This window comes from Vipera berus (assembly GCF_964194415.1).
Source record: "Vipera berus genome assembly, chromosome: 2".
Classification (NCBI taxonomy): domain Eukaryota; kingdom Metazoa; phylum Chordata; class Lepidosauria; order Squamata; family Viperidae; genus Vipera; species Vipera berus.
The window spans coordinates 21553523-21697701 of record NC_138203.1 but is presented as its reverse complement, the minus strand read 5'-3'; the positions used below and the strand labels follow the sequence as shown (position 1 = coordinate 21697701).

At 40.6% G+C, this 144179-nt stretch overlaps 3 protein-coding genes across 4 annotated transcripts; 1 reads left to right on the top strand and 2 right to left on the bottom strand.

The window, feature by feature from the left end:
- Nucleotides 1–25338: 25338 nt before the first annotated feature.
- On the bottom strand, nucleotides 25339–44382 carry FBXO4 (F-box protein 4). The gene is made up of 7 exons (XM_081317025.1): nucleotides 43477–44382; nucleotides 30644–30879; nucleotides 29185–29405; nucleotides 27830–27902; nucleotides 26354–26520; nucleotides 26085–26260; nucleotides 25339–25466 (listed from the first exon to the last, which is right to left on the bottom strand). The coding sequence occupies exons 1-7, from the start codon at nucleotides 43669–43671 to the stop codon at nucleotides 25389–25391; spliced, it is 1146 nt and encodes a 381-aa protein (XP_081173151.1). The 5' UTR covers nucleotides 43672–44382; the 3' UTR covers nucleotides 25339–25388.
- Nucleotides 44383–45182: 800 nt separating this feature from the next.
- Nucleotides 45183–52677, bottom strand: RIMOC1 (RAB7A interacting MON1-CCZ1 complex subunit 1). Of its 2 annotated transcripts, XM_081316931.1 has the most exons (6): nucleotides 52525–52677; nucleotides 49975–50081; nucleotides 48439–48585; nucleotides 47679–47810; nucleotides 46354–46468; nucleotides 45183–45887 (listed from the first exon to the last, which is right to left on the bottom strand). In XM_081316931.1, exons 1-6 carry the CDS (start codon nucleotides 52616–52618, stop codon nucleotides 45616–45618), a joined length of 867 nt encoding a protein of 288 aa, XP_081173057.1. In that variant the 5' UTR covers nucleotides 52619–52677; the 3' UTR covers nucleotides 45183–45615. The 2 variants fall into 2 exon arrangements, with proteins under 2 accessions (XP_081173057.1, XP_081173056.1); XM_081316930.1 differs by lacking the exon at nucleotides 52525–52677 and having other exon boundaries at nucleotides 49975–51052.
- Nucleotides 52678–66944: 14267 nt separating this feature from the next.
- On the top strand, nucleotides 66945–139126 carry OXCT1 (3-oxoacid CoA-transferase 1). Its single transcript, XM_081318378.1, has 17 exons — nucleotides 66945–67186; nucleotides 75246–75354; nucleotides 78387–78477; nucleotides 90387–90522; nucleotides 92100–92249; nucleotides 92977–93083; nucleotides 96621–96681; nucleotides 100246–100353; nucleotides 109364–109478; nucleotides 109587–109681; nucleotides 110340–110388; nucleotides 113704–113776; nucleotides 114439–114514; nucleotides 126538–126627; nucleotides 128650–128730; nucleotides 130244–130345; nucleotides 136579–139126. The coding sequence occupies exons 1-17, from the start codon at nucleotides 67076–67078 to the stop codon at nucleotides 136612–136614; spliced, it is 1590 nt and encodes a 529-aa protein (XP_081174504.1). The 5' UTR covers nucleotides 66945–67075; the 3' UTR covers nucleotides 136615–139126.
- The last annotated feature ends 5053 nt before the right edge of the window (nucleotides 139127–144179 follow it).

Here is a 144179-nt window from a genome sequence, read left to right as displayed (position 1 = left end):
AGCTGTAGGAGCAGAGAAGAGCAAGTTTCTAGAAAAATAATTCCAGAAAAAAGGCTTTGTATTGCAGAGGGAAAAAAGAAAGTAGGAAGCTGATTGAACAGGGGGAGGTAGTCAGTCTGTCAGATTGAAAAAGATAAAGAATCCTTTTTTCTGGTAGAACAGCATATAGTATCATCTGCATCTAACAACAATAATCAGTATCATCTCATTTGTGTAACAAGAAGGCAGTTCTGAATTTAAGGCAGCAATTGGCAAGAATCTTTGCTACAATATTCTCAGAAACTGTAAAAAAAAGCTCTGTTACAGTTTAAAGATAATTTTTCAGGAATAATAATAATTCAACACTGCACGTTTGGCTCTTCTTTAACATCATTGGACATAAACAGTATACACTTACATGGTATATGAACTGGAAGAGAAAATAGGAGCCACCTTCTTCCTCATCTGCATTGTTACCATCTCTTCCTGTGAGTTTCACAGAACGACAGAATCTCATTGGCCACCTTCAGTGCAAGAAATAGCCTCCCTTAGGATTTGTGCTCATATTTTTCCCCATCCTGAAGAAGTCATGAAATTAAGATGATTGATTCTTAAAAATTGCTGGTTCTCTTTATAGGATGCATAAGAAAGAGATCATCTAAGAAAAAGCTTACAGGATCACTTGTTCTATTCATATGTTATTATAGTCAGATCTCTTTCTCGCTGAAGCAATGATGAACTTTCAGGCCGAATGATGGTGATCTAGTTCTCTTTTGTCCTGACATTTCACCAGCGACTGTGAGCTGTGATGTACCTCTCAGTAGCTCATGTTGTCTACTTTTTTCTAGAGTTTCTTAAATTACACACCATATTTTCAGCAAGTAGTGTCCCTCTTTCCTTCTTCGTCCAAAATATTCTAGGTCCTCAAAGAATTTCTGTTTTGAGTGTGTGTGAAATTGGCAATATAATCCCATAAGTTAGAGTCACTGTTGCCATTTCAAAGCGGATCTTCCCACCTCCGTCTCTTTTACCATATTATTAAGTATTAGTTCAATTTTTTTCTTGTTCTGATGAAATGAATAAAGTAGATTTCAATTAGTGTTCTATAAATGTTTTGGTATTTACAGTAGTGTTTTGTAAGACTTGTGTGTGCCTCTGTGTGTATAATATGACTTGTCATAATTTTTTACTTCCATATCCACTATTTCTTGTTCTTATTATAATATTATGGACATAATTGCATGAATAGCTTTAGCAGAAATACTAGTTTCTGTTCTGGGTTTCTAATTCCTGCAATGATTTCAAGGTGCCATATGATTTGTTTTAGCTAGAGTAATTTTATAGAAAGTTATCATGCTGTATTGTAGAAACATGTGCATTGCAAATGTAATAGTATTATGAAATAAAACAGTGATTTTTGAGTTGCATTTCCAGATCATTAGCCAAGCAAAAATAGTAACTTATCTGTGGAGCAAGAATATAAAACTAGATTTAACATAAGTGACATATATAGAGTTTGTGTTTAATGCTCAATAAAAACAGATGTAGCTGCCATGAATGAGATCAGGCTATTCATTTTGGCCCAGTGTTGTCTGCTATGTCTTCAGTGGTGTCTAATGAAATTTTCTTACCTTTTAACTGATTGAACTTGAGATCATCTGCATGTAGGTAGTGTTTTCTGCCACTATGGCTCCTCAATCATTTACTAACACATTGTAAAAGCTCTGCTTATGAGCAACTGTTTTCATCGTAATATTACAGGTTTCCCAATCTAATATTACTTTTAATTGTCCCTTTTAGATAATACCCACTTCTATCATCTATTGATTGTACTTAGGAAACTATAGAATGGTTGCAGGCTATATATATATGGAGACTCCCACTGTGTAGTTTTTGTTCAGAACACTTTGTTTGGCTAGGCAGCTGATGGCTGTTCTCATCCTATCTTTTCTTGTTTTACTAAACACACTTCTTAAATAATCTGTTCCCATTCAATTTAGTTTTATCTTTCTTCTGGCACACACAAAGTCAGCAGTGCACTTACTTAAACATTGTCAGTTCTTTCAACAAACATTCATTCATTACATCTGACCACAGATTATTTGTTACTTTTCTATCAGCATTTGCACATCTTAAAATTTCATACTCTTTAACAAGCATTCTATCAAATTCATTAATTCATCTATTTTCTCCAGGTTTTTGCGACTGATGTCAACCTTTAGTCTCTCAACTATAGTCAATTATTTTCTGAATTCAAGTTCTTCCAAAAAATGAAATCAATGCTACCTTAAAAGGATGCATACAGTAAATAAATTGCTTACATGATAATATAATTAAACTGGAATTTATAAGCCAAAATAGTTTGAAGTTGAATGCAAAATTTAGAAGAAACTCCTACGCTTTAACCTGTAATGGAGGTTTAATAGATTTCAAAGTGGGCGATAAGAACTTTTTGTATTGTATAATATTAATGCTAAATATTAAAATATATATATTTCCTTCAGTATAGTTGTGAAAAAACTGTTATGCATGGTAAAAGAGCACAATTGAGAAAGAAAAAATGTTCCTACTCAAATCACCACCTACTTGTACTTAGCTGCCTTACAAATCTGTGCACACATAAGGTTCTTTGTGCTTTTCAAAACAACAGGACAGGTAATGTAGGGTAATAGAAAATTATACAACTTTTGCTAAAAAAATAGACTATTTGTCCTCTATTAATGCTTTAAAATGAACCTTTTCCTGTTTATATATTTTCTTGGAAGATTTGAATGCTGACATTTCAGAAAGGGATGAAGTTGTGTGTGGCCCCATTTTCCTTTATATCTCAATATGAACTGCACAGTCCACATTGATAGGATTAATAATTATATGTGAAAATCCAGGTCTATATCTTGTGCAGAAAGAATATGGAAGATTTTAATCAAAAGTTCCAGTTAGTCATGGAAAACTACAATTGTCAGGGGAAAAAACATTTGGTGGGGGAGACCCACAGAAAACGTCTAGAGATTAATTGATAGTCCAGTGACAGGATAATAGGCCCTTGAGATGATTTCTCCATGTTGCTACTATTCTACATATTACGTAAGAAAAGACATCAAGCTCAGAGGTGTGGGTAGCCATCTCAAATATCTGGCTTTGTTGGGTTTACCCTTCATTCCAACATGCATATCTTCAGGGACGAGTAGGTTTGTCATAGCTTGAATTTGTTCCAGAATCCTCCTTCCAAGTAGAAGCCATAAGTAGGTCTTTTAGCCAGAACTCCATTTTTCTGACTGGTTGAAATTTCTTCAATAGAGGCTCAGTTCTATTTTGTGAGTCCTTGGAAAGTTGCTGAGATATCTAGCACTGGATGTAAATAGAAAAGGAATGGCCTCAGGTCTCCCGATTTCTCATTTCTTGAAGGTGTATTTTCTGATTTGTTGATCTTGGGTGAATACCAGAATATGGTGACTTTCCCTGGTCCAAACACAAGAATTGGCAGTGGACTTGTCAGGACCCACCCCAAACCACGTCTTAGGAAGACAAAATTCTTGGAGTCAAATCTATTCCAAAAAGAATCTTTACTATGACATGCTTGGTTGTAGGAACGAGACAGGACTTAATATTATTCCACGAAGTAAACCCTTATAAAGAGTTCCCAGTTTAACCCCCCTTAACCCCCATTTGGTCAGTCCCCCATCCTTTCTCTCGTATCATCCATCTCATGGGAAAAAGGAACTTAGGACCCTTCATGTTTATTGCAGTCTTCCGTGACAAAAACCAGATGCTAGCCCCCCCTTTTGTTTCCCCAGTTCAAACGGCTTCTCCTTTCCTTTGAAATGCCTATTGCCGGTTCAATACACATCTATTCTCTTCTCTTCGGGAGATGGCAGAATCCATGGAATAATGTTTGAAACATTCCATTTATGAATATGATATAAATGGATTCTGACAGGACTGTTCTTTCTCCTTTGATAAAAGCTTTTTTCAAATGTTTTTCATGAATAAGTATCATTTAATTAACTGGAAGAGGAAACTGCTCACATTAGCTCCATTAAATTGAACCAACTTACCCTGTCCTTTACCAAGTTTAACCTTGATGCTTCAATTAATGTGTAATACTTCTGACTCATTTATTTAGCTCCATAGCTATATTTCACCATGGAAAATTTTGTTGCCTAGTACATCTATTTGCAGAATTGAGTGCATGAATTAGGGAAAATAGAATGTTTGCTTGCTTAATGATTCAGCTCTTTCTTTTAAGAGTCACAGATTAGCCTACCACAATATATGATGAGAAAGGGCAGCTTTTCTGTATTCACCAGATATAAACACCTGCTGTTTGTTTTCTTCTTTGCAGCTATGTCAGGAAATAACCATCAACATTAGAAAAAGAGCAATTGTTCCTCCTGTAGGATAAGACATAATGCAGAATAAAATAGCTTACATAAACAATGTATTGTATAATAGATGATTCTCTCTCTCTCTCTCTCTCATCTTTCTATCTATCATCTGTCTGTCTGTCTGTCTGTCTGTCTGTCTGTCTGTCTGTCTGTCTATCTATCTATCTATCTATCTATCTATCTATCTATCTATCTATCTATCTATCTATCTATCTATCTATCTATCTATCTATCTATCTATCTATCTATCTTTTTAATGGCCCAAATCAAGCAGGCAAGAATAGAATGGAATTCTTTATTGGCCAAGTGTGATTGGACACATAAGGAATTTGTCTCCGGTAAATAAGCCCTCAATGTACATCCAAGCAACAAGTGATAAATCATGATCATAAAATACAATCATAAATCATAAGATACAACATTCAGTGATAATAATAGGAACTAAATAAGCAATCAACATAAATCATAAGATACAAACAACAAAGACTACAACAAAGTTATATTCATAAGAAGCTAAGGAAATAGGTAATAGGAAAGATGAGAAGGATGATAGTAATATAGCTCTACTAGGTGGTTTGACATCCCAGGGCATAAGACAGTGTTGTGGCAATTAGTTGTTTGGCATGGGGGAAAAATTGTCCTTGTGTCTAGTTGTTTTGGTGTGCAATGCCCTATAACGTCATTTTGAGGGAAGAAGTTGAAACAGTTTACGTCCAGGATATGAGGGGGTTTGTAGATATTTTCACAGCCCTCTTTCTGGCTCATGCAGGTCCTCAATGGAAGGCAGGGTGGTTGCAATTATTTTGCTTGCAGTCCCAGGTATCCATTGAAGTCTGTGTCTGTCTTGTTTGATTGCTGTGTCAAATCAGACAGCTATAGAGGTCCAAGTGGCAGATTCAATAATTCCTTTGTAGACCTGTGTCAGCAGCTCCTTGGGCAGTCTGAGCTTTCTGAGTTGGCACAGGAAGAACATTCTTTGTTGTGCTTTTTGATGTTAGGTGTCCATTTTCAGTCTTGAGATATTATAGAATCTAGAAACCTGAAGGTCTTTACTGTTTATGCTGTGTTGTCTAGTATTGTAAGAGGTGGTACAATAAAATCTATCATTTCTACAGTTTTGAGTGTGTTCAGTTCAAGATTGTTCTGGCCATACCATAGGGCCAGTTGTTCAACTTCCCATCTGTATCCAGATTTCTTATCATCTTGAGACCAATCACTGTTGTATCATCTGCAAACTTCAGTACTTTAACATAGGGATCCTTTGAGATGCAGTCATTGGTATAGAGAGAACAGAGTAACGGAGAAAACATACAGCCATGGGGGGGGGGGCACCTGTGCTAATTGTACAAGTATTTGATGTAATTTTGCCTAGCTTCACCTGCTGCTTCCTATGTGTTAGAAAGTAATAGAAAGTAATATACTGAATATTCTGCTGAGTGTGACACTCCATTGATGCCAAATCTTAGTCCATTTTTTCCTAAACAAAATTAGTGTTTCAGTTAGCACACAGAAAGTTATGGCAGAATTCCAGACTGGGTAATTATTTTTCATCCTAATTAATCTCTATAATAATATTAATGAGTCTAAGTACAGTTCTGTTGAACAGCTGCAAAGCAGGAACATCTAGTTCTCATCTGTGGTCTTCAGCAAAGCCACAACCAGCCTAATAAGGTGGCCTTATAAGAAAGAAGAAAGCTAGAGTTGTAAATGTTGGCATTTGCAATAATAAAGCTTAAATTTTCATTTAATGGGCCAAGGGGAACTGTTATAAGATATAAACTGATTTTACATTTAGGATCTAGATTTTTAAGGGAATGAAAATTAGCCACAAACAATAAAACATACTTTGTTAATTATAGATGAATTGCAAGGATGACAAATAGAATATGTATGTATTTCAGATATGATAATTACTATATAATGAAATAGATTAGTTATCAGAACATAACTTTGAATTATATTAAAAGAATTTGCAATGATATAATTAAAGATATTATTTTAGTAATTGATGAACTATTAAGATGATAAATAGAATATATTTGTTGCAATGATAGAGCTTAAAATTTTTCTTAATGGGCTAAGGGGAATCTTTAAAAGATACATATTGATTTTATACTTAAATTTTAGACTTTTAAGGGAAAGAAACCTTAGCTATTAGAATTGATTTATACTATTAAGATGTTAAACAGAATAAACTTATATAAAATAAGAATGCACTGAAATGAACAATGTATGTATTTTAGACAGGATAATTACTATATAATGAAATAAGGGAAATGTGGGCTACCTGAAAATAAAGTTTAACATAAGTTAAATTACAAGATACCAATTTGGGCAATACCTAAACATGCAATAGAAAATATAAATGTGGGATTTAAACATGATAAGACTACATATAAGGAAATCTTAAGTTTAGAAAGGAATGTATGGCAATTAAAGCCATATAATATCTTAAAAGAAGAAAAGATTGTACAAACTTGGTTTCAGTATGGGCAATTACAGGCAAGATGGAAAGAGGATCAGAAAGTTGGTTTCTCGATGATTGATGAAAATTTGGTAAAACAAATTAGAGATCAAGGTCAAGCACATATAAAAAGGATATATAATGCATTGATAGAAATTGATTCAGAAATGGAACTTGTTAAAGATTGTATGATAAAGTGGGCCCAGAACTTTCAAGAAGTTATAACAATGGACACTTGGGAAAAGATTTGGGTTAGAAATGTAAAATTTACACAGGCCCAAAACTTAAGAGAGAATTTTTATAAAATGTTTTATAGGTGGCATTTAGATCCTAAAAAATTAGCAAGTATGTATCCGAACTGCCAGCCCAAATGTTGGAGGTGTGGTTGTGAGGATGCAACGTATTTTCATATATGGTGGACTTGTAAAAAGGTTAAAGCTTTTTGGATTAAAATTTGGTGGAATATGCAAAAGATATTTAAGAAAAGGATAAAGTTCTCTCCGCAATTGTTTTTATTGGGTATTATTACAGATACTACTGTTATAGATACAAAGTTGATGTTGCATTTAATTACGGCAGCGAGACTTTTAGTAGCACAATACTGGAAGAAGGAAGAACTGCCGACTATAGAAGAGTGGACTTTGAAAGTTTCTAACTTGGCAGAAATGGCAAAGATTTCAGCATATTTGAAAGATCAATCGCAACAGTGATACATTGTGGAAAGGAGAAGATGGATTGAATATATTCAGAATAAATATGGGACTAAAAAGTATCATTTAGCATTTGAATAAGTAGCAGATTTTTTATGACGTATAATTAGTTAATAGTTATTTTATTAATATTTTGATTATGGAGAGTTAAAGTGTGATAGAATTTAATGTTTTATTATTGTTGTTAGCATATTTTAGATTATGCTTGTTTGTATTATTATACCCTGTATTCAGCTCTGGGAAGTCGGGGAGGGTAGGGTAGGGGGGGTTGGGGAGGGGGGAGGCGGAGGAGGGTTTTTTTTGTATTTAAAATTGTATTGTAAAACTTTTCAATAAAAAAAGATATTATTTTAGTAATTGAACTATTAAGGTGATAAATAGAATATATTTGTTGCAATGATAGAGCTTAAAATTTTTCTTAATGGGCTAAGGGGAATCTTTAAAAGATACATACTGATTTTATACTTAAATTTTAGACTTTTAAGGGAAAGAAACCTTAGCTATTAGAATTGATTTATACTATTAAGATGTTAAACAGAATAAACTTATATAAAATAAGAATGCACTGAAATGAACAATGTATGTATTTTAGACAGGATAATTACTATATAATGAAATAAGGGAAATGTAGGCTACCTGAAAATAAAGTTTTCTTTTATATATTGTAGGCTACTTTGGAATATTCCATTGCAATTAGGTGAAACTCAAAAACAGGACATGGATATGTATAAGTGAAAATATATTGAAAACTGTTCTAACTGACTGTGTTACAATTAGAAATGTATTAATTTGATTAATTTGACTATGTTATTTTAACTAAAGGAATCGGAGAGGGAACTTTTGTCGATGTAATTTGAGCTATCTACAAATGATTTTGTTATTTGCTATTACTTAATTTTAACTACTCAACCACCATATTGCTTCATAAATACCTGGATGTAAAATTAAAAAAATAATAAAACTTGTATAAAAAAAGAAATGTCAATTGGCATATTTGTCAGATTTAGAATTCATGCTGACTAATATTAAGCAGATCTGATATTCTATTCCATGCAGTAGAATATGCAGTTGTTAGTAACAGTGTTAGTAATAATAGAAAGCCTGTTAGGAGAAACGGCTAGGGCATCAGACTAAAAAATGGGAGACTGTGTTCTAATCTCACTTTAGGCATGAAGCCAGCCGGGTGACTTTGGGCCAGTCACTCTCTCAGCCTTAGGAAGTAGGCAATGGTAAACTGTGAAAAACTTGGCCCAGAAAAATGCAGAGACTTGTCCAGGAAGTTGCACAGAACCAACACTGACTCAAAGGTACACACACACACACATACACATACCTTTAGTATGTGATTCTCTGATGATTTTTTTGAAGTGTGGAATTTTATAACCATGACAATATGCTATCAATGGTTTAAATAGCTATAGAATTTAAATCCTTAGGTTAGGACCTAAAGGTTAGATTCAAGATTGTGTAATGCTAGGATAACTATATGGAATATGGAGAGGAACAGTCATTGGTTAATAGTTAAAAAAGACATTAAGTTAACTTTTATCAAAGAACTTAAAATAGGTTGTAAAGAGATACAGGTGTTCCTTGTTCAGTGACCATGACTGAGACCAACAACTTGGTCATTACATGAAGTTGTAGCTAAATGAAACTGAAACTGTGCTCATGATCTTGCTTTAGCTTTCCTTTGCTTTACAGACCTGCAAATGTAATCTTCACTTAATGACCACAATTGAGACTGGCATTCCATTGCTAAGCAACATGGTTATTAAGCAAGACACCACATGACTATGACTTGCAATTTCACAGTCAGCCTTTCTATTGACTCGGCTTGTTGAAAGCTGGCTGTGAAGCACACCAATGATGATCATGTGACTACAGAGTGTCACAATGGTCATCAATGACTGCTGGTTGCAAAGTGCCTGACTATCAGTCATGTGACCACAGGGTTGTAGCAATGGTTGTAAGTGGGAAGACTTACATAAGTTACTTTTTCGATGCTGTTATAACTTCAAACAGTTGCTAAATGGAACAGTCGTAAAGCTGGTTATCACACAATAGGAGTCAGGATGAATTTATTAAGAATAAACCAAGTCAGACCAGCCTGATCTCCTTTTCTAATAGAGTTGGTCATGGGAATGTGGTGCATGTAGTGTACATTGCCTTTGAGAGTTAATGACAGAATATGAGCTAAACGGTGTTATTACTGGATGGATACAGAGCTGGTTGAACAGTTGTAGTCAACAGGATATATAAATCATGCTGTGTCAAGATGCAAAAAAAGTATCAAAGGGCTCTCTTCTAGTACAGGTAGTCCTTGACATATGACCACAATTGAGTCCAAAATTTATGTTGCTAAGCAAAACATTTGTTAAGTGAGATTTTCCCCATTTGTTGCCAGAGTTGTTAAATATATAATTGACTTGGATGGCAGTTTAGAAAATAGGATTATCCAAAGCTAGAGAGGATAGCAAACACTTTAGACAGCTAGATTCCAGACCTTGACAAGAATCTTGACAAGCTGGAAAACTGTAAGATGAATTTTAACTGGAACAAATGCAAAATTTTACAGTTGGGTCAGAAGAAACAATAATGAATATTGGAATGAATGGGTATACTATGCAACAGTGCACAAAGTATCTGGGTGTATTGCTGGACTATAAGATGAACATGTGCATGCAATATGACACAGCTGTGAAAGAGAGAGAAAGATGTAGTCATGGATTGTATCAACAGAAGTACAGTATAGTGTCAGGTTCAAGAGGAGTTGTCTGTATTGTGCACTGGTCAGACAATATCAAGAATATGAGCAAATCCAGAAGTGAACAGCCAAGAAGATAAGGAGGGGAAGAAAGGAGAAGTTAAAACCTAGTTAGTACTTGGATGGAATTCCAGAGCTGTGGAATAAACTAGGAAGTTGGATAATGTGTAGAAAAAGGCAATGGCAAAGCTGTTTTATACTGTGTCGATAAAATTGCATGGATAAAATCATGTAGCCACTTGGAATTTAGCTCAGTGGGTTGGTATATTTACCTCTTAATTACACTGTAACCGGAATAGGCAATCTAACTTGTCATTAAGGTCAATGCAAAATAAGTAATATTTCTCCATGGATACAGAATGAAAAATGCATCATGATACCAACACGGCTATCCTTGCTTGGTATGAAAGCACATGTCTTTATGAGTAATTGTACTTTTAGAGTGAACATTGTTTAGAAAATGATTTTTTAAATTTATTACCATTGTATTTGCAAATGAGATAGCTGCTAAATTAGGAATGGCTATATACCAAAGAAAGGAGACTTAACAGAATGTAAACTATCATATAAACAATTAAAGTAATAGTTTAACTATTTACATTTACTCTGAACAAGGGTAGTCTTAATATTTAATAAACTATACCCTCTCTATCCTACTTGTTCAAATTGAGAAGGTATAGTTTATGAAATACTGGGGCTATCCAACTCCAGATTTAAATGTATTTCATGTCACTAAAATCTTGATTAACATATTTGTATCAGACATTGGAAGGCAAGTATGTAAAGTGGGATTTGTGTAATTACTTCACCATGCATGTGTTGTCAATTTGAGGAAACCTTGGTTTGCTCCAAAGTGTTGTGGGTTTGACCTCACCAATCTCATGCCATTCTTCCACTGCATGCATCCTTAGCAATGAAACATGCAACATGCCTGATCATAACCACGTATTCTCTTTCACCTAGCATAGTTTTTCTAAAATTCTATGCACAGACAAAATTCTTGATATCCCCACCACCTGTCTTCCTACTTCTCATATAAGAAGAAGGCTGTGAACTGATTGGGGATTGGGTGAGAGAGGTACAATACCTGGTTTACTTTTAAGCATTTAAGAATAGCTTCCAAACACCTGCAGGTGAAACCTGGATCAAAGAAATGAAGTTCATTATTAGCACTTGCTAAATTTGCTAAAGGGACGCGGTGGCTCCGTGGGTTAGGACACTGAGCTTGTCGATCAGAAGATTGGCAGTTTGGTGGGTCGAATCCCGAGTGCCGCGTAGCAGAGTGAGCGCCTGTTACTCGTCCCAGCTTCTGCCAACCTAGCAGTTCGAAAGCACGTAAAAATGCAAGTAGAAAAATAGGGACCACTGTGGTGGGAAGGTAACAGCGTTCCATGCCCCTTTGGTGTCTAGTCATGCCATCCACATGACCACGGAGACCTCCTCGGACAAATGCTGGCCCTTTGGCTTTGAAACGGAGATGAGCACCAGCCCCTAGAGTTGGAAACGACTAGCACACATGTGCGGGGGAACCTTTACCTTTACCTAAATTTGCTAAATAAGCTAAATTTGTAGCTTAAAAGAAACAGTTTAAATGCATATGTACATGGATTAGGATTATCATACCAAAATCTGACCAAAATCTGAGGAAAGGGTTAAAGTTTCTCTCCCTGTTTGCTACAATTTATTTGGGCTAACTAGCTATGGTACTTGTAATTTACATTTTACTATAAATAAAGGTATGCACTTTTAATTTAATTTAATTTAATTTAATTTAATAATATTTATATACCGCCCTTCTCCCTGAGGACTCAGGGCGGTTCACAGGGCAGAATAAAATACTAAATACAAACATTAAAAAGAGATTAAATGATTGCCCAAGTTAAAACAATTGGAATACAATTCTAAAACCCCAAGATAAAATTAAGACACCAAAAATAAAAAACCCCACCAATCCCCATCAGGCTAGGCCGGCTTGTACAAACAGAAACGTCTTGAGATCGCGACGAAAGGAGCGAAGATCGGGCGCCATCCGGAGCTCTACCGGTAGCTGATTCCACAGCTCCGGAGCGCCCACAGAGAAGGATCTCCCCCTGGGGGCCACCAATCGACATTCTCTGATCGGTGGCACCCTGAGGAGGCCCTCTCTGTGGGAACGCACAGGGCGCAGGGAGCTTGATGCCGGCAGCAGATGTTCCCTAAGGTACTCCGGCCCCATGCCATGGAGGGCTTTGAACACCGTTACCAGTACCTTGAATCTCACCCGGAAGACAACTGGCAACCAATGCAGCTCACGGAGCAGAGGTGTAACGTGGGAGTATCGGGAGACTCCCAACACAACTCTCGCGGCTGCATTCTGTACCAGTTGGAGCTTCTGGGTGGTCCTCAAGGGCAGCCCCATGTAGAGAGCGTTGCAGTAGTCCAGACGAGAGGACACGAGCGCATGAGTGACCGTGCACAAATCATCCCGGCTAAGATAGGGCCGCAACTGGCGCACCAGGCGAACCTGGGCGAAGGCTCCCCCTAGTCACAGCAATTCTCACAGCAGGAGAAAGGAACAGTGGTAATTGTGTGCTCCATTTCCCACTACATATGCTCAGAAAAGTCAAACTGACATGAAATAGTGACAGCCTTCTTTGGCTCCATCAACATCATAGCAGAGGATTTTTAGTGCTTCAGTCAATTCTTTAAACACTAAAAAGTACCTGTGAATAGAAACAATTAGAGGAAATGTTCCTTCTCTTTTGTGCAGTAGGAATTGGCTGAGCATTTCCAAAAAGTGCATTAAATAACTTGAGAATTGACTGTTAATAGTAAGTGGTTTGTTTATTCTTTCTTTTTCAGAGACAAAAATGTACCTGAGATGTGGATTTTGGGTGATTTGCAACAGTAATGAGGTTCTTTGTCTTTGACAAGTGCAAGACATGTTGTGGTTTACCTAGGTCTGAAAAGCTTATATTGCTTGATATCACTTACTATATGTACCTTATAGCCCTAGTTTTCTGTTTTCTTGAGGATTCCTGAAAATTGTGGTAAAGAATTATAGCTAGGAAATCCCAGCAGAATGGGAAAGGCTATGTTAGTCTGTCCAACCATGGGCCAAATACAAGAATAATGAACTGACATAATGATTGCTCTTTTTAAATTTAGTGTTGCTGCCTTCATGGCTCCCTGGAAGAAGTTCTATTTGAATGCTTCTGAAAGACTTGGAGAATTAGAAGAGTCTTTGCTGCTGTTTCAAAAATGCACATTCAGTCTTCAATCTAAGAGCATTTGTGCACCAGAGACTTCTAAAACTTCTTTTCCTATTGCATCCCTATTAAAACATCCAATCCTTTCATCTTTTATTGGTTCTGATTAAAAATTGATCTTTGGTTTCAAAAGTGGAGCACTTCTGAGGTGTAGTTATCACTCAAAAAACTTTTACCAAACGATGAATTTTCAGCAACTTTCAAGAGGAGGACCTGATATTAAAAAACCACTATAAACCTGTCAGTTAAAGGGCTCATTTTATTTAAATTTTGTAGTGTGTGGTGTTAACTACAGGCATTAAGCATCCCTGTGATCTAATATTGTTGCTTGGATTCCTTGGCCTCTTTGAAAATGTTGTCATTCTAGCAGAATTATTGGGGTTTCTTCTGAAATGAATGAATGAACCTTTATTGTCAAAGTACAACCATGTATACATTGAGATTGCCTGAGCCTCCCTTTGTGCCCCCCCAACAACTCATAGTGGCAACAAACCTACCATCTTGTTACACCATGTGAGCTAATTGCAGAACACACCGGCCTTGCAAGTCAATCATACATAAAGTTATTTCCCGTTCAAGAGCCTGACAGCCCATGGATAGAAGCTGTTCTTCAGCCTGTTGGTATGGCTGGCTATACTCCTATATCTCCTACCCGATGGTAGGAGAATAAAGAGATACTGACCAGGATGTGAGTCGTCCCTGAGAATTTTCCTCACTCTTCCAAGGCAGTGAGCCCTGGCGATGTCATCCAGTGGTGTCAGGGAACAGCCCACAATGTTTTGTGCTGTGCTCACCACCCTCTGTAATACTTTCCTATCCACGGCTGTCAGGCCAGCATACCAAACCACAGTACAATGCGAGAGGACGCTCTCTGTAAGAGAGCGGTAAAAGAAGGTCATTAGTCATTGTTCTACTCTGTTCTCCCACAAGACCCTGAGTCAGGCTCTGTTTCTGGCCACCTGGGTTGTATTGACTTTCTAGGTAAGATCTTCACAGAGGTAGACTCCCAGGAATTTAAAGGAGGAAACTCTCCACACAGCCCCCCCTCCCCCCGATGTAAAGTGGGGCAGGTTCCTTTCTTTTCTTCCGGAAGTCTAGCACCATCTCTTTTGTCTTGCCAATGTTCAGGTGCAAGTAGTTTGTTAAGACACCATGAGAATAGTTTTTGTACCTCCCCCCCGTACGCTGTTTCATCTCCACCTGTAATAAGGCCCACTATGGAGGTATCATCTGCAAACTTAATTATCGCAGTAGATGAGTTGGATGATACACAATCGTATGTGTACAATGAGTACAGGTAGGGGCTAAGCACGTAGCCCTGTGGCGACCTCGTGCAAAGCTTCGGGTGTATGTGTGGATAAAACAGACGTGACACTCACTGTTTGTAGCCGGTCCCTTAGAAAGTCTTTAATCCAATTGCAGATGGAGGGGGGAAAATTCAAGTCGGTCAGCTTTTCAATAAGGATGCTTGAAAGAATGGTGTTGAAAGTCTTAGTAAGCAAAAAATAATAATAATCTTCCACTCCTGTGCAATTCAACCGTTGCAGCTGCTCCCTTAACTTTTTGCCCATACCCTGCAGATACTCCCAATACATCCTCTGTCATTTTGGGAGGAACAAAGGAGCTGCTTGTCTATGGAGATTCTCAGTCATCCAGGTCATGGTTGTCTCAAAGGTGCTTTTTCAAAAGCTTGATTCCCTTCCCTCTACTCTAGGGGTGTCAAACTCGATTTCAGTGAGGGCCGCATCAGGGTTGTGGTTGACCTTGGAGGGCCAGGGTGGGCATGGCTGGGGTGGGCATAGTGGGGGTGGGCGTGGCAGGGTGGCTGTGGCCGGCTCAACGTTGCTTGTGTTGGGGGGTGCTCATGGTGGCCTGGGGGGCTGGGGGGGACCCATTGTCTCTAGCCAAGGAAGGTGAAACCAGGGCAAGCACTATACCTTGTCCACCAGAGGAGCCTTGCTGTCCCTCTCAGGCTATGCAGAGGACCCCTAGTGATGCAGGCTGCCCAGAGCCCTGAGTGGTGGAGGGCAACCACCCAGTCCAGCCTTTCCCAAGGGGGCACCCGGCTGCGCTTATCTCCTCCTCAAGGCTGCTGCTGATTGGCTCACTCTCCTTGGCCAAGTTGTTCATGGTGTGTGCAGGAGGGCAAAATGTGTGGGTGAGAGGGAGGCCCACTTCCTCTCCCTGCAAGGAGACCTGGCTTTGTAACCAAAGCATCCTAAGCGATAGGATGGAAGACCACCAGGAGAGGTCAGGAGGAGGGGACAAGGGGATGGCGAAAGGGCAGCAGGGCTGCTCGTGGCCAAGTGTTAAGGCAGGACTTCCCTCAGACCCTTCCTCCCTCTCATTATAACCTTCCCTCCCTCACCCCTCCCTTCTTTCCTTCCTTGCTTGCTTCTTTCCTCCCTCCCCTCCTTCCCTGCTTCATTCTCATCTCTTTCCTTCCTCCATGCTTATGAAGGGATGATGGGAGGGGAGAGATTGCCAGCACTGCTGGTGTCCATGCTGCCACCGGCCGTCGCTATCCCCAGTGAAAGGGAAGCCTTGTGGCTATGAGGCTAGATCAGCAAGGTGCTGACCTCGCCATGGAGGTGCTGGTGGGAGGGGGGGCACACTGATTCATAACCTGGTTGCATCCATCAAAGCCAGAACGTGCTCAGCCTTAGATCCACAGGGCAGCCCTGGAACCAATGAGCAGCTGCCCCACTGTCTCTGCCTCACCCCCTGGGTATGCGCACAGGAAATGGCCAGCGCCGGCATCCTGGGTGAAGTCAGTCTTCGAGGTAAGACAGCCAGCAGGGACACTGGACTCTGCCTGCTTGCTACTACTTGCGTGTGTGCCCAGGGGGTGGGGTGGGGGTACCCATTGCTGCCCCATGGATTGAAGGCTGAGCATGTTCTGGCTTTGATGGCTGGCACCAGGTTGTAGATCAGTGCCCGGTTGGCCTGGGCTGGGCCAAGGTGCCATGGGCTGGTCCGTCACTGTTTCCAGAGCAGGTCTGTGGGCCAGACGCAACCACATGGTGGGCTGGATCCAGGCCCGCGGGCCATGTGTTTGACATGTCTGCTCTACTCCCTGCCTTTGACAACTGAAAAGATCATTATTTCATGGTAATATTGGAAATAATGTTCTGGCAAGCTTCCTCTTTTGATGGAATAAATGCTGCCATGTTTTGGAATGCTGCCATGTTTTGGCATGGTTTTTCAACAGCAGCACACCCAAACATTGTTATATTGGTTATTGGAAAATGCTGTCATAACTAGATAAAGACAAATATTAAAAACAAAGTTCAGTTTATTAATAAAGGACTTCAGAAATAATACTGTTATGTTTATGTGATGCCCTTCATTTTCTTCATCTTTAATTCATTAGATATTTAGTAATCAGTGTATGAAAAAGCTTCAGGGCTACTGCTGTTGGGAATTAATCCCTGTGCAGTGTTTTTTCTGACTTGAAACCTCTCTTTTAAGAAACAATATGTTGAAGATTGCATATAAATTAATTATATATGCAATATTTTAGGATTGTACTGAACATTGCCAACACCCAGATGAGTGGGGATTACCTCTAGCCAAAAAATCAGGCAGAAAACAATATACTAATGGAGGAATTACCAAGGAGAAAACCACACTCCCATAAAACTGACAAGGCTATAAACAGGCAGCAAACTCCACACTCACTTGTACTGATGATGTTATCTAGCTGGGTAATGAAATGTCTGCAAGCAAAAAATTGCACTCAGAAAACACCAAGGTCTCCATAGTTCAATTCTGAGATAACATATATTTGTTATCATTATTATCCTAAAACATTGCTGCCACTTTGTTGACAAGAAGCTTGTTTGCAGAAAATGACAAAAACACACATTAGATATGATGGATTCAGTTAAGAATCACATGATTGGCATAACGATTGCAGTGAATCACTTTATGACCATGTGAAAACCATTGTGGGTTTTACAGATCCTTTCTGCATACTTCTGCACTGTCCTTCAGACTTCTGTGCTATTCTGTTTCACATTTTCTCTATGTGCTATCTCCATCTGTTCCATGAAATTAGGCCAAAGGCTATGTTCAGTTCGTTGTCCTGTTTCAGCCAGAAAAAACAGTTTTTCCTTCATGCAATTGTATGCTGCTTGTATGATTAGGGAAAACATGAGGATGGGCGTATTTGCATAAGACTTTTCCAAATTACAGTGTGCACAAGATCAACACAATCACTTTCATCATCTGAATTCATACAGATTTCCCTGAATTCCTAATTTATTTAAAGGATTTTAAGCCACATTTTGCTTGGGGGAAAAAGACTAGCAAAATTGCAATAGTCTGTTGACAAATGAAATTACCAAATAATGAACCAAAGTATCTCTTACAGCATTGTACCTTACCAAATTAGAGGGATTAATAATATGAGACGGTGCCTGATTTCTGATTTAGGGCATGTTGACTAAGAGACAGAAGTTTGAAATAAGAGAACAGGAAAAAAAACCTTCATGAAAGAGCCACTGTATTCACTGAAGTTGTTGAAGTCCATAAGAAGAATTAGATGACTAATGTAATGCATGTGGCTATGTAACCATCTATTCATGAGAAAGTAATGATTAGTTCTGCAGGTTATTTTGTTTCTGTCATTACATTAGACACTTTGATGTTTACTCATTTCAGCAGCTGTTGATTTCTGTTGAAAACACTATGATACTTGGTAGATTGCAGAAACTAGCATAGAACCTGCATAGGAACTAGAATTAAGGCAATTTGCACTTAAGAGGTACAGGGTTGCAAACAACTAGTCACAATATATTTATACCTTTAGGTTTCTTTTATCATCTTTATGATCTATATATCACAAAAGTAAAAGCAGGAGTTTGGCCACCAAAACCCCAGATACTAGCCCTTCCTTTTCCACGTACAGAGACTGGCTTGAATGGCATCCTCCATTGTGCCAAAGATGATATTCTAAATTTTGGGTTAACTGGATTCACCTAAGAAGAGAAAATATGATTTGTTTGTGCTTTGATAGGTTGTGTGCATCCAGGCAGTGAAATTAATTAACCATGATTGGTTATTTAATAGATTTATTAAATTTCTATTTCACTTTTCATTTTGGGCTTCAGAAATATCTCTCTCTGCCCTCCCTCTCTCCCACACTCCCTTCCTCTCCCTCCTTCACTCCCCCTCCCTCTTTCTCTCCCATTTTTACCTACAACAACCCTATAGAGTAAGAAAAACTCAGAGGAAGTGAAGGATCCAAAATCACTCAGAGAGATTCTGTGGTAGAGGGTGGACTTCAACATAGATGTCCCCATTTTTAATCTAAAATGACTTACCGGTATATTACATTGGTTTAAATTTAATATGTTGTGTAAATGAAAAGCTAGAGTGGCATAAAAAGTGTTTTCTGCCAACACACACTATCATATGAAACCCCACATTTGTAGAAGCAGCAGCAATGCTGTCATGGATAAATGATAGACTGACCAAGTAGCTCATCAGTTAAAACCATCCTTTTATGCAGCACAAGGCTAGCATTTTTTTCAAGTGTGGGAAGTCACCCCCCCACCCCCCCAGAGAAGGAAATATTAAAAGAGCAGAAAAATATATTTCCTCAAAGGATCTTAAAGAGGCAGAAAAGCATGCTCAGTTTTCTTAATAGCCCCAAGTCTCCCTCCCCCAAGCAGAAATCAGCTCTGTAGAAATGCAGATGTAAATAATCCAGGAAGGTTGGAGGCCCCCAGCTAGAAGATTAAGAAGACAAAGACACCTAAAATCTACATACCCCACCCAAAGACAGGATATAACAGAATTAACCCACAGATGCCAAAGGGACATAGGTCAAAATACATGACACAGGAAATACAAAGCCTCAAACAAGAACAGGAAACAACATGTGTTCTCCCTCTTTTCTTCCAGAGCCATCTTTCTGTCTGGCTCTGCTCTTCAATAAACTGCAACCTTCTTTCTAAAGCAGTCGCCATGTTGTTTATTCCCGGCTTGGACTGAACCACGATGAAGACTTTTCCTTCAACAGAAGAGTATACTCAGCCTGTGTTATAAAGAGCCTTTGCGATCTTTGGAAACTGCCAGGCACATATTATGCAGACTGATACCTCCACAGAAACCAGATGGCCAACTTTTTCTGCAGCCCATATCAACATGGCCATGTCAGGCAACTTTCAGCCAGCAGAAGAAAAGAGGGGAACAATAGCATCCTCTTAGGGAGATCCTTAAAGGGATTCTAGGTTGATCCCTTTGACTCTGTTCCCAGGTTCCACCATACCTTCTCCTACAGTGGCAGAATCCAGCCCTAGTTGCAATATCATCAGTTGAGAACATACCTTAAATGCATTTTTTCCTGTGATAAGTGATCAGAATTGGTGGAATTAAAAAATGGTAGATGCTGTAGAGAGAAGTGCTCTTGTGAAGCATATGTGCATTCTTTGTAGAGAAAGGAATCCCATTCAGATGGAAATTACTTATGTCTACAGGTTGGAATTTGCCTGAATGGTAGGACTTGGAGTGCTTGGTCCTTGAGAATATAAAACTTGTGCAGGTTTTTAACAAGATTTAAATAGATTTTTAGTGAAGATTTTTACATGAATAAAATGAAAACATGTACAAAGCAAAAGGAAAAAAATGTGAAAGACAATACCCAGATTGTTGGGGGCAATTAAGCTGACTTTGTAATAATGCCGCTGTGTGTGTGTGTGTGTGAAAGCCCTAATAAGCAGGCATATACATAGAATGAAGGCTACTGCTAAGCTTGTAAGCCGCCCTGAGTCTTCGGAGAAGGGCGGGATATAAATGGAATTAAAGTTAAAAAAAATACACGTAAAGATAGACAAAAAAAGTGCCGCAGTTACAAAAAGAAATATCCCTCCTCCCTCTCTAAGGTTACATTTCAGAGTTTCCCTCTATCCCATATTCAAGCCTCTCTGATCTACAAATGTCATCGACTCATTTTTTCCCATTTTCAGCAAAAAGGTTCATATCATCAGTGCTAATGAGTATTGGATTTGGTCCCAGTTTATACTCGGTAGCTTGGTCTACCCATATTGTGGGTGCTGTGATTTTCTTTTTGATCAACTCAACATTTTCTGCTTGATTGGTGTTAATCCTGCTTATCTGGGTGTAGGCTGCTGGAGAGGATGTTTTTTTTTATTGTTTCTTTAAAGATACAACAAAGGGCTGAGCACATAGGTCAGCCAGCCAGCCAAAAACAAGCCAGCAGGAGAGCTAGATTCTAAACAGTAACGTGCCTCAGTGTGCATTTGAGTGGAGGCTTGATTTGGCTTATTTCCTGACAAAAAGTGCTGAGAACAACTTTCCCAAACTCAGTTGTGTTGCATTTACCTTGCTGTACCATGCTTAAAACTCTGGATACCACCTCAATGTATCTCCTGTCTTTTCCCTTGATTTATTACTGATCTACTGGATTCCTAGTCTCAATCTGAGCCAGCTTGTGCCATGTCAGTACAAAGTACTCTTTTCTTTTAAAAGTTCTGCCTGAGCTTTGCCTATCATTGGATTATGACAGTCCTCCAGCTTGCTATCTTGTTGGCTGGCAGACAACTGTGCTGGTACAACGAAGTTGGCTTGTTTCCTTCTTCGTAATTCAGAGCTACAAAAGACTTCTCCATGATGAAGAAAATTGGTGACATTATTCAGTCTCATTCATTACCTGGATTGCAAACTGAATTTGTCTTCAGCTTTGCTTCATCTATGAACCTTGAGGCTATAGAACACTTTTTGGTTCAGACATGTACAGTCTAATACCTACCTATACTAAGCTTAAATGTTTCATCATTTTGAACTTAATCTAGACTTTTTTGGTATTTCATGGGAACCAAAAGCTGCCCAGATCTTAACAAAAGTTTTTCAAGCCATCCATTTCATTTAAAAAAAAAAATCAGTGTACACAGAATATTTTTATTAGACCTGCTGAGTGGGTGGTCCTTCACCAAGAAGCTGCCTCCATTTTGGTTCTCTTCGGATTGCAGTGTTCAGCTCTGTGACTCATTACATAAAGCATCTATCTCCAGATCCTTATCCCTTGTGACATGCTGATGCACAATTGTGCATTAAAAAGTCTGAAGTCCAGCAAGTTAAATTTAAGACACTGTGATACCTTAGATACACAGATTCCATGTTTTTGGCAGCAATGCAGAAATGATTTGGTACTGCCTTCTTTTGGGATGTCTTTTTGACTTACTAGCCCAGTGTTTCTCAATTTTGGCAACTTTAAGATGTGGGGAAAACTCCCAGAATTCCCCAGCCGGCAGCAAGATTGAGAAACAATATCCTACTTTAATTTACAGTCTTGGAATTTTCTCCTTCCATGCAAGTATTAACCAGCCCTGACCCTGCCTTGCTTCCAAGCCCAGACAAAATGCAAAGGTGAGAGCCTCTTCAACAAAAAGTACATATTTTTAAATTGTAAATATTGGGTATAACTTTCTCTTCTTTTAAAGAGATCTATTTCCTCACATATGAGACCTGTACATATCCATAAATATTTGTTTATTTTCCAAAGGAATGAACAGCTTTATTTTGCTTCCAAGCTTTCTAAAGAATTACTGGGAACTGTTTTGCAATTAAAAATAAATAAATAAATAAAAGTATTCAGTTTTAATAAATTATTTAGTGCAAAATAGAGGGTTTTAAAATATTTCTCGCAGATTTTCTGTCTCCAGAAATGAGTTGTGCTATTCTTTTGAAATTTGTAGAAAGCAATTCTGATTTCTAAAATCTATGAAAGTATTCATACTTCTGTGTTACAAAGATGACCTCTGGTGGTTAGTAAAGAATGATATGATGATGCAATGTATGTTTCTTGGAACTAAGTTCACCAAGCTCCACAGAACCTTGTTTCTGAATTATATACAGGAGTTCAGTGAGAGTCTACATATGCAGTTTTTAAATGTACAGCACTTGACATACTATAAATATTTTCACTACTTGAAAAAGAAAATAAGGTCATCCTTATTATTCTCAAGTATATTAAAGCATGTCTGCTTGTGAGTACAGCCCTCGATTTAAGACCGCAAAGGGGACAAAAAATGCTATTTCTAAGCAACTTGATTATTAAGTAAGTTGCACCCGATTTTGTGTTCTTTTTTGCCATGGTTGCTAAGAGAATCACTGTAGTTGTTAACTGAATCATGTGACTAAGCAAATCCAGATTCCCCCATTGCTTTGCTTGTCAGAAAATGACTGGGGAATGTAGGTAACGAACAGGCTGAGCCCAAGGGAGGGGGTCAAACGTGTCATCAGTCTTGAGACCCTTTGCACCCACAAGAGATCTAAGTCCAGCCCACCTTGAATTCTATTGACTCTTTGCTTTGCCTATTAGTAGTTTAGATTCTTGTAAATCTTGCAATAAATCTTTATATTCATTTGAACTGCTGGATTTCTGATTTTCCCGTGCTTGACAGGAAAGCTACAAATGGCAATCATATGACCCCAGGATTCTGCATCTCTCCGAAATACATGCTGATTGCCAAGCACCTGAATTTTGATCACATGATCATGAGGATGTGCTGCAAAGGTGTGTGAGAACCAATTGTAAGTCACTTTTTTCATTGCCGTTGTGACTTTGAATGGTCACCAAATAAGTCGTCGTAAGTCAAGGAGAGCCTGTATATTAAATCACAAATCATCTCCTATTGTTTTTAAATTTCATTACTGAAGCGTCCCTAGAAATGCATGTAACCTTTTTTTAAAAAAAAACATCTCTTTGGAACTGTCCTTATGAAATGCAAAGGAGTTTACAATATGCAAAATCAAAAGAACTCGGCATCCATTGATATTGGCTGTTGGTTCAAATTGTTGGGGAGCTTTTGCCACCATTTTATACTAGCAACAGATAAGATAAACATGAGCCTCTGGAGTTGTTTGATAACACATCCTTATCAGGGTCTTGATCATAATTTTAGATGGCAGAATCTTTGCCAGGAATATTTCTAGGGAAGAAACGGTCTCTGGTGGACAGCACCTATGGATGACATATTTGGGAAATAACTTGGGAACCCAGCGAAGTTCCTATTTATGAGAACATTGCTCTTACATAGCTATGATTCCTTCTCACTTTGGCAAATCTTAGATTAGGGATCTGGTTTTGTCCTTTTTAATGGTTACAACTTACCCTTGACCGAAGATCGGTACACTCCTTCTATCTGGGATGGTCGTCCTCTTCCACCGAGCGCGCAGCTTCGGGAGGGATGCATATGGAGCGGTGAGGGAGGAAGAGGACACCCGCCTAGCCAGCCAGATCAGCCGAATCAACCCTGGCGATCAATGGGGTGACAGATGTCGCAGCCAGATCGCCCTCACATCCGGGTTACAACTTAGTATGTTGACAGACATGGAAGACCAGGTCTAGACGTGAAGGTTCAATCAAGCTGATTTATTGCTATAGCCTATGCACAAGAATCTTCTCAACTAAAGTCAGCACCTGCTTAGAATTATATTAGGGTCACTGGCACTCAAGGAAGTTTGGACTTAGTTCACTTGTGGCTATGTAGGGACTCTAGACTGATTCCTCTTTTCACCCACCCCCCAGGTACTGCCACTCCTTTCCCCACATATAAGGTAAAGGTAAAGGTAAAGGTTCCCCCGCACGCACATGCGTGCTAGTCGTTTCCAACTCTAGGGGGCGGTGCTCATCTCCGTTTCAAGAGCCAGCGCTTGTCCGAGTACGTCTCCGTGGTCATGTGGCCGGCATGACTAGATGCCAAAGGCACACGGAACGTTGTTACCTTCCCACCGTAGTGGTCCCTATTTTTCTACTTGCATTTTACGTGCTTTTGAACTGCTAGGTTGGCAGAAGCTGGGACGAGTAACAGGCGCTCACTCTGCTACACGGCACTCGGGATTCGACCCGCCAAACTGCCGACCTTCCGATCAACAAGTTCAGCGTCCTAACCCACTGAGCCACCGCGTCCCTTTCCCCACATATACAAAGCAAAAATGATTAACAATGCAATTGTGTATTCTGCAAGAGTTGCTAAGTAACAATTCCTAAATGTATGTTTAAAGAAATTTGCAATACAGATTTGCAATACAATTTATGATGTTGCCCAGTGACCATTCAAAGTTACTATGAACCTCCCCAGGGCTACATATGACCTGAATTTGAAGTTCCAATGGCCAGGCACATGATCATGTTTTGGGTACTTAGCAACTGGCCTGCATTTGCAACCACTTGCAGTGTGCTATGGTCATTTGACTGTGATTTATAACTTTTCTTTGGGTGTGTGTGTAGGAAACTAGTGTTTATCTCCGTTTTCTGGCAAAAAATCACCCACTGCAGATAATGGAATTGCTTACTTAACGTTCACCTCAAAAAGGTCATAAAATCAGGCATGGTCATGTGGTGACCCTCTTAATGACTGCCAAAACTTACAACTGTAATTCCTTTGCATGTAGTCTTCAATTTATGACTGTAATTGGAATTAAAGATGGCTAATTAACCCTTTCTGTGCAAGTATTTCTCTATGTACAAGTCCACAAGAGTAATTCCTCATCCATTTTCCACAGTGCAAAGCAAAACAAACACAAATCAGCTTTTGAAAATATATTCTCCTGCTTTCTGCCCCCATGTTTTTATTTGATTTTTTTGTTTAAAAATAAAGTGTCAGTGAAATTCTTATGTTTAGTTACAAGGTGACTAAGGGGCGAATGCCCCATCTGTCATTGGATAATCTTTCCTTATTACCACGTCTCCATTAAATCTTGACAAAGATTTCCCAGCTCTTACTAATTGAGATAAATGACACTCATCAGATTTGGCCACGTAAGACAGATAATTTTTTATTAGAACTGACTTGATTATTATGGCTTTTAATGCTTGACATGTTCCAGGAGCCATTGAATTCCATCCAACAGTCCCACCAGTGTCGCAGCTTCGACATCCTGAACCTGTAAAACCCAAAAGACAGATCCAAAATTGAAACAATTATTGTGGAGTTTACAGTTGCCCTCAAAGAATTTTTTTTAAAAAAATGTTTTAATGATCCTAATGACCCTCAAATTCTGTGGCTATTGCTACCATATCTGGTAACAATCACAAAACGTAATTACATTATCCAATTACATGAATGTGGGAAGTATGCCTTCTTAATCAATTATGTAATGCAAAGTTGACTACAGCGCAAGATTTTTAAACTATGCTTTAAAACGGACAAACGAAGTAGCAGCAGCCATTCCATCTGGTTGAATAAGAGGGAGAAGAAAGCAAAATCAAGCTGAGCTCTTGGCTCTTTTCATTAGTTACTTAAGAGCAGCCACTTCAGATAATTTAAACATGTTCGGCACTAGCTGTTCATTATATTCAGTATCAATTTAAAAACTGTCATTTGATGGATTTGTCCTTCTTCTCCATCCATCCTCCTTCCTTCTTTATGTCTTTAGATTATAGGCTTGAATGCAGGCCTATATTTCTACCTTGAGCTATATAAGCTACTTTGGCAATGTGTATGTGTGTCTGTATATATGTTTAGATAATTGAGTATATAGTTCCAAAAAAAATCAAAGTACCATCCATGATCTGTCAAGCAGGTTTAGTTGCAGCTGATGTGCCAGGTAAACACAAGGTATCCTTTCCTTTGAAGCACATGAAATGCAAGACAAAATCAACAGAGGTCTGGCTGAAGGCCCAAGTGTGGGATCAAGCATTGCTGACATCCGAGCAAATTCAATTTGGCGACTGTGTCCTGCCAAGAGAGAAGGTTGTTTCATTCACCTCTACCTGGTGCACCTTAAACATCATCTTTTGAAAAATGCCAGCATCATTCAGAAATTCTTACTTTTATGATCCTCAGCATCTGCAACGTAAATGAACCCATCGGCTAGCCTGCACACATTCTGAACATGTTCAATTAGCTTATATTGTGTTGTCCCATCCACGTTGTTCACTTCATAGAACATCTTATTGATGGAATTTGTATCTGCTTTGTCTCTCTGCCTTTCTTTGCTGGAAAAAAAAGACACTAAATATTTCAAAGACTCTGGGGAAAAAGTAAAGGAAGGCTGCATGAGTTCTTTTGGGATTCGTGGCCATATGTGGGTCTTATGAAATATGTCAGAGATCTCTATGGCTGGGAAAAAAGAGATATGAGCATGATCAACATATCCAGCATTAAAACACATTTTTAAGTCAATCTTCTGATTTCCTATCAACTCTTTTATACCTTAGTTAGTTACAAAACTGTGTATGTGTGTCTTAAGAGTCAGTGTTGATTCTTGGTGGCTGTTTGGACTAATCCCTGCAGTTTTCTTGGTAACATTTTTGGGATGATTTGCTATTTCCTTCTTCTTTGGTCTGAGAGAGAATGACTGGTCCAAAGGCACTCACGTGGTTTCATTTCTAAGGCTCTGTGGTCTTCCAGTTTCTAGTCTAGTGCCAAGCACTACACCAACCTGGCCCTCAGTCAAAAAACTCATTAATTTTAATTTATTGCAAATTGATGACAGCTGTGGAGGGGAACAAGACTCACCAAATAAACCTTGCATGAGTCTCATGTCCCCATCCCACCCCAGCTTTACAGCCTTGATTTAAATGATCTGATGACAAATGGCTTTGAATATGATGGCAAACCTATGACACATGTGTCACAGGTGACATGCAATGTCATTTTTGGTGACATGCCAGAGCTCTGGTCTCTCTGCAAGTTATGAGAGAGGGCCTCCTCTAGAGCCTCCAAAAAGCATGTGAGAATCTGGTGTGCTTTCTTGTTGTTTTCAGAGTCTGCAAGGCCACACAAGGATATCTTCAAAGCATTCAGTCTTCATATGACCTGGAGCTACCTTGGATAGACATTTTGAAAAATATTAACAAGTAAGCTTTGTCTCTCTCTCTCTCTCTCTCTCTCTCTCTCTCTCTCTCTCTCTCTCTCTCTCTCTCTCTCTCTCTCTCTCTCTCTCTCTCTCTCTCTCTCTCTCTCTCTCTCTCTCTCTCGTTGTTAACATGCCCAGCCCAAAAGATTCACGAACAATGTGATCCTTTCAACGCTGAATGGTATACTACTAAATAATTTTCTTGTCCACTGCAAAATTGTTATTTGAAATATATGAGGATATGATCCCAGCAAAAGATCATATCTAGTTCTTTAAAAAAAACCTCTCAGGCAAATAATTTTTTCAAAAGAAGAATGTATCTATGGCTTGGGGTTGAACTACAGAATCCATAGTTCTCTCTCAGCTTGGTTGTTCAAAAGTTGTTCAGAGCTCCAACTTTTTGAAACTCACTTTGTTTACCTCAGAACAAGCTCAACAAATCTTACCTGCTTTTTGAATACAGTGTGAGAATGTTAAATTTCTGGCCATTCAAATGAAATGTGACTCCAGAGCCAATTCCTATTAAAGAAAATAAATAAATCAGTGTATAAATTAATAAATCAGTGTATAAATTAGGATATCTGCTTTTAATGAAAAATGTATTCATGTCCATACAAGCATCTAAAATCAATTATTTCTGGATGCCTGAAAATGTTTTTCAGCTGTGAATCAAAGTTAATACAATTGATTAGATGAGATGATTAAAAATGTTTGCCTACAAAGAAATGCCCACACCTTGTTTGAGGAAGATTTCCTGTTATTACTATTATACTGACTTGAAAATTGTAAGTATTTCTTTAAAAAATGACTTTAATCTCCTTTCTCATATTAAATTGACTCAATGATAATATATGGCCTTAAAATGGATAAAAATGGTTTTGTGGAAGATTTTGGTAACTGCTGGGATCTAATGGATAACATCAGAGTTTGTAGCATTTTGTGCAGGTGGTGATCTGGCTGAACCCGAGGGCAGGGTCAAACGCATCATTAGTTTGGAATTGCTACACTCCCGTAAGAGATCTAAGTTCACCCCCTCTGAAGTTTGCAGGCATTTATCTGGCACCAATTGGCCTTGACCGTTAGTAGATCAGATTCTTGTGTACAGGTTGCATGGAACAAACTCATAGTGCTTTTCAACTCTACCTTGGCTCCTGATTTCCTGTGCCTGACATTTTCTAAGTAAATGGCACCCATTCATAATATTTAAAATTAAATTTATTTACACCTTCTTTTGGACAAGCAGCATTTTTAGCCTCAGAGCACCTTTGTTATTAAATCCCATGAGACTAAAACATCATTAAATAAAGTCTGGATTTTTTAAAAAATGTAAACCATGCTCTAACATTGGAGCAAGAGGTTCATTTCATGGCACAGGGCTAATCTATCTGGGGAACCATATCACCCCCAATAGGATTGGCCTGCCCCACCCACACACTGGAAGAAAAGGCAGGTTGTGGATCCCATTGGTCAAGGAATTCTGGCTGGCGGAGTCCAGGAGAAGAGCCTTTTCTGCTATGGCTCTTGCCCTTTGGAATATAGCTTATTTCTATGATTCTAAGCCACCTAGAGTCACCTCTAGGCAAGATGTATGTTTGCTGAATAAATAAAAATTAAAAATAAATTTACATTATACTTCTAATGGGAAGTCATTGGTCACTTTTCCCCCTCTTTTCCTGGGTTTCTGTACTTTTGTCTTTGCTATTTTCTTCTTTCATTCTTAATATTTGTTCTTGTTAGTTTTATTCATTTTATATTCTCATAAAGTTTATAAAACAAAAAAGGAAAAAGAAAACTACGTTACCATGTATTTGTCTAGAAGGCATGCCAGCTAGCGGCAGAATCGCTGGACTTCCCATCATTGTGTATACCAAAGATTGATCCAAATCTTCCAAACCAGGCCCAAACATAGCAAAGCGAGGCTCTGTCTGTGTGATCAGTGACGGTAGAAAAGAAGAGATGATGCTATGTGTAGTCCTACAGGGTTTCAAGAACCTTTTGTGGAAGGAGCAGCATTTATTATACCTGCATTTTAAAAGACATAGCAATCAAGCGTTACTGGACAGTGCCCAAGAAACATGGTATATTACTGTATTCTACTTTGTTCCTTAACAGCTTCTCCCATAAGAATCTAAAGTCACTGAGGTGAGGTGGGCAATGTAGAAATGTGACAAATAAATAAATAAATTGATGTCCCTGGGGAGGTGAGGTGGTGGTGGTGGGGGGAAGGAATTGGCTATAAAAAAATGGAAAATGCAGTAAAATGTAACTTTCTATCTGTCTATGGAAATTCTCAAATCATCCAGGTCATAGTTGTCCCAAAGATGCTTTTTTGTGAGGCAACTGTTTCAACAGTTCCAAGAAGGCCCCACACTCATTTGTACTACTCAGATGACCCTGATGACACAGATAAACCTTCAGGTGGCCTCAATCACTCGCTAAAAGAATGCAAATGACCAGCTGTCTGAAAGGAATATAAATCCTTCCATTCCCACACCATCCAGTCACAGCCGAAGAAGCTTCTTGGATGAGAAGCGAAACATCTTTAAAAAAAACCCCAAGAAAGTCCAGTTGCCTCCTGAAAAAGCACCTTTGGGCCAACTTTCTATTATACCACTGGAAATTATGATGGTATAATATAGTTGTCATAATATAATTGGATAATGACAAATTATACCAAATATAGTGTCATGTTAAATACAGGTAGTTCTCAACTTATGACCATAACTGGAACCAGAATTTCCATTGCTAAGCAAGATGGCTAGCAAGCGGTGCCTGATTTTACAACCGTGGTTGTTAACCGAATCACTGCAGTTGTTAAGTTAATCATGTGGTTTGTAAGCAAATCCAGTTTTCCCCATTGGTTTTGCTTGTCAGAAGCCTGCTGGGAAGGTTGGAAATGGCGATCACATGACCCCAGGATGCTGCAACTATTGTAAAGACATGTTGGTTGCCAAGCGCCTCAGTTTTTATCATGTGATCATGGGGATGCAGCCATGGTCATAAGTGCAAGGACTGGTTGAAAGTCATTTTTTTCCAGTGCTGTTGTAACTTGGAATGATCACTAAATGAATGGTTGTAAGTTGAGGACTTCCCATACTGTATAGCTAATGAGTTTTTAAAAATTTACTTGAAAATGAGAGTCTGCAAAGCAATTCATATTCAATGAAGTTTAATTAAGCCAAATAATTTTATTTCGGAGTAAATGTGCAAGGAATTAATTTGTTACTTTACTTTTCATCATTAGACGATCAAATACTTACGCTGCCATGAAATTGCACGGGTCAATATTATCTAGCTCCACAAAAGGCTGGTTAAATATCTTTGCATCTGGGAGGGATTCCCGATCTATGGAATTCCAAGAAGAAAGATCCCGAATGAGGAAATATCTCCAAAGCAAGGGATCCTGGATTGTTATTCTCCAGTATTGGTTGGTGCTTCCCAAATAAATCAGATCTTTTGGTGTAAGCAAGGACATAATGTATAATTTCACCTCTATCTGTAAATGAGACAATAAAATGCAGTTAAGCCAAGCAAAAAAAAATGCTGATTTTTTTTAAAAAAATAAGCACCCATGACTTCAAGAAACATTGCAATATTTTATCGAAAGCTCCCATTTACGGGACTTCCGGGTGGCTCTCCAGCGTCGCGGACGGTCGGAATCAACCGCCGGCCCTTCGCTGTTTAAACCACGGAGCAGCCGACAATCAGCTGCTCCGTGGCGTGAAAACCCCACTCCTCGGGTGAAGAGGGGAGGGGGAGTTCCTAGGTAGGGGTAGAGCTCCCCTAGAGACCCAGAACGTTTGTTCTGGGGTTTGAAGGGTGAGAGCTCCTCCAAATCCTGGGAATCTCCGGAGCGGAGGACTCTTCTGCTATCAGCAGAACAATACGCTGAATCTACTCCTGCCAGATTTAATTGACATCTAGAAACATTGTAGCAGCAGAGCGGATACAGGAGTTGTATAAACAGCAAGTACAAGGCTTTAACTCTCGAAAAATAACTTTTTTTGTCTCGATAACTACTTGGAAAAGAAAGGGAAAATGGCGCCCAAGTGAACAGGGAAAAGAGAGGGGAAGATTTTTTTTCTTTTTTATAAGAAGTGAAGTGTTTTTTTCCCTTTCCTCTCTCACTCCTTTTATAGTGAAAATGTTTGCTGGGATATTGAGGAGGAATATTTAAATTTGACCTGCCTAAACTTACAAGATTTGGTTTAAGCTGTTAAAGGAGAAGAAAAGTGAAAGTGTGTACGGAGAGTTATCTGGCTATAAAATGGCTTCTAAGCCTCCTAGAATCCCTGTTACTAAAAGTGCAGGGACATTGCCTGTTCAGCAATCTGGATTGCAGTCTTTGACATCATCCCCCGCAGCTGCTCCACCTGTAACTTTAAAGGACTTACAAGATGCTTTAAAAGTGGCTTTAGCAACTCAGTCTGAAAAATAACTGAAAAAATAACTGCACAGGTGGCTGTGCTTATTGAGGATAAGAACAAGAAAATGTGAGAGGACATTCTGTTAGCACTTCAGGGGCTTACAGGTGGAAGAAGTGAAACAAAATAATCTGATGTTTGAGGCAAAAATGGGTGAAGTTGAATATAAAATGGATAAAATGGATGAAGAGGTTGTGATGATACAATACAGAGATATGGAGTTTGCCCTGAGGATCAGAGGTTTGAAAGAGAATCCTCAGGAGAATTTGCAAGAGATGCTGGTGGATGCCTTGGCACCTAATTTGGGGTTTCAACCTGAAGATTTCTCTGGCGAGATAGATAAAGTTTTCAGAGTTAACTCTTGGATTGCCAGGCAGAGGAAATTGCCAAGAGATGTGGTTGTGTATTTTACGAAGAGAAAGATAAGAAATGAGATTATTCAAATTTTTTATAATAAGAGATTTAAAATTGCTGGTCAGGAGGTTTTGATTCTGAAAGAGATTCCCCCAAAAGTTTTGAGAAAAAGAAAAGATTTTGCTTTTTTGGCAGAAGAATTGAAAAAACAACAGCTTCAGTTCAGATGGGAGATACCAATGGGGATTGTGGTGAATTTTGCTGGAATAAGATGTCGTCTTAATACAGTTTTGAAGGAATGAGATTTTTATACTAATGTACTGAAAGCAGGCTCACCGCCATCTTCAGAAGATAAAGAAGGAAAGGATGAAGGAGAGCGACAGTCACAAGAAAAACAGCAATTTTCTGAAACTGTGCAACCCTTGGCTTCAGTAGAAGAACCTATGACTCAAAGAATAACATGGGCTGCATCTAGACGTAAGGCACAACAACAACAACTGCAACAGGATCAATGTTTGATGACTACAACTCAAGAATCAAGTGAAGCAGTGGGAGGAGCGAGGCCAAAGAGACAGATCTCTGAAGATCTTCAGGAGGCGCTCCGGAGGCTTCAAGTTGCAAAAGATGGTGACAAAATTCCTGACTTGGAATGTTAATGGTTTGAATTCACCACAAAAGAGGAAGAAAATATTTCAGTATTTGAAACATTTTTAAAATGACGTTGTATGTTTGCAAGAGACGCATATTCGGGTATCTGATCAGAAATATTTGATAAATTTGAGACTTTTCTTCCAGAGAAGAAAAATGGTGTAGTAATATATGTGAAGAAGGGTCTGATAGCCAAATTAATAGAAGCAGATATACAAGGAAGATATATTATTATTGAACTTTTGATTGAAGGGAAGAAAATACTTCTAATTGGAATATATGCTCCTAATCAACAACAAGAAGAATTTTATAAACTGCTACATAACAAAATAATTCAATGGGATTACCGGTATAAGTCTTGTATTTTAATGGGAGACTGGAATGGTGTGATGGCCACGCAGAAGGATAAGAAAGGATCTTTTAAAAATACTCCTAATCATGCTAGATTGCCTATCGTCCAGTCTCCAACCTTCGCTTTCTGGCGAAGGTTGTTGAGAGTGTGGTGGCGCACCAGCTCCCTCTGTTCCTGGAGGAAACTGATTATCTGGACCCGTACCAATCGGGCTTCAGGCCCGGACACAGCACGGAGACGGCATTGGTCGTGCTGGTGAATGATCTCTGGAGGGCTAGGGACAGGGGTTGTTCCTCTGTCCTGGTCCTATTAGATCTCTCAGCGGCATTCGATACCATCGACCATGGTATCTTGCTGCGGCGTCTCAGGGGGCTGGGAGTGGGAGGCACCGTTTTACGGTGGTTCTCCTCCTACCTCCAGGGCCGCTCGCAGTCGGTGTTGACAGGAGGGCAGAGATCCGCCCCGAGGTCTCTCATTTGTGGAGTTCCTCAGGGGTCGGTTCTCTCGCCCCTCCTGTTCAACATCTATATGAAGCCGCTGGGCGAGATCATTCGTGGTTTTGGGGTGGGGTATCACCAGTACGCTGATGATACCCAACTTTTTCTTTCCACCCCGAACCAACCCAGTGATGCCCTCTCCGTGATGTCCCGGTGCCTGGAGGCGGTTCAGGTCTGGATGGGGAGAAACAGGCTTCGTCTCAATCCCGCCAAGACTGAGTGGCTGTGCATATCAGCATCTCGGGTTAACCAAGTTATTCCATCCTTAATGATGGGGGGTGAGGTGTTACCCCCCGTTGATAGGGCTCGCAACCTGGGCGTCCTCCTGGATTCACGGCTCAATTTTGAAGACCATATAGGAGCCGTGACCAGGGGGGCTTTTGCACAGGTTCGCCTGGTGCGCCAGTTGCGTCCCTATCTGGACCGAGACGCCCTACGCACAGTTACTCATGCGCTTGTGACCTCCCGTTTGGACTACTGTAACGCTCTCTACATGGGGCTGCCCTTGAAGACCACACGGAGGCTTCAACTGGTGCAGAATGCGGCCGCGCGAGTTGTAATGGGGGTCTCCCGATACTCCCATGTAACACCTCTACTCCGCGAGCTGCATTGGCTTCCGGTTGCCCTCCGGGTGAAATTCAAGGTGCTGGTTATTACCTATAAAGCCCTACATGGCCTGGGTCCGGGTTATTTGAGGGAACACCTGCTGCCGGCATCAAATGCCCTTCGCCCAGTGCGCTCCCACAGGGAGGGTCTGCTCAGGGTTCCGCCGGTGAGAGATTGCCGGCGGGTGACACCCAGGGATAGGGCCTTCTCAGTGGGAGCGCCTGCCCTCTGGAACCAGCTGCCGGTGGAGCTGAGAACTGCCCCCGACCTCCGATCATTCCGCCGGGGCCTGAAGACCTGGCTCTTTGAGCTCTCGGGCCCAGGCTGAGGAGAAATTTTTAATTGGGGTTTTAATTGTGTACAGGGTCAATTTAATATTTTTTAATTTGGTTTTAACTTTTGTATGTTGGATTTTTTAATTCCCTGTAAAACGCCCTGAGTCCTCAGGGAAAGGGTGGTATATAAATGTAACTAAATAAATAAATCTTTCTTTGATTTGAAAGATGATTTGGAATTGAGAGATATTTGGAGAGAAAGAAACGTGGATGAAAAGGATTTTACTTTTTTCTCTGACAGACATCAATCCTTTTCTAGGATTGATTTTATATTAATTACTAATGATTTTTTCTAGGATTAAGAAGATCAAGATATGTCCAAGAACTTTATCAGACCATAGTCCAGTTTGGATGGAATTGGATAAGGGTAATGGTGACAGAAGATCATGGAGATTAAATGAAAATTTATTTAGATATGTAGAAAATGTGGAAGAATGTAAAAAGCAGATGAAAGAATTTTTTATTATGAATACGCACAAAGGCACTTCTATTGAAATGGTATGGGATGCAAGTAAAGCTTATATGAGAGGAGTTTTAACATATTTGAATAATAAATATAGACGTAGAATGGAATTTAAGCGTAAAGAAATAGAGGAGGAAATAAAGAGGAAAGAGAAAGCTTTTACTATGGAATCATCTGACGAGGCTAAAAGAATCAATTAATTTGTTAAGAGGTCAGTTTGATATGCTGATGGCGGACCAGGTGGCAACTAATTTAAGATATGCTAAACATAACATTTTTAATAGCGCAAATAAACCTGGTAGGTGGTTAGCTTATTTATTAAGGAAAAACAAAGATCTCGTCATATAGATAAGATAGATTATAAGGGTAAGGAAGTGCTTCAGCAAAATCTTATTAAGAAGGCCTTTGTCGAATTTTATTCTAAGCTGTATGCAAGGGATAAAAGTCAAGGTTTAGACATAGATAGTTATTTGCAAGGAGTGAATATCCCGGCGCTCACACAAGAGCAACGGGAAGAGATGAATCAATTGATAACCACTGAAGAAATTATTCTAGTAATTAAACAATTAAAAGTAGGTAAGGCACCTGGGACAGATGGATTGACTGCTACTTATTATAAAAATTTACAACTAGAGATGGTGGAACCTTTAAAAGAATTGTTTAGAACAATTCAATCCGGAGGGGAGGTTCCTCCATCATGGAAAACAGCATTTATAACGTTGATTCCAAAGGAAGATCAAGATCCTATACAAACTAAAAATTATAGACCTATATCGTTGTTAAATACTGATTACAAGATATTTGCAAAAGTTTTAGCAAATAGATTGATGAAGGTTATGCAACAAATGATTTATACTGATCAAACAGGATTCATAAGCAGTAGGCAAATGAAAAATAACGTGAGACACATTGTAAATGTATTAGAATATTTAGAAAGAAATAACCAAGTCCCTGCAGCGCTGATTTTCCTGGACGCTGAAAAAGCTTTCGATCAATTGGATTGGCAATTCTTATTTAAAGTGTTAGAGAAGATGCAGTTTGGGGATAAGTTTTTACAACCTATCAGGGCTATATATCAAAAACAAAGAGCACAAATAATAATTAATGGTAGCTTATCAGAAGCTTGTAAAATTGAAAAGGGTACAAGACAGGGATGTCCACTGTCGCCATTGTTGTTTGTTTTAACATTGGAAATATTATTGATTAAAATCCGTGATTCAAAGAAAATAAAGGGAATTAAAATTAGAGATCAAGACTATTTATTTATTTATTTATTTGTTTGTTTGTTTTTATAAACCGCCCTTCTCCCGAGGGACTCGGGGCGGTGTACAGAATAAGGTAGGCATACAGAATGAACAATAGTGAAAAAACAATAGTAAAATACAAACTGGGACCCCAGTTAGAGCTATCAGGCCAGGCCGGACTGCTGGAACAGGTAAGTTTTTAATTCGCGCCGGAAGGTGCGGAGGTCGGGGGCCATCCGGATTTCGGTTGGTAAGCTGTTCCAGAGGGCTGGCGCACCCACTGAGAATGCCCTCCCCCTGGGGGCCACCAGCCGACATTCCTTGAGCGGTGGCACCCTGAGGAGGCCCTCTCTGTGGGAGCGCACAGGACGGTGGGGTGCTGACATTGGCAGAAGGTGCTCCCGTAGGTAGTCCGGACCCATGCCATGTAGGGCTTTGTATGTCATTGTTAGCACCTTGAACTTCACACGGAAGGCAACTGGAAGCCAGTGCAGCGCACGGAGGAGAGGTGTGATATGGGAGTATCGGGAGGCTCCCAAGAGTGTCCGTGCCGCTGCACTTTGCACCAGTTGAAGCTTCCGAGTGGATCTCAAGGGCAGCCCCATGTAGAGAGCGTTACAATAGTCTAGGCGAGAGGTCACAAGAGCATGGGTGACTGTACGTAAGGCATCCAGGTCCAGATAAGGCCGTAATTGGCGAACTAGTCGAACCCGGGAGAAGGCCCCCTTGGTCACAGCTCCTATGTGATCTTCCAGGGAGAGCTGCGAGTCAAGGAGGACACCCAGGTTGCGGGCCCTATCAACAGGGGGTAGTAACTTGTCTCCGATGTTAAGGGATGGGATGTTCTGAGTATCCTGGCTTGCCGGTACGTACAGCCATTCAGTCTTGTCCGGGTTCAGTTGAAGCCTGTTCCTCCCCATCCATTCCCGGACCGCTTTCAGGCAGCGGGACATCACGTCGAGGGCATCACTGATGTTGTTTGGAGTTGAGATGAAAAGCTGGGTGTCATCAGCATACTGATGGTACCCTACTCCAAAGCTGCGAATGATCTCGCCCAGCGGTTTCATGTAGATGTTGAACAGGAGAGGCGAGAGGACCGACCCCTGAGGGACTCCGCAAGCGAGAGGCCTCGGGGTCGACCTCTGTCCCCCTGCCAACACCGACTGCGAGCGACCCTGGAGAAAGGAGGAGAACCAACGCAGAACCGTGCCTCCCACTCCCAGTCCCCTGAGGCGTCGCAGTAAGATACCATGGTCGATGGTATCGAAAGCCGCCGAGAGGTCTAATAAGACTAGGACAGAGGAATGGCCCCTGTCCCGGGCTCTCCAGAGATCATTTATCAGAGCGACCAATGCCGTCTCCGTGCTGTAGCCCGGTCTGAAGCCCGATTGGTACGGGTCTAGATAAACCGCTTCATCCAGGATCTGAGGGAGTTGGTGCGCCACCACGCTCTCAACAACCTTCGCAAGGAAGCGAAGATTGGAGACTGGACGAAAGTTATTCAATGAGGATGGGTCCAAGGTGGGCTTCTTGAGGAGAGGTCTCACCACCGCCTCCTTCAAGGCGGTGGGGAAGTGACCCTCACTCAGAGAAGCGGAGATGACCGCCAGGAACCAGCCTCGTGTCCCCTCTCGAGCTGCATATGCCAGCCAGGAAGGGCACGGGTCCAGTAAGCATGTGGAGGAGCTCAACCTCCTCATAATCCTGTCCACTTCCTTAGGAGTCACAGGATCAAATTCCTCCCAGATGACGTCGACAAGACTGTCCATGCCTTGTTCTTCCAGCTCAGCCCAGTTGGAGTCCAGGCCGGTTCGGATCCGAGCAATTTTATCCAGCAGATATTGACCGAATTCCTCGGCTCGACCCTGCAAGGGTTCCTCCCTCACCTCTTGGTTCAGTAGGGAGCGAGTCACCCTGAACAAGGCAGCCGGGCGATTATCTGCGGACGCGATGAGGGTGGAAAAGTAGTTGGATTTTGCCACCCTTATCGCAGCGAGATAAGACCTGGTGAGGATTCTTAATCGCAATCGGTCGGATTCGGATCGACTGGATCTCCAACGGCTCTCTAGGCCCCGTCTCCGACGCTTCATCTCCCGGAGCTCCGCGGTGAACCATGGGGCTCGCTGGGATCTGCGCCGGGTCAGAGGCCGCAAGGGTACAACTCGGTCCAGAGCCTCCGTGGCTGCCTTTTCCCAGGCTTCCACTAAGTCCTCCGCCGAGCTGTGAGCAGGGAGTGCATGTGCGTCCCCAAGCGCTGCCTGGAACCTATCAGGGTCCATTAGGCGCCTAGGGCGGTACCATCTGGTTTGCACCGCGCACCCACGGCGGGGGGTGGCAAAGGGGAAGTCTAGCCGCACGAGGTGATGATCGGTCCATGACAGGGGCATAACAGTCGTGGCACCCCCACCGATATCATCGCGCCACCGTCCAGACAAGAACACCAAGTCTGGGGTGTGGCCTCTCTCATGAGTCGGTCCACAAATTATTTGCGACAGGTCCATGGCCGCCATGAACTCCCGAGCCAGATCGGACGATCCTCCCAGGGACGGTAGGTTAAAGTCGCCCAAGACCATGAGTCTTGGGAATTCAACCACCAACCCTGAGAGGACATCGAGTAGCTCGGGCAGGGCTGCCGCTGCACGATTAGGTGGTAGGTATGCCAGCAGCAGGCCCAACTGCGCCCCCGGGCCGTATCTCAGTAGGAGAGACTCACACCCAACCATCTGAGGGACGGTGATCTCTCGCGGGCTAAGGGATTCCCTGATGATAACTGCCACTCCCCCGCCCCTCCCATGGGTCCGAGGCTGGTGCAGCACTTGGAAACCTGGCGGGCAGAGGTCAACCAGAGGGACACCACCCTCTTGGCCCAGCCAGGTTTCCGTGATGCAAGCCAGGTCCGCGTGCTCGCTCTCCACTAGGTCACGAACAAGGTGTGCCTTGTTAGCTACGGACCTGGCATTCAGGTAGACCAGCCTTAGCATAGGAGGCTGCACACCTTCGCTCCCGGGTCCTCCGGGGAAGTACAGAGGGTCGGAGCGTCTCACCGCTTGTACAGAGCGGAGATGACACTCCCGGTGACGATACGGCCCTCTGTTTGTGCACCTTCTGCCGTTCCCCACCATCCTGGGAATAGGATGTTCGTCAGTACGCCATTGGTTATTGTCGGCGACTGGTCCTCGTTTCTCACCATCGCGAATGGTCGTAGGCCTGGCCTGCATTATGGTACCCGGAAGGCCTGCCTTCCCCGAGCAGCCATACTCTTTTCCCGCCCCCCTCCCTAACCCGACAAAAAACTTAACAAGAAACTTAACCAGGGGCCTCTTGTTGGTCTTGTGATGGAGGCCCCTGACCCTGCCTGGCCATCTCTCAGAGGCCCAATGGTCGGGCCCGTCATCGAGGTTTGATGTATTGAAGGCAGGACGAACCCAGGAGAGGGGGGAACTCCTGAGGGCGAGTAGATCTATGCAAGAATATTGAAGACGCATAGGGAGCATTGGGGAGCATTGGGAAGGCGGTCCCCTGGGTGGAGCATTAGAAGGAGGGTCTAGTCGGGTAGGTGGGTATCTGGACCGTCACCCAGTCACTGCCACTTGGTTGGGTGAACCCCAGAAGCAGGCCACTCCCCATCCTCTCACGATGGGTTGTGATTCTGCTTCTGGGGGTGGTCCAGGGCCCACTCTGGGTGAAGCATACCCCATAGAGCTCTCACCTCTATGGGGCTGCAGGTGTAGGACAGGCCACTCTGCCACCGTGGCTTGCACCCAGGCCCATAATGTCCTGTGGGGCGAGGGAGGGCAGGGGGGTTCGGAGCTGGTGGAGGCCAGATGTTGATGGCCTCGGTGGTCTAGTCGCCGTCATCTCCAACGGTCAGCTGCGTCCTGGCGTCTTTAGGGGTGTTGATCGGCACGGAGATACCGTCGGCACCTAGGGTGCGGGCCGGGAACGCCACGCCGCATCTAGTGGTGCTGCCGTCGAGGGAGCCGAGGGTGGAGGCACCGGCCCCACTCCGGATGGCTGTAGCAGTTGCAGCGGCTCGGGGGCGGGTTAGAGGCGCCCCATCGCCACTGCCCCCGCCGGTGTTCGGGCCCGTGGGGAGATGACAGGCTAGGGCCCCGCGGGGTACTCGCCGTCGCCGCTGCCGACGATGCCGCCGCCTCCGCTACCCAGCTGGTCCGCAGCGCCTCCGTTGGTCGCTTGGGGACGCCGCCGGAGTCGAACAGGTGGGGGGGTTGGGGCAGGGCAGAGATGTTGTCGCCGTCGCCCGGGAGCCGGTCAGGGGGCCGGGGCAGAGCAGAGCCTCCGGCCCCCCCTGGATGGCTGCGATGGTTGTCGTGGTCCAGGGGCGGGCTTGGAGAGGCCCTGCCGCCACCGACACCGTCGCTGCCGGTTCCCTGAATAGGCGACCAGACTGGGAAAGAAGAGTCGTTGCCGCCGCCGCTGTCATCCTCGCCGCCGGCGCCTCCGCCGCACAGCTGATCCGCGGAGACACCGCTGCCGCCCGGGAGCCGATCAGGGGGCCGGGGCAGAGCAGAGCCTCCGGCCCCTCCTGGATGCGTGCCCAGGGCCAGGGGGCGGGCCTGGGGAAGCCCTGCCGCCACTGCCATCGTGGCTGCCGGCTCCCAGACTATAGATTGAGAGCGTTTGCAGATGACTTGGTTATTACATTAAGTCAACCAATTCAATCAGTTATAGATTTAATGGAAATAATTTTACAATATGGACAAGTTTCTGGATTTAAGGTAAACAGACAAAAAACTAAGATATTGTCTAAAAATATGACCATAGAACAAAAGGTTGCCTTAGAAAAATTAACAGGATTTGAAATAGTTAAAAAGGTTAAATATTTGGGGGTACATCTTTCAGCTTCAAATACTAAATTATATAAGAATAATTATGAATTCTTATGGTCAAAAATACAAAAAGAGCTAGATAGTTGGAGAAAATTACAACTGTCTTTATTGGGAAGAATTGCAGCTGTGAAAATGAATGTTTTACCTAAATTTTTATTTTTATTTCAAATGATAGGTAAAGGTAAAGGTTCCCCCGTACGTGCGTGCTAGTCGTTTCAAAGCCGAAGAGCCAGCGCTTGTCCGAGGACGTCTCCGTGGTCATGTGGCCGGCATGACTAGACGCCAAAGGCGCACGGAACGCTGTTACCTTCCCACCGGAGTGGTCCCTATTTTTCTACTTGCATTTTTACGTGCTTTCGAACTGCTAGGTTGGCAGAAGCTGGGACGAGTAACAGGCGCTCACTCTGTTACGCGGCATTCGGGATTCGACCCGCCAAACTGCCGACCTTCTGATCGACAAGCTCAGTGTCTTAACCCACTGAGCCACCGCAAATGATACCTGTACTTAAAAAAGACTCAAATTTGGAGGAATGGCAGAGAGGTATTAATAAATTTATTTGGGCAGGGAAGAGACCAAGAGTTTAAGATAATGCAATTTAAGATAATGCAAGATGTACGTGAAAGAGGTGGTCTCAAAGTGCCCAATCTTAAATTATATTATGAGGCGGCAGCATTATTGTCAATTAGTGATTGGTTTAACACAAAGGAGTTTATTGAATATTTGAAGGGTGTGATTTGTTATATGGTTGGCATGCTTACTTATTGTATGATAAAAAAGTGGACAAAGTTTTTAAAACACATATATTAAGGTCTGCCTTGTTGAGAGTTTGGAAAAAATATTGACAAAAGTTGAATTATAAAATTCCTATTTGGGCAATACCTAAACATGCAATAGAAAATATAAATGTGGGATTTAAACATGATGTGATAACATATAAAGAAATTCTTAGATTGGAAAAGAATGAATGGCAATTGAAGTCTTTCAATATTCTAAAAGAAGAAAAAATAGTACAAACTTGGTTTCAGTATGGGCAGTTACAGGCCAGATGGAAAGAAGATCAGAAAATTGGCATTTCAATATCAGATGGGAATTTGGTAAAGCAAATTAGAGATCAAAGTCGAGCGCATATAAGAAGGATATATAATGCATTGATAGAAATTGACTCAGAAGCGGAACTGGTTAAGGATTGTATGATAAAATGGGCCCAGAATTTTCAAGAACCAATAATAATGGATACTTGGGAGAAAATATGGGTTAGGAATGTTAAATTTACACAGGCACAAAACTTAAGGGAGAAATTTTATAAAATGTTTTATAGATGGTATTTAAATCCCAAAAAATTAGCATGTATGTATCCAAATTGTCAGCCAAAATGCTGGAGATGTGGTTGTGATGATGCAACGTATTATCATGTATGGTGGACTTGTAAAAAAGTTAAAGCTTTTTGGATCAAAATTTGGTGGAACATGCAGAAGATCTTTAAGAAAAAGATAAGATTCTCACAATTGTTTTTGTTGGGTATTATCACTGACTGTACTGCTATAGAAACTAAATTGATGCTGAACTTAATAACAGCTGCAAGACTTTTGGTAGCGCAATACTGGAAGAAGGAGGATTTGCCTACTATAGAAGAATGGACTTTGAAAGTTTCGAACCTGGCAGAAATGGCCAAAATCTCGGCATATGTGAAAGATCACTCGCAACAGAGATATATAGTGGAATGGAGAAGATGGATTGATTATATTCAGAACAAATATGGGACTACAAAGTATCATTTAGCATATGAATAGTTATTAGTTATTATAATTAGAGGATATATTATTTATCTTTTCTATGGTTAAGGAGAGTTAAAGTGCGATAGGATTTAAAGAGTAATTATAGCAATTAGAATATTTTAGAGTAAGATTGTATGATGTAATACCCTGTATTTAGCTCTGGGAAGTGGGGGGGTGTTGGGAAGGGAGGGATGCTAAACAGGATGCCTTATTTGACTTCATCTGGAGAGCAAGCATCAGCTGGAGAACATAGATCTTAATTAATTCCCTGCATCCTTCCACTTCTTTGCCTCCCAAGAAAAGCGTGCCAGGAGACGCACTTTCCCTCGAGCACGGCGTTTCTCACGTTTCGTGAACTGCACTCGCCTCGCCCACTGACTGTGCAAGAATACGATTGGCTAAATAATGATCCGCCCCTAAGCGCTGGGGCCAATGAAAAATAGAAAGGCAGTCGCGGAAGAATCTAGACCTATCCATTCTCTCCCCACTTGTAACGGGAAGCGGCCGCGTTGGAGTTTGTGCGGTGGCTCGAGCGAGTCCTTACCGGCAGAGTTTCCAGGGCGCTCGACGGGCTCGCGTCCGTCCCGACGAACTCCATCGTTTCCTCCTGCTTCCCCGGGGAACAGTCCGTGTTTCTCCACTGCCTCGTCCTTTGCGCCCACTTGTCCCGAAGGAGTTGGAGGCTGTGGCGCAGGGAGCATTCCAAGGCGCGCCAGTCCCCGCCGGGATCGACGGACATGGCCCTACTCCCGGCTGCAAAACGACGCCTTCTTCTGGGTTGACTGGCGAAAAGAAGAGCCGCGGAGCTCCGGTCGACTTGGGTTTGGTTGCGGCGGGAGGACTTAGCGGTCCCGACCGATGGAAAACAAGGAGCCCGGCACGTCGTTCTCCTTAGCAAGCCGCCCGTTTATCCGCAACTGGCAATGCTGGCGTTGACCAACCAGCTGGCTTCCCTTTCCGGGCGTCCCGCCTTCTGCCACGATTGCCCCGCCTATGGATGCTCAGTCTGCAGCTTGTGCAGTGTGAATGTTGCTGAGGGAGGATTGTTCTTTTTTTTTTTTAGGACAGCGAAATCCTGTATTGATTTCAGCCCCATTTCTCAAGACATTGTCACTTTCGTGGAATAATTTTGTATTTTAATGTACTGAAATCTTCTAATCCACTAAGCAGAATGTGAAAAAACCCAAATACTGAAATAAGTATTTCTTTCCATTTTAGACAGAAACATATTTCACTCCATATAATAGACTTTTTGCCTCGAATGAGGAGAGGTCTTGGGTGATTAGTACCTCATGTGGGGCCATCTCTAGCTCTAAAAATGCCATAGAAAGCTACATTAAACAGTTCAGTTTAAGTTGATGCATCCCTTTTAACACCATGGCAAAGAAGTCTGAGAAAAATGGGCAAAACAATGCAAAATGGAGTTTGTATCTAGAAGCATCAATGGGTAACGTACCCCTGGACTATGACATGATTTCATCCTGATATAGGAAGTGAAGATGGAGCATAGGAGGAATCTCTTGGTAGCTTGATAGAGGAGCTAGGGGGGCTGGGCAGAGCCCATAAGTACAAGTGAAGCAACTCCTTGAAATGTTCAGCAGTCAAGTGTTTTTTGGAAGGTTGGATGGCTGCTTTGAAAGTCAGCCTTCAAGTGTTGTGCTGGGGCCAGCAGTAAAGCTTTGCGGCTATGTGCATCCTTGTTCAGATGGCTCGAGGTTAAGATTTTGAAACAGCTCAATAAGTTTCCCAAGGAAGCAGCTGCTTTTAGCAACCAAGTCATCTTGTGCTAGCATCCTTTGCGCAAGGTTATGTCTTTTGGATGCTTTGCATAACCCTAATAAGGGATCCTGCTGTATCTTATGTAGACAAATCTTAGCAGCCTGCCCCCTAAATATATATATATATATATATATCAAAGTTTTAAGCACCCCTGAACATGGACCACTTTACTAGCTCCACAACTGCAGGCAATTCTCGATTTACAATTGGTTACTTAATGATGGTTCAGTTATGATGGCCACACATACCTGACCTGTCTCATCTCCTGTGGTTATTTGGGCAGTTGGCAACCAGCTCACCTTAATGGCTGTTTGCAGTATTCCATGATCACATGACTATAGTTGCAATATTTTTGCCGGTTTCTGAATTTACTTCCAGTTTCTGGCAAAAAACACCATTTGAAACAATTGATTTGCTTAATGAGACCAAGTTTACTTAATGACTACATTTTCAGCTCCCGATTTTCTGACAATTCATTTCTTTCCTCAAAAAAATCTATCACTGAAATCTATCAGTGCTTTAAGCAAACTTTTTACTCCCCAAATTAGACAGAAAATTGTAATACAAGTACTTGGCAGTTTTTCCTGTCCCTCATAAAAATGTCAGGAAATTCTGGAAGTGCAATAAGAGAAGGGGCTTGAAGGGGCCATGTACAATTCATGGGTGTCTCCAATATAAAATTAATCTCTAGCATCTAACTCTTCTGAAATTATTCTGAAAAGTAATTTGTATTATAGTGCCAACAAATTTCTGTATAATTGAAATCAAGAAATGCACATTATTGCTAGTTCTTTTTAAAGACATACACCCATGCTTCAACCATAAAACAAAAAAAATTATATAATTATGTATTTTTTCACTTTAATACTTGTTTTCAGTACATACACCATCTGATTATGTCAAGTTAGGATGACAATTGTTTAAAATAATCCAATATGCGCTTTGCATTCTTTGTATCCCAACCATGTGATCTTAAAGGTCCTTCACACACTGCAATGTATTTTGTTAACATTTTCTCTCCAATTTCCTGAAAGTCCATGGCGATGTTTTCTGAACTGCCCGGTGATTCTCTATGCAGTTCTGATTCTGTGCCCTGATCTCCACAGTATTTCAGTCCCCAGTAACACATTTCTCCACAGTACATCATTGCCAACAGATGGGTATCACTAAAAATACCTGCCAGAGGGGAAAGAAAACAATATTTGGAAAGTGTTATTTGTATCAAGCAAACCCTAAGTCTGGTTAGAGCTACTCACCCTCCCTTTCCACTATCTGGTAAAGTTTCCATTATGTTATCATAATGATTGTAGGGGTGACTTGAAAGAGACGGAAATATGTATCAATTCTACAGGTAGTCCTTGATTTATAACAGCAATTGGGAACAGGATCATTACATAATCCTGAATAAAAAAGGGCATGCATGAAGTAATAATTATATTAAACAATAATTATTACAGAACTCCCTAGTTTCAGATTTATTTATTTTACAAGGATGATATACACGAGCTGAAGGATCTGAGAATAATGTGCAAATAAATACTTCCAACTTGCAAGATTTAGCGGATTTCTCTAAAAAGTGCCTTTATTTCAATGTGCAGCTGAGAATTCTTTCTACTAAGAAGCATTAATATAAAACACTTACCTTCATTGACCAATATAGCTGTGCCTGTATCTTGAACTATAAATGCTTCATTTGGGTTTTCAGAACTTCTAAAATCTAGCATCTTTATCAAGTAATGGATTCCTTCCTTAAGAAACTGAAGTGAAAAATAAATGGCATTTAAGATAGCCTTTTCAATACATAGCTTCCACAACAGAACAATCTTCATGAATTACATGAACCAATTTCCATGCTATAAAATTTATATTATTTACTTTCTATTTATCAGCAGACTCAAAATAAGTCTGTGTGAATAAGAGGAATGTACTGATGGATACTATTAATACATAACTAAGCCAAGGACAAATATTTCTGTCTTACAAGAGGTTGTTTATTTTTTTGATACAGGCATCCTGCACATGAAATGTTTTCTCTACTATTTACAGCTGATGCCAAATCTTGCTAGGTTTTAGCATTAAGGACTTGTTTGCTCAGGCTTGAGGTGGAACTTAAACCGCTGATATCATTGTTATATGTTTGCCATCTTGAGTTACTTGTAATAGATGGGATAAAAATCTAATAAATAATAAATATGGTTTTAACTTTTGTAATTTTACATGACTTAATTTTATATTTTCTGGTACTCTTACTAAAAATCAGGCTAAATTCTTCTATAAAGAATTTAAAAGTTCACACCAAAACACATCACCTTTGTTTACTTTAGAACAGGGGTGTTAAACTGCCAGTTGCATCATGGCGAGGCCGCGTCCACCTGTTCTGGCAATGCGAAAAAAGTTGTGATACGTCACGACATATCATGTGATGCGGCAAGTTTGACACCCGTGCTCTAGAACAAAGTAAATACAGGAAGCAGCTTCTACTGAGGGAGATCACTGGGTCCTGTCTTCAGGACTTTCCTCAACCTGAGCATCCTCCAGGTGTGTGAACTTTTAATTTCCAGAATTCTCTGCAATGAGAAAATGCTGGCTAGAGAAGTCTTGGAGTTGAAATCCAATACACAGAGTATTTTTTCTTCAGTCATGATCAGGTCCATACTACAAAGCAGTCTTCTCATTCTGCATAGGGAATTCTGGGAATTCAAGCCCACCCATCCTAAAGTAGCCAAGGTTGAGAAACACTGGTGAAAGGGAACAAGAGGGGAAATTCAATCTATGCTAAGCCACAAATTTTGGTTCACTGCTTTTTATTCGTACTGGAAAAATATTTAAAGAATTGTCCATTTCTCATAGCCCAAATTTTAATTGGTGCCAGTCCATGTAATTGGCCCTGGAACTTATTTTGAAAAATAGGTATCATTCTTGCAGGAGGGGCCAATACTTTTATTGTGATGGAATGGGAAAATGTACCTTTTTAAGTAAGTCAGTCTCCTTCCTCAACCATTCCTTTCTTCCTTTAACTGTGTGACAAAACATATAGATCAAAGCTCCTCTTCTCCAATAAAGGCATTCCAGCAACTCAACTCCAAGCACTTCAAGTGTCTAGGAAAAGATGCCCATCAGTGAGAAAACTTGAGCTTCATATAAAAGAGAGGAAGACAGATGCTTCAAACATGTAGGTAGAGCAAATTCCTAATAGCGATCAACATCCTTTCTAAATATTAGGCATTATTGTACAATTTCACCTAGCATTATGTGGTCAAAATATTAAAATATATATTAAAAAGTTAGTATTAGAAATCTAAATCTTTAAAAGTTCTATAAAGCCAGCCTCATGATATCTTGAAAAAGCTATTCTCATCTTTCACTATCTTTCACTTTAAAAACTGTTATTTGTAAGTCAACAGGGCATAAGGTAAAGTGTTATGTGGCATATGGTGCTCACAGGTATTACAACACCAATTCCAACTGCTAAAAACATGGGTTTTCTACTTGTTAAAAATTAAAAAGAAGTTAAATGGCACACCAAAGCCAATTGGATGTTAAGCAAGCTTATACTGATCTGACAGAGAAACATACTGTTGGATAAGAATGTTGCAAAATATACCATAAAGAGTGCAGGAATGATAAGTTATTTGATAATGGAAGGGCTTTATTGAATGTTGATCATCAATGTTGATCATATTCTTGAACAAAACTTCTGAATGATTATGTCTGGCTTAATACTCACTTCTTGGGAAATGCCACTTTCAATAACCAGGTTCTCTGGCTCAGAAAGTGCACCAATTAGTTCCTCAACTTTCTGCAGAGATGATTCTTCTGGAAACTCTTCATCAACAAGTTGGTTTTCTTCAAAATAAGTGATATCTAATAGTGCCTTTAAAGAGATGGAAGAGTTTAGGTTTTGTTAGATGTAGCCTGCTTAGACCTTCCTAACTATAGTTGGTTGGCCAAGAAATATGGCTGCATTAAATAAAAGGTGGATTTTAAGTTAATTTTTCTTTGCATTTCAAGGGGGCACTCTCCCTTATTAGTAAGACAGCTATTTAAAAAACTGTGCAACATTGGGCTATCAGTTTGAACTGAATTCAAATTACTGTAGGGTTCACAGCTTTGCAACTAGACTTTTTTTTTTGCAGATCATAAGGAGAAACCACAGTTCTCCAAACAGAACAGCCGATTGGCCATAATCCTTTGCTCCAATCAAATCATTGCACCGAGAACATCTGGAACAGTCATGGGGAAGACATTGTAGCAAATCTAAGAGCAGAAAAAGAACTAACGATAGGGGCTGGCATGGTATTTGGCTTCTTGAGTGCTATGCTAGGCAATGCATGGCAACAAATGGGTGGGGAAAAACAGAATTGCTTTTTTATTAACAATGTCTAGTATGATAATATCCTAATTATGGATCATCTAATTATTCCCCTAAATCAGGGGTGTCAAACTGCCGGCCCACAGGCCAGCCGCGTCACAAAGAAACCATGCCCACCCCATTGCCGGAAATGGGGAAAAAGCTATACGTTGCGCGATGTCACGTGACATCACGAGTTTGACATGTCTGCCCTAAATCTTTAACTTACAACTTTTAAGAACTTTTGGGAGCAGTAGGGTCCCTATGTGGCCCTGAGCCTCAGACTGTTCCAGTTTCATAAACTGGGCAACTTGCAGACATGTAGACTTCAACTCCCAGAAATCCTCAGCTAGCATGTTGGCTAGGGAATTCTGGGAGTTGAAGTCCACATGTCTGAAAAGTTGCCAAGTTGGAGATTTACTGCAAAGATGCACAAAGATGGCATAGCACTTATGCAGGTTTTTAAACTGCTACAAGCTCTTACCAGTTTTAGAAACCCGTTTAGAACAATATGTTATTTGCAAAATATATCCTATATATAGTTCTAGTCAAAAATGAAAAAAATGCACTGAAAACAGCTTTAATCAAATGAAGATTTCAGTGTGCATTTACAATCCGAAATCATTCAGTTGACTTTTAGTGTTTTAATAACTAGTTCAAAGAATAGACTGGTTGGTCTGGATTAATCATACATTTAAGCATACAAACCTTTTTTTATTCCTAGTGTCATCAATTTTAGCTCTATTTTATTTCAAAAACAACTGGTAAGAGAATTTAATCAATTGGTTCAATATTCTTTTCATATTTTGTTTTGAATGTCTCCCTAACTTCCATTATCAAGTAAGCTTAGTATATTTTGGTTTCAATGAACCATATTCACAAGCATGATAAAAATTCTTTAATTCATAATACCTGTGTATAAAGTTGTATAAGTCTAGAATATGTGTAGTTGTCCCCGGATTCTTCCGAAAGTTCTGCTAGATTTTCCAGGGTAGCAGAGGCCTGAATTAAGAAAGCATCTGTCGACAGAAGACATTTCATATCCCAGTAAAACAGAGCAAAATTATCTATGCAATCCAAGTTTAGCAATGCTATTTTTAAAGAGCAAAATGTCATAGCAAAATATCCATATGATCTGAGAGTATACAGTATGAAGGTCAGAGAATACAAGCTCAATGTATACCTACTTACAAAAAAAAACTACTTTAAAATACTGGGGCCTACAAAGTTAGCTGTAGCCTGCAGTCAGTAAGTTACAAGTCACAACAGCTATATATTGACTGAAAGAATCAAGAATGCACAAATCCCTGGATATTATTACTGGGGAACTATAACTAGGAAAAAGTACTGCTTTCATATCCTGCTTGTGGGGATTTACAGAGGTAAACAATAAACCCACTGGAAAAGTGACTAGTATGAACGAGGCAACGTAAAATCGGTGAACAGAATTGGAACTGCAGTTCCAGAAAGGATTTCCAGCAATTTGGAATCAATGCCAGTATGGTATGAAGTGAAATCTGACTTTCCACAGACTCTAGGAGACAGTTAAGGATGCCATCAAATAAGACAATGGAACCAAGTTCTAAGGTATTATGGAATAATTTATCTAAATATTGTTTTAAGGAATGTTCCCCATGGAGGGCACTATCTACTCTCAAGGGTCAATGAGATTACCATTATGATTATTGTTCAAAGTATTATTAGTTTAAAAGCATTAGTTTTCATTTATTAAAGTATTTTCATATAATAAATTTTAGGGATTGGTAAACAATCTGAAATTTCATGAAGAGGTGGATGAAGACTTTGGGGATACTGGTTTTAAGCAACTATTTACCAAGCACAAGATGCAAGTAAAAGGGGTCTTTGGGTAATGACTACTCATTAGCTACTGCATTCATGTGATCATGATTTGCAACTTCCCTCCCAGCTTCTCTTAAGCAAAGTGGGAATCTGGAGAAAGTCAGAAGTTGTGGTCATTTGAGATCAGTGCTTAATGATTTGCACTCACTTTATGATCACACGCTTAGTCACAGAAATTCTGGTCCTAAAAACCATAGTTAAGCAAGGATTACCTTTAGGTACATAAGAATATTTTCAATGCTGCATCTGTGGATAGGCTTCAAGAGAAAGTTGGTTGGAGTAGCTAGCGGTAGTTGAAGTTATGATTTTACATTCAGCCAGTAGATTTAGTGGGTACATCATAGCAACTGGGTCCTTTTAAACACTGTCTCTTTATAATTCAGAACTATAATTTTATGATCCCATATTGTCTTTTCACTTGATTATAAATACACCCTGTTTCCTGGGTATAAGACTCTTGCTCACAGGCTCCAATACATGTTTGACCTGGTTTTACAAACCCATAAAATGTTTGAGACTGAAGTACTCAAGGCTGTGCCCTGCCTGGGTAGACTAAACAAACCTCATCTTAAAAAGGGAGAAAAGAAAACCTTGTAAATCAGACATGTCAAACACAAGGCCCGGGGGCCGGATCCGGCCCGCAAAGTGGTTTCATGTGGCCCGCGAAGCCATCCTGGAAACAGTGAGGGAACGGCCCCCACTGCCTTGGCCCTGGCCCAGAGACCCTCCTTCTGCCAGAGACCCTCAGATCTGTCCCACTCCTGCCCAGGTCCCCATAGGCACCCTTGATGCAAACGATGTAGAGCTGGCCATGCCCACCCTATAGGCCATACACACTCTAGCCACACCCACCCAGTAGGCCACGCCCACCCTGGCCATACCCACCCGGCCCCTTGAGGGCAACCGCAATGCTGATGTGGCCCTCAATGAAATTGAGTTTGACACCCCTGTTGTAAATGGAATAGAGCAGGAGTTTCTTCACACAAGTTTTCTCCCCCAGTGGCTACTCAGCCAAACTGCAGGGCTGTCAAATCAGAGTTGCCAGTGTATACTGCAATGCACATTGTTTTACAATATTTGTTGTTTTGCAATTCAAATGTATCCAGTTTGTGGTTTGCAAAACCGGATGTCTGGCTAAGAATACTGTACAAGCCCAGGCCACTCCAAATCATTCAATAAAGTACAGTTAAAACATATGAAAGCTTATATCCAAACACATGAACCAGGCTTTTGAAAGGAGAAAACTGCAAGATGGGCGCATCTTGCTTGTGGGGTTTCCAGAGGTAAACAATAACAATAAAGAGAACACTGGAAAAGTGACTTTGGTGTGAATCAGGCAAGATTCAATTCTCTAATTACACCACGGCAGTTTGCTGCTCCAGAAATGAAGAGCGTCCCAATCCAACTCATTCAACAGAGCACGTCGTGAAGAAAGAAAACACGCTCTTCCTCCACCCTTCGTATCCAGCCTGGTCTCTCCAATGGAAAGGAGACCACGGGATGTGGAAGGTCTGCCATGCCGTGGAAATGGCCAGCGAGACTTTGCGGTAACAAAGAGAACCGTCTCAGGTCAGCTCCGGCAGCCGCGTCGTCACTTCTTACCGCCAAACTCTCCGCCTTCTCGCCAACGGTTCAGCCTCTCCGTTAACTCGGCGAGCCGCCGCTGCAAGAGAACCGCAAAAGCAGCCTCGGCCATAAGGAAAAACCCGGGCCGGGCTTAGCTTCAGTTACACGCATCACGTGACTCATCATCACAGCTGCAGCCACGTGACCCCCACCCTCTGTCACGTGGGAGGCTTGCGCTCAAGGTTTCTCTTGTTAAAGTTTGGCGACGCGGCGTTTTGTTTTGTTTTTTAACGAGGAGGCGTTGATTGCTAGAGATAGAAAACTACTAGAGGTGCCATTCCTTTCGTGTTGCTCCTTGCTCTTGTAAAGCGAAAAAAAGTCACGTGGGAAGTTCAAAAGCATCCATAAAGAGGGCAGTAGGGCAAACCAGTTCTATATATTGTCCGGAAAGTTCATGCACAGCAATCTCTAAATATAGAGATATAATATAGAGGTATAGGGTTTCCTGCCTGAGCAGGGGGTTGGACTAGATGACCTCCAAGGTCCCTTCCAACTTATTATTATTATTATTATTATTATTATTATTATTATTATTATTATTATTATTATTATTATTATTATTATTATTATTATTATTATTATTATTATTATTATTATTACCTGACCTCTGCTTTATGGAAGAAAGAAGGGAAAACTCCTTTGAAATTGTTTCTATTTCTTATTTTAAAATCAGAATGGCACAATAATGTGAGCTTGTAAGCCGCCCTGAGTCTTCGGAGAAGGGCAGGATATAAATGGAATAAAAATAAAAATAAAATAAAATAAGAAGCCCTCCCAAAATGAAAACATGTTTTTATACATCTTAATGTGGGTCCTTTTCGGGTTCCCTCCCCCAAATCAAATTTCACAGAGGTCAATAAAATAACAGTTTTGAATAATTGTAAGGTATGCACGTGCAATTGGAATTGGAACAAAAGTGCCTGCTTCTTCAAGGTTATTTGTTTATTCTTCTAAAAAAAATATGTAAAATTGTCTCAGTGGAAGTGGAGAAAGGGGAATTGCTGGGGGTCATTTTGAATAGAAAATTTGATGTTGAGAGTTCAACTAAATCTCAGGATCTATTTAATACAGAATTATTACAAAGTACAAAGGTCAGTGTAACAGTTAAAGAGGGTCTTATACTGGCTTACCACATGCTATATCAGCATTTTTAATTAATAAAATAACTGGATGACAGTTTTCAATTCTTTGGCAGTTATTTATTGTCTGTTATTTAACCTCAGCTGACAATAATACAGAAGTATATTGTAGGATTGTGGTAAACCAGGGGTGTCAAACTCGCAATGTTATTGAGGTGTCATGATGTATCGTGACTTTTTTTCCATTGCCGACAATGGGGTGGGTGCAGTTGTGGCATGAAACATCCAGCCCGCAGGCCGGCAGTTTGACACCCCTGTGGTAAACCATTACCTCAGCCTTTGCCAAGCTCTTAGCTTAACATAGTGGTTTTGTAAGGTCCCTGGCCCTTCCTTAAATTTGAGATACCATTAAAAGTCTAATCAGGCAACTAAACAGAGGCTTCTTGAGGAAACAGTGCTTTAATTGATCAAATAAAACAGCTGGGTAGCAAACAATCTGGAACACTGGCAGTTATATCCAGAAGTGCCACACCTTAGAAAGTTAGTAGCATTGCTTTATAAACTTTATTAGCCAATGAAAATCAGACAACATAGCCATTACATCAGGCATGTCAAACTAACGACCCGTGGGCCAAATGCATCATAATGAAACCGTGCCCACCCCATTGCCAGCAATGGGGAAAAAGTCATGATATGTCACACGATGTCACGTGACATTGCGAGTTTGACATGCCTGCATTACATCATGAAGACATCAATCATTCCTGTATACTTCCTTATTCCCTCCTTCAGTATACCCATCCATGTCCATATTTTTCCAGACTTGCGTGAAATTTGTCCCTGACGCAAACGCTGATTATAAAAGTGAGATAGCAATAGTTAGGCTAAACAATTTCTTTTTGTCCCAGTTACAGAACTCTTCAGTTTGCACAGGCAAAGAGGAGAGCAAATTGTAAGATGACTGCAAATGGGCATATTTGGAGGTCAAAAAAGTCAAAGAATGGCTCAAGTCTGTTTGCTGGTGACGTTTAACATGGTATATAGTAATTACCAATCTCTCAAAAACTGGAGAATTGTTTTGCTGGATAGTACAGGTAATTCTCGACTTATGTCCACAATTAGGACAAGATTTCTGACTGTAAGTCATTAGGAAAGTAAGTTGAGGCAGCCACATGACTGGACTTGTTTTATGATATTTTTTTGCAGCAGTTAAGTAAATGCCAGGGTCTTAAATATAAACCCATTCTTTTAAATGGAAACTAGCAAGAATCATTGCAAATTGTGATATTACTGCAGGATACTGCAACTGATCATAAAGGTGAGCCATTTGCCATGCACCTAAAATGCAATCATGTGATTCTCTCTCTCTCTCTCTCTCTTTGCGTGCACATATGTGTTTACTGTAGTCAGAAATGCTTTACTAAAAACACTAGTGTAAAGCACCCCTTCTGGCCCCATTGTAATTTTGAATGGTCATTACTGAGCTGAATAAACATATTGGTAAAGCAGCCACCACATTTTCCAGACTTACAAAGAGAGTATGGCTAAATAAGAAGCTGACAGAACATACAAGGATCCAGGTCTATAGAGCCTGCGTCCTGAGCACACTCTTGTACTGCAGTGAGTCTTGGACTGTTTAACGCACAGCAGGAGAGAAAGTTAAACATCTTTCATATGCACTGTCTCAACGTATTCTTGGCATCACCTGGCATGACAAAGTTCCAAATAGTGCAGTCCTGGAATGTGCTGGAATTTCTAGCATGTATACACTATTGAAACAGCGACGTCTACGCTGGCTTGGGCATGTCGTGAGAATGGCTGATGGTCGGATTCCGAAAGATCTCCTGTATGGAGAACTAGTGCAGGGAAAGCACCCCAGAGGGAGACCAGAGTTGCGATATAAGGATATCTGCAAGAGGGACCTAAAGGCCTTGGAAATGGACATCAACAGCTGGGAAACCTTGACCTCTCATTGCTCAGCTTGGAGGCTAAAGATGCAGCATGGCGGCCCTTCTCCAATTTGAAGAGACACTTGTGCGGCAGGCTGAGGCAAAGAGGCAGTCCTGGATCTGGGGGCTGGACAGGGGACAGATTGTATCTGCCCTCAGTGTGGAAGGGACTGCCACTCTTGAATCAGCCTTTTTAGCCACACCAGATGCTGCTTTAGGTCCTCTTTCCAAAGCATGATACCATAGTCTCTCGAGACTGAAGGATGCCAATGAATGAATAAGTTGAAGACTATCAGCGAAATTACAAATGATCTATTGGTAACACTAAGAAAAGTTTGCTTAAGCCAGAATATCTCTGATGAAAGTTATTATTTGTTAGGTAGATTATAGAATCTATCATTCTTGCTGAATCATACAGCTGATGAAAGAATTGTTTTCATCAGGGAGGTTTGCAGAAATACAGATATCATTTTAGAGGGTCCAGTACTGCCAGAGTCCCTTAACTCACTCTATAATGGAACTGGAAAGCTGTGGAATAAGCCCAGTGTTTCTTTTTAAACTAGGGTTGTGTACATTCAGAAAATACCTCAGATCTCCTCTGAACATAATTCTGTCATCACTGCTTTCATTAAAGTTGCCCAAACCTGAAAAAAATGTCACTGCTTTAAAAATTACACTAGATTTGATAAGCATCTTATTTTTTCAGTTATCTGTGGACATCTCTAAAACGTTGGACTTGTACCGTATTTTCCGGCGTATAAGATGACTTTTTAACCCATGAAAATCTTCTCAAAAGTTGGGGGGTCTTATACGCCCAGTCGTCTTATACGCCGGAAAATAGTACATAAATCAATCGAGCGTCCCCGTTCGTGCAAAGCAACTTCAAGCCTCCTTAGTCCAGTCCCCCCTCCAACGTGACTCTCCCTTCCCACCCCCAAGAGCCTCTAAGCCCCTTCCCCTCCCCCTTGCAAATGCCAGACCCCAGGAGTGGCAGGAAGCCCCTCCCCCTCACCCAAGCGGCATCTGAGCATAAGCAGAGCGCGCCCTGCTACCCGCTATCTCTCCCTGCAGGAGGACCCTGGGTAGAGGGGGCGGCATGTTGGGCCCGGCAGGCCCGACATTCAGTGGGGCCTCGAGACCACTCACCGGCGATCTGGCAGACGCCCGCATCCGGCCTCACAACCAGCCGCAGAAGCCCACGCCCGGCTTTCCTTCCCCCCACCCGCACCCAGCTACCGGTTCCTGGTAGCCGCGGGCCAGCTCGCCAGCAACCAGGCCGACGGACTCCCGGCCGCCAGACGCTGCGCTTTGGGAGACGCTCGCTGGCGGGTCGGGGAGGGAGCGCCCGCCCGCCAGCCCGTTCCAGGAACTTCCGGGGACTTCCGGCAGGCCTGGCGCCCCTCTCGCCCGCAGACCACGTAGCGGCCCTCGCCAGCCAGCCTCGGCATGGCCGCCCCAAGCCCAGCTCTCCAGCGCGTCTTCCGAGCCCACCTGGCTGACTGCCTCCTGGGCGGGGCTTGGCTCCAGACGCATGGCTGCTCCGTCTGCAAATGTGCTCTTAAATGGGTGGGTGAAAGGAAAAGCTCCTTTGGGCTTCAAAAGGGAGGCTTTGCACCATCTGCATCAGACAGGGCTGAATCGGGCTTGTGTCGGACACTTGGCAACTGGCATGTAAGTATTTTCCGGCGTATAAGACGAAAAATCTTGAAAATCTTCTCAAAAGTCGGGGGTCGTCTTATACGCTGAGTCGTCTTATACGCCGAGTCATCTTATACGCCGGAAAATACGGTATGTTTAGTGACTCTGGGAAGCTTACTGTATTAAAATGTTCAAACCCACCAAAAATAATCCAGAGTGCCTAAGGATAAATAACTCCATTTACTAATATCAAAATGAAATAAAAGAGTTCTACTCACCTGACTCAAACACCAAGGTAATAGCCAGGTATGGATTTTGATAAAAAATGGATACAAAATATCACATAATGAGTTGCTAATGTTGTATTTGAATATTATATATTAGTTCTAGGCAGGGCTTTTTTCTCATAGAATGCTCAGAACGGCGTTTGGCACCTTTTCTTTGCAAAAAAAAAAGCTCCGTCTGAAAGCCTATTGCAGGGCTAGGCAATCTTGGCCCTATTTTATGTCTCATGGACTTCAACTCCCAGAAATCTTGAGCCAGCCATGCTGAGGGGAAAGGGAGAGGTTTTCAAGCTGAGCCATGCTGGCTCAGGAATTCTGGGAGTTGAAGTCCTTGAGTCATAAAAGAGCCTGCCCTACAGGAGGACATTAAAGTTATTTACAGGGTTACTTCTTTGGGAACTAAACTTTTAGAATCTAAAACAGCTAATTAAGAAAAGCCAACCTCACATTTTTCATCTGCTTCAGTCTTTTGGAAGGTAAAATTAGATAACAAAATAATTATTTCCTCTGTTAACATCTCTGCAATGAAATCAAACATTTTTCTCAAGGTAATATGTCTAATTTAGCTGATGCTAGAAAAAAATATCTTTTGTACAGAATCTTGAAAACTATTTTGAATCTAACCTTCTATTACAACTAAACCACTTTAAATTAAACAATTCTTAAGAATCAAATGTTCTTAATTTGAACTTTACTTTTACTGTTTGGACTGTTGTGTGTTTTGAAAAATAAATTATTTAGAATCTAGTTATATTGCACTTCAGTCTTTAAATAATCTAGTATATACATAACAATATATGATGTTTTCCATGGTGAGGTTAACATCAATAACAACATTTATTAAAAAGGCTAAAATAATTTCTGGTGGTATTATCTGTACATTAAAATTTTGTTTAGTCACAATCTTTCACTTTTCACATTCTGGAAAAGCAGTGGTCATGTATCCTAGCAAAAGATGTTACATATGTGCATAAGAGTAGTCAGTAGCATATGCCATTTTAAAAATATCAGACATGCAAAGAAAGAAAAATAAGTCCAAATTATCTGTATTAAATCCAGAAATGCCAACTTTGCAACCAATATTTCTCATCCATAACTATGGCACCCTAAGGATACCTGCATACATGCAAATGCTCCTCTGGGATCAGTAACACAGCAGGGGTTGCTTTTTCCTTCCAGTAACAGATTGCTGGGAAATACAAAACATGGCCTTAAGAATTCCAATGTTTGTTACAAAATTTTCTGGATGTGGTTGGAAATGCCTAGAAATCCCAGCACAAATACATCACACTTGCTGAACGTGTACACACAACTAATTATAATCTTCAATTATATGTGATATGCTATCAAGGAAAATGTATAGATATAGCCAGCAGACGTTCAGGGAACCTTTATTTTTCATACAATGTTCGAATTTTGTTTTAATGCCATGGTGATACACAATCAAATGTAATCAGTCTTTTTTTTTAATCCCAAAGCATCTGTTCATTAAATACAGTATAACAAAGTTTTGGATGATGGAATTATTTTTTATCTAAGGATAACTAATGATAACAGCTCTTAAATCTGTTATTTTGTTTTATTTTTGCACAAAAAATTGTATAATTTGCATTTGCATTCATTTACAAATGGAATATGTTGTTAAAATGTATTGGTGTTGAAATAATTAGTGTACACATATACCTAAAACCAGTTTATTGCATTTGGCAGTTGTACTAAAAAAAATCTCATTGTCAACCAATATAATTCATTTAATTTGAAATCAAGTGAAAAATTGATTTAAATTATTTTATTAAAACAAATTATTGGCAATTCTTTTATAAGAAGTTGCCTCAAACAAAATGAGTTTGACATGCCTGCTCTAGATAGTTGAATGCTCCAAAATAAATTCTAGACCAGGCCTGTACATGCAGCCTACCAAGTACCCTTGGACAGAGCGCAGACTTTTTTTTTTTTAAAAAAAGTAATAAAATCACCACCACTGCCCTGAAAGTCATGTTGCCTAGTGCCTCCATGGCTTACCATGACCACGAGCTCCAACACTGTAGATGCTCCTCTAGTAACCAAATCATTGATTAGCCCACCAGCATTCCTTTGCAGACCACAAAGATTTTTAATTTATCAGTGTGGGCCTTTCCCTTCTACAAGTTGCACAGACCTCTTCTAGATTTTCCTCTTGTCTTTCTGAGTTAACTCCTTGGTCTGTCATTGAGCAAGAATTGACTTTGTAGGGAAGCATATTATCATTTCATGTATATTTAACATATGTTCTGCCTTTATTTACTGATTATATAATATTTGTATGCAATTTGTATGCCCCTGGCGAAGTTTGGGGCAACTTACAATATTTTTAAAATCATAAGATTAAAACATAAAAGCAGGGCTTTTTTTCTCATAGAACGCTCAGAATGGCATTCCGGCACCCTTTTTTGCACAAAAAGAAAAAAGCTTTTGCACAAGCTATGCTACTCCCTCTATTGGCTTTCAAAAGCCTATTGGCTTTTGAAAGCCAATAGGAATTGCTGCTGAGTGTGCCAAAAGACCTGGCCGGCAAATGTTGCATTGGCAAGTTGTCTGCAGCGAAGGCGATTTGGCAGGAACTTTGCATCCCTCCCTGCTGCCCAACTACACTATCTCAACTAGGTAAGTAAAAGAGGACAAGGAGTGGGAGGTGGGTTCTGCGGAGTCCATGTGCACTCCTTCCTTGTGCTCCCCTGGGTCAGCCAGCCTGGTGGCCTACCTGGTGCTGGACCTGTGCCACCGTCGCCTCGCCCTGCGTGCCTAAGTGGCCGCCCTGCATCGCCTGGCCCGCACCGCCTCCACCGCCCGCACCACGCAGCCCCGCCATATAGAGCAGGCCCCGCTGCTCCCACAGCACGCGCCAGCTCCAGCCCTGGGGGGGCAGCCCTCCACCAACACCCCTCGCACCCGTAGCAACGCTCCCCCCGCCCCCTGTGGCCGCCAAGATGAGAGTTCCGGCACCTTTTTTTTTTTTTTAGAAAAAAGGACTGGTTCTAGGATAGTTCACATTTGTTGTTTTTCCATTTGTATTTCACTATCTTTGCCTGATTTCGTTATTTCTTATATTCTTTTTTAAAGGTAACAAAGAATTAGTTTTTTTAATTGGGCTATGCTTCTTGTGTAAAGTGTAAAGCTTTCTTTCTAATGCACAGAGGCTTCTTTTTAAAAACAGGAAGAATTTTTTAAAAAAATTTTTAAAAAGAGGAAGAAAAATTTAAAAAATAAGGAATAGAAAACTCTAATGCAATAAAATTATTTTAACAATATTTGTCTTCCATTTTCCTACAGTATATTGTAGGAAAGTATACAGAATATAGTGTATTGTAATCAATACATTTATTGTATAACGTAATGGAAATTATGAAGTGATTACAATAATATAAACAATTAATGTCTGAAATTAAGAGTTGTTATAAATATATTTGATAGTTAATTGTGGCAAGTGCTAAAAATATATTTTGCAAACATATAGTATGTTCAAGGAAAAGGTAATAGGAACTTCTATTTTTACTTAAAAGCTTATGTTCTCCAACTTTTACTACATCCCAAAGACTTCCAGTAATTATTTTTAATTAATTCGACCTGTTCTTCATTCATGGATGGAGGGATGTCCATCTATATCCTACTAAAACTCTCTGTCATAGTTCTGACAGATGAAACTCTTCAAAAGAACTTCGAGGCATTGTTTACCTTAAAGAATCTTTTATCTGAGAAACAAAGTATCAGCACTACATAGTCGAAACAAAAAAACTAAATTCCCCTCCCCTGGATACAAAGTAACAAAGCACAATTCCCTCCTCCAATAAACAGTCATAAATCACATTCCCCAATTAGCTTGAAGCGCGGGCTTTCTCCCCAGCTCTCCAGCCCGCCAAAACTGTATCAACTCTGGGCCCAATGACCTTGGATTCCCACAGCTGAGTTATTATTGTTATGACTAGCTGGACTCTCATCTACATTCCCCCTCCCAGCATCAACTAACTCTAAAAGCAATAGCAAAAAATTGCTGCATTTCCATCTGTTGTCAAAGCAAGAACATCTGATGTTAGCAGCGCTGGCATCCTCATCATCATGACCTTTAACTGGATGAAATGCTGCATCATATAACAATTTTCAACCAAGGTACCTCAAATGGACTAACATACAGAATGTATCTAAAATCTGGAATCCATGATTCTTAAGGGAATGAAATTTGGCAAAATTTTGGCAAGTTGTGGCTGTGTCAGTGCTACTGGCTGCTGGATTCAAGTGATCTTTATTTTCAATGTTCTGTGATAATTTCCCAGCCAGTCTTGCAATCCCTTCCTCCCTCCCTGCCTGCTGGGAAGGAGGGTGGTAACCTTCTTGGCTCATGCCACCCCTCCTCCAATTTCTGCTATCCCCACACTCTCCCTGACTCATGCCACACCCCTGCATGCCTTCCTTGACCCACGTGGCACCTCTTGCATATTTCCATGCCTCTTCCCCAACCTATGCTGCTCCCTCATGCATTTTCCCTCCTCTGCACATTAACTGCACATTTTCCCTCCTCTGCACATTAACATCGCAGCGAGATAAGACCCATATTAGGTCTTATCTCGCTGCGATGAGGGTAGCGAGATCTAACTACTTCGCTGCCCTCATCGCGTCCGCAGATAATCGCCCGGCCGCCCTGTTTAGGGTGACCCGCTCCCTCCTTAACCAGGAGGTTAGTGGGGATCCCTTGCAGGGGCGTGCCGAGGAATTTAGTCAACATCTGTCGGACAAAATCGCTCGGATTCGGACCGGTTTGGACTCCGACTGGGCAGTATCGGACGATCAGGACACGAGCGATCTTGTCGATGTCACCTGGGAGGAGTTCGATCCTGTGACTCCGGAGGAAGTGGACAGGATCATGGGGAGGCTGAGCTCCACCACATGTTTATTGGACCCGTGCCCTTCCTGGCTGGTTTATGCAGCCCGGGAGGGGACACGAGGCTGGTTCCAGGCGGTTATAGCTGCTTCTTTGAGTGAGGGTAGTTTTCCCGCCGCCTTGAAAGAGGCGGTGGTGAGACCTCTCCTCAAGAAGCCTGCCTTGGATCCGGCTGTTTTGAATAACTTTCGTCCAGTCTCCAACCTTCGCTTCCTTGCGAAGGTTGTTGAGAGTGTGGTGGCGCACCAGCTCCCTCTGGTCCTGGATGAAGTGGATTATCTAGACCCGTACCAATCGGGCTTCAGGCCTGGGTACAGCACGGAGACGGCATTGGTCGCGCTGGTGAATGATCTCTGGAGGGCTCGGGACAGAGGATACTCCTCTGTTCTAGTCCTATTAGACCTCTCAGCGGCTTTCGATACCATCGACCATGGTATCTTGCTGCGGCGTCTCAGGGGATTGGGAGTGGGAGGCACGGTTCTTCAGTGGTTCTCCTCCTATCTCCTGGGACGCTCGCAGTCGGTGTTGACAGGGGGGCAGAGGTCGACCGCGAGGCCTCTCGCTTGTGGAGTCCCTCAGGGGTCGGTCCTCTCGCCCCTTCTGTTCAACATCTACATGAAACCGCTGGGTGAGATCATTCGTGGTTTTGGAGTTGGGTACCATCAGTATGCTGATGATACCCAACTTTTCATTTCGACCCCAAACCACCCCAGTGATGCCCTCGACGTGATGTCCCGGTGCCTGGAGGCGGTCCGGGTCTGGATGGGGAGGAACAGGCTTCGTCTCAACCCTGACAAGACGGAGTGGCTGTGCGTACCGGCATCTCGGGATATTCAGGATATCCCACCACTCATTATGGGGGGTGAGTCATTACCTCCTGTAGATAGGGCTCGCAACTTGGGAGTCCTCCTAGATTCACAGCTTTCTTTAGAAGACCATATTGTAGCTGTAACTAGGGGGGCGTTCGCCCAGGTTCGCCTGGTGCGCCAGTTGCGGCCCTATCTAGACCGGGATGCCTTGCGCACGGTCACTCATGCGCTCGTGACCTCTCGTCTTGATTACTGCAACGCTCTCTACATGGGGCTACCCTTGAAGACCACTTGGAGGCTCCAACTGGTACAGAATGCAGCCGCGAGAGTTGTATCGGGGGTCTCCCGATACTCCCGTGTTACACCTTTGTTCCGCGAGCTGCATTGGTTGCCAGTTGTCTTCCGGGTGAGGTTCAAGGTGTTGGTAATGACCTACAAAGCCCTCCATGGCATGGGTCCAGAATACCTTGGGGAGCACCTGCAGCCGGTGTCATCTTCCCTCCGCCCAGTACGCTCCCACAGAGAGGGCCTCCTCAGGGTGCCGCCAGTCAAAGAATGCCGACTGGTGACCCCCAGGGGGAGAGCGTTCTCTGTGGGTGCACCGGATTTATGGAACCATCTTCCGGTAGAGCTCCGGTTGGCGCCCGATCTCCGCTCCTTCCGGCGCGACCTTAAAACCCATCTCTTTAAGGAAGCGGGCCTGGCCTGATGGGACGGGGTGGGATTGTTACTATGATTTTAATTTTAAATTTGTATTATTATGGGCACTGTTTAATCATGTTTTTAATAATTTTAATTTTTTTGTATCTGTTTTTATGTATTGCCCTGTTAACCGCCCTGAGTCTCTTGAGAGAAGGGCGGTATATAAATTAAATTAATAAATAAATAAATAAATAAATAAACTTTCATATACTGCCAAGCACTCCAAGGTAGCACTTCCCTACCTGTACATCCCTGGCATCCTTTCTTACCCAGACCCTTAAAGTGTCCTTCCCAACCCAGGTGGCATCTCTCACACAGCCCCACCACACACATCCTTCTTGATCCCCGATGTTCCTCCCCCCACTATATCCAATGTATATAGCAATTTTTGAGCACATCCAGGAATCCTTCCCAACCCACACAGCACCTCTCATGCACATCCATGTACAATTCCTAATCTGTATCGCTTACCTATTTGCTACCTTCTTGCTTGTTCCCCACTTATCATATTTAGGGAATAACTATTTTGGATTCACTAACTTGGGAGGAATCAATTTATCTGACATTCAAAACTCTCAACTGATGGTGAATATTTTACCAAAGTGACAAACAATGAGGTTGTATCAGTGTTAAAGTTCAAGCAGATTAACACATTTATTTGTAGAAGAAAACGTGACGGGGAATGCTCATTTTTATAGAGAAGAAAATCGAGCGGAACTAGCAAACATAAATTAGGACTAGATCTGGGCTGAAAAAATCTAGATGACCACTAGATGGTAGCAAAGAGATACAGAAACAAGCTTTTGCTGCCATCTAATGGCTGTTTGAATTTTCAGTGCCCATATGTGACAACTCTAGTGTAATAAAAATCCAGTAGGATTAAGTACTCTGTAATTAGCTTGAAATGGCTCTAATTCCATCCACCTCTGGCCACCAAATTTCATTGCCACTATAGTAGTAGAAAAATGCCAACAGATTTTACACATCTTGTAGTTATTCCTGGATATTATCAGATTAAGGGAAAAATTGTTTTAACATCAATATAGCTACATATGACTTAAATGGGCTGGAGATGGAATATAGAAAATAATATGGTGATTTTACAGTAAAAAAGGTAGTCTGGGTAATGGTTGTACCATGGTTAGATGTAAGTAAGGAAAACCTTAACAAGAAAACCCAAGTTATAAAAATATGTATGGAAAAGTCTAGTGTTTTGGTGGGAACAAACCAAATGAGTTGATAAGAGGATAGGTCAAATGTTCTCTTCACATTTGTTTTCCACATTATACAAATCTTCTGATTTCAGGTGATGTATGGTTTGGACTCGCCCAGATATGGACTTAAGTTGGGGTTCCTCAAAATCGTTCACATTGACTCCAAAGGGTTTGTGAGACTATCCAAAGTCAATGTTAATAATATGATTATTCTTAGTACTATTAGTTAAAGTAGCATGGGGGTTGATGAACAATCCGAAACTTTATGAAGGGGACAGTGAGCTGAAGAGTTTAGGAATGCCTGTCCAAAGTGAAGTTGCTTTCTTTAGGCTGAAATTTAGTGGTGATATGGGGTAACAGTAGGAAAAAGGATGCTGGCAATCAGGGGACAAAAGGGAAGGCGCAGAGCAGATTGTGGGCAAGCAGGCTGCTAACATGATTTGCTGGGAATCTGTTCCTTTCTGGTGAGACTGTGGCATGGAACAGATGCACAGGCCAGTACTGAACAAGGGAAAAGATTGGGTTGAGGATGTAATAAAGGCAGTGAGATGTTTTGGGCTGGGATAGGCAGAAAGGGCATTAGAAAGATCACGATGAGCCAGTGGGAAATGCATGAGGAATTACTGAGTGGCAAAGAATATCAATCTTTACTTCACACACAACTTCACACATCACTGTGTTTCACATAAATCCCTCAGCAAGGGAGATGGGATGGTTTCTAAATACATAAAATTAAAAAATTTTTGCACCCCCTGAAATCCAAAGCAAAGTAGAATATTCCAAGTTTCTGCCGAATTGCAGGTAATTCAAGTATCTGGGTTTAGTTCTGGAATGTAATGATTTATTATAGATTCTAAGGAACTATTTTCTATGATTAAAGGAGAATATTTGTAGTTTGGGATTGAAATAAGGGATCCTTGGTGCTCTCTCGAGCTTGTTTTCTTGCAGAAATTTCATTATCCCAACTAGATAACACCACAAGAAGTAACTTGACCAAGGACCCCTCAGCTATTTTCTCTTTTGTGTAGAACTAGCAACAGCAAATTGCAACAAGGCAGAAAATAAAACACGAAGCCAGTTTAGCCGGTTTCTCTGTCTTTAACAGGGGTTTAAGTTGTAGAAAAAGGAGAGCTTCACAGGGTGTGAAACTAAACTGGCAGTTTTTAAATAGCGAATTTTCTATTTGAAAGGGATAAACTATCAGCTTTAGTGGGAAAGCGGGCAACTTTTAAATGTCAAGATCACTTTTTTAATATGGGAATTCTACATCTAAGCCCAATTCCATTAATAGCAGTATTCTTAGTCACTGCTCTGCACTCTTAAATGTGTGTACTTGTCACTGCACATGTGAACATGGGTTACTACCAAGTGATCTGCCCGTTTTATCTTACACTCCCAGTCTATCCAAGATAGGTAAGAAACAAACTTTGTGTGCTGTCTGTACTAGTTTCCAATGTGTTCTTTCCTGGGAGTAAGCTCCATTCAGCATAATCGGGCTTACTTCCTTTACAGTGAGGCCTGTCATCTCTGGCCTGGAGAATTCTCTAATGCAGGGGTCTTCAAATTTGGTCCTTTTATGACTTGTGGACTTCAGCATGCCTGTCTGAGGAATTCTGGGAGCTGAAGTCCACAAGTCAGAAAAGGGCCAAGTTTGAAGACCCCCCTGCACTAATGAATCGCTCAGCTCCCCATAAACCACGGGCTCTTCTCGCACAGTTTCGGAAAGGGTTAAAGAAAACGTCAGGGCCGAGCCCCTAACCCTCCCCCATCCTCCACGGAGATCGGCGGCGCAGCCTTTACCAGCTGGGCGCGGTTTCTTTCCAGCAGCAACGCTCAAAGGGGGTTGGGCATCCGCCGCCGCCTTCTCGTGCTCCTCAAGGCCGCCACCGCCGCTCGCTCAGCTCCTTCCTCCTCGCCCCGCTCGCCGCACAAGCCCGAAGATGGCGGCTCACCATCTCCTCGCCCGGTTGCACCGCTGCCTCTTGCCCGCCGCTTCCCGATGGGGGTCCGGCCACGGGACGGCGTCGCTCGCTCTCGGGGCGCAAGCGAAGGTAAAGCGGCCACGTCGGGAGGTTCGGGTCCCCGCGGGTGTGTGCGCGCGCGTGTGTGCGTGGGAGCTTTCGGGCTTGCAGCGGCGTTTTCTTTTTGGCCGACCCTGTTCCCGATACTGGTAGATTCGGGCATCCTTCCCCAAGTTCACGGCAAGTGGGGCTTGGGGTGGTTTCTCCCGGGTTGGGCCGAGGGCGCGCGGAGGAGCGCAGCCATCCGTTCGGGGATCTTTTTCTCTAACCGGTCTCTTTAAGAGCGGCTCGATCCACAGCAATTGGCGCGGGGTCAAGTTCAGCTGTTAGCTAGGAAGAAGCTGAGCTAGATCTGGGGGGGGGGGGGGGTCAAAGCCGTCTCGCAGGCAGAACAGCCGGTCGGTCAGACGCCCTGCTGGCGTTTCTTGGCGCCCTTCTTCGCTGTGGCGCGGACTCCCTTGACAACTAGTTGGGCCTGTTCCGTTGGCTCTCACCAGGATCAGGTCCACCCCCAGGGCTGTTTCTGTTCCCCAGGCGGGGAAAATTATTTCACCCCCGCCAGGGCAGGAAAGGTGACCTCCGATCCGCTGCTGCAGAGCGAATGACGCGCCTGCATCTTTTCTTCTGCCTGCTGGCTGGAGAGGTCGGCGCGTTACGGGGAGCGCGTCCTTGGACGGGGTTGCTGAAAAAGCGAACTGCGCGCCGACCTGACCTTGAGGGAAAGAAAAGGCGCTTTCCAGTTCTGCTTCCGCGACGAGCTGCTGCGTTTAATTTAGACGGAAGAAGAGAGACCGGTGATGGTCCCGATCGAGAAGCGGCTTTAAGGGATCTCTCAGCTCGATTCTGCCTGCGCATGGCTTACTCGGAAATAAAGCTTGCTCCTCTTAAAACAGCGTTTCCCTCTGTGAGGCTTTTATCTGTCTGGAAAATGAAAATGCGTCTCCTCGCAGCAATATTTATTTGAGGACTTTTATTAAACCTGCAGTGTATGCCTCCCAGCATACACAAAGGACAGCACAGCAGGAGGCTGATGGTGCAGATCAGCAGAGGGGTTGGACAGCTCCGGGCGATAACTGCTCACTCAGGATAAGCCTAATGAGTTAAGCTGTTGACAGCCCCAGGCATGGTCAGCCTGGTGGGAAGCCAGGATCTACACCCATTGTCACCTGCACTGGCAGGAAGCCCAGGTTTGAACTGATTGGATGCCATCCACCTGGGCAGGTACAAATAGACGCCAGGCTTCCCTGTTTCCCCAGTTCATTCTGTTCAGAATAAACTCATCTTTACCCCAGCTCTGTGTCCGTCTCTATGTGAAGCACGCGACTTTACACAACCTGTGTTTTGTGACAGCTTGCTCAAAGTTGGCAACTTTTAAGATCGCTGAATTTCAACTCCCAGGATACCTGCTGGGAAATTCTAGTAATTGAAGTCCCCATCTCAAATGTGCCAGGTTTGTAAAACACTGGGTTGCTATATCTGAGCTGCAACAATCTGGATGACCACAGAATAAGGAAAACTAAATTCTTGCTTGATGGTGAATTCATCAATGGAGTTAACCTCTTAATCAGAGTATGTTAAGAATTGCAGCTACAACTGGTTCCTGGCACCTACTGACCCAAAAAGTGGTAGTAATAAATGTTCCAGTTCAGGTGGAAGTTCCAGAAAGAAATACAGATAATCCTTGACTTATGACTGGTTGCTTAGTGACCATTTGAAGTTATAATGGATGCCCTGCCCAAAGGTACTTACGATCCGATTTTGAAGTTCTGATGCCCTCCCTGCAGTCACACGACTGCATTTTGGGGACTTAGCAACTGGCCCACATTTATGGCTATTTGCAATGCTCCCCTGGTTATGTGGCCATGGTTTACAGTGTTTTTGCTGGAAACAGGAAGTAACTATCACAGAAAAAGGTCATAAAATGCATCTGGTGATGTGATCCATTTTACGACTGTTATGACTTACGATCATAATTACCAGGCTCAGTTCTGATTGTAAGTTGAGGACTACTTGTAGTTAATGGTATCTGAATTGATGGGATAATGCAGCTTTCAGCAAAACTCCCTTAAAGTGTAATAATAAAGACAGCATGCCAATAATAAATTTAAAAGTCAAGAGTTGGAGCTACAATTAGTCATCTGTCCATCCAAGGTAGGGCTGGAAATTAATCTGCCACAAAACTAATGATTTCCTCTCTTTCGGATTTAAATAATTAAAAGATTAAATACCTGTCTTCTTAAGCTTGCAGTCTAGGGACTACAGTTCCCCTGGACCACAGGTCTGCAACCCGCGGCTCCGGAGCCGCAAGCGGCTCTTTCAGCCGTCTCCTGCGGCTCCCAGTCCTCTGACATGCGCAGTCCAAAAAAAAAAAGTGGGACTAAAAAAGTTCAGCCAATCAATTCAAATATGCAGGGTAGGTGCATAGCTCGCCTTGGCTCCACTCTTCAGTCAAACCCTGTTCTGCACATGCGTGCATGTACGCGCATGTGCACACATTTTTTGCGGCTCCCAGTTTTTCCTTTTGTGAGGGAAATGGTTCCGAGTGGCTCTTTCACTTTTTCAGGTTGCTGATCCCTGCCCTGGACCATCCTAACTGGAATTTCTGATTCTTCACATTCTGAAGGCCATTGAAAAATAAAGCTTTAATCAGGAAGTAACTGTCTTCTCAAAAGCAATATTTGTTGATTTAAAAGTTTTGTATTAGTTTAGCAGAATTTTAAAATACAAAGAAAATGAAAATAGTGGGAAATAAAGGGATGAAAAAGGGTAAAGAAAAAAAAATATGGAGTAGAGGGGAAAAAGAAAAAAAAAATGTTGACTTCCGACTCTTTTTAATACAGTTGAAGAGAGAGAGAGAGAGCCTCAGTATTCAATGAGGTTCATTTCCTATTTGCTGCCTAAGAAAATCACAAAAATTATACTGGCAGATTATTTATTTTACTATCTCCTAGAACAGAGTGTCCAACCTTGCCAACTTTAAGACCCGTGGACTTCTACTCCCAGATTCCCCATGTCTAGGCTGGAGAATTCTGGGAGCTAAGTCCACAGGTCTTTGGTAGTCAGTGGACCTTTTGATAAATATGACAGGGTTTTATAAAGGAAAATGTTGGAAATGCTTCTAAGAAGCGTTGTAACCGCCTCCTTTCACGCTTTCTGTAGAGGAGGAAGGTTCCCCTCCCCTTGTGATCAATATCAAGATGTCTCTTAATTCTTGGTAGCTTTATGGCCAGTGCTAAATACTGTATTTTTATTAATTTGATTCCTGCCTGCTGCAGTTAAAAGACTCTTGGTGTTTGCAATCACTTCAAATTATATGAAAACAGTCATGATAAACGATAGAATGAAAATGAGCAATCAAAAATAATATTTGAAACTGATGGAAGATGTGGTTGATTAAACTGTGGGAGATTTTAGTGATTATTACTTGCTTGAGGCCTTCAGTATTTCCTCTGGACATGGTTTATAATGAAATCTTTCACAGACCTATCTGAGGGTCCTTGAAACTAAACCCATAACTTTCTGCTGTGTTTCCCCAAAAGTAAGACCTACCCCCAAAATAAGCCCTAGCTTGATTTTTGGCGGTGGGCCTAATATAACCCCTGCCCCCCAAATAAGCCCTAGTTTTGGGGAAAGGCATGCGCCTAAAAATCAAGCTGGGGTGGAGGTGTGGAGCTGGCCTATGTGCCCCGCACCCATTTACCTGGCAGCCAGGCCTCTCTTTGCTGGCCCACTTCTTCTGCGGTGTCCCCAGGTCTGCATTTCACAGTCAGAGGCCTTTCCAGAAGGCCAATGCAGCTGAGAACCAAGCTATGGATTGAATGAATTCAGTCCATAGCTCGGTTCTCGGCTGCAAGTGGCCTTCCAGAAAGGCCTTTGATTGCAAGGCCGGAGCTCCTTTCTCAACTGCAGAATGAAGCTGCTCCTTTGGCCACAGAAGAAGTTGGCTGGCTGGGCGGGACTGGAGGTGAGTGGAAAAGACACCCCACCCCCCAAAATAAGATCTGGTGCCTTTTTTGGAGGCAAAAAAAGAAAAAAAGACTTGAGTCTTATTTTGGGGGAAACATGGTATTTGCTAAGTGTGTGCTTAATCATTAAACTTTTGCTCTTAAATTCCAAATTTTATTTTGATATGAGTGTTTTTTTCTATTGGTATGTAATGGCCTTGGTTCTCAGAATGCCTGGAGTCTGATAAAATTCTGAAGTCCCTATTGAAAATGTTTTCATTTGGTTTCTTTTTGGCTAAGGCAGTTTTGTAACTGTATACTTGGCCTGTTCTGAAAGTCTCCCTGATCTATCCAGGGGTCTTTGTAACAAGGTAAGATTTCATAAAAATGACAAATGTGTCTATGCAGTTATAGAGTAAGCTTTACCCCAAATATACTTGTGGTGATATGCAAGCACAAAGATATGAATTACAGGTTTTATCATTTGTCTCCTCATCTTCATTTTTGGATGCATCTCTATTCTGCCAAGTGTGTCCAGGGGATTTTATTCTCACTGAACATGGGGAGTTATATCATGATTGTGTGCATGCTGCTTCTCTGCAATATACAGATGCATTCCCCTTCATTTGTCTCCCTCCCATATATTTCATATAAACCATAATTTGGTTTTTCCAGGATTTAGTGCATTGTAGGAACCTGTTCATTCTGATTTGTTAACCGTAATTAATGCCACAGTCCACTATGCAAACTAAGTGGATTGTGGCTTCATAAACCGTTGTTATCAACAATGTTCTAAATACGATTTGGCTAATGTTTATAATGCACGTTTGTCAATGTTTCACTCAAAGAAATTTGGACTTCTAAAATTGCAGAATTAATTGCTATTGCAACCTGTGAGCCTTTGGCTCATTGTTTCAGAGATATTTCCTCAATCAGATTCCTCAATCCCGTCAACAGTGGCATAGCTTCCAATTTACTGCCTTCACTTGAAAAGTTGGAGATACGTTCATCTGCCTTGAAAGTAGCCCATGTTGATTTGAACAGCACAGGAAATGTTTTATGACATTTTGTATTATGTCATGCTGCTTCATGATAATGTTTATGTTTTAAAACAGTTTATGTTTTAAAACAGATAATGTTTATGTTTTAAAACCTTTTCTTCAATATGGACTCCCTTTAAATACCATTTGTAGCCACGGAGTATGGCCAATGATCCCCAAGACTTAACTCAAGATTGAAATCATAACATTTCTTCTAGCCATTGTGGGTTCCCTATGACAACATTGTGACCCCCCCCCAGAGGTCTGGGGACCGATAGGTTGAGAACCACCGTCTTAAAATGTTTTATAAAATTTGCCAAAATTTCAATTCCACAGGAGACATGGGCCCAGGATTTTGAACACATTCTGTAAGTTAGCCCATTTGAGGTACCTTGGTTGAAAAATTGTTACCCAATGATTCACGTTTTGCCCAGTTAAAGGTTACGGGAACCAGAGTTTTAATAGTATATAGATGGATAGATAATATAAGGTAAAGGTAAAGGTAAAGGTTCCCCCGCACATGCGTGCTAGTCGTTTCCGACTCTAGGGGCCGGTGCTCATCTCCGTTTCAAAGCCGAAGAGCCAGCGCTTGTGCGAGGACGTCTCCGTGGTCATGTGGCCGGCATGACTAGACGCCAAAGGCGCACGGAACGCTGTTACCTTCCCACCAGAGTGGTCCCTATTTTTCTATTTGCATTTTTACGTGCTTTCGAACTGCTAGGTTGGCAGAAGCTGGGACGAGTAACAGGCACTCACTCTGCTATGCGGCACTCGGGATCCGACCTGCCAAACTGCCGACCTTCCGATCGACAAGCTCAGTGTCCTAACCCACTGAGCCACGGCGTCCCTTATAGATAATATAGTGCTGGGTTAATCATAAAAGGCTCTTTGAATTAGTTGGCACCATCTAATTAATTGAAAACTGCTCTTGTCAGTAAAAGGTGACGAACCAGTTGCTTGTGAGCTGCTGCTTTTGGTTTCAAGAGCTTTATGACCTGTGTCATGCTGCCAGGCATACCTTATTAAGTCAGTCAGTCCTTCCTTCCTTCCTTCCTTCCTTCCTTCCTTCCTTCCTTCCTTCCTTCCTTCCTTCCTTCCTTCCTTCCTTCCTTCCTTTATAGAACTTATATGGCTGTTTCTTTTACACACAATAATCCTACGTAACTCACAACAAGATATGATCAGTGGTTCTGTTCTATTTGTTAATAATGTATTATATAAAGTGAACCACTTTTTCATGTTTCTTACTATTTCATGGCTAGCTGAGGAATTTTGGGAGTTGAAGTACACAGGTCATAAAGGAGCCATCGTTCCCTACCTCTGCTATAGAGCCTTCCAGGTGCGTCTTACAAGAATTCCTGGCTCTCTTAAGATCCCAACATTGGGAGGCTTCCATACTGCGGAAAGCTGCCCTCAGGAATTTGTGCCAAGAGTAGCACATACTGCTCACGTCTGAGTGGGCTGTTTTCTATTGGGTGCTATAGGTTATTACTTGATTGAGTAGATTTATTCCCCTCCTTTTATTTGGGAACACTTCCCTCTTTTTCCTCACAAGAAGGAAAATATTGTTTTGACTGAAAGAGAGTGACTGGCTCGAAGTCACCCAGAACATTAACATTTGGATTTTCCTGATCCTTGTCCCACACACAGGCTCTCAGTTGTTGATTATAATGAAGTTGTTGATTATAAGGAATCTTTTCCTCAGCAATATACAATGTCTGAATCATTTTTTTTAATTATACATGTTTAAGGTCTTTCCTTTTATCAGAGGAAGGCTAAGAATTATCCTCTTCTGCCCAGTAATGTTATAAAAAGTAAACATGCACCACCGGACAAAAGAATGGAGCTTTATGCAAAGATATCTGTACATGAATTTATGTGTATGATGCTAAGCTATGATTCATGTGATGTCCTAAGTCAGGCATGTCAAACTCACGACGTCATGTGATGTCGTGTGACGTATCGTGACTTTTTCCCGATTGCCGGCAATGGAGAGGGTGCGGTTTCATCCTGATGCATCTGGCCTGCGAGCCGGCAGTTTGACATGCCTGTCCTAAGTCATAAATCATGGTTTACAAATCACTAGGGCTATGCTCATAGACAGAATTAAAGAAACCAATTCTGGTGTAATGCGATGTGAGAACACGACTTGCTTACCTATCAAATGCTCAGATGCTTATTGCTGATCAACAACTTTTCAAGTTGCAGTTCTTTCATTTTAAATTGGATGGGGGACCTTCTACCTGACTATGCTTAATAAAATAGGATAGATGGCCATCCAATTTCCAGTGTTTAACACTTGCTTTCTGATAATCTAATATATCTGGCATGATAATTTCATATATTTGGCATGATTTTTCTTTTTCAACTGAAACGCACATATAATATGTCTCTCAGTCTATCTGTCTGTCTCTCTGTCTCTCTCACACACAGAGGTTATATTGTTTGTATGTTTTGTTACTCAGGAGCACCTGCTGTTACAGCTCATCATGAGTAAACCCACAAGATGTATAGAAACTGAGATTTTGTTTGTAACTGAGGTCTCTTAAATTTCTGAGACTTCACTGGGTTCTGTAAACTTTCATATATATCCCAATTAAATGTGGTCTCATACGTTTTTTATTGGCATAAGAAATGTAAGGGCTCTTTGTTTCATATGATATAGTTGTGTTCTTTAAGATCCCCTTTTGATCTTCAACTATTTTATTTTTTTTCTATTTGATTTATATTTAATAATAAATGAAGAGTGTAAATTATTTGATCTTTTTTGTTATTTGCCATATATGTAGTTTTTATTTTTGGTTGTTAAATTCATTAGTTCAATAAAAAGAGTACTGCATTGTATGTATGTATACGTGTGTGTGTTTGTGTGTATGTATTTGTGTGTGTATATACGCGTGTGTAGTTTTAGTGTGATGTAAAGCTCTAATATGCATTTTGTGGATACTTTGCAATTCTAGATCAGTGGAAACTGCTTTATGTACATTTGTATGTGTTATACAGTAGTTATACACAATCAAGAAATCTGTTATTTGGATAAACTGTATAATGTTGCATCCATGACATTCTTATCTCCCACCTTTTTTTTTCTTTCTTAACTTTTAGACTTGTGGTTGCTATTTTTCAACCAGTTCCTGTCACAATACCCAATTTTATACTGATCCAATAGAAGCAGTAAAAGATATACCCAATGGATCCACTCTCCTTGTTGGTGGTAAGTAGTGAAATTCTACTGTTTTTTCCATATAAAGTGTAAGGTCCCAAGCCCTTCCTTATATTTGAGATACCATTAAAAGTCTTATCAGGCAACTCAACAGAGGCTTCTTGAGGAAACAGCACTTTATTTTCGATCAAAATAAGTCCTGGGTGGGAACACAATCTGAAAACTGGCAGCGTTGCATTCAGAAGTGCCACATGTTAGAAAGTTAGTAGAATTGCTTTATAAACTTTGTTAGCCAATGAAAATCAGACAACAGAGCCATTACATTGTAAGGAAGACATCAATCATTCCTGTATACTCCCTTATTCCCTTCTCCAGTACATCCCATCCATGTACATGTTTCCCGCGCTTGCATGAAATTTGTCCCTGACATGAACTCTGATTACAAAAGCGAGATAGCAATAATTAGGCTAAACAATTTCTTTTTGTTCCAGTTACAGAACACTTCAAACTATAGGTAGTTCTTACTTACTGATCTTTTAGCGACTGATCAAAGTTACATCAGTCATGTGATCTCCATTATAGCCAAAATGTGGTGTCCTATGCCTCAGCTATGGTATTCCTTTTTTCCTCCCCTTTGCAGAGCTGAGAGATTGGAGAGAAAGAGATTTCAGGAGAGTAAGCTTTTTGCTTGAAACCAATGCAATCAATCATGCTGGGAAATGTGGATACGCTATGCAAACAGCTTATAGTACTTCCTTGAAATCTCTTCTCCAATCTCTTGGCTCTGCCAGGGATACAAAAAAAAAGCAAGAATTTTCTCTGGGCAATTTCTTCTTTGCCTGAATCCTCCCCCCTCCCTTTTCTAAAGAGGAGAGATTGAAGAGGAAGTGATTTCAAGAGAGTAAGCTGTTTGTTTAGCATACCTATCTGAGTATGTATTTGTGTTTATCTTTTATGACTGTAAGCTGCCCAGAGTTACCTTATGGTACGTTGGGTGGTCAATAAATTTTATAAATAAATACAAAATAATAAAACAATCTTGCTTTGTACAGACCTCTTTGTTTCTAATCTTTTTGCTCTGCAAGTGGGGAGTAAATCAAGCAATTTCTGCAAGCAGTCACTCCTTTACTTGATCCTTGCCCCCACACCATCCCAGGTAGGGTATGGTTGCAGAGGAAGAGCAAGATATTTCAAGAGAGTGAGCTATTCATATAGCACGCCTGTGGCTCCCAGCCATGAGATATGTTGCAATCTCATTGCTTTCAATCTGTAAAAGTTAGTAAGCAGGCACTTGGGCATTCCAGAGGGCAGAGAAGTTAGGCGAACAGAATTGAAGGTGTGAAAGTCAGTACAAAAGTCTCATTCCAATTGGAAAGCACAGTCCCAATTATGTGATTTCATACTTAGTGACCACCTCACTTACTGATGGATTTGCCTGTATGTATTTAAATCTGTAATTGTCAATGTTTCATGCATGCCTCTATAAGAGATACATCTAGGTCAAGGATCCCCAACCCCCAGTCCATGGATCAGCACCGGTCCTCAACACGCCAACAACCGATCCGTGCAAATAACCAAAGCCCCATCCATGGGGTACAGGCAGCACACAAAAACATGCCTCCTCTGGTCCGTGGAAAAACCTTTATCCATGGAACTGGGTCCCTGGTGCCCAAAAGGCTAGGAGCCTCTGATCTAGATTATGTACATCTTAGATGTATGTATAGTACTTTAGCTGATAAAAAAAAGCAGAGTAAGAACTGGTTAGTACTTTATTGGGAGATGACTGTTGTGCCACTGTCTTCTTCTCAGATAGATTTAGCTTAAGTCTACAGCCCTTTGATTTAGTGGAAATCAAGGAATCAAAAATACACGTCAGAAAAAGATAATAGCAAATGTCTTCCTTACTGTTACAGAAAACCCCAACCCCAACTTACAGATGCTTGAGCAAGACTTTACCTTGTGTTCTATGTTTGCAGAACTGCTCAAGCATGTAGAAGCTGCATGGCTTAAGGAGACTGAATATATGTCAGAATCCATTTATATCATATTCATAAATGGAATGTTTCAAACATTATTCCATGGATTCTGCCATCTCCCGAAGAGAAGAGAATAGATGTGGATTGAACCGGTATTAGGCATTTCAAAGGAAAGGAGAAGCCTTTTGAACTGGGGAAACAAAAGGGGGGGCTAGCATCTGGCTTTTGTCACGGAAGAGAGCAATAAACATGAAGGGTCCTAAGTTCCTTTTTCCCACGAGAGGGATGATACGAGATAAAGGATGGGGGACTGACCAAATGGGGTTAAAGGGGGTTAAACCGGGAACTCTTTATAAGGGTTTACTTCGTGGAATAATATTAAGTCCTGTCTCGTTTCCTACAACCAAGCATGTCATAGTAAAGATTCTTTTTGGAATAGATTTGACTCCAAGAATTTTGTCTTCCTAAGACGTGGTTTGGGGTGGGTCCTGACAATATACTTATTGTCATGGTGCCGATAAATGAGACAGTTCAAACAAAATGCAATCAAAATGCAAAATGACACTTATTCTGTTTATAATTTGGAGTAAAATAAAGTTGGAAAAAATACTTTTACTTTCCAGTAAAACTTTTGGTTACAAAAATTACCAAATTAATCATAATAGGAGCTTTTGTCAGTCACGTAATGTATATTTCAGTCCTAGCTGTGCAGAAATAGACGGAGATCCAAGGTGTTAAACATCTTTCAAGACTTTTCAGTATATAACATTCCTATATATTACCAAGAAAATATTTTCTGTTTTCATTTATGGTTCAAGTCTTCTTCTTTTTCCCCATTTCATTTCACAGCTCACAGCTCATTGAGATGCTAGGGTTTTGATTATCAGTGATTTTCTGCCAGCTTCTTCAAGTCTTTTGCGCATGACAAACTATGCTATGGGGTGTCTTATTCTGATTATTGGCTGAAAGTTTTGACTGCTCCAAAATCCAGAGGTTATAGGGTGCCTTCTCCTGAATTGGGAAATAGAATTGGGTCAGTGGATCAGCATGGGCAAACTATAGTTTCAAAATAGAGTTATTCACTGCTAAACAATTTGTATCACATAGGTTTTGGGCTCTGTGGAATTCCGGAGAACCTCATAGGAGCTTTGTTGAAGACTGGTGTAAAAGGAATAACCGCTGTCAGTAACAATGCAGGGTAGGTCTTTCTTTCCAGTGCCAGTTTTTAGGATTATTTTAAACATCCCTAGTAATGCTGCATGGGGAAGGAAATCCCTTATCTTTGCTTTGTAAAGAATCTATTTTGCAACTTTAACAGATGAGGTTACTTTTTTGTTTTTTGCAAGTTCAATTAAGTCTGAACTTTGGCTATATTTTCCTCTCTACTTATTTTGCTGCACCTGTTAATGGCATGATTGCATAGCAGTGGTACATATTCATGTCATACACAGGGCTGCTGTCGTTGCTATTGCAGAGTGTAAGTTATTCATTCATTTAAATATCTGCTATAAACTTCGGTTGGTCACCCATAAAAGACGTGTGGTTGAAATAATAAAGACAGTGGACGGCAGAATGCCAGAACATGAAGTGAAAGTTTGCTGTCTTTCAGACTCTGCACAAATACCAAAATATTTCAGGGTTTTTTTAAACAGGAGTTTAAAACTGAAGTTTGTACATTGCCCCCCAAAATGTTGGTTTTTGTAAAATAAAATCACCTTCTTATTGCACTCGGCTCTTCAAGTATTCATATGTAAAGCAGAGGTTCTCAAACTGCAATTCAGCAATATAGTGACTTCATAAAATGATAAAATCAATACAGCATTCATCCCTATGTATAATGATTTTATTGAGCTTAAGTATGGAAGTAAATAAATGCACAATTTTCTATAATTATTTTTTTACTCTCTATACAACAAGGAATAATATAACATTGTAGCTTTATAATATAAAATAGTTTAATTTTAAACTACCTCATTGAAACTTAAAACTGTATTTTAAATGGGAAGGATGAATTTGCTGTCATAGTGGAATGTGTCAACCTGGCTGTTGTGGCTTATTCAACAAGCCATGATAAAAATGGTTTAACATTGCAAAAGGCTAGTTTTATGAATCAGGCTTTATTTCTTGTTTAATTCAATTTAAAACATTAAAATACAAACTCAAAAAAAGAGAAAGAAAAATACATAAAAACAAAACAAAGCTAAACAAAACTACACCAAAAAGTGCATAAACAAGACAAAAAAAAACACCATATACATAAATTGTCCCCCCAGTTGAATACTGATAAATATATTTCAAAGATAATAACTCCACCCCCCTTGTGGAGCAGGCACACAATTTATAAATTTCTACTACACTATTTATCCAACCCACTTAGCCTGGCATCTGTTTAATGTATGAAAGCATAGTTAACAGGTAAAACCAACAGCTAAATTATGAATCAGGCTTTATTTATTTGTAAAAATTTATAATATATACACATAAATTGAAAATACTGATCCTTGGTCAGGGACCTCTAACTTGAATGTTCAAATGGTGCTAGGAAGACTCTCACAATAGGAGTTAGTTTTTAAGGTACTTCCTTTATTAACCACTTGTTAATCCTTGGAGGAGTAACCAAAACTTTTTGTGTCATGTCCAAATGATTAAAGCACAGGTATCTTTTTTGTTCATTTGTTTAACTAGGGGAGCATTGCCTTGGAAATAATCCAGTGCATTCTTAATTGTGGATCACTGCAAAAATCCTTGTATCATACTAGACAAATGGCTGTCCAATCTTTTTTTTTGATCCTCTGAAATTAAAACATGTAAAATATTTTAAATGGGAAAAAAACCCTAAATTAATAACTTTTTCATTATACAATATATACAATCCTACATTTTTCTTTAAGTAAATGTTTTTATCAGTATAGGTAGGCATTTCAGGCCAAATAGTTGCAAAGATGTGAGTAATTGTTCTATGGACTAGAAAACCTGATTTAGGCTGGTTATTTTAAAACACTTGAATGTGATATTGAGGTTAAACATTTTAAAGAAATTCTCCCTTAGTTATCAGTACTACTTTTAGCAATTTTTCATTTCCTAGTTTGAATACTATTTTCAGAAACATGATACTGTGCACCAGAACTATGTGAAATTTTACCAAGATGTTTATGAAATACTAATTTTTTTCACTAATGCTCTTTGTTGAGAATTGAGAAAGATTTAGACACTGCTGTAGAACTGAGAAATTTGGCACTGTATTTTGTACTTCTGCCTTTTCAATGTTGAAATTCTTAAATTTATGGTAGTAAATTCCCTAAATTGTTATTGGTAACCATTTGTTTTCTCTTTTTTGTTGTGACAGTTAGCTAATCCCAGATCTAAGTGTGTAGGAGAAGGAGTGGCAGAACCTGGGGTGGAATTTTAAAAGAGGAGGCAGCCTAGAGTCCCTATGTTATTCTATTCTGGCAACAGCTGTGATCTGGGGCAGAGGAGTTGGGAGTTGTCACTCAGGAAGCTTTGACAGCTTTCAGAGACTTTGTGTTACAGAAAAATGGATGCGAGATTTTGTAGTTGAAATTAGTCTGTGGGAAGCATTTGGATTTGTGGCTGCTGTATCAGCTTCCCTGTTGTGCAGCAATATGCTTGTCTGAGCTGCTTGATTCTATTGCTGTGCTGGCAATGGAGTCCCCAAGGCTGATAATCTGTGGGGATTTTAACCTGCCCCTAGATGGCATTGAATTGGGAGTGGTTCAGGAGTTCATGATAACCGTGAACTTGACCCAGATAATCAAGAGCTATGAGTTACCAGAGGTCTCACATTAAATCTAGTTTTATCTTGAGGCTGTTGCAACCCGACCTGAGGGTGGAGGATATTTGGTCTTCTGTTATGTCCAGGTCATTCTCCGATTGCTTTTTGCTTGCTGGAGATCCTTCTCCCATCAAAAAAGATGTGCCTACCCTGGAAACTGGATGGATTTCAAAATGAGCATGAGTTTTTCCTGAAATACGCTTGTCTGTTTCTCTGAGGGTTTCACGCTGGAATGGGGAGGTGAGGAGGGCCTTAATCAGGTACTCGTCACTTAATCACCATTTATTCAGTGACTGTTCAAAATTACGGCAATACTGAACATACGGTAACTAGGCTGGTTTTCAGAGGTACAGTATGGCTGTCGCAATGCCCTGGCACTTGGCAGCTTGCTTGCATTTATGATTGCAGTGCACTTCAACTCTCCTTACCTGTCTATATCCCCCCCCACACCAATCTCTGCCCTTTTGGCCCTCCTGTACTCCACTGCCATCCCGCACCTCTACTGCTCCCAGCTACTAATGAGGCATTCCCTGGTCGAGCAGCGGTTGGCCCTTTGCAAGGCTGCACAAGACCTCACTCTTTTCACAATGCCATCAATGGATCCTGCTATCTTAGTCAATTTTCATCATCTCTCCATCTTCTCCTTTCTGAGGAAGATTGTTGAGAAGGTAGTGAGGTTGCAGTTGCAGAGGTCTCGTGAGAGAAACGTATTATCTGCAATCTTTTAAATCAGAACTTAGGCCAGGACATACCTGTAATACATAGGACTGAGATAGCACATGTTGGAGCTGGGAGAGGGGTCTTACAACCATCCTGGCTCTCCAGCTGTGGGGAAAGGCGAATAGGAGATACAGTGTTATGGTGTGTGTTTTTTCCTTTCTCCGTGACTGATTCTGGTTGGTATTGGTGTGGGAAAAAGTCAAGTAAAAGATACCTGATTTGTGAGGTGTTACCAGGCTTCATACCCTCTCAGCCTTCTTGTTTACTGTCTAAATAGGACTGTTAGGAGAGATCATCCATCAGTTTGGAGTTAGGTGTCATCAGTATGCCAAGCAATGGTCTCAAGATCTTGTCCTGGGCTTTGAGGTCTGAATGGAAGGAATAGGCTGAAGCTCAACCCTAGCATGGCTGAGTGGTTGTGGATTCTTGGACCACCTAGATCTGAGGCTTTCTATGTCCGGTTTTCAATGGGGTTGCATTGCACTATTTGAGTTTGATGTGCAATCTGGAGATCCTCCCAGAATCTCAGCTCCTACTGAAGGAGCAACTGGCTGCTATCTGCCAATTGGGCTCCTTTTTGGACCAGAGGGTCCTTTCTCCTGTGTTTTGGTCACCATGGCTACAGATAGTCCATAGTGCAGTGGCCTTATAGGCAAACTTGACATCTCTATTCCATGGGCTATAATAGTTACTAGTAAGCTTCTGGGTGCAATTCAAGGTCCCACTTTCTACTACTTACATAGCAGAATTCTAGTAATCTGAAGGATGATCTTCCATCTGTGGTGAAAGCCTGTCCATCCCATGTAATCCAACAGATCTGGCTTGATTTACAGTAGGTCCCATTAATTAAGTAATTGTATTTGATAGACCCTCTTTGTTGTGGTGCTTACTGTCTGAAACAGCATTTCCCTAGAGATTTGTATGATTTCCCATCCTGTCTACACTTAAAATAAGCTTTGAAATTCTGACTCTTCGCCATGGAATCTTCCTCCAAATGTCTGCTGTTCATTTTCCGGGCTACTATTTTAACGATTTTATGATTCATAAAGCTTCCTCGAGTTGCAGGTGGGCAACCTGGAATTTGACAAATAAATCAACGAATGAGGATAGTAAAGGGAGATTTAGTGGTCTCCCCTCTTTCTGCTGAAATTCCTCCTCCTCAAAGTCTGCTCCAAAAACTCCCCTATGTTTTGGAAAGAATTGGAGAGCCTAGAATTGATACCAACTGCTGATATATGCCTTCTGTTGACAGAGGAGACCAACTGAATATCACCCTGTAGTTTTATTTTCCTTAGCAACATATGTTGGCGGGAAAAATACATTCTGCTCGTAGTATAACTATCAATCATGCAAAGAAAAATGAACCCAAAATGTGTAACAGTGGCAAGGAAAGAAAAAGCCGCTCAATTTACTCAAAGTGAGCACTATCCTCATTGACCCATCCTACATGGAGGGCCTTTGTGTGTCCTATTGCAATAGCCTCCAGGTGCGTTATGAAGATGGGCAAGGTAAATGACTTATAGAATGATCTTGATGGTTAATTCAGGAGGTAACTGGAAGAATCCCAGAATTTTTTTTTAATGTTAATAAAACGGGAAATGATTTAAAAACCATAAAAAACAGGGTTTATGCTAATCCTGTGACTGGAACAGTTTCCTATGGAAGCTGTACACTGTCTTTGTTGTGGATTTAGTAAGGTTGCAGGTCATCTCGATGAATTGCATCTTCAGTTGGCAGACAGAAAATTGCAACATGCAGTCTTTGACTTATGACCAGTCGCTTAATGACTTATCCAACTCAAAAAATCCTATGTACGACCTTTCCTTGAGGTTACTATTGCTGCAACCCCTCCATGATTGCATTTTGTGTGCTTGGCATCCTGTGGTCATATGACTGAAATTTGCAACTTTTTTTGCCATTTTCCAGCAAAAATGCCCACTGGATATGCTGGATTCACATATCTATCATGTGGTTTATCTAATGGCCACATGATTTGTTTAACAACCATGGTGACCCGCTTTATGACCATCATAAAATGGGTGTGAAATCTAGAGTGATCATATGGTATCTCCACTTATAATGACAATGTCTTATGATCGAATTTCCTGGCTGCATTGTGGTTGTAAGTCGAGGACTACCTATACTAGGGCTTTTCAAACTTTTCACCCATTGTACCACTTTTAGGATATAGCAACATCCGAGTACCACCAGTCGCCTAGCAAGGTGTCAAAAACTTGACCAAAAAAAAAAGTGATGAAGTACAGGTAGTCCTCAACTTACAACAGTTCACTTAGTGACTGTTTGAAGTTACAATGGCACTGAAAAAAGTGCCCTCCAAGCCACACCCGAGCAAGACACCCGCCTGCCTGCCCGGCAGCGCTCTTCCTCCTGTCTGAGGTTTTCATTGTTGTGAGCATTTCTGTTGAGGATTGGCAGTGTGGGTGGGGTGGGGGGGTGTTTGGTTTTTATTTCCCCCCCTCTGCTGGGTGGTTGCAGCAGGTTTTGGTCACTTCACATGACTCTGGGATACTGTGACCGTCATAAATATGAATCAGTTGCCAAGCATCTCAATGTAAATCACAAGACCCTGGAATGCTGTAACATTTCAGCTGATCGGCGCTTCTTCTGGGCTCAGCAGCAGCGCCGGGATCAGCACCGAGCTCCAGCTGGAGCCTGGCACTGGTCCTGGCGCTTCCACTGAGCCCTGACAGCCCCAAAGAAGCACTGATCCTGGCGCTTCCGCTGAGCCCCGACAGCCCCAAAGAAGCACTGATTCTGGTGCTTCCACTGAGCCCTGATAGCCCTGCAGTTCCAGCCATCTCTCGCTCCGGCTTGTGCGGTGCTGCCACCAGTTCAGCTCATTCCCCTCCCCCGCAACCACTTTTCTAGGATGGTTACGTACCACCTGCCAGGTGCCAATGTACTACAGGTGGTACCCATATCTTCTGGTTGAAAAGCCCTGACCTATACTACGGTACTACAACCAGGAAAGATTATTGCATATTCTGCCATTGTCCACATATATGAGAAAAAAGGAAAAGTTGTGGAAATCTTCACAAGAAGTAAGATTTATTTTCTTTACTTGATCCATTCATTTTTGTTGCTAATTTGTCTTGGTTCTCCAAAATATTTCTGATTTGATCAACATCTTTGTGCCAATCCTGTCTGTCATCAACTGCTTCTTTGATTTCTGGCCTGCTCTTGCTAGCTCAGTGGTAGTATCTAGTCACCTTGTCTCCTTTTAGCCTCTTTGCTAATTGCCTTTGATTTTTTCCCCCCAAGCCACAGGGTCTTCTCCAAGGAGTCTTGCCTTTCTAGCACACATTCAAAATATGAAAACTTCAAGGTCATTATTAGGGCTTCCTATGAGCAATCTGTAAGGGACGCGGTGGCTCAGTGGGTTAGGACGCTGGGCTCAGAAGGTCGGCAGTTTGGCGGGTCGAATCCCGAGTGCCGCGTAGCAGAGTGAGCGCCTGTTGCTCGTCCCAGCTTCTGCCAACCTAGCAGTTCAAAAGCACGTAAAAAATGCAAGTAGAAAAATAAGGACCACTATGGTGGGAAGGTAACAGCGTTCCGTGCGCCTTTGGCGTCTAGTCATGCCGGCCACATGACCACGGAGACGTCCTCGGACAAGCGCTGGCTCTTCAGCTTTGAAACGGAGATGAGCACCGGCCCCTAGAGTTGGAAACGACTAGCACGCATGTGCGGGGGAACCTTTACCTTTACCTATGAGCAATCTAATTTTATTTTATCTAGGATAAATTACAATACCTTACAATTCAAGGTATTATCGATAATTTTGTCCAGCATCACAATTCAAGTTTATCATTTCTCTTCATTTAGCCTTTGTGATGATCTAGTCATCATAATCATTTTTACATCGGACTCTGGAATTTTGACTAGATATGCAGTATGTGCTAGACTGATTCATAGAGATTAAAAGAATGAGCAAATACATTTTTTTCTCTGTAGGTGTCATCTTGATTCGTATATGTATTCATGTTGAAATTAGTATCATTAATCATATGAGTGATGGAAATATTTGTCTTTATATGAGACCAAGGAGATTTAAGAAGCTGTTCCACCTTTCAGATAGCAGGCATAAACACTGTTTCTGCAATTTCATTTTTGAAAGCACAGTTCGTAATATGCAAATTATGAATGTACAGTGTGAATGTTTTTCTGGTTGGGAGTCCAGTACATTTTTATGTTGTAGCTTTAACTTGGCATACAAGCCATTATGGGCATATGTGGGTAGTATTGGGCAAGTTTCAGTGTGAACTATTTTTAATTCTCCATCAGTTGATCTGCTGGCACAAGCTTAAACATTCCTGTCTGGGTTTTGCTCTGTTGCTACACCATGCCTATGAAAACATTTGCTTGCTTTCTTCTTTCTAAGAGGACCAGCAAATACAGAAGAGAATTATTGAATATTTGTAAAATCAAGAATGTGCTCAATAATTGAAGGGAAAATGCTAGAACTAATTCCAGTAAATTTGAAAGCAGGTATTCTCAAGACTGCCAAGATTATGTACTGCTTAGGTCAGGAAACGGTTCATTTACTATACTTTATTCTGCTTTTTTTCCATCAAGAAAGTCCAAGCAGAATAGTTAGCATTGGTCCAGAAGAGTCCTGTCTAGATTTCAAACAAATTAATGGCATCATCTCTCTTCAAAAATATGAGTTTTCCCCATCATCTTGAAGAGAAATAGTGTCTCTTATATCCCCTATCCTGTTCACTTTCTCTAAGATGGTAAAAAGCATACTTTTCCAACATGCCTTCAGCCCTTGGACGATTTGATAATGATGTGTTAATTGGGGGGTGGTGGTTTGCTATTATTTTTAATTGATTTAAATTAACATAGAAATGCTTGTAAAATAAATAATTGTGTTGAAATTCAACAAAATATCCTGGCCGTGGAGTAGATGTTTAGACTTCTGTTCTCAGAATTCCCTAGATTCATGGCCATTGCTGAGAATTCTGGCCGCTGAAGTTCACAATCTGTTTGGTGACCAGATTATTTTATTAATTGTGAATGTATATTTTTTTTAGGAAAAAGCTAGAATAGTTTAAAGAATCTCCAGACTAGTTCATCTATCTTAATTTTCAAATGGTTTGAGTTGATGTTACTCCTGTAATTGGGATTAGCTGTTCCTAATTTTAGCTGGAAGATTATTTCTCAGTATGCCAGATCAAGTTGCTCTGGAATATTCCTAAAACACAGAGGCTCCAAAGAGCCTGTTTGCAGTTTGGGCTGCAAGTGAGGAACGGAAACCTGGGAGATTTTCCAAGATGAAGTCAACCTCTGTACTGGGACAGCATATTTCACAGAAGGGACAATGAAGTTTAACATTGGCTGGTAGACCATATTAGATTCACTTGCTAGGCATGGGAACGGCACATGGTGCACATAATGAATATGAAAAAACACAGCTAACAACTGATACCTTTGTTTCCTCTCCTCCTTTGATGACCATAATATTCAGAGGGACTAAGAAACAAATGCAGAGTGGGTAGGTTTTTAGCCCTGCCTTACTTCTGATGATGTACAGGCAGTCCTTAGCTTACGACAGTTCATTAGTGACCGTTTCACTGAAAAGGATTTATGACCATTTCTCACTCTTATGACTGTTGCAGAATCCCCATGGTCATGTGATCAAAATCCAAACACTTGGCAACTGACTCATATTTATGACAATTTCAGTATCCCAGGGTCGTGTGATCAGCTTTTGCAACCTCCTGACAAGCAAAGTTAATGGGAAAGCCAGATTTGCTTAACAACCAGGTTACTAACTTAAAAACATCACTTAACAAATGCGGCAAGAAAGGTCGTAAAATGGGGCAAAACTCACTTAATAAATGTCTTGCTTAGCACCAGAAATTTTGGGCTCAGTTGTGGTCACAAGTCGAGGACTACCTGTAATTACAGCTTCATGACATCTGGAAGGCATTACGATGCAGCAGGCTGGCTTCAACAATCTACATGGAAATAACGGGGCAAGAAAATAAGCTTACTTCCATCCAGCCCACTGCATCCTCTGGAAGGTCTCTAGTCTTTAATTCTTAAAATTCCATCTTTAGTGCTACCTAACCAAGTCAGCAACAGATAATGGTATGTTCACTATATTCCAGGGTAAAATCAGACTTCCTTATCCATATCACTGTTTCAAGGCATTATTTCCAAGATATACACAAACTTAGAACAAACTTGTTAATAGCAGGAGGATAACAAAAGTGATAACATTATCTTATTAACTGGGCAAAGCTAATTCATACCTGTAATAAGAAGCACGTGCTGTCGTTGAACAAGTACAGGTAGCCCTTGACTTAGAGCTATTCATTTAGCGACTGTTCAAAGTTACAACAGCACTGAAAAAAGTGACTTACAATTGGGCTTGCACATACAACTGTTGCAGCATCCCAACGGTCACATAATCAACATTTGAGCACTTGGCAACCAGCATGTATTTATCATGGTTGCAGTGTCCTGGGGATGTGTGATCATCATTTGTAACTTCCCAACTAGCCTCTGACAAGCAAAGTCAATGGGGGAGGGCAGATTTGCTTAATGACATAACTTATTTAACAATTACAGTGATTCACTTAACAGCCATGGGGGAAGAAAGGTGATAAAAATCTGGCACAAAATACTTGATAATTGCCTTGCTAAGCAATGGAAATTTTAGTCCCGATTATGATCCTAAGTTGAGGACCATCTGTAGGCCAATGCCATATGGCTGCTTTGTGGCCAAAGAAACCTTCAAAATGGCGGCAGAAGGTTAGAGGGACCACTTGGCATCCTTATTTATACAACATACCAGTTGAATTATTGAGAGTTCTTAGGAGAAGAGTGTAGTTTCAGTAAATAAGATTAAAAATGTAAACATAAACAGCAGCAATTGTTATACTTACCAGAAAGAAGGATGAGCCATTTTTTAAAGATAATCGTCCATTATGAAGGAAAAATTCCACAGAGAAAAGTGATCTGTTTCCATTGCTACGTTTTCAACAAATCTAAGATGACAGATTCCTTTTCAATAATTCAGGGGAATGGATTGAATGAGTCTTCAGGGAAAACACATACTTTCAGATACTTTATTTTTCTTCCTAGCATTTTTCTCACAAGTGTGGGGTCTTCTTTTTTTCCAGGTCAACCATGTATTGGTCCATTGGTTGATTAACTGACTTGTCGCCTAAGCCTGAGCTCGTGAGCTGAGAGAGAGCAACATGTCCAAAGTTATCCAGCCATAAGGCTGGAGTAGAATTCTCAGGTTTTTCGATTCTAACTTGATGCTAGATCATAAGACCAAACAAATCTCTCTCACTTTCAGATACTGTGGTCCCAAAACACTATTGTTATACCTTTTGATTTTAACCTGGAAACAAATCAGGAGCTCACGAAAACAATTTATCATACCCCAGAGTATTGTTGCTCATCTCTTCTTTTTTTTGAAAAAAGCTTGAATTTAGTTCTGCTTTTGAAATATAGAAGTTGTGTATTGGTCAGTGTTTCTTCTACATTTCAGGTTATAAGCTATGCTAAAAATACATGATTGAGAAAATTTCTGAACATTGATCCCATCCCTTTTTAACATTACAAAATTACGTACAGAATCTGAGATGAAACAAGCTTTTATGAATTGGAGACAGGTTAAGCCAACATGTATAATAAAATGTGAATAGTTATTCTGGAAAATTATAAAATCAGTAGAGAATATATATAGCTCAGGGTTCATTTGTAGAGTTCTTGTTGATCTCCCTGCTGTTTGCAGACGTTTCATTACCCAACTAGATAACATCATCAGTGTGAGTGTGTGGTTGGCTCCCTATTTGTATACTCTGGCTTGCCTTGCCAGTGTTGTTGATGGAGTGTCTACTTTTCTCCTTGGCAGTTCTTTAATTAGGATATTATTTTCTGCTTGATTGTTTGTTTAGTATTAATCCCTGCTTATCAGGGGAAATGTGTTCTGCTCTTTTTGTTTCCTTCTTAGCTTTTTTATTGTCTCTCTTGAATGGTGTGCAAATATAATTTCTTATGTGTCCATAGAACCCATGCCCATTATAATCCATATCATAAACCATGTTTTATAGTTTAAGTTTGAAGTCAATAACTTGAGAATCTCCCACCCCATGTTTGCAGATCTCAGGGCTACACATGACTATAGTTGCTGAAAAGTGATGGCATATTTTCCCATGTTTTGAGATAGGAGAGGCCTGAAATATATTTTTATAGAGTATAAAAAAACTCTTCCCTAAACTCTAAAAATCAGACATTCCTATTCTTGTCTACTGAGGTTTACTTTCTGTGTTCTCTCGTCTTCCTCCAGAAGATAACATTTTTTTTGTTACAACATGAGAAGACTATACTGTACAAGCCAGCCATTTGTAGTTTATTTGACAGACTGCAGTTAATTGTGGCTCAGTGTGACTCTTTGTTTTTTTTAATAATAATAATAATAATTATTATTATTATTATTATTATTATTATTATTATTATTATTATTATTATTATTATTTCTGGCCACAATATTGTAGGCATAATCTAAATTTTCCATCACTTGGTTCTCAACCTTAACCCTGTTTTCTCTGCAGAGTAGACAACTTTGGGCTCGGACTTCTGCTTCAGAGCAAACAGATCAAGCGTATGGTGTCCTCCTATGTTGGAGAAAATGCAGAATTTGAGCGGCAGTATTTATGTGGCGAACTGGAAGTTGAGCTTACCCCACAGGTGAAATGTTAATTGCCTATTCTTTGGAGGAAGGCTCCTTATAATAAATGGCACCAAGTCTTTTGAGTTCCATTCCAGTTGCAGGATTTCCACACCAGAAACTGAATGTTTCTTGTGCAACTACTGTATTGTGTGGTCCTTTTGAGTCTGTTGCAAATCATAAGGCTCAGACAGCTTTCCTCATTTCTGTCCTTTTGCAGAGGCGCCAACAGACTTCCCATCTTGGGAGTGTATTGCATTGCACCACTATAGGAAGCAGGAAACTGGACAAGATCAGTCTTTGGCCAGATTCCGAACCAACCCTAAAGCCTGATTTATGTTAGAGCCCCAGGCTACAGACACACTGTAATGATTACCATGCAGTATTAAAATACAAGTAAGAAAACATGGAAACTCACGTACCAGCCAGTTAAGAGTAGGAGGAGGTTTTTTTTAAGCTGTTAGCATTGCATCAGCAGTCACATTTTAAAAATCCATTAAGTATTTGCAGTGTTGCGCTTGACTGATCTACACTCCATTCTTCATGCACGTTTAACTAGCTTTTTGGAAAAGATTGACTACTTGCCTGCCAGCCAAACTTCCCTCCTACACCAAAGTTAAGAATACAAGTAGCTCATTTCATATTTACCACCTTTCTTAAGTTAATCTTTTCTTAGCCCAACCACACTGAGTAAATAAGTTAACCACAGTCAGACAGGCTCTGGCTGCCTTCTCCAAATCTTCAGATTCTGGGAATATTCCTATAAGCTGAAGTAGCACTACATGTTTGAAATGTGCTGTAACTAGCATGGCAAAGAGGCCATATTTGCCTGAAAAACCCATAATAAATATACCGTAGTTGGGTAAATAGATTTGTTTATATTTTTGAGAAACAGTAACATATGGAGAAAAGGTTGGAATGTACACACGTGTTTCAGAAGTGAGATATTGGTAACATTAAGATGCCCTGCTGATCATTGACCTTATTATTGCATAGTAATAAACTAAAAGGGTCGCATTGGCTCAGTGGGTTAGGACGCTGAGCTTGTCGATCAGAAGGTTGGCAGTTTGGCAGGTCGAATCCTGAGTGCCGCGTAGCAGAGTGAGCGTCTGTTACTCGTCCCAGCTTCTGCCAACCTAGCAGTTCGAAAGCACGTAAAAATGCAAGTAGAATAATAGGGACCACTACGGTGGGAAGGTAACAGCGTTTCGTGCGCTTTTGGCGTCTAGTCATGCCGGCCACATGACCACGGAGACGTCCTCGGACAAACGCTGGCTCTTTGGCTTTGAAACGGAGATGAGCACCGGCCCCTAGAATTGGAAACGACTAGCACACATGTGCGGGGGAACCTTTACCTTTACCTTAATAAACTAATATTAAAAGGTAGAAAGCTTCAGTACCTCTGCTCCACATTTCCTAGGAATGAGTATTCTATGCAAATCTTCTTGCTGTATTCAGGAGCTATCTCAGTGGACCTAGAAGAGCAGAAAAGGTTCCTTAACAATGTTTGTCAAAGAATTGATGTACTGTTGTGAGCTACAGACCTTCTTTACATCTTTTTTGTCTTGCCAGCCATTAAGCCTTTTGTTCTTTCTAGGGTACCCTTGCTGAGCGGATCCGAGCAGGAGGAGCTGGCATCCCGGCTTTCTTCACCAGTACTGGGTATGGGACTTTGGTGCAAGAAGGAGGATCTCCAATCAAATACAACAAAGATGGCACAATTGCCCTGGCTAGTGAACCAAGAGAGGTAAAATACCTGTGGATTTGAGTGATGTTGTGAATGAGGAGGGCGGGCATAGCCTTTTTGAAATTTTCGAAAGTTAAGACAGATTCAGGGCATATAACACACTTTGCCAGTAATACAATAGCATGATTTGAGGCCTGTTCAGGAAAACAAAGTTGAATAAATCCTAACTTAGTGTAATATATTAAGCAGATTATAAATCCACCATGCAGATCATATGGTGGCTCCTGATTTTATTTTATTATTATTTTTTAAATTCCATTTATATCCCGCCCTTCTCCAAAGACTCAGGGCAGCTTACAAGCTTAGCAGTAGCCTTCATTCTATGTATATGCCTACTTATTAGGGCTTTCACACACACCCCCAAGCGGCATTATTACAAAGTCAGCTTAATTGCCCCCAACAATCTGGGTCCTCATTTTACCTACCTCGGAAGGATGGAAGGCTGAGTCAACCTTGAGCCTGGTGGGATGTGAACCTGCACTAATTGCAGGCAGCTGGTGTTACTGAAGGAGGCATTAGCCCACTGCTCCACCAAGGCTCTTTTTTATGTCTTCTTTATTCAGTCTGCACATTTAATTCCCAGTTTTCATTACGGTCAATGGTATTTTCGTTTCATTTCATTGTTAAATTGTAGTGTGAGCTGATAATTTAAAGAAAGCAAAGCTTTTCAAAAATATCTTAAAATGCCTTAAAATCTTCTCCCCCCCCCTTTTTTATTTTTTTAAAGGTGAGAGAATTTGACGGTCGGCATTACATTATGGAGAAATCAATCACAGGGGATTTTGCATTAGTAAAGGCATGGAAGTCTGATCGTGCTGGAAATATTATCTTCAGGTATGCCATGTTCACACAGCAAGCATGTTTTTAACCTTGCTTTCAAAGAGTTTTCTGGGAAATATGAACATTCTACAGCCTAGAGGATTTTTTTTTGGTTTCTCTTAGGATGCATGTTTTAATCGTGTGCAGCAATAGGGGAGGCCCAGTTGTTCCGCTCAAACAAGAACGTCACCATGCATTTTAAAAACAAACAAAACCAGCAGCAGTATATTTTAGTATTGAGTGCAGAGTCTGTAGCCCTAGAATTGCATGCAAGCTCTCCAAAATCACTGAGACCTTTCCATAACTCCAGCACCTTTTTTAAAAGCTGGTATCAAATGGGAATTGTTCATCTGATAGAAGAAAATTGCAGGCAGTCTTTAACTTATGACTGTAATGGAGGCTGACCATTATGGCTGTGGGTTGTAATGTTCATAAAGCAGGTCATCATATGACCAATCCAATTATATGACCTTTTTTTGGCAGTAATTGAGTGCAGTGGTTATTAAGCAAACTGGAGACCCAATTTGATCTAGTGGTTAAAGCACCGGGCTAGAAATCAGGAGACCCTAAATTCAGGTCCCTCCTTAGCTGTGAAAGCTGGCCCAATCACCCTCTCTCACCTCACAGGGTTGTTGTTATGGGGAAAGTAAGAGTTAGGAAGGTGTGCTGGATATGTTTGCTGGCTTGAGTTATTTGTAAAAATAATAAAGCTGAGATGCAAATAAAATAAATTGCTTGCTATTTAGGGGGTGTTGCTAAAAACGAAGTCAATGCCAGTTTTTGCAAAAATGTAAATTGCAGTCATATAACTGGGGGGTGGGCGGGGAAGGGGGTATCTGAACTTCGGAACCAAGTTGTAAGAAGCTTTTGAGGGATTGGCAGGTTTGGGAACCACTGTTTTAGCCTACTCGTTTCTGCATCTGAGCCTCATTCATTTTTGGAATGTGTCCACCAGTCTGCCATTGAGAATCCAACCTGAAGAAGGTTGTGGATTCCTGTCCTAAATTATGTCCCAGAATCCTTTGAAGCAATGCAAGGGCTTCTGTCTGTGCAGTGGGGCTGCTTTTCAAAAAACTGGCTATAGGAAGAAAATCTGATAATAGCAAAGCTAGGCTCTTTCTGCTCAGCAAGACTAATGAGGGCCAGAAGGTTGAAATAAGTTCCCAATTTGTGATCTTATTCCCATATTTTACTCCTTCTACCGGTATCTTTGTGTTGCCAATGCTGCCTACCTACAGCTGTTCTTCAATAGCAAAGACCTTTCTCCAGCTTTTGCTCCTTGCTCTTTTCCACCATGTTGAACAAACCAGTGAAACAAAAACTAACCACATGAGGGCAGTAGAAGGCTGTAGTTTTCAGCTTCTCCTGAACTAGAATTTCCTGTAGCTGTAGACACTATTAAAAAGTAGTATTCTTGTTTTATTATTACACCTTTTCTTAGTGTTAAAGAAATGTATGCCATCATTTGGAGGCATGCTGTCAAAAAAAATTGACATCCGTATGAATTCAGTGCTAGCATTGATAAAAAGCAATTATTATAAGGCTGTGTATCTAGGACAGACAATGTTAGCAAAACAGAAGCAGAGAGCCAGTGTTTGCTGATGATGTTATAAAAACCTTATTTTTTTTCAAATAATGTCAAGATAGTAAATAGACTGAGAGCAGAATTAAGAATTAAAATTTAAAGCTATAATCTTTTCTTCCGGATAGAAATGTTGTTATTCTTTCTAAAACCCAGGAATAATGTAATTAGTTTCAGGACTGTTCCCAGATGTTATAATTCAGAATAGAGATAGCTTACGAGATATCTCCATCAGTGCTCAGAAAATTGTAAATTAGAGGGTGATGGAGGGATGTTGTAGGTATAGTAGGCCCTATAAACCAGTAACTTTAAGAGCTGTGGTGGTGCAGTGATTAGAATGCAGTACTGCAGGCTAATTCTGCCAACTGCCAGCAGTTCAGTTCTTACTGGCTCAAGCCTTCCATCATTCCCAGGTCAGTAAAATGAGGACCCAGATTGTTGGGGGCAATATGCTGATTCTGTAAACCTCTTAGAGAGGGCTGTAAAGCATTGTGAAGCGGTATAAAAGTCTAAGTGCTATTGCTGTTAAGATGTGTGGACTGCAACTCCCAGAATCCCTCAGCCAGCACTGTTCTAAACAAATCCATGTTCAATGTAAAACATCCATAACTAGAACATTTCCAGCTAACTCTCCAGCCTCTGTCTGAGAATCACCAGTGAGGGAAACCCAGGACGTTTCTAGTCAAATTCCCGCTAGCAACAAGATTCTTGTAATATTGATTGAACATCTTGCATTGCTATAACCAAAGAAACCATTAGAGCTAGTCCTGGCTTGGTTGGCAAAGAACATGCTTCTATCTGCTATTTATTTGTTAGATTCATGTTTCATCTTTTCTCCAGAAGCTTTATGGCTTACATTTTTTTAAACTTTAATCCCATTTATATCCCGCCCTTCTCCGAAGACTCAGGGCGGCTTACAGTCTAAGCACAAATCAAATGTGCTTAGCAATAGCCTTCATTCTATGTATATGCCTGCTTATTAGGGCTTTCGCCCCCCCCCAGCGGCATTATTACAAAGTCAGCTTATTTCCCCCAACAATCTGGGTCCTCATTTTACCTACCTCGGAAGGATGGAAGGCTGAGTCAACCTTGAGCCTGGTGTGATGCGAACCTGCAATAATTGCAGGCAGCTGGTGTTACTTAAGGAGGCTAGATAGATTTCAGAGAGGGTGACGTGTCCAAAATTATCTAATGAATTTCCATGGTTGAATCCCAATAGCTTCACTCATCTAATATTTTATCTACTACAGTACACCCATCCTCTGCTACAACTACAGGGTATGAACATTTCTTATGCATTTGTTCATAAATATGCAGTCAAAGGGATATCACACATCTTTGTCTTAGTCTCTGATCTGTATTGAATCATTCTCTAAGTACTCTCCATGGAAGAATGGGACCATCCCAAGAGAGACTTTGGGGGGGGGGGTTCGGCTTGTTTTCAGCAAAAAAAAACAGCTGTAGGAATACATTGATTTGCTTAAGGACTGCAATGTTCGCTTAATGACCTCAGCAAAAGTCATATAATTGGTTCCAGTCATGTGGATTCCCCAAAGTGTGACCATTCTGATTTATGATGGATAATCTGGGCTCCATTATAGTAATATGTTGAGGCCTATCTGGAAAACTGGTTAATTGAGAACTGTTAAAAATGAGACTGAAAACAAGGATAATACTTTACTATTAAAACTTACTCTGTTGTTGTTTTTGAGGGGGACGTACCTGTTCAGCTTGTATGTAATTAATCAATGCCTGAAGGACAGAGGGAAGTCCCTTTACTAGCTATGTTCAAGCAGAAGCTAGATATCAAAATGGGGTTGCTTTGTTTGGGATTTATGTTGGGTTTGGACCTGAAGGCCAGTCCCTTTCAACTATGAATTGATTATGCTCTGAATTTTGTTCTGCTAATGTTTCTTGACATTATAGAAAACAATAACTGCAGCTCTACTAAGCTCTTTCTTCTCAAACAGGAAAACTGCGAGAAATTTCAATCAGCCTATGTGTAAAGCTGCCAGAACAACAGTGGTAGAGGTAAGGCAAAAAAAGTTCTTCCCAGCCCCAGCAGACATTTCCTGGGCTAAATATGATTCGTCCTTCCTATTCTTCAGCGTTTTGAGAGAATGAGATTGTTGTGTTTGTAGCATCTTCTTCCTTACCAAGTATCTTCAGACATGGTTGGCTCCTCTTCGCTTGTTTTTGTTTTTACATAAAAATCAGCCTTAAGCAAAATTGGGAAGAGATGAACATGTGAGAGTGCAGTATCCCCTGCTTTCATTTGACAAATGCATAGAAAGACCTACAGGCCTTGGTGAATTGATGCATGACATATCTGTATATTTAAAGCTGAGCAGTTGAAGAGAATGGGGAATTGCTGATAACTGTATCTGTGTTCAGCAGAAAGGGAATTAGCACAGGCATTTATATAATCCTAAAAAGCCGAATCCTTGTTTCCAAGAAAAGGATTGCTCCTCATTTGAAGCCTGAGCTATTATCCTTTGCATGCAGGAAAATAGATGCTGTTTCTATTAACTCTTTCTTTATAAATGTATTTAATTATTGCCCCTCTAGAAACAGTTCTATGTTGGTGTACAGTACAATATAGCTAAAACAACCTTGTAAGTAAAGGAAAGATTTCCTCAAGTTGAACTGGACACTTGACAACTGGACACATCTGGATGCTTGTCTGTTGTTTTTCTCTTGGGATTCTCTGGGGGGGAGGTCTCCCATACAAATGCTAACCAAGCCCAAACTTGTTTAGCTTCCGAACCTAAACAAAATTGACTATGTACGTCCATCAAAAAGGGTTATCATGTTGTAAAGCTAGTCTTCAGGAAAAACCTGATGGGGTTGTTGTTGGTGGACAAAGTCAAATAGAAAGTTTTCTTATAAAGCTTGTCATCCATTAAATTCAGCAGCAGAGAACCACTTAGGAAGTGAGGCTGTTGAATGGAGACAGTCTGGTCTTTTTGCTTGGTCTTCTGTTATCTCAATCATTCCTAAATGATACATAGTGGGAAGGACTTCCTGCCTTTGATCATGGAGAGGAGTAACATTTAATAAAATAGTTCTAAGTGTCAGGTCCCACCCCAATCCACGTCTTAGGAAAGAAAAACTCTTGGAGCCAGAATTGTCCAAAAAGGAACTTTTACTAAAACATAATTGTCAGTGGGAAATCTAGACAGGATCTGAAAACTGTGTTACAGGTTGGTACTTTTAAAGTGTCCCTGAGTGAAACCCCCTCCCCTCAGTCCATATGGTCAGTCCCGGATCAATTAAGGTTCAGGTGTCAAAACCTTCCAAGGGAAGAGGGATCTTCCATGCCTTTACGACAGATCTCTCCCCCCTTCCCTTTCTTTGTCCTTCTCAGTTCAAAGGTTCTTCCCCTGGTCTGATGACTGCCTCCAGGCAGGCTGAAATAAACACCTTTGCAACAAATGGATAAGGATAGCCAATTAACATCTTCTCTTCTCCTCCTTGGGAATGGCAGAATCCAGTGAGAGATGCAAGATTTTAGAACATGCAGATGGGGTTTTATGAATGGGATATAAATGGATTCTGACACTAAGGATAGCCTTCACCAAACTAGTACCCTTCAGATATGCTGATCTTACAGGATTTGTAGCCCAACATATCTGAACCAGGCTGAAGAAGACTTAAAGCAGGAATCTTCTTGCAATCTGTATTTCAGTCCCCATATTTGCCTCTATTCCCTCTATTTTTTTCACATTCCACTGTTTTTCTTCCCCTTGTCTTCTTCTTTCATAATGTTCTGTGCAAATTATTATTTTTTCCTTGTCAGTGGAAGAAGCTAAAATAACAAAGGTCTGCATTTTCATTAATTTTTGAGAGATTCAAGATGAGTTTTGAGGATGAATAGGGCGGGGAATTCTACACAGTGTAGAAAAGGCTCTTTTACCCATAACTAATTAAATAAATGTAATTTAAAAAATCCTGCAATGTATCCCAGGTTGCTTAGCAACAGCATTATTATTCTGCTCTCTCAGGTATGATGGATCTCATTACAGTGTGTGGCAGCATTGAATGAGTTCCACTTCTCACCTAAATATTGGCATTTACATAGTTTTACTGAATGTATGAAGATTCTTAAAAAGGGTCATGCTTATACAGTACATTTTACGCAGTCTTTAGTTTTCCTTAGTTTCAGGGTTACCTTGTTTTTCAGAATTATAAGAATTTATTTCCCAAACAAATATATAGAAAGGATCTCAAAACAACTTAAAAAGAAGTCCATAAATTCAGCTAATCTATATGATACTAGCCAGCACATGTAGCATAAATCTACCTGGTGGACGATGATGATCATGATAGTAATAGTAAAGAATATAAAAAAATAAGAGAGTACAGGTTAAGTAACTGCAGAATATGTAGACCTGGAGATACTCTAGAATCATTTTCATAATATTTTCATATGATTCAATACAGCCTTCACCAACTTGTTTGCATATGTGTTAGAAGTAGAACTAGTTGGTTCTGGGAGTTGTATACTCCATACAATTGAGGCCACCTGGTCAGGAAAGGTTGACTTATTAGGCCTGTGCCTTCCTGTCCAGCTCTGGATGGAAATCTTTTGGGATGGTGGTATATTAGGCCTGTTGAGAATATTTTATGGGGGCGCTCACAGAATGAATGGCATAAGTTCTAACTTGATGTTACTAAGTTATCAGAGTTAAACAGGTATTTACTACAAACAAATGCTCACTGGGTTTACTGGGAACAGGTACTTCCTGGCCTGAAGCACAGATTTTAATCCAGGAATTCTAGGTCACAGAAAATGGATTGCAGTGGTTCATGCTGTACACTTATTAGATATGTTTGTAGGTTAAGAATTATCTGGTTTTTGTTCTGTTTTGTTCAATTATCTTTCCTTTTCAGACCTTAAAGGTGATATTATATGAATGGCTTGTGTGAATGAGGAACAGATGATTTTTGAGAGTAATAACATTCATTGACTTCCTTTTCTGTTTTGGTTTTCTGCTGTATAGTGATCATTACCAGTAGTAGGCAAAGGCAGAATGGAAAAAAATAGCATTTGTCGGCTTTGTGTCGGTCAAATTGATAATTGCACATTTGTTTTTTCACTGATCTTCACTCAGATTTATTGTCTCTACCTCTGCTCATCTGAGACCATATGCAACCATTTACATCCATATGTTTATTAGAAACATAATCCATATGTTTATTAGAAATAAACAGTAGAGATCTTAGCGGTAAATGGTCCATAGCAACTAATTAGTATTGGGGAAGACTGTACTTAGGCAGTAATTCATTGGCATTGTGTTTAAAGGATGTTTTTTAAACTAAGATTTCCCACTTTCATGAGTTAAGTATATTAGAATATGAGTTAGGTTTATTCTTCAAATTACTGTCTTTCTGTGTATTGGGATGACAACTCCCATAATTCACAGCAAGTATAGCTTTGGACTGTGTGCTAATATTTCTGGGCATTGTAGTACTAGCACATCTGGAAGAGTGGGCTAAATAAGGGAAAGCTGCAGTCTCCTTATTCTTGTCGAAGTTATGTGGTATACTGTACTAAATTCTGTCTTTATCTTTCCTATTTTCCTATCATTCCAGGTAGAAGAAATTGTTGATGTAGGGTCATTTGCCCCGGAAGATATCCATGTCCCCCAAATCTACGTCCATCGTCTCATCAAAGGGGACAAGTATGAAAAAAGAATTGAGGTAACTCTTAGGTGGGTTTGGAACTGGTCTGTGAATATGGGTGTGTTTGCAAAATGTTTCCACTGGCAATGTTAGCTTGCATTTAGTGATTTAAGCGAGAACCAGGGGGACGGTTTCATATGCTGAACCCAAGTCTCCATAGACAGGTAATCTCTTAAGTCAAATCTGATCTATGCTTTGTACAAAGCCATGTGTGAGACAGCAGATAACTTAAAAAGTCATTTCCTTGTGGAACAGTGGTAATCTTTGATTCCTTTATGGGAGTATGACTCCTAAAGAATAACTTTGGTCCCAGGATATATTTTAGGGTATGTAATACATCAAATGTGCTGATATTGGGAGGGGGGAGGGGGGAGGAGAGGGAGGTGACCTCATTGGTGTCTCACTTTGAAAATGCTCTGAATTCTATGTATACTATCCTGGATTCTGTAAAAGAAATTAGACCATAAATAGATGCATCATCTGGTACTGTAATCTTTACTTGTTGCAATTGCAGTCAAATGATTGGTTCATAGCAGATGTGTCCATGCCACTGTTTTTTTTTCCTTAAGAGAAGCTTACAAAAGGAAGAGATCCATGGAATGACAAAGAGTTTTGCCCTCTCTTTTTTATATTTGGTAGTGCCAAAAATGTGAGCCAGTTTGGTGCAACAGTTGGCATACCAGGTTAGAAACTGAGAGACTATGAATTCTAGTCCTGCCTTGGGCATGAAGCCAGCTGGGTAATCTTGAGCTAGTCACTCTCTCTCAGTCTTAGCAAAGAGACAATAGCAACCCATTTCTGAAAAATCTTGCCAAAAAAACTGCAGGGACTTGTCCAGGCAATCACCAGGAGTAAACACTGACTCACAAAAATGCCAAAAAACATTTTAATTCTGCTGAAAAACAGCTGTTCACAATCCCAGTTTGAGCCTAGTTTTCTAATATTTCCTTCCTTCCTTCCTTCCTTCCTTCCTTCCTTCCTTCCTTCCTTCCTTCCTTCCTTCCTTCCTTCCTTCCTTCCTCTCTTTTATTTTCCTTTATTTCTTTAGCCTTCACCTTTGCCTCAATGTTGACTCCTGGTGACTGTCTGAGCAAATCCCTGCAGTTTTCTTTGTTTCTTCACATTTAGTTAAGAGGTCTCTGTGTCGATTGCCATCTTATTATTCAGCCGCATTTTCAACTACTTTTCACCTTTTCTTTTTCCCAAGTCTGTTTTCCTTCACCCATGTGACTGTTCTTTTTCTCCTCTGTTTTGAAATGTTTTCTATAGCCTAGATCACGGTTGCAGCTTGGATTGATTGGGTTTACTCAGTTTTTTAATCCTCCCTGAGATCCTTCTTGGTAAATAGACAACAAAACTTCAAGCTTCTTGTTTACTGAGTTGTGGGGTGTTGAAGGGAGCAGGAACTGCAGAAAGACTCTATAAAAACAGCTTCCATCTATAAGGTGCTGATTGCATTTTCAGATAGAAATTATATTGGACGTAATATAGTTTTCCATGCCTGCTGGGTGAGGATTCTGGTATAAAGCAGATTTAACTAGGCGGCATGGCTAAGAAAGATAGCCTTTATCTTATTAAAGGAGGAATAATTGCAGTCATATATCTGGCCCAATTGCAGTTGTGTGAGTAAAATAGCCAAAGAGTTACGTAAATTCTATTTATCCCATTCCCTTCCCTCCCAATAACTGTGTTAAGATATTTATGCTTTTGACATTCAAATTTCAAATAAGTAGCAGAGACCAAGAAAACAAGCTGCAGATTTAGTCCAGAAGCCTTGTCCCTGGACATCACAGTAGCAGCCTGGCCATTGACCCACAACTCTGCATAAGGCATACAGGAATATTCAGGGCTCCCCCAGATACCGTTCTTGCAACCATGGAGATGATAAAACTTCATTTCCTTTTTGCAACCACTGTTGAAAATCTTTTCTGCTAAATAAAACCATCTGTCTTGAATTAGACCAAGTAGTGATTTATTCCACCAGGACAATTAATGATAAAAAAACCCAGCAACAGTCCAAAGGTTCAGGTTGATGGCTGCAACTCCTTACAATAATTAAAGTGGATTATTTTGCTTACTGGCTCTTACTGTCTCAGTATAAATCACTTTAAGTTGAGAATTGCTCAAAGCTTGCCACACCCTTCTTGGGACCTCATACAGACAAACATCTGTTGCACAGTTCTCCGGTATGACACCAGCACTTTTGGTAGTAATGTTAGTAATAATAATGGAATATCAAAAGTCCAATTAATATTTGATTTATTCTTGAGTTGATTTTCACACTGAGGCTGGAAGATTTCTTGCCCTCTGTAGAGAGCTTAGAGGATGGCCTTGAAAGAGAGAAGGAGATCTATTACCATAGCAAATAAGATAAACATGGCTTAAGTCTATACATACATAAAGATTTCTGGAAATGTATAAGTCAGACTACAAGCACATAAAAAAGGGAGGAGGGTAACACATTCACACTTGCAAGGTTCCCTTATTACAGCCATTCTAATCAGAATAGTTTTAGGCTTGCGTAGCGTCTGTTTCTTTCTTTGATCTACTTTGTAGGGCCGACATCTTCTGTCTTAATATAGTGATTATGTTGAATCATGACAAATATTTCTTGACATTCATTTTGGAGAATGAGGGTGAAAGTTGTGTTGTTCATGTGTGTATGCATGTGTACGAGTATTGTATTTCCTTTCTGAGCTACCATTGCAAATTTTAAGTCTAGTACATGTTGGAACATTATTCCAGGAAGATGGGGCCCTACCTCAGCCTTATTTTGAAGCTGACGTTGGAAAAGATTTTGAATAGGCTTGGATTGCTTAGAAAAAGCTGGTTGTCAGGATGAAAGAAGTAGAGTCTACATCTGAATAATTCTTAGGAATTATTCATTTTGCATACCTCTTGCAAATAATATACTCACTGGCATTTCTTCTTGAAAAAATTATGGAATGATTTGATGAGAAAGGACTGATATTGTGGAGCATTACTGGATTATTCTTATTTATTAAACTTGTATGTCACCCAGCTGCCAATGATTTGGGGGAGCTTGCAACCATCAAATAAAGAAATTACAATAAAATCAATAAAAGCTTGCAAGTGTGACAGACCAGATGGAATGAAGCGAGGAGCCTCATTCTCCCTTGCCGAAGGCCTGGATGAAGGACAAAGTCTTCACTGCTCTTTTGAACAACAGCTGAGACTCCCTCCAGATCTTCAGGGGAACCTCAAGTAGTGCTGCTATAGAAAAGGCACACTTCTGGGATCCCAATAGATGGCATTGTTTAATTAAAGGAATTGGAGTGTCCAACCCTATCAGATCCGATCAGTCAAGCAGATGCTATTTTGGGGGGGGGGGGAGGAGGGGGGAAAGGCGGTCTTCAAGTAATAAGGCTTTTTTTACTATGTAGGGTTTTATAGGTAACAACTAGCAACTTGAAACAACTGGCAACCAGTGAAATTCATGAAGCAGAGGTGTGCTACTGCATTCTGGATCAATTGACATTTCCTGGTGGTTTTCAAGGGCAGCTCCATGTAGAATGCATAGCAGTAGTCAAGCCATGGGGATGGGTGAAGGTTTCACCTCCTCCCATTTTATTTGCTTACTTTTATAATATTCTCCAGATGTTCCAAATTAAATTGCATAAATTTAATTTGTACACTCCCTTTCTCTTGCGCGCGCATGCACACACACACACACTTGAGAGTTCTTGAATTTGCCAATTCTTGGAACAGAATGTTGCCTTTTAATAACTGACACTGTTGGGTCTCAGTTGTCCCAGATTGGTACTAAATGCATAACATAGCAGTGATTGTGGAATGCAGAAGAGAATGCACACTAACAAATAATTTTGAGCTTTTGAGCTTCTATTATTATTTTAGTGTCAGCTTCTGTTTTTATTGCTTGATGTTCACCACTCATATTCTAGGGAGGAGAGTAGAAAACAAATGTGAGTACTGTAAATAAATAAATATTGTCTAGCTCAGCAGTAATATTAAACCTGCCTTCCTTGTTCTTTGATCTCAGAATAGGGAATGATTATCCTCGATGCTTCTCTTGTTAGATTAGCGGTGAAGTCACCCCTAATCTAATTGGCTGTTGACTTCTATCAATTAGAAGAGAAGCCCTCCCACCCTAACAGCCGTGGACTACAGAGCAACCTAGGCACTCCTTCCTGGACAAAATCTGAATTTCTATGTACTACAATGGTGTAATCAAGATGGGACCCTCTGGAGATCTCCTTAACCTACAGCTGATACAGAACTTAGCATAAACCATAGACTTACAGTCTGAAGCCTCAGGGCTGCATGCAGATCCTGTACAATTTCCTGGGGATCTTGAAAATTAATGAACAAATTCTGCCGTGGTCAGAAGAGCCACCCAATCACTGCCAATAAGGTCAAAATGAAGTATGAAGCCAGTTGAGTGACGGTGGACCAGTCATTCTCTGAGCCCTAAGAAGGGAAACCAAATCTAAAAAATGTTACAAAGAGAGAGCTGCAAGGACATGTCCAGGCAATTCCTGGGAATCAAAAAAAGTCAGGTACTCACACCCAGAAATTATATCAGGAAAAGAAGTCAGATTCAAAGATGTTCATTTCATGCTGAACCATGCAGCAAAAATTTGTTTGTGGGTGTTTCCTTATTTATTTTGTTTGGGCTATGTTTTAAGGTTGTTTTCTTTTTTCCTTTCTAAATATAGGATAAATGAAAGGATAGTGGGGTAGGGTTATAGAGATATAAACGATGCAATGTAATATATACTATATACAGAGAACACATTACATACTCTAAAAAGTAAAAAGCAAGAGGTCTTGCTGGGCTGAATTTGTCTCCTATGTTGTTGTTGTTAGCTGCGAAGTCGTGTCCGACCCATCGCGACCCTATGGACAACATTCCTCCAGGCCTTCCTGTCCTCTACCATCTTCTGGAGTCCATTTAAGCTCGCGCCTACTGCTTCAGTGACTCCATCCAGCCACCTCATTCTCTGTCGTCCCCTTCTTCTATTGCCCTCAACCTTTCCCAGCATTAGGCTCTTCTCCAGTGAGTCCTTCCTTCTCATTAGGTGGCCAAAGTACTTGAGTTTTAGCTTCAGAATCTGGCCTTCTAAAGAGCAGTCAGGATTGATCTCCTCTAGGACTGACCGGTTTGATCGCCTTGCAGTCCAAGGGACTCGCAGGAGTCTTCTCCAGCACCACAGTTCAAAGGCCTCAATTCTTTGGCGCTCAGCCTTTCTTATGGTCCAACTTTCACTGCCATACATTGCAACTGGAAAGACCATAGCCTTGACTATACGCACTTTTGTTGACAGGGTGATGTCTCTGCTTTTTAGTGTGCTGTCTAGATTTGCCATGGCTTTCCTCCCCAGGAGCAAGCGTCTTTTAATTTCTTGGCTACAGTCCCCGTCTGCAGTGATCTTGGAGCCCAGGAAAATAAAATCTGTCACTACCTCCATTTCTTCCCCATCTATTTGCCAGGAATTGAGAGGGCCAGATGCCATGATCTTGGTTTTCTTAATGTTAAGTTTCAACCCAAGTTTTGCACTCTCCTTCTTCACCTGCAACAAGAGGCTCTTTAGTTCTTCTTCACTTTCTGCCATTAGAGTGGTATCATCTGCGTATCTTAGGTTGTTGATATTTCTTCCGGCAATCTTAATTCCAACTTTTGATTCATCTAGCCCTGCCTTTCTCATGATGTGCTCTGCATATAAGTTAAATAGGCAGGGCGACAGTATACAGCCTTGCCGGACTCCTTTCCCAATTTTGAACCAATCAGTGGTTCCGTGTCCAGTTCTCACTGTTGCTTCTTGACCCGCATATAGGTTTCTCAAGAGACAAATAAGATGGTCTGGTACTCCCATCTCTTTAAGAACTTGCCACAGTTTGTTGTGATCCACACAATCAAAGGCTTTAGCATAGTCAATGAAGCAGAAGTAGATGTTTTTCTGGAACTCCCTAGCTTTCTCCATGATCCAGCGTATGTTGGCAATTTGATCTCTAGTTCCTCTGCCTCTTCGAAATCCTGCCTGTACTTCTGGTAGTTCTCGATCCACATACTGCTGAAGTCTAGCTTGTAGGATTTTAAGCATGACTTTACTAGCATGAGAAATGAGTGCAATGGTGCGATAGTTTGAACATTCTTTGGCACTGCCTTTCTTTGGAATTGGAATGTAAACTGATCTTTTCCAATCCTGTGGCCACTGTTGAGTTTTCCAAATTTGCTGGCAAATTGAGTGTAGCACTTTTACTGCATTGTCTTTTAAGATTTTGAATAGCTCAGCTGGAATACTGTCACTTCCACTAGCTTTGTTGTTGCTCAGTTTTTCTAAGGCCCACTTTACTTCACATTCTAGGATGTCTGGCTCGAGGTCAGTGACCACCTCATTGTGATTATCAGGGACGTTAAGCTCATTCTTGTATAGTTCTTCTGTGTAATTTTGCCACCTCTTCTTAATCTCTTCTGCCTCTGTTAGGTCCCTGCCATTTTGGTCCTTTATCATGCCCATTTTTGCATTAAACGTTCCCTTCATCTCTCCAATTTTCTTGAAAAGATCTCTGGTCCTCCCTATTCTATTGTTTTCTTCTATTTCTTTGCACTGTTCATTTAAGAAGGCATTCTTATCTCTTCTAGCTATTCTCTGGAATTCTGCATTCAATTGGGCGTATCTTTCTTTTTCTCCCTTGCCTTTCGCTTCCCTCCTTTCCTCAGCTATTTGCAAAGCTTCCTCAGACAGCCATTTTGCTTTCTTGCATTTCTTTTTCTTTGGGATGGTTTTGGTTGCTACCTCTTGTACAATGTCGCGAACCTCTGTCCATAGTTCTTCAGGCACTCTGTCTATCAGATCTAATTCCTTAAATCTATTTGTCACCTCTACTGTATATTCAACAGGGATATGATTTAATTCATACCTGAGTGGCCTAGTGCTTTTCCCTACTTTCTTCAGTTTAAGCCTAAACTTTGCAAGGAGAAGCTCATGGTCTGAGCCACAGTCAGCTCCTGGTCTTGTTTTTACTGACTGTATAGAGCTTCTCCATCTTTGGCTGCAGAGCATATAGTCAATCTGATTTCTGTGTTGACCATCTGGTGATGTCCATGTGTAGAGCCGTCTCTTGGGTTGTTGGAAAAGAGTGTTTGCTATGACCATCGCATTCTCTTGACAGAATTCTATCAGCCTGTGCCCTGCTTCATTTTGCACTCCAAGGCCAAACTTGCCTGTTATTCCAGTTATCTTTTGGCTTCCTACTTTAGCATTCCAATCCCCCATGATGATAAGAACATCATTTTTTGGTGTTAGTTCTATAAGGTGCTGTAGTGCTTCATAGAACTGGTCAATTTCATCCTCTTCAGCACTGGTGGTTGGGGCATAGACTTGGACTACTGTGATATTGAATGGTTTGCCTTGGATTCGAACTGAGATCATTCTGTCATTTTGAGGATTGTATCCCAGTATTGCTTTTCCTACTCTTTTATTGACTATGAAGGCTACTCCATTTCTTCTGAAGGATTCTTGCCCACAGTAGTATACCTGATGGTCATCTGAATTAAATTCACCCATTCCTGTCCATTTTAGTTCGCTGATACCTAAGATGTCAATGTTCAGTCTTGTCATCTCTTGTTTGACCACGTCCAGCTTTCCTTGATTCATGGATCTTACATTCCAGGTTCCTATGGAGAAAAAATCTTTACAGCATTGGACTTTCCTTTCACCACCAGACACATCCACAGCTGAGCGTCCTTTCGGCTTTGGCCCAGTCGCTTCATTCTTTCTGGCGCTACTAGTACTAGCCCTCTGCTCTTCCCCAGTAGCATATTGGACGCCTTCCGACCTGAGGGGCTCATCTTCCAGCGTCATATCGTTTTGCCTTTTGGTACTGTCCATAGGGTTTTCATGGCAAAGATACTGGAGTGGGTTGCCATTTCCTTCTCCAGTGGATCACGTTTTGTCAGAACTCTCTGCTATGACCTGTCCGTCTTGGGTGGCCCTGCACGGCATAGCTCATAGCTTCATTGAATTACGCAAGCCCCTTCGCCACGACAAGGCAGTAATCCATGAAGGGGAAGTAATCCATGAAGGGGTTGTCTCCTAACAGATGTTCAATTAATTAAAGTCTAGCATTATGCCTCTGCTGTTATGAATGCATGGTGTGCATCATCTCCTTGGTTGCATGATGATAATAGACATGAATAATAGCATTGTCTGCATTTGCTCCTCTGCTTAGTTTAATCCAGATCCTCTCTGCTACATTCAACATTCAGTGCAACCTTTCTTCCATTCTGTCCCTTTGGGCAGATATATTGTCTATTTTTAATTTTATTTAAATGCATTTGTTTTTTAAAAAATCAAACTAAGCATTTTAATAACTAATTAAATTTAAAAATGATGCAAAGTTAAAAGATAAACAAACCAATAGAAAATTAGAAAAAGAAAATGGGTCAGGAAGCAATAAAAGTAAAAAGTGCAGAAAAAAAATAAGGAAAACAGGAAAACAATTGTTACTATTTTGATATAGGTATGTATAGAAGAATGCATCAAAGTCTTATTCTAAGGTTAACATTTGCCTATGTTCTTTTTGATAATCCCATCTAATACTAATCATCAAATCCCAAAATCAGCTTTTCATTTCTTTCCGTTTCTCTCAAAAAGTCCAGTAATGGTGTCCAAGTAGAAATAAAATTTGCCAAAATCTTTCATCAAAGCTATCAATTTAGTCATCTCTGCTAATTTCACCAGCTTCACCATCCATTCTACCATTGTACGTATTTATGAGTCCTTCCACCTTTGAGCATATAAAAATCAAAATAAGCTTTCGACCTTTTTTTCATTTGATATTTTTGGCATGTAGATCCCAAGACTTTATTCAAAAACCAACTACAACTTTCAACTCAGAGAAAATTGCTATAAATAGTCCAGGCCACCTAATACTATTTCTTATTATGTTAAAGTACCTGAGTGTAAAGGAGCATCTGTTGTCATTTGCTTGTTCCAAATGTCATGGAAGAAACACCAACTTCTTGCTCTCCTTGTTTTCTTAGAGATTATCACTTCGCAAAGCTGAGGACTCCCAGAGCAAACAGAAGAAAAGTGGTGATAATGTAAGAGAAAGGATTATCAGGCGGGCAGCTCTTGAATTTGAAGATGGCATGTATGGTATCCTTTAGCTACAGTGAAAGTTCTTTGATTCCTTGTTTCTGAAGGCACAACTAAACAAGCAAAGTAGATAAAAGCTGAATGGAACCTTAACTTAATTAATTACAGCTAATTTGGGTATCGGCATTCCTCTACTTGCCAGCAACTTCATCAGTCCGGATATAACTGTGCATCTGCAGAGTGAAAATGGCATCCTTGGTTTGGTAAGGATAGAACAGTGATGGTGAACCTTTTAGACACTGAGTGTCCAAACTGCAACCCAAAACCCAGTTATGTATTGTTGGGTGCCAGGGTGGGTGTGGCCCATTGCATGGGTGTGGTCAATTGCATGAGTGTGGCCCATTGGTGGGCGTGGCTGCAGTGGTAACAGCAGACTGGGTGGGACTAAAAAGTTCAATCAATCAGTTCCAACTTTGCAAGATCTTTTTTTTCCCCACCAGAAGTTGAAATTGATTGATTGATTGAACCTTTTTTTTTGCACATGGCGGTGGAGGCCTAAAACGAAAAGGTTTTATAAAACCCAGCTGAAGGCCTAGGACTGGGGCAATGGCGCGTGTGCCCACAGAGAGGGCTCTGCGTGCCGCCTCAGGCACACGTGCCATAGGTTTGCCACCACAGGGTAGAACGTAGATAATACAGAAACCCATCCACTAGCCTATTCCAGCCAAGGCCTTTCAGATAAATAGGACTACAGTTCCTGTCATACCCTTATGTAAAATGGGACCTGTAGTTCAGCTGAGGGTAACAATTTGTTCAAGGATGCTGTAAATATGGCTGGGAAGGTTAATACTTATGGATGAGTCTATCAAATATATGGTTGGAATAAAGATTCAATATTTGTTATTTTTGTTGTTGAATTAGGGACCCTATCCGTCTGAAAATGAAGTTGACCCTGACCTCATCAATGCAGGTAACTCTTCCCCCCTCTGCTGTTTACATTTCTATCTTGATTTTTCATTCAGAGAGATTAGTGCAACCTATTGTCTTACTCCAGATAGAATACATGGGGAGGACCAGGAGCAAATCTTCTGGATATAGAGATGTAGAAGCAGAAGTAGCTTTAACATAGGGACACACTATTATTTTTTGAGCGAAAGATCTACCTGGTCTTTTAGTAGTGTGTCATACACCATAAAGTAAACCCTAACCCATGGCAAAGACTAAACTTAATGTCGTTGCCACTTAAATATAGTTAGTAAGATTAAATTCCAACTAAGTATTTAAAAAACCTCCTCTTCTGTCTTCTGTCATATCAAAATAACAACTTTTGCATGTTTGGGTACCAAGAAATTCAGGATTCACACAAAACTAGGAGGATGTAGTCTACATGTACGTCATATGTTTTTTTTTTGTTGCCAGTCACTTTTCTTAACTCAACCTGGAATATCTCTGGTAATTCTTAACTATGGTCGCCAAGTTACAAAGTGAAAACATCCCAAATACCATTCTTCCTCCTCTTCCAATTTAGTACTGACTATCTCCATCCTGATAAACTACTATACTGTAATTATTATTCATTACCTCAGTATTTTTCTCTCTAAGCTTTTCTTTAGGAGATGATTCTGCCTTTTCAAAACTTAATGAAGCATAAGAGAGACTTGGTTCAAATGGAAGTGGTTGAACTGGGCAGTGCTATTTCCTGGAGATTTTTCATCAGGGTCTCTGACTAATTCGTGACGGTTTATTGTGAAACTATTCTCACACAGAGCTTTTCCTTTTTCTTGGTGTTCTTGGATCCTTCTCTCAATTGTAGTTTATATCTCCCTGTTTATCACCCGAACAGTCCATTGAGGTAGCTGCCTCATGGCTTTGACCAAGCCTTATTTTTGGAAAAAGGACTTTAAACCAAACTTCCCAACTTCAGTATTTAGTACATTCAACGACAGTCCTTCAGCTCTTTTGAACTTCATTTTCTGTACAGTATTTGTGCTAAAATAGCTGTGTTTAAAGATGAACCACGGAACTATCATTTTCTTTTTAAAAAAAAAAACAAGTTTTATTGGTTTTTCAGTTAAAATCTACATATTTAGAAAGCATCATGATGACTGGGTAATCAGAGATTCAGTAACAGAGTTTTCAGTACATAATTCAGGTTACATTATTAAAATATCCTTCTCAATTTCCCTTAACATTTCATACAGCCAGTTTAAACTAATAAATTTCTAGAAATAGCATGGTCAGTTGAAAAATTTGTCAATTCAATTTCATTGAAATATATCTATGTCCTGTTATTAAAGTTTACCTAATTTTAATTTTAATTATATTATTGAAACTTAGCCTTTAACATCCCAAATAATATTCACAACCCAAATTTCCCTTATTTCATTACAGCAAAAACTATAGCATCTAACATGTACGCAGTGGCTGAGTAGCTATGTTCTATCTAATAAACATCATCTGTTTCACATCCTAATACATCATACATTACTAACAGGACCACAGCCTATGTTTATCAATCTACAACTATTTATACACAACCAGATTCTGTTTTAAATTTTAGCTAATTCTTAATTCTTAAATAGAAAAATGTCTTTTAGCATCAAAAGTGGGATCTATAAACCAAATTTCCATTATGTCAGTGCACAAATTATAATGTCTAAAATAAACCTAACAGATACATAAACACATTCTAGTTCTATCTCATAAACATTTTCTATTTTAGATCCTGATAGATCACTGATTACTAAAAGGATTACCTTTAATGGTTCTCTAAGAACTCACTTTTTAAATCTAACTCTGGGTTTCTTTTTTTGCCAATCAGGTTTCCAAACCAAGGCCTTTGAATTGCCAGATAGGTCGCTCCAATACATATTATTTGAATCGAAGGAGGCCATCTAGCCATCAATGATCCACAAAAACCAAACCATTTGTAATCATTATGTTGTTGCCCTGTTAGTTCTAGTCTGTATTTGCTCTAAAAACTTTATGTTCAGTTCGGTCTGGGTTCCTCTTCCGTCTGGGTTCATCTGCTTTAAGTAAAGAGTCTTATCCAATTTTGCAATTAATGCTTGGCTATCCAGGCTTTCAGAAAACTGGCTTTGTTGATCTTCCACGTCCTCTATGTTAGTGTCACTATTGTGTACATAGTATACTTCTAAAATTATACGCTCTTTTGATGGAGTCAAAAGTTGAGTATTAAGTTTTCCCATAGTTTGTTGTTGGTCCTTAAGGTTATTTGCCATAGTGATAGTTCCTTGTACTTTTAGAGTTGTCGGTTCTTTGGATAGTTGTTGCTTATATTCCTCTGTCTTAATAGTAATATCTTCCAATTTTGTTATATTCTGAAGTATAAATTCTTTAGTTGCAGTCTGGGTTTAAACAAAGGCCGCTCTTAAGGAGGGTGGGAAAAAAAATCCCTTCCCTCTCTCCTCGCAGGGGGAAGCAAATTCAAGAAACTTTTGACAGGGAAAGTAGACAATTAGGAAAACAAGAAGGCAATTCTCACCCAGTTTTCAAGTGCTTTCAAGTGCTTTGTTGTGCTTGTGGCTTCGGCAGAAACGGCTAAATGATGGGCCATGGGAATGGCCGATCCCCTCTTCTTCGGTTCGGGGAGTAGCTCCAAGCCGACAGGAGGGCAGCCGCCCTTCTACCACCAACTGGAGAGACCTGTCCCGCGCTCATCGCCCCTCCAGGGTGACTTTCGACCCCTTTACAGGGGCCTCCCAATGAAGAAATCCAGGCGACACCAGGAGCGATTTCCTCGCGTGTCTGGGAGCACCGAAAGTCCGGAACAGGAAGCCGTAACTATCATTTTCTGATTCACTGGCTTCATTTTTGCATTTCATAGAGGAAAATGGTCAGCAGCCCAGGATCTATGGTTGCCTGGGCATTTGCAATACTCCCACACAAAATCAAATTTAAAACATTTGATAAAAAATGCAAAGTATCAAGTGAGTTTAGCACGCTCTTTGGGGCAGATGCCAAGTACTTGAAGGAGTACATGTTTCTCATTTTGTACTCATTTTTTTTCTCAAACACTGGAATAGGTGCCATGAAGGTGGTACATCCTCTGTACATTTTTTTCCCCTTACTGAATACAGTAATCATTTTTTTCCCCACAGTGAGGTACTGCAAGGAAATTCTATTTAATGCAGAGGAAATGGTTTTTCTTTCTGTACTAATTAAGAATTATAATAAATAAAGTTGAAATGAGTTAAGTTGGCAGAATAAATTTCCAGTATCACCCTGGAAATTTCTCTGGTTTTATGATTAATTTCTTTTTCAGGTAAAGAAACAGTCACTGCACTGCCAGGTGCTTCGTACTTCTCTAGTGATGAATCTTTTGCAATGATTCGAGGGTTTGTAATAATTATCTTAATTTTACTAATTGTCCAAGGCACTGTCCCAGCTGCTAGTTGAATTTATTAATTAACCATCTCAAAGGGACTTTAGGCTTATCAAAACAGCCATACATAGATAGATATTTGAGCTATATTAGCAACTCCAGCAGGCTTAAGAATTGTCAGACATACTCTTCTCTATATAAATCCTTCTATTTTATGAACTGAGCTTCTTAGTATGGATGTTTTCATAACTAAATATGCAATGCACACATTATTATTTATTAAATGTTACATTTGCTTATTTATAACATTTGCTAATCAAAGTCTCTGGTACCAGCCACCAGGTACTGGTTGGTTTGTTATGGGCTTAGCAATTTGCATGAACCCAGTTATTATGGTTTATATATCATGGTTTAGAATCCCAGCCAATTGTGAGGTATTCAATTAATGCCACATGTTAATCTATTACTGAGTTCAGAAAGACATAGTCTTCTATAAATGTCTTTGGAATTTCAGTCTTATGTGTTTATTCAAATACTTTTAAACAAGGAATTCTTTAATTTCACTGCTATTTAATTTTTTAATATCTTGAGGATTAAAGTAACTAGTGTGCCAGAATTCTCTGTGTGATAGTTTTTCCAATTGTGCACTGATTTTGTGCTTTGCTGTTTTAACAGGGGACATGTTGATCTAACTATGCTTGGGGCAATGCAGGTATCTAAATATGGTGATTTAGCCAACTGGATGATTCCTGTAAGTAGAATTAATTTTGTATTATTTTATTGCCAAGAATAATTTGAAGTATGGATATATATCTACTCTATATTTACTAAAGATACTTTCTTAACATCTGTGTTTTGTATCATCGCCCCTCCCACTAGGATATCCTCAGTGTTAAGTGTAGTTCCTAATTACAGTATCAATTGATTGCTCGACTATATCGTACAGTATAAACATAAAATGAAAATTTGAAACCTGTCATTTAGTTTCAGGCTGAGGAACCAGTGATTCCAGATTCTATGGGATGAGAATTCTGTCATGGTCATGATAGAAATTGTAATCCAAGACATCTGAATCACAGAGTAGAACCAAGGATTTTATAAAGTGAGAAGGGGCTAGTTAGATCCCTGCTGAACTGATGTTACGGTTAGAAGGTTTTTTTTTATAACATTCAGTCAGAATTTGATTGATTCTGTAATTTAAATCATTTTTCCATGGAGGAAAGAACAGGTTTTGACCTTCTATGTAATATCTATTCAGGTTTTTGAACAGTGCTATTTTATTATCCCTCAACCATCTTTTCTCATGGCTTAATATACCCAGTTTCTTAAATCCATCTTCATAGGATTTAATATTTAATCCCTTAGTCTTCCTTCTTGCTCTCCTTTGAATTTGTTCCAGTTTCTCTAAATTCATCTTAGAATATGTTGCCCTGAATAGACAGAGTACTTGGTTTGTGTGTGTGTGTGTGTGTGTGTTTTGGGGTGCGGGGTGGTCGTCTGACTAAGGAGACTAAGAATAAAGAGGAATAATTATTTTTGTGATTTGGAAATTATATTTCTATTGATTCGGTCTAAGCTTAGATTTTTTTTGCTTCCATGTTACAGAATACATAACACAGAATAATAGAGAATTACACAGAATTACACGTAATCAGTTTGTAATCTACTACTATTCCAAGATCTTTTTTATAGCTCCTATTACCAAACAAAGTGAAGACCTTCACGCTTCTCTCTTGTTAAAACTTCATTCTGTTACTTAGGATACTTTTCTGACTTTTCAAGATAATTGTAAATGTTATTTCTGTCTTCCAGGGTTTTAAACTACCTGCAATGGTAGGGAATGTTAGGGTTCTGATGATCAAATTGACAAATGATCAAATTGACAAAACTACAGCACACAATAACTCATCTAGTGAACCAGTTCAGTTATTTTCATTATTTGTTACATTGATAGAAAGAATTGGTTTCTATTCCGGCCATGCAAGGCCAATCAAGGCCAAATGTTAACTAAATGACAAGCTAAGTAGAGATATACTGTAAATAGATCTCCCCTTTCCTTATTCACTTGCCTACAAAAGATCTTAGATGAAAGGTTGGAATGCAGCAACTTGTATTATAGTTTTATTGCAATGGCATTCAGAGCTCAACTATTTCACTGCCTGCAATAATAAAACTTCTATATGTGTGCAGCTATAGCTGATCTCCTTCAGGGTTAATTAAGGACTTCAGATAAAATTTAGCTGGCAATCTCTTGTGGCTATCAGAACATGGATATTTTTCTCTTCAGATACTCTAGTCCCCCTGAGAATTCTGCATAGGATAGACTGATTCTAAAAATGCGGTCCTCCTCCACCTTTGATTGTCTTCCTTAATTCCAGAAACTCTTCAGTGGCTCTTTGGTCTTCTCTGGAATCCAAGGATTGTACGGTAGCCTGCAAACCAACATAGTTTACCTAAACCCAACTGCTTGCCATTCGTAATCCTCAGCTCCTTTTCCTGTTAGCTCCTTATCCCATTTCAGCTTCTTCTCCCCACTTTTCCTGAGAGGCTCTCTTTTTGTGCATGTGTCTGCAAGATGGTTTCTCGTAATTTCTCGTAGCTTCTACATGTATTCAGATTGAGTTTACAAACTCCAGGAACAGCTTGTCTATCTGGGAAATCATACGGTAGGATGCAGAAAGGGCTTAGCTTCTACATCTGTCCCATATCCATTTTTGTTTCATTTGCAGATTTAATCAATGTTCCAATCCAAATCATTCATGAAAATATTACGGATTAAAGGACCCAAGGACTAATTCTTGCATTATCCTATTTGATAATACAAGAATTTCCAAAGGGGCAAATATCTGTAGCTCGGGTTACGATGAGGGTGAAGGTTCATTCGCTGAGCTTGTGGGTAGGTTTCTGAATGTTTCGTTAGCAGGCTAGGTAACATCTTCAGCAGAGTTTAGGGGATGTCAGTGTTCTTCTGTTTATAAGGGCTTCAGGTGTGGGTGTGTCCAGTGAGGGTCTGTGATGGGTCTTGTGATGGGTCAGGTGTGAGTCATCAGTGAGTCTTGTGATGGGGAAGTTACATCGGGTGAGGGTTACTGGGAGGTGAAGTGCTGGTTGCGGGGGGCTTGTGTGGGTTGGTTGAGGGTCGGTACTGTCTCTGGTTGGTTGTGCAGTTGATTTGGATTCTGAGGGGGTTCGTAGACTGGTAGTAGGTCAATGTGTCTGTTGATGGAATTGCTTGTGGAGGGCCAGGCTTTGATGGTAGTGGTAGTGTGGCTGATGATTTTTCTGTTGCTCCAATACAAGAATTTCCCAATTTGATCAGGAACCGTTGATGAGTGCTCTTTTAGATTTGACTTTCAAGCCAGCTTTGCGGTCATTTAATTGTCATGCAACCCACTCCACATTTAACTACTTCACCAATCAATATGTAATGAAGTGTTTACTTAAATAGCCTACTGAAATCAAGATAAATTATGTCTACAACATTGCTGTAATCTGTTAAGGCAATTTCACAATCAAAAAAAGAAGTGAAGATTCTGTACCTCTTCACTAAGCTGACTAACCATATACCCAAGAAATATAATTGCTTTCAGCAGAATCTCTTGTTACACTTTTATAATTTTATTATACAGGAATCATAAGTATGAAGCATCTCCCACACTTGAGGGCTTCTTAGGACAAAGCTCTGATATATTTTCTCATTTTAAAAAAATAAAAAAGTGCATTGATTTGAATGTTTTGTTTGCCAGTTAAAGCACATTGTTCTGTATTTTACCTATTTCCATACCTCATTGATTTCTTTTAGGCTGGCATCCAGCTATTAATTGCCAGGTTTAAATTTTAAGTGACAGGAGAAATTTAATCAATTTTCAAAGCTAAACAGTTTCATTATAAAGAGAGGTGGGGAGAAATAAACTTTAAAAATCCACTTGGCAATTTTCTACTTGCAAGAATTCTCTTTTATTACTGTGGAAGGCTGGAGTTAAGATTCAATAAATGTCTTGCTGTGAGCCAGCAATGTGTGATATTTTACTATTGGCAGTGAAGCCTTTTCATGCATCCTCATCTGACATCAGCTTAGCAGTTCAGAGAAAAAGTAGGCTGTCTCACCCTCAAGGCTTGCCAAGGGAAGAATAAAGTTGCCTTATGATTTAGATCCTCTGGTTTCCTTGTGCTCTAACAGTAACATTAATAATTGCAAGGGATCTTTGAGGTCATCTAGTCCAACCCCCTGCTTCTGACAATGGCTGTCCAGTCTCTTCTTAAAAGCCTCCACTGATGGGGCACCCACAACTTCAGAAGACAATTTGTTACACTGGTTGATTGTTCTCACTGTTAGGAATTTTCTCCTTAGTTCTAGGTTGCTTCTCTCCTTGATTAGTTTCCATCCATAGCCTCTTGTCTTGCCATCGGGTGCTTTTTGTGAATACGTTGACCTCCTCTTCTCTATGGCAGCCCTTCAAATATTGGAAGACTACTATCATGTCATCCCTGGTCCTTCTTTTCACTAGACTAAGTATACCCATTTCCTGCAATTGTTCTTTGTATGTTATAGCTTCTAGCCCCTAACCATCTTTGTTGTTTTTCTCTGAACTCTTTCCAAAATCTCAACATCTTTTTAGTATTGAGATGACCAAAACCGGATGCAGTATTTTAAATGTGGTCTTACTAGGGCTTTACAAAGTGGTATTATTACTTTGACAAAATCAGTCTGCTAGCTGCATCTTTTTTTGTTTTTACGAATGTTGTCCAATATTCAGATTCAATAAATTAGTATAAGAGACAGGGCCTTCTCAGGAGAGTAGTTCTTGACTTATAACTGCAGTTGGGACTGGTATTTCATTTGTTAAGCAATGTGGTTAAATGAGTCACCACACACTGAGCTCAATTTTAAGACTGTATTTTCCATGGTTGTTAAACAAGTCATGCTGTCATTAAGTGCATCACGTGGTTATTAAGAAAATCCAGTTTACCCCATTATCTTTGCTTGTCGGAAGCTGGCTGGGAAGCCTGCAGACTGCAGTCACATGAATGCTGCATGCTGCAACTATTGTAAATGTGAGCCAGTTGCCAAGCACCTGAATTGCAATCATATGACTGGGGGTGGTGCAACAGTTGTAATTTTAAGGATGTGCTGTAAGTCATTTTTTCAATGCCATCGTAACTTTGAACTGTCATTAAACAAATGGTCATAAGCCAAGGACTGTAATGGCCCTAAAACTAAACTCTCTTGTTAATGAAGATTCATTTGTCTGTTTCCTTATCTTTATTTATATGATTACTGAAGACCAGATTGTTCTCCCTGTATTGGTTGTAAATATAAAGAAACAGGCTGAAGCTATACAAATTCTTTATGCTCAACTGTTTTTTTTTTAAAAAGCCTAATTGCTTTTCTTTAGCCATTGTCCCCAAATATTTTTCACTATAATTTTTGTCAACCTCAGCCAGTAATTTAGGAAGAACAGGAGTGAAGGAAGGAATTTGGCTGGGTAAGACTGGTCTTATTCTTGCTTCAAAAGTTTTAGAATGCAGTCAGATGCTCAAGTATCTTAAGAAAGCCCAATTGCATATGATGATATTTGTTTCTTAAAAAAACCCCCTCTAAAAACAAAAAAAGTATAAATTGCAAAAAAGCAAAGAAAAAAGTCAGAAAGGGGTAGGAAAAAAGCAAAATTGGGAAATATAAACAGAAGAGGAAAAGAGCTATAGAAAAAAAAGATCATTTGTGACTTTCTTCAGTATAGATTAAAACCCTAAAAATCAATGACCTTTTGAACTATTATAAACCATAACAAACAGTACTTCTACCATCATGAGCAAATTTAATAATCACAAGCCAATTTTAATCCAAGCTTCAAATTTTATTTCTTTCAATTTCAAACAAAAAAAAATCCAAGAGTGGTTTCCAAGTAGAAAACTCCTCCAACTCCATTAATTTCATCATTCATCCTTCCATTTTGGGTATATGTGAGTTCTTCCATCTCTGTGCATAAAGAGGCTTTGTCAGTGATATTTGCGTTTTCACTGGCATGTCAGATGGCATTGTAAAAATATTTTTTTCATTTTAAGTTGTGTTCCATGTGCATAGTAGTGCAATTAGGGTTTATTAATATTTATTACTTCCCTTCAACAGAAGTCTCCCACCATGCCTAAAACACAAGTGAATTGCAACTACTACTGGGAGCATCTGCTTGAAAGATATTAGTCTAAATGTTACATTAAAAGTGAATTAAAGATTTGAGAAGTGAATTTATGTTTGCCATCTTTTCATGTGATCTTTATTGATAAACTTGTAAAATCAAGCCAGAAGCATAAGTGAAGCAGATGGTATAGAATAAGCTTCTTATAAACCAAAATAATAACAGAATAACAGAGTTGGAAGGGACCTTGGAGGTCTTCTAGTCCAACCCACGGCACAAACAGGAGACACTGCACAGTCTGTTCTTAAAAGCCTCCAATGATGGAGCACCCACAACTTCTGAAGTCAAGCCATCTCCAGTGTGAATCCTGCTCCGGTGTGAATCCTGCACTTAGGAGGAAGGGTGTCCACCTCTATGTGTTTAGGTAGCTTTTTAAAAACCAGAAGCCTTGTAATGATAAATACTATTTTCTTACTGACTCATTCATCCTTCTTACACAACCACAAATTTGAATAGTCAATTAAAAGCACCTATAGGCAGGATGGAGAAAAGAAGGTCGAGCACAAACTGAATTTTGCAGATGGAGGTTTCACATCTTTTCCACAGGGTTGCATCTTTCATGGGTCCCTGGCTTGTCATCATTTTGATGGATGAAGGACTGGGTAACTGTGGGTTTTAGGGCCTCTGGATCTGGAGAACTTCCATCATTACTTCTGGATAGGGTACAGTTCCCCCAGAAAAAAGTGTTCCATGGTCTGGGTGTCTTCCTGGATTCACAGCTCAGTAAACAAGTGGCAACTGTGGTCAAGGAGATCTTTGCAACAAATCCATTTTATGAGCCAGTTGTACCCTTTCCTGGATTGGGAGACTCTGGTCATAGTCACTCATACCTTAACCCTTAACATATTGCAATGCAGTTTACATTGGTTTGTCTGGAAGAGCATTTGAAAACTACAGCTTCTCCTAAATGTGGTAGCATGGAAAGTTTGTGCACCCACGTTATGGCCCTGTAATACCACTGTTATGTGACTTTTCATTGATTTCCAGTAAGGTTCTAAGAGCAATTCAAGGTGCTGAATTGTATAGTACACAGGGCCAAGATACTTGAGGGACCAAGAGTCTGTGGTGATTTCTATCTACGCCATCAGAGTGGGCAGGGTGAACAAGTTCTAGGTCCCTTATGTTAAATGCTGTCATCTTGTGGAAATAAAGGGACATGCCTTCCTTTCACAGCACTCGTCCTGTCGAACAGTCTCCCTCCTGAGGTTCAGATGGTCCCAACACTGAAGGCCTTAAAAACCTGACTCTTCCCTCAAGCTTAAGGGCAAGGCAGCTGGGTCTGCTATGTGTTTTTGCCTTGTGATGGTTGAGAGTTTCTTTTTTGCCTGATGTCTCTCGTGGTTCTTTCTATTTTTTTTTGTGGTGTGCATTCCTGTTTTTATTCTTGCTAGTTGCCCAGGGTTATTTGATTAGGATGGGTGGCCATATACATAAACATTTTTTTTGCTTGTGGCCTGTATAATTAGGCTGTGTCCATGTAATTGACTAGGAGCTGCTTATGTCATATTCCTAAGACCACCCTTGCTGATTCTAGGAATAAATCCAACCCTGGAAGTTAGTATACCTCACGGAATGCACGATGCTTTTGTAGGCTTCATGTAGCTACTGCAGCTGTCTTTTCTGGTACCTGTTGTTATTCTCAGCTCTTTCTATAGTAGTTTATTCATTTAATCAATTTATTAGCCATCTCGATCACTGGGGTAGCTCTAGGCTTCATAGACAAATTGAAGATGTATAAAGCAGCAGAAGTGTCACACCAACAGTACCATAAAAACCATCACTGAGCAGGATTCCAGATCATTCTGCTCTATGCCTGCTGGGAAAGTTATGTCTTTGTGGTTCTTCTGAGAACCCACAGAGTAGAGGCCATATGGGCTTTGGAAAAAAAAATGTCCTTCCCCACACAGGGCTGCCACGGACAACTTACAGATAAAATTCTTTCAACACGTTGGTTCCAAGGCAAGCTGACTCTTCTAGGTCTTACTAGAAACTTTAGAAAAGTCTTGTAGAGCACTTTACCCCCAGAATTTTCTTTGCAGGTTTCCCCTTGCCTAAAGTCATTCAGTCTATTTAGTCTCTCTTAATATAAGGGACGCGGTGGCTCAGTGGGTTAGGATGCTGAGCTTGTCAATCAGAAGGTCGGCAGTTTGGCGGGTCGAATCCCAAGTGCCGCGTAACAGAGTGAGCGCCTGTTACTCGTCCCAGCTTCTGCCAACCTAGCAGTTCAAAAGCACGTAAAAATGCAAGTAGAAAAATAGGGACCACTACGGTGGGAAGGTAACAGCGTTCCATGCGCCTTTGGCGTCTAGTCATGCCGGCCACATGACCACGGAGACGTCCTCGGACAAGCGCTGGCTCTTCGGCTTTGAAACGGAGATGAGCATCGGCCCCTACAGTCGGAAACGACTAGCACGCATGTGCGGGGGAACCTTTACCTTTACCTTTTTTTTAATATTACACCTTCATACACGGATTTCCTTTCCATCATGTTTACGTAAACATTTCCTTAGCTGTGTAACATTCGGTGAAGTATTTCTTGACTTAAGACCATAAATGAGCCTTCCCATTATAGTCGTGAGTCATGGTGGTCATAAAGCAGGTCATCTATGTGGCCAATTCAATTTTAGGACCAGTTTTGCAGCAGTTGTTAAGCATATGCTGTGGTCATTCCATTGTTCACTAGGGAATGTTTTTGCCCCAAACCAGAAGTAAATGCTGGTTTTAGGCAAAAACATAAATCATGGCCATGTGGTCATGATATGCTGCAAACAACCATAAGTGCTCAGCCAGTTGCTGAGCACCCAAGATGCAGACCTTCGAAACCAGATTGTAAGTACGTTTTGAGATGGTCTGTTGTAACTTTGAACAAGTGGCAAGTTGAGGACTATTTATAGTATAATTAATTAATAGAAGGGAGTCTATCATATTGAAGTACAGTCCATCTAACTAAATGTTTGGGGTTGTTGAACAGATTCAGAATTTTGAGTTCATTCTGTAAACTTCCAAGATGGCTGCTGGAGTGTTGTCTCCAATCACACATCCCTGATTTACCAGAAAGCAAATTGGTGAGGTTGCTTCTCTCCCCTCCCCTAGCTTCCCAGGATAATGGGAATTAATCAGAATAGAGCTAGAAGGGATCTTGGAGGTTGTCTAGTCATCAAGCAGGAGACTGTATACCATCATGCCAGACAAATCTTATTACATTCTTTGACCAAGTGACAAAATTAGTGGACCAGAGGAATGCTTTAGATATAATTTACATGGACTTCAGTAAGGCATTTGATAAAGTAGATCACAACCTACTACTCGATAAGATAGAAAAATGTGGGTTAGATAGCATCACCACCAGATGGATTCGTAGCTGGCTGACAGGCCGTACTCAGTGTGTGGTCCTCAATGAAACTGTATCTACATGGAAGGAAGTGTGTAGTGGGGTGCCCCAGGGCTCTGTTCTGGGCCCAGTGCTCTTCAACATCTTCATCAATGATTTGGATGAGGGGATAGATGGGGAACTCATCAAATTTGCAGACGACACCAAGCTGGCAGGAATAGCCAATACTCCAGAAGTTAGGCTTAAAATACAGGAGGATCTGGACAGACTCGAACACTGGGCACTATCTAACAAAATGAAATTCAATGGTGAAAAAAGTAAGGTTCTACATTTAGGCAGGAAAAATCAAATGCACAGGTATAGTATAGGTGGTACCTTGCTCAATAGTAGTAACTGAGAGGGATCTCGGAGTCCTAGTAGACAATCACTTAAATACGAGCCAGCAGTGTGCTGCAGCTGCCAAAAAAGCCAACACAGTGCTAGGCTGCATTAACAGAGGGATAGAATCAAGATCAAGTGAAGTATTAATAACCACTTTACAATGCTTTGGTAAGGCCACACCTGGAATACTGCATCCAGTTTTGGTCACCACGATGTAAAAAAGATGTCGAGACTCTAGAAAGGGTACAGAGAAGAGCAACAAAGATGATTGGGGGACTGGAGGCTAAAACATGTAGGGAACGGTTGCTGGAATTGGGTATGTGTAGTTTAATGAAGAGAAGGGTGAGGGGTGACATGATAGCAGTGTTCCAATATCTCAGGGGCTGCCACAAAGAAGAGGGATTCAAGCTATTCTCCAAAGCACCTGAAGGGAGGACAAGAAGCAACGGATGGAAACTAATCAAGGAGAGAAGCAACCTAGAACTAAGGAGAAACTTCCTGACAGTTAGAACACTTAACTAGTGGAACAACCTGCCTCCAGAAGTGGTGAATGCTCCAACACTGGAAGTTTTTAAGAAGAGACTGGCCAGCCATTTGTCTGAAATGGTATAGGGTTTCCTGCCTGAGCAGGGGGTTGGACTAGATGACCTCCAAGGTCCCTTCCAACTTATTATTATTATTATTATTATTATTATTATTATTATTTCAGACAAGTGGCTGTCCCGTCTCTTCTTAAAAACCTCCATTGATGAAGCACCTACAACTTCTGAAGGCAAGTTGTTCTGCTGGTTAATTGTCCTCACTGTTAGGAAGTTCCTCCTCAATTCCAGGTTGCTTCTCTCTTTGGTCAGTTTCCAACTATTGTTTCTTGTCTTGTCCTCTGGTGCTTTGGAAAATAAGTTGATCCCCTCTTCTTTGTGGCGGCCCTTCAAATAATGGAATATCATGTTACCCCTAGTCCATTTTTTTCTCTAGATTGGCCAAACCCAATTCCTGCAACTGTTCTTCATATATTTTTGTCTCCAGGGCCTTAATCGTATTAGTTGCTCTTCTTTGCACTTTTACCAAAGTCTCAGCATCTTTTTTTTTAACGTGACCAAAACTGGATGTAGTATTCCAGGTGTGGTCTCACTAGGGATTTATAAAGCAATAATAATACTTCATGTGATCTTGATTCTATGCCTCTATTTATACAACCAAGGATTGTATTAACCTTTTTGGCTGCCTCTGCACACTACTGGCTCATATTTAAGTGATTGTCCACTAGGACTCCAAGGTCCCTCTCACAGTTACTGGTTTTGAGCCAGGTTTCGCCTAATCTGTACTTGTAACTTTGGTTTTTCCTGCCTAAGTCTAAAACCTTGCTTTTGGCAACATTTGCTAGCATTTTGGTAACGTTTGGTAATGTTAGACTAGCCCTGTGCTATTAAGCTTCCCACTTTAAAAGCAAAATATTAAGAGGTGTAAGAGAGACAAAGTGATAGATGAAATCTTCATATGGACTTATCAGTATTAATAATAGAAAGACTGATGTTGCTGATATAGTGCAGCAACCTAAGTAAACTACTAAACCAATGACAGATACTAGGCCGAGGCTACTAGTCAGCGAATCCAAGAGAGTAAATGTGGCAAATATCCTTTAGGGAATATGTGAATATATGGAAATGTCACTTCTTACTTTAATTTGCTCTTCTGATTCAGAAAATGCTTTTTACAAGTGTTTTTCCTTGGCAAAAAAACTTTATTATCACTCTTGCCTTACATAATTTTGAACCTTTTGATCTGTTTGCTTTTTACAGCCACCCTCCAAAATTATTCTAATCTCTCTGTATTCAGCAACAAAGTTGCTATTTCCAACTCCTTTTTTAATCCAAGCTACAGGATTTGCCCATTGGTTATTTCCATTCTTCAAATTTTACAGAGAATTTTCTGTTTGGAACAAACTTGCTTTCAGCTTCCTTAGAAGAGGACTAGTGCTTGATTAATGGTTTCTAGATTTGCGAAAATAACATATTGCTAAGGCCTTTTTTAGATAGTTATTTTGATTTCCTTCCTGGGAAGGAAAATATAAATACATCTTGCCTAACAACTTTTGAGTACTGGTACACACTGAAAAGTGTTCTCTCACTCTCCTTATCTATTTTAATCAGCAAATCCACCCCCACCCCCCCTTTCCTATCCCTTACATTTGTATACCCAGAATTGATTTTAAGCATCTACAGGATGGAACTCGGAAATAAAGGAAAAAATTGATTATACGTAGAATATGTCGGGATGATGCTAGCATTATCTGTGTCTTACAAATTAAAAATAATAATATGAAAACCTGTAAGCATAACATGTAATAAATGTAAGCATAACAAAAAAGCAATAGAATAAAATCAGTATAAATGTGAAATGTCTATGTGCTTCAAATCAGCAACAAACAGGATTAATATAAACTTGTTTCTTTTTATTTAAAATCAATGAAATTTTTGAGCTGACATCTTGACTACACTGCTGATATAAATTGGCAGATACACTGAGCCTTCAAGCAAACAAGCAAATCTTAGATTATGCATCTCAAATGTGAAATTATATCTGCTTTAAGACAGTAGAAAGTTTGTCATTTGCCTGTTGGCTTTGCTTTGTCATATTGAAATGTGTCTAGTAGTGATCCACTTCCCTTTGTCCTCTTGAGACAAAGGGAGTGCTCTTAATTGGAAGAATTAACCTTAAAAACCAAAAACTTTTGAGATATTTGTATTTTAATTTTCTTTCTTTCTTTCTTTCTTTCTTTCTTTCTTTCTTTCTTTCTTTCTTTCTTTCTTTCTTTCTTTCTTTCTTTCTTTCTTTCTTTCTTTCTTTCTTTCTTTCTTTCTCTAGGGAAAGATGGTGAAAGGAATGGGTGGTGCCATGGATTTGGTGTCCAGCGCAAGAACTAAAGTAGTAGTGACTATGGAGCACTCAGCAAAGGTAAGAAAAAAAATTTTTTTGAGTAAAATTGTGTGTTGCTTCTATTCTTTACCTACTGTATAGACCAGGGGTCGGCAACCTGAAAAAGCAAAAGAGCCACTGGGAACCGGTTCCATCACACATAAAAAAAAGTGGGAGCCGCGCGCGTGAATCCATGCACGCGCATGCGCATAAAAGAAAATGTTTTGCACATGCGCAAAACGTTTTTTTGCGCATGCGCACGTGTGCATACACGCGCGCGTTTCCACTTTTTTAATGTGGACGCACCTGCACGCCAGCGGCGACAGGTCTCCGTGGTGACGGGCGCTGGGTTGCGGCGCCACCTTCAGCTCGGGCGTCGCCAGAGCCACCCCCGGGACCTCCAAACTGCCGCCCGACCTCCGCCCGAACACCAGCAGGTCTCGACACGGGTGTTCGGGCGGAGCTGCGCGCGCACCTCTCCAAAGGTTTAGAGAGGTGCGCGTGCAGCTCTGCCCGAAGAGCGGTTTGGAGACCTGCTGGTGTTCGGGCGGAGGTCGGGCGGCAGTTTGGAGGTCCCGGGGGTGGCTCTGGCGACGCCCGGGCTGAAGGCGGCGCTGCAACCCAGCGCCCGGCACCAGCAGGTCTCCAAACCGCACTTCCGCCCGAACACCAGCAGGTCTCGACACCGGTGTTCGGGCGGAGCTGCGCGCGCACCTCTCCAAACCTTTGGAGAGGTGCGCGCACAGCTCCGCCCTAACAGTGGTTTGGAGACCTGCTGGTGTTCGGGCGGAGGTCGGGCGGCAGTTTGGAGGTCCCGGGGGTGGCTCCGGTGACGCCCGGGCTGAAGGTGGCGCCGCAACCCAGCGCCCGGCACCAGCAGGTCTCCAAACCGCACCTCCGCCCGAACACCAGCAGGTCTCGACACCGGTGTTCGGGCAGAGCTGCGCGCGCACCTCTCCAAACCTTTGGAGAGGTGCGCGCGCAGCTCCGCCCGAACAGCGGTATGGAGACCTGCTGGTGCCGGTTTAAAAAGCTGCCGCGGGCCACGGCAGCTTTCTAAACCGGCACCAGCAGGTCTCCAAACCGCACCTTCGCCCGAACACCAGCAGGTCTCGACACGGGTGTTCGGGCGGAGCTGCGCGCGCACCTCTCCAAACCTTTGGAGAGGTGCGCGCGCAGCTCCGCCCGAACAGCGGTTTGGAGACCTGCTGGTGCCGGTTTAAAAAGCTGCTGCGGGCCGCGGCAGCTTTCTAAACCGGTACCAGCAGGTCTCCAAACCGCACCTCCGCCCGAACACCAGCAGGTCTCCAAACGGGTGTTCGGGTGGAGGTGCGAGAGAGGTGCGCGCGCAGCTCTCCAAACCTTTGGAGTGGTGCGCACGCACCTCCTCCTGTTCGGAGTGGTGCGCGCCCACCTCCTCCCGTTCGGAGAGGTGCGCGCGCACCGGGCGACTGGGAGCCGCAGGAGACGGCTCAAAGAGCCGCATGCGGCTCCGGAGCCGCGGGTTGCCGACCCGTGGTATAGACAGTTTCTCTCTGTATCATGGCATTGTAGAGAGATGCGTTAGCTTGTTATAGTCAAAAATCAGGGGTTCATTCTACTCCAGATTCTCAAGATAGCCTTGGTAAGCTCCTGAATGTATGGACATGATAGCACAGAAGGAGATAGGTTGGCTTTCTCCAGCATAGCATGGTTTTGATGTGTTGGCATGGTTTTGATGTGTTGTGTGTGCACCCTAGTATAACTGGAAAGGGCCAGGCTACAGAAAACTGAAACTAATTTGTTAAAACTTACTAATGGCACAGTGGAAATTAGCAGGATTGAGAACAGGAAATGCAAGGATTAAAGTAGTCAGATTTTACAAAACATTTTGTGAGCAAGCCCTATTTTATGTAACAAATGAACCTAGACTATACAGATACCGAAATCCTCCATGTAAACTTCAAGAATAATAAAGAATTGTACTGTAGCATTTGAAAGGTAATGTGCTTCTGATTTTGAAGCTAGTAGTACTCTTGAAAGATTATGATTTATTGGAGTGAAATCTGTGTTCTGTTGCAGGGCAATACCCACAAAATACTGGAAAAGTGCACTTTGCCAATTACTGGTAAACAGTGTGTGGATCGCATCATAACAGAAAAGGTAAAGTACTTGGCTTGATTACTTTTACTTCAATTCCTTTCTCACATAACCTAAAGAACTTGGGAGGGCGGAGCCTTATTATCTTCATAACAACCCTGCAAAGCAGAGCAGGCAATAAATTGCCCAAGACAAGTCCTTGAATATTCAAATATTTTGCTCAAATTACCATTTTTATCTTAGTATCAGAAAACAAGGGCAAATGTCTGCATTTTTGCTCTGTGTTATTTTCAGTTCAACTAATAAGGGGAAACAGCCTGAAGTTTAGAATTAATATATAGAAATCTATATTTTAAAAAAATTGTCTCTTCATTTTTTCCTTTCCAACTCCTGTCTGCTTCCACTGTGTAAGCTCCCGGAGAAGGAGAATTAAAGTCTTTTCAACTGGAGCTGTCATTCAGGCTAGCAGTCTATTGCTCCAGGCTCCTATTATGTATGGCTTGATTCCCCAACCTGTCACGTTTTGGCTCTGCTGGCTCAGAAGTATAATACAGACCATCTGTGGGCTTTTGGCTGGAGAATATGGATTTCTGACTGGTTCAGTGGTGGGACAGTGAAAGGGACTCTAAAGGATTTTGAGAACTATTTATTTTGGGGTGATCTCCCATTTTTTGTACAGAGTTTCTTTTTCTCACCTTTCCCCCAGTTTTCTGGGAAAATATTAGACTGTTCTGCTGAAGCAAACCTTTCATTAATGCTTTGTAGTGTTTATCAACAGGTTTCAAGGAAGGGACTATAATGTGACATTTATATTGCTTGTAGTCATTTTATAAGAGCTAAAGTGCGATAGACCTAATAGTTTATTGTTGTTAGCATATGGTAGTTTATGATTGTTTTTTACTTTTATACCTTGTATTTAGCTCTGGGAAGTCGGGGAGGGGGGAAGGGGAGGGGGGGAGGGTTGGGTTGGGAAGGGGGGGTGGGGGTGGGGAGGGGTTGTTTGGTTAAAGATAAAATGTATTGAAAAACTTTTCAATAAAAAAAGGAAGGGACTATAATACTCTTTTCTCATACTGCATGATAGCAATCTATTATCATCTCGCTGTTGCCTGGCTGTACCATCTACACATTGTTGATGGGGAAGGCTGTCTTTATAATCGTGCAAAAGCTCTTGACAGATTAAAAACCAGCCTGTCAAGGAAATAACTGGGTTTAGCATTTCCTTCCATTCTTCTGGTTTTTACATACAGTGGGCTTAAATTACTTTCAGATACTTAACTCTGGTTGGCCTCCCCGCTTCCCCCATGCTTACTCTCCCTACCAAGTAATTAATAGTGGCATCATATGGCAACAAGTATGACATATGAGTTTGGGAATTCTAGCATCAATACCCAGTTTTCTTGAGTGAGTGAATTGCACATGATGCATTTAAAGTAGGTGGACGGGGGAAAAACGTAAGTGTAGTACACGAGGACTTGAGAACAGGGATTGGTTTTCAGAGATTGAATCAGCCTTCTAGGTCAGGAGAGTTTTCCATTCTAACTAAACTTCTTTACAACTTATTTCAATCCTTTAGGCTGTTTTTGATGTCAATAAGAAAAAAGGACTGACGCTGATCGAAATCTGGGAAGGCATGTCTGTAGATGAGATTAAAAAATGCACGGGTGCTGACTTTAATGTAAGTCTCTAACTAGTTAAATATAGACGAGAAATAAATTGCTAAAGAAGATGGGATTCTTTTAGTCCCTTACTCTTGGCCTAGCACAGTGCAGGCTGATGCCTTTCAAGCATGAATGACAAAAGGTTAATAGTTGATAATAGTTCAGGTTGGTTTTTTTTAAAGGCCAGTTGTGGTATAACCTGTCCAGACTAAGGAGAGGAAAATATTTGTCTATTCAGTTTGTTAGAAAAGATGGTTCATTGGCTTGACTTAGAGTGAGCCCATCTTCTAGCAATATTATAATTTTGCTATACAACGTCTTATGCTTGTATGTTTTTGATTACATTCATAAGATGCTGTGAAAGAAGATTTGTGTAACTGACCATTAAAGGAATATAAGCATATTTAAAATACATAAAAGTAGCTGATTGATCTGGGTAGCAACATGGATCCACATCACCACTTTCTGGCATGTGTTATAAACTAAGGGCTTAGCAACTGAAGCTCCAAGCCTCATATCTGGCCCTCCACGAGGTGATAGCTTCTTGGCCGGCAGCTACAAACTTATAGCCATGTAGAATATACTGTACAAAAACAGGAGGGGTCTTGGCTTTAATGACTTGCTGAAAGCTTATTAGTTTTGATCTTGTGTTTTCTTCCTACAAGTCATATTCTTTTAAAAACTGATGCTCCCCAAGGCTATAAACCTTTAAATGTCAATAATGTGTTCCATCAAGCCATCAATTAAAAAACATAGTTTTAGAACTATCCTTATTTTTAAGATTTTTTTGAATTTTTTATTAGTTTTATAGGGTTAAAAACGAAGGTAAGGAAATAGGGATTTGGAATAGGGTAGCGGAAAGGTTAAGGGTAGGGGTTGGGGTATATACATATATTTGTGAAGCAATATGGTGGCTGGGTAGTCAAAAGTATCAAATAACAAGTTGTTTGTAGATAGTTCAGGTTGCATCAATTAAAATTCCCTCTCTGATTCCCTTAATTTTCACATAGTCAAAGTAATTAAGTTAATACATTTCTAGTTATGAGCTAGTCAATTAACAAAGTTTTCAATATAGTTAGACTAATACATATCAAAATCCTGTTTTTAAGTTTTACCTAATTGCAATAAAAATACTCTAAGATAGCCTATAATATACAAAAAGGAACTTACTTTTTGGGTAACCTACAATTCCCTATTTCAATAAAAAGTAATTCTCTTGTCTACAAAACTTACATTGTTCATTACAAATCATTCTTGTGATTTAACAGTAAAATCTAATTTTATCTTAACACATCACCAATTATTAAAAAAGATTTTTTTTGTCTTAACCATTCAACACTTAAAATACTATCTTCTATTATAAGATTCTAAATTCTATTGTATAATTCAAAGTTTTATTCTAAAAGCTTAATTTTGTTTTCCTTTAAAAATCTAGAACCAGAATATGAAATCAGTTTATATTTTTTTAAAGATTCCCCTTAGTCTATCAAAAGAAATTTTTTAAGTTCTGTCTTTACAAATCCCCTCCAAAAAGAGACAAATCTTAAGTCTTTAAATCTAATTCTCGCCTTCTTTTTGTGCCAATCAGGCTTCCATCTTAATGCCTTTAAGTTCTCCAATGTGTCTCCCTTTCTTCCTCCACCTCTTATTTGAATCCACGGAGACCATCCAAACGACAGTTTTGTCAAGCTAGTGTCCCCTTTACAATCCTTGAAGTATTGCTTTAATAGCTCAGCTTTTGATGTTTGATGTGATATGATTTTCATTATTTATTTATTTTATTTATTTTATTTTAATTCCATTTATATCCCGCCCTTCTCCGAAGACTCAGGGCGGCTTTATAAGCTTAGCAGTAGCCTTCATTCTATGTATATGCCTGCTTATTAGGGCTTTCACACACCCCCCCAAGTGGCATTATTACAAAGTCAGCTTAATTGCCCCCAACAATCTGGCTCCTCATTTTACCTACCTCGGAAGGATGGAAGGCTGAGTCAACCTTGAGCCTGGTGGGACGCGAACCTGCACTAATTGCAGGCAGCTGGTGTTACTTAAGGAGGCATTAGCCCACTGCTCCACCAAGGCTCTTTTTTTTCTTAATTCAGTCTGATCTTTTTCTTGTTCCATTTCCATCTGGGTTAGGTAGTAAGTAGTAGCTAATGTTATCATTTGATTAGCTGAATCCTCAACATACTGTATTTGGAGGCCTTTGATATCTTCGCTCTTAATGTTGCTTTTTTGGGGTATTGTTGTTTTTTGAATTGTAAGTTTTGTAGTTAAAGTTGGAGTTTGGACTTCGAAGTGCTCTGTAGGCTGCGTTTGTTGCTCTTTGAAGTCTCCTATTTTAGTATTGATTTCCACTTCTATTTGTTTTTGGGTTGTCAGTTCATCATTTAAGGTCAAAGTTTGGTTTAGTGGCTCTGAGTTGTCAGGTTTATCATGCAGTTTGTTCAGTTATAGCCAAGATTGTGTCCAATATCAATTTGTAGTTAAGTGGTGGGATATAATAATCCATTTCGTTAGTGTTTACAGCTAAGTCTTCCATGGAGGCTATTTTAATAAGAGTCAGTAATTTTCCACCTCCAATGTTTCTAAAAGTTGTTTTCAGTGCCAGGTGTTACCACACTTGTCTTTAAAGATAATATCAAGGACAGCTCTCAGCTCTCAAAATAAGCAAAAGGTTTACTTGCAATTCCACGTTTAGCCACAGGATGTCATCAGTAGCATATAGAATAAGTTGTAAAGTTCTTTCCCCCCAAATTAATATAAAGGTTTTGTATAATTAGTCCATTCTTTTTTCCTTAGTTCACATCTTAAACAGAAAATAGGGTAGTAGATCCCCACAAAAATAGGAGCTTTTTAATAAGTAGGAATGAGATTATTTAGTTTCTTTGCTTAATCAGCTAGGTTCCCCCCCCCCCCTTCAACACTTTAAGGCTTAAAATGTTGATCCCCCAGGTATACAAAAGCTGTTTTCTCAAAAAGAGGGGGGAGAAATTTTTCAGAAAAGTCCCACAGGCAGGCAGTTAGGGGGATAGAAAAGGAAAGGCCTGACTCAGGTCCTCCAGATTGCTTCATTGTGCTAGATGGTGCTTTTGGCTTTCGGCAGGGAGCGGCTTAGTGATTGGACATGTTGATGGCCGGTCTCTTCTTCAGGCCAAAAGGAGCTGCTCCGGATTCAAGCGGAGGGCTGCCGCCCTTCTACGATCACAGGAGGGTCTCCTTGCGGTGGTCGCCCCTCCAGGGCGACTTTTGACCCTTTTCAGGGTCCTCCAATGAAGAAGGATTGGACGGCAGGGAGGGAGCTCTCCCCTGAGCGTCGGAAAGCACCGTGCGCGCAAACCGGAAGCCTCTTATTTTTAAGATTTTATGTAATGATGTGTTAATTGTATGCAATAATCTTAGTGGTGGCCTTGAGATCTTGCCATGCATTCTTACAAAACAAGACCAGAAGGAATCATTGTTTTCTAAATTGCACTAATATGCTGAAACCTCTAAATTAAATAATGCAGAAAAAGTCAGAGCATGGTAAAAATCATAATACATAATTATGCCCTAGAACAGGCATGTCAAACTGCCGGCCCACGGGCTGGATGCATCAACCTGAAACCGTGCCCACCCCATTGCCAGCAATGGGGAAAAAGTCACGATACGTCGCGTGACGTCACGTGATGTCGCGAGTTTGACGTGAGTGGAATCAGTGGTCTTAAACTGGATTAGCATCATACCCAAACCCATAAATCCAGTCAAGTTCAGTCCTTTATTTGCTTACACCTAATGGACAGAATCTTGTTAAAACTAAAACCATAACTTACTTACTAAATATACAGTGTCTTATGATTCTAGGGTGCTTATCTAGAATCTCTTGAAAAAAAAGATGATTTGATGGAACACATTAACATTAAAAGGCTTACAGCCTTGGGCAGCATCAGTTTTTAAAGGAATATGATTTGGAGGAAGAAAACACAAGATCGAAACTCTCCCTCACTTCTGCAGGTGCACATTCCATCACATCTAAAAAGAGCTGGAAAGAGTAGACAATTTGTGGCCCTAAAGCTGCCTTTGACTTTGGCCTAATTTCAGTCTTTCTGCCTACTCATCCATTGGAAGAGATCAATCAAACCTCCCCATTAAGAGCCCTTTGTCTCAACCTGATGCCTACTGTTTATGGGTAGGAGTGGAGAGACAAAGTGTCAGAAAGAAAAAAAAAGTGTGACAAATAATGGGTGCTGACACCAAGCCCTACTGACTGCTTATTTTAGACCAGGAAGTCTTTGCCAGATTACAGCTGAGAGAAGACAAGAGAGGTTTGCCCACACTCTTGCTATTCAAGCTTATGTATTTTCAAACCCCAATGAACTCAGTGGGATTTTAACGGAAAAGAACAGAAACCAATCTATACGTAGATTAATTTCCCCAATCTAGTATCCTCCAGATGTGTTGGACCAACTCCCAGAACCTTCATGTTAAATATGTGAAGGGCAGGAAGTTGAGGAAAGCTATTGGAAGCTTTTTGTTTGCTTCAGTGCACGGAGACAGTGGTGCATGACAGAATTAATCCATATATACATTTATTTCTGTTCCCTTCTGCTGAAATACATGAAGGGAGTTCAGTATGCACTAGAACTTTTATTGCCTCCAGCACTTAACATTTTTCATGTTGTGATTACATTGTTGTGTAGGCATCAGTCATAGGTAGAACTGTAGATCATGGATCACATTTGATTAAAGACAGGTGGCCACTTTTGAAGAGTTGAAAGCAAGTTGCGACATGACAGCATTGGTGTTAGGACAAAGCAGGAATAGAAACTGAGAACATAAACTCTTGCTGGGTCTGTTTTACTTTGGGAATTACATTGCACATGCAAATCAGTAGTAGTAGAACAAAAATTTAGGTTTGAGACTATACTCACATCATACATGGGATGCTGTGCTTTCTAACCCAGAGCTGGTTAAAATCAGAAAGTATCCAAGGATGTATGGAGCTCTCTAAATGAGCACATGGGAGATATGGGGCTCTCTCTACCCTCCCTTGTTGCCAAAAATGAGCATTGAGCCATCATTCAAGAGAAGCAGGCAAGGTCTTTATTTTGAATTATTTTATTCAACATCGTTATTTTTGGTAGTTGCTCTTGTCTTCATTCTTGAATACTTTTTCTCATGAAAAATAGAATTTGCATAGTACTTCTTGAGTGTTCAAAACAATCTAATAAAACTGTTAATTGTTATTATCCCCACATGGCAGATAGTTTCTGGGTACTGGCAGTTTACCTAAAACTTGTTCCATCATCAATTGGTAGTAGCTGACATCAAACAACAACAACAACAACAATAGTTGGAAGGGACCTTGGTCATCTAGTCCAACCCCCCCCTGCTCAGGCAGGAAACCCAATACCATTTCAGACAAATGGCTGTTATGACATAATGGGGTATTGGAACAATGGAGCTGTGCAAAGCTGTTTGTCTAAATTAGGACACAAATGCAACTTGAGTGTCCTCCAGGTTAAGGCACTTCAACTCTGCAATGTTTTTTTTTTTTTTGCTAGGGAATTCAGGGAATTAAAGTCCACATAAGGGTTTAGAACAGGCATGTCAAACCTGCGATGTCATGTGATGTCGTGCGACATATCGTGACTTTTTCCCCATTGCCAGCAATGAGGTGGGCGTGTTTTTGGCATGGTGCATCTGGCCCGTGGGCCGGCAGTTTGACATGCCTGGTTTTGAAGGACCAGATTACTGATCTATAGATTTAGAGGCAGAACTAGACCTAAACATTTACATTGTCTCCCATAACGTGTTTGTTCTGCCAGTGCTTCATACACCTGAAAAAGCAAGGTATTTTTTTCCTATTTATATGAGGGTTCTAAATTATTTTTAGTACTCCAATCCAGCATAATATTTATTTCCAAGTTGTTTTGGTCCCATCAGTATTCTTAGATAATAAAAGCAAGTGACTATAGCACAAGGCTTTGTTCGGAAGTGCCCCCCATATCTCAAAATCAGAATTCAAGGCTTCCTGGTTCATGATACCATAATTTGTTCTACTTTCTCCTCTCCCTCACTTTTCTGGAAAGTTGAAGTTGGAACAGGTTTTTATTGGAGGCAAAACCTTTGTGTTTTGTTTGTCATCTTATCACCATTATAAACACTGAATAGTGATAGTCACTGGCTGTAATCAGTAGCTAATTTAGAGGGCGGCAGCTATGCTGGGAATTAACTGTCAATTCATTTTCTCTCTCTCCTTTCTTAACAGGTTTCGCCAAACCTCATGCCAATGAAGCAGATTTGAAACTGAAATGTAGATTGATCCTTTCTTCCATACTCCCAGGGGAGGGGAATCAAATGTCTGTTTTTGCATTTATGCATTATTCAGAGGTCTTTGTAAAGTTTTTATTTAAGTAGTTAGCATCAGGCTGACTTGTAAACATTTATTTGTATGCGACAGTACAGTACAGTTTCCAAATTTAAAATTTCATTTGGTACTTAGATATTTTTAATTAGTATTGCAGGTTTGACTGTTAATAAGCAGTAATAGAGGAAATGATCATCTTTTGTCTTCTTAAGCTGAAATATGCACAAACTTTTCCATACAGATAAAACTGCAGTTAGGTTATAGCTACCAACATCAGAGTAATCCAGCCATTTTCAGTGCCTCTGAATGTGTCCAAGGCCATATATGACTCCTTTTATGCTAATGTTACTTTTACATGCAGAAAAGCTATTTCAGAGTGATGTGTACATTAGCTACTACTACCGCTACTATACAGACACGTTCACAAATCTGAACACAAATAGGCACATATTGTTTACCTAAAATTTGTGACTCACAAGAACTTTGGACATTTACATATTATATTTTCAGGGTTGCATTACTAAAAGACTACATAAGGGCTGTTTATATTCTCTGATAAAGTAAGCATTTTTAAACCTCCCAGTTACTCATCCTATGAAATACAAATGTGAGTTTAGATGACTGGAGCATACATTTGCTTGTTGAAATCTCAGAACCCCCAAAGTCTAGAAATCTTGTTCCCAAGATTTGTAGTATTATATGGATTCTGTTCTGTGTAACATATAAGCACTTTCTGATGGGTTATCCAGTAGCACTTACTTGCTGAAAGCATGAATGTATGTATTAGAAATTAAATGTCTGGCAGGATAAAATGTGCAAGATAAATTGGGGGAGAAAATTGCTTAATTTGCAGGAATAATACTGGCTGCAACATCTGTCAGTCCTTTCGTTTGGATTGGTTTGGCACAGAAATTTATTTAACTGCCAAATATGTACGGGCCTGAATTGTATACGAAATGTACAATGAATTGTCCATCTTGCACATACCAGAAGCTTTGTTGCAATGAAACTTTGTGATGACGCTTTTACAATTACTTTCTTTTTCTTACCAACCTGATTTATTCAATTGCGCATATTCATACATCTAATGTGTGGATTCCGCATTTTCACTAATACCAAAAATTAATTGTTCACATAGATTTTTAATTACATCAGTCTAGGTGCTGTTTGGAATTTGACCTTTTCCTTTAGTTTTCCATATAATAGCAGATAGCATCTGCTTTTCTTTTTTAGTCTGAGAGATTTCAAAAATAATCTTTCCTTGGTCAAAGCTTCTTTCCTTATTTCTTTCTTTCCTACCTAAGCACTGATTGCAGAAGCATTAAAGCTTGGCCAGATCATTAGCATCCCATTGAGATATGTCCCTGCCTTTTTATGTGACAGTGCAAACGAATCAGGTTGGTTTTCAGTAACAGAGTGGCTATTTGTGAATGCAATCTGATGTAGATCTTTTTCTCCTTCCCAAGAAGCCCTTCTGATCTGAAATACAGAAATTAAGGAGCAACATCTAAGCAAAGATTTGGGGTGATGAGATCTGAACTTAATTTCTGTGTGATGCAGAAAGGTTTGAATGCCTGCTTATGAGCTAATGAGCAGCTAATGATATTTGTTACCTTAGGATAGTGCTTCTAAACCTCGGCCACCTGAAGATGGTTGGATTTCAACTCCCAGAATTCCCTAACCAACATGGTGCTGGGAAATTCTTGGAGTTGAAGTCCACACATCTTCAAGTTGCTGAGGTTGAGAAATACTGTCCTCAGGAGGAACAAGCATTTTGCAGCAGGTGAAGACTGTTTAGGGGGAAAACATAAGAGATACTGAAAGTTATTAAGAATATGAAGCACTTCTGGCCTCTCTTTACTCTTTTTTCTCTTCTTTTTCTCAATTATTAGTTTATATTAGTTTTTCTCATTCTATTTTAATATTTAATAAAGTTATGCAAAGACGTTCCACCTGAACACAAAGATCATTATGAAACCAATAGAGTAACTTGAAGTCAGGTTCAAAGGAAGCAATCTGTACACAAAGTATAATTAGCAGGACACAGTAGTGGCTTTTTGGCATAGTTGAATGATGATAGCAAGTCCTAGGGGCACCAATAGGAATGAATAATTTGCAGAAAATTTTGAATCTTATTGTTCAAGTCATCTGGAGATTCGGGAAAGATGCATATAACGTGAGTTTTTCCTCTAGTCTGGTCCACTGATTAATCCAGAGACCCTGACTGTACACCTAATATAATAGTCCTTCTGTCCTTCAGTAGTATATATATTTTTTGGCCCTTTTTCATGCTTTGTGTTTGTCAAATGTTTCACTCTGTTCATCGATAAGGAATAAAAGTGAGCTGAATAATGAATGTGTTGTATACTGTATATTCAATATTTTGTATACAACTTTCAAAACAATAAAAGCCACAGTGGTTGGGTACTGCTGTCACTGTTGTTAAGTATGAACTTGCTTGGTGGAAATGCTTTATGTCCTGCATCCAGTCCTATTCCTCTGCATCACGTTTAATAAACATGAAATACAGCAATGCACAAGTCTGGAAACCAATAGCTGTTCGGGGCATGTGAGAGATGTGCCTGGACTCACATCTTGAACAATTAGGTGGGGTCAGGACAAAGACCTAACCAGGGCTAGGCAAAAGTACTGTATATATTTGAACACAAATACTATTACTTGCTATGGTTTTCCTTTTCTGTCATATTAAAATTCAGTTTAGCTCAGCCCACAGTCAGGTTTTGGGGATAGTGGGTTACGTATCTCTGATTAAACATCTAAAGCAATTTTGGTGCTTTGTGATTGCCATCCAAAATGGTAACTCTAATCAATTCTAATTGATCCCCAGCAAGTTCCAGAGCAATTTTATGCCTTTCAGTAGGGCTTATTCCTAAGTTAGTTTGCTGAGTATTCTTGGGATTTGCAGCTTCAGCTTTAACACTGCTTAAGGTCAAGTGAACAAAACCTATTGTGTAGCTTAGTCTAGCAGTGTGATACTATAAATTAATTTTTAGTTTCCTGTAGCTGTGTTGCTTGTGGAACATTTGTACTACCCAGCCTAAATATTATACACACCATATGGTTATCCTGCTTTTTGTTTAGAAATAGCTACTCGGGGGTGTATTTCAAGCAAGGCTATTTTGGCTTTGTTCACATGACACAGTTATCCATGATTTAGTCAACCACATTTTCTTAGTTTGCCACACCCTGAGTCATTAACTGTCCATATGGCCTACGTTTGCACAACATGCTAAAGCTAAAATCCGTTGAGTAGTTTATTGTGTATTGTGCCAATAAAAATAGAAAATATTTGAGATTCTTTCAGCTTGCTGAATTTGAGTTTTTACTAAGGATTCTTTTGGTGAAAAAATGCTATTCAGTAGAACATAAATTGTGAGGGGATTGTTGGTCTACAGTTACTGCTGACTGGAAACTCCTTATGGATTTTTTGCATAAAACAGAAAAAATGAATTTAGGATTTATGGTGTTGTGTGCAATTGAAGTCCACACAACATTGTGGGGGAATTGGGATTTCAATTCCCAGAATTCCACAGCCAGAAGAGAGTTTATTTATTTATTTATTTATTTATTTATTTATTTATTTATTTATTTATTTATTTATTTAATTTGTATACCGCCCTTCTCCCAAAGGACTCAGGGCGGTGAACAGGGCAATACATATTAAAACAAGATACAAAAATTAAAAGCGATTAAACAAACAATGCCCATGAATAAATTAGTACACATTAAAAAGTTAAAACAGATTTATAAAACCCAACCCCATCCCATCAGGCCAGGCCAGCTTGTTCAAAAAGGTAGGTTTTGAGATCGCGCCGGAAGGAGCGGAGGTCAAGTGCCATCCGGAGCTCGGCCGGAAGATGGTTCCATAAATCTGGCGCGCCCACAGAGAACGCCCTCCCCCTGGGTCCACCAGTCGACATTCTTTGACCGGTGGCACCCTGAGGAGGCCCTCTCTGTGGGAGCGTACTGGGCGGAGGAAAGTTGATGCCGGCCGCAGGTGCTCCCCAAGGTATTCCGGACCCATGCCATGTAGGGCTTTGTAGGTCATTACTAACACCTTGAATCTCACCTGGAAGACAACTGGAAGCCAATGCAGCTCGCGGAGCAGAGGTGTAACATGGGAGTGTCGGGAAACTCCCAACACAACTCTTGCGGCTGCATTCTGTACCAGTTGGAGCCTCCGAGTGGTCTTCAAGGGTAGCTCCATGTAGAGAGCATTGCAGTAGTCCAGACGAGAGGTCACGAGCGCATGAGTGACCGTACGTAAGGCATCCCGGTCTAGATAGGGCCGCAACTGGCGCACTAGGCGGACCTGGGCGAAGGCCCCCCCTAGTCACAGCTACTATATGGTCTTCTAAGGAAAGCTGTGGCTCTAGGAGGACTCCCAAGTTGCAAGTCCTATCTACGGGGGGTAATAACACCCCCCATAGAGAGGGATGGGATATCCTGAATATCCCGAGATGCCGGTACGCACAGCCACTCAGTCTTGTCAGGGTTGAGTCGAAGCCTGTTCCTCCCCATCCAGACCCGAACCGCCTCCAGGCAACGGGACATCACGTCGAGGGCATCACTGGGGTGGTTTGGGGTCGAAATGAAAAGCTGGGTATCATCAGCACACGAGTCATAAAAGAGCATACTGATGATACCCAACTCCAAAACCACGAATGATCTCACCCAGCGGTTTCATGTAGATGTTGAACAGGAGAGGTGAGAGGACCGACCCCTGAGGGACTCCACAAGCAAGAGGCCTCGCGGTCGACCTCTGCCCCCCTGCCAACACCGACTGCGAGCGTCCCAGGAGATAGGAGGAGAACCACTGAAGAACCATGCCTCCCACTCCCAATCCCCTGAGACGCCGCAGCAGGATACCATGGTCGATGGTATCGAAAGCCGCTGAGAGGTCTAATAGGACTAGGACAGTGGAATATCCCCTGTCCCGAGCCCTCCAGAGATCATTCACCAGAGCGACCAATGCCGTCTCCGTGCTGTACCCGGGCCTGAAGCCCGATTGGTACAGGTCTAGATAATCCGCTTCATCCAGAACCAGAGGGAGCTGATGCGCCACCACACTCTCAACAACCTTCGCAAGAAAGCGAAGGTTGGAGACCGGACAAAAGTTATTCAACACAGCTGGGTCCAAGGCAGGCTTCTTGAGGAGAGGTTTCACCACCGCCTCTTTCAAGGCGGCAGGGAAACTACCCTCACTCAAAGAGGCAGTTATAACCATAGAGTAAGAAGTAAGTTTATAATTGTACTTACTGTATAATGTACACCTTAAATAAGATTGAAACTACTACTTTGTATCCTTTTTCTTTCTTTGCTATTTTTCTTTTGCTTCTCCTCGCTTTATTGCACTTTCAGCTCTCTTTGATTTCTTTCTTTTCTATTTCTCCCTTTGTGAGTTTTTATCTTCGTTTTAAAGTATCTAATAAAATTATGCAAAAAAATGAAGGGATCATTTGAACTGAGCCACTGAATGGAAAAATAATGCAGAGAGACATAAAAGCCAATGACATTAGGAAAATTGAGAGGAACAACCAGCTCCTTCAGGCATAAAAGACAGCAATTTAGATTAAATAGCTTCCTGGTTTGGAGAGACTGCATGCAGGGTTACTCACACGACACAGCCACTCTAGCTATATACCACTGTGTAGTAAAAAAAAATCAGTGAAATACAGTTGTTCTTGGAGTACATGCAGGAAAGTTAATGTTATTTGTCAGGTGTTATTTGTTCTATCAGAGGGAAAGCATTCCCAAATGCTTAACCACCCAAATGCTTAATAACACAATAGAGGTAAAAAGTGTATTATTGCTATAAGTGCTAATGGATGTTGACAATGGTAGTCAACTCTCCTATCACATCAGATTGATGGAAGGAAGAAAAAGTGCTTCAACTGAGTTTCTAAAAATCCAGCGATATGACAGTGAAAGAGCATAGATTAAGGAAATGAGAAATCACATTCACAGGCCTGATCACACTGAAATTTTGGCCAGAAAGAATCTTTCCCTACTATGGCAACCTTATCCACTATCCAATCTGGGTTCTTAAATTATCAAGCCACCATTCCCATTTAACTGTTTCAAGGCTTGTAATATGATCATCTTAAGCAATGCTGATACTACATACCAATTCATAGCAAAGAAAGTGGGGAAGATTTGTAATGATGTCATCAAACCTGCAAGCTGTTGCTGAGTACTGAGCATATGTGGTCTATTCTATTCTATTCTATTCTATTCTATTCTATTCTATTCTATTCTATTCTATTCTATTCTATTCTATTCTATTCTATTCTATTCTATTCTATTCTATTCTATTCTATTCTATTCTATTCTATTCTATTCTATTCTATTCTATTCATGTGATCTCTTCTAGGGCCTTGTTTGCAAGGCCAATAAGAGGTCAATGGTATTGATAACTATAGCATGCTTATTCCCTAAAGTAGCAAATAATATGGCTGTACAGTTTGGGAGCAGTGGGGTGGAACTACAACAAAACATAAATCTTCTCTTTGACAGTAGCTAAGGCCCAAGTCACCTTAACTCTATTTATTTATTGCAACCACTACAGTATTGCTTGAGTGAATATCCTAAGAGTTGCTCATTTTTCACTATAGAGTATGCTAACTTTCACTCTCATGAGACTGCATGAATTTAGTGTTAAAGGACATCACTTTGAGTCTTCAGGCAGTGCAGATGAGTTAGTTCAGGGTTAGGCAACCTTGGCTCTTTTATGACTCGTGGACTTCAACTCCCAGAATTCCTGAGCCAGCATGGCTGGCTCAGGAATTCTGGGAGTTGAAGTCCACGAGTCATAAAAGAGCCTACGTTGCCTACCCCTGAGTTAGTTCATTCTCACCCTTTATTTAATGGGATGTGCAACCAGGTAACCAGCTTATATGTCCATTTTGATGTTGAATTCATTTCTTATTTTTCTCATAATAACGTTATTTATTTTTGTGCTATTAGTTCCTTGCTTTTATTTCAAAGATATATTAAAGGTGAAAGTGACAGGAACCCTACAGGAATGCCATGTGCCCCTTCCTCATTCCTGGAGCACAAAGAGGGAGAGTGTTGGGTTGATCAACAGGTAAAGCAAAATGGCAGCTGTAGGCCTCTCATAGCAAGAAATGAGATTTTAGGATTAAAAATAGTTCTTCCTTAAACATAAGCATCATGGATGACAGAAAATGGAGATCCTACTTTTCTTTTGCCAAGTCAAAGTGCTGTAGGCTCCATCAATGTATCTTTCTTAAAGTACATCTTTCCCTCATAACAGACATATTTTACGTACAAGCGAATTAAATCAAAACTGATTTTTCATCAGCAACAATTACAAGCTGACAAATCTGGTTATTGATACTACTATTGTGGTTCAATATTTCAAAATCACATAATCCTGGATAATTTTTCAAGGGGATAGCACAAGCAGCCCTTCTCAACCTGCACGATCTCCAGATGTTGGGAATTAAGCTTTAATTTTT

What these genes read in the sequence shown, in the direction of transcription:
- FBXO4 (XM_081317025.1), bottom strand. Translation starts at nt 43,671, where the DNA reads ATGTCCGTCGATCCCGGCGGGGACTGGCGCGCCTTGGAATGCTCCCTG. An exon ending in GCGCCCTGGAAACTCTGCCG is followed by an intron (nt 30,880 to 43,476) that starts GTAAGGACTCGC and finishes TCTCATTTACAG; the next exon opens with ATAGAGGTGAAATTATACAT. An exon ending in TGCTTGACAGATCATGGATG is followed by an intron (nt 25,467 to 26,084) that starts GTACTTTGATTT and finishes TGGGTTTTACAG; the next exon opens with GTTCAGGATGTCGAAGCTGC.
- RIMOC1 (XM_081316930.1), bottom strand. Translation starts at nt 50,178, where the DNA reads ATGACATTTTGCTCTTTAAAAATAGCATTGCTAAACTTGGATTGCATA. An exon ending in TTATACAACTTTATACACAG is followed by an intron (nt 48,586 to 49,974) that starts GTATTATGAATT and finishes ATCTCTTTAAAG; the next exon opens with GCACTATTAGATATCACTTA. An exon ending in AGCTATATTGGTCAATGAAG is followed by an intron (nt 45,888 to 46,353) that starts GTAAGTGTTTTA and finishes CCCCTCTGGCAG; the next exon opens with GTATTTTTAGTGATACCCAT.
- OXCT1 (XM_081318378.1), top strand. Translation starts at nt 67,076, where the DNA reads ATGGCGGCTCACCATCTCCTCGCCCGGTTGCACCGCTGCCTCTTGCCC. An exon ending in AAGTTGAGCTTACCCCACAG is followed by an intron (nt 90,523 to 92,099) that starts GTGAAATGTTAA and finishes TGTTCTTTCTAG; the next exon opens with GGTACCCTTGCTGAGCGGAT. An exon ending in ATCGCATCATAACAGAAAAG is followed by an intron (nt 128,731 to 130,243) that starts GTAAAGTACTTG and finishes TCAATCCTTTAG; the next exon opens with GCTGTTTTTGATGTCAATAA.